The sequence below is a fragment of the Lagopus leucura genome, unplaced genomic scaffold (genome assembly GCF_019238085.1).
Source record: "Lagopus leucura isolate 7727_CA_CO unplaced genomic scaffold, USGS_WTPT01 Super-Scaffold_100001, whole genome shotgun sequence".
Taxonomy (NCBI): domain Eukaryota; kingdom Metazoa; phylum Chordata; class Aves; order Galliformes; family Phasianidae; genus Lagopus; species Lagopus leucura.
The window spans coordinates 87,188,747-87,332,009 of NW_024962262.1; the positions used below are offsets into that span (position 1 = coordinate 87,188,747).

The 143,263-nt window shown below is 43.7% G+C and overlaps 4 protein-coding genes across 6 annotated transcripts; 2 read left to right on the plus strand and 2 right to left on the minus strand.

Moving 5' to 3' along the window:
• Positions 1-4,596: 4,596 nt before the first annotated feature.
• ILDR2 (immunoglobulin like domain containing receptor 2) lies at positions 4,597-37,890 on the minus strand. The gene is given in 11 exon segments (XM_042868336.1): positions 4,597-5,388; positions 5,848-6,526; positions 7,389-7,599; positions 9,198-9,311; positions 14,409-14,585; positions 15,331-15,477; positions 19,813-19,869; positions 29,254-29,373; positions 29,855-30,187; positions 37,528-37,690; positions 37,693-37,890. Coding segments are annotated over 11 exon segments (2,235 nt in total). The 3' UTR covers positions 4,597-5,352.
• A 9,532-nt stretch (positions 37,891-47,422) lies between these two features.
• On the plus strand, positions 47,423-58,655 carry MAEL (maelstrom spermatogenic transposon silencer). Of its 2 annotated transcripts, XM_042867613.1 has the most exons (12): positions 47,423-47,567; positions 47,941-48,027; positions 48,770-48,866; positions 50,479-50,634; positions 51,151-51,192; positions 51,764-51,891; positions 52,953-53,007; positions 53,523-53,664; positions 54,701-54,763; positions 55,784-55,916; positions 56,191-56,269; positions 57,039-58,655. In XM_042867613.1, the coding sequence occupies exons 1-12, from the start codon at positions 47,436-47,438 to the stop codon at positions 57,152-57,154; spliced, it is 1,230 nt and encodes a 409-aa protein (XP_042723547.1). In that variant the 5' UTR covers positions 47,423-47,435; the 3' UTR covers positions 57,155-58,655. The 2 variants fall into 2 exon arrangements, with proteins under 2 accessions (XP_042723547.1, XP_042723546.1); XM_042867612.1 differs by lacking the exon at positions 57,039-58,655 and having other exon boundaries at positions 56,191-56,516.
• A 4,201-nt stretch (positions 58,656-62,856) lies between these two features.
• On the minus strand, positions 62,857-72,849 carry GPA33 (glycoprotein A33). 2 transcript variants are annotated; one of them, XM_042867951.1, is made up of 7 exons: positions 72,686-72,849; positions 68,725-68,876; positions 67,620-67,813; positions 66,926-67,084; positions 64,551-64,664; positions 64,011-64,128; positions 62,857-63,457 (listed from the first exon to the last, which is right to left on the minus strand). In XM_042867951.1, the coding sequence occupies exons 2-7, from the start codon at positions 68,859-68,861 to the stop codon at positions 63,382-63,384; spliced, it is 798 nt and encodes a 265-aa protein (XP_042723885.1). In that variant the 5' UTR covers positions 68,862-68,876; positions 72,686-72,849; the 3' UTR covers positions 62,857-63,381. The 2 variants fall into 2 exon arrangements, with proteins under 2 accessions (XP_042723885.1, XP_042723884.1); XM_042867950.1 differs by having other exon boundaries at positions 67,620-67,830.
• A 4,535-nt stretch (positions 72,850-77,384) lies between these two features.
• On the plus strand, positions 77,385-92,088 carry STYXL2 (serine/threonine/tyrosine interacting like 2). Its single transcript, XM_042867268.1, has 6 exons — positions 77,385-77,531; positions 78,101-78,248; positions 80,341-80,435; positions 81,131-81,362; positions 82,360-82,577; positions 84,104-92,088. The coding sequence occupies exons 2-6, from the start codon at positions 78,136-78,138 to the stop codon at positions 86,929-86,931; spliced, it is 3,486 nt and encodes a 1,161-aa protein (XP_042723202.1). The 5' UTR covers positions 77,385-77,531; positions 78,101-78,135; the 3' UTR covers positions 86,932-92,088.
• The last annotated feature ends 51,175 nt before the right edge of the window (positions 92,089-143,263 follow it).

Consider the following 143,263-nt stretch of genomic DNA (forward strand, 5'->3'; position numbering starts at 1 on the left):
GGTTGCCCAAGGAGGCTGTGGATGCCCCATCCCTGGAGGCATTCAAGGCCAGGCTGGATGTGGCTCTGGGCAGCCTGGTTTGGTTGTTGGCAACCCTGCACACAGCAGGGGGGTTGAAACTAGATGATCGTTGTGGTCCTTTTCAACCCAGCCCATTCTATGATTCCATAAAAGTTTGTGGCTATATTTGACTTGTAAAATGCTCTGTGATCGCTCCTGCTCAGTGATCTGTATTTGTGCAGGCCAGTGACTGCTCTACGTTTCTTCAGAGAAGGAGCTTTGGAAGGGACCTTTGGTCAAAAGAGACATTAGCAGTTAGAGTACTCAGGATGACCTGGGACTGTGGAAGCAAGCTGGCAAATGGGCCGAGAAAAGCTCTTCTGCACAATGTCAAACTAGTCTGTTATTGGGGAAGGCTAGTCACATTCCAACAGTGGCATCCACGTGCTAACTCTCCTAAATTTACTTGAAAAAAAATTCTCAGAGAATGAATTTTCCCTTTATAAGATCAATTCTGTCTTAAGGTGCCTGATCCTGACATTTTTTTTGCTACTCCTTCCCACAAATTTTTATATCCAGTTTCAGGGCACTCTACAAAGGGAGGCTGTACGTAACAGTCTTTAATCGGCTGCCAAACTATTTGTCTACTTCTGTTGCAGGTGAACTAGTGAACTAGTATTACCCACCCAGAGTGGGCTTGTTGGAACAAAAAGGACAAGAAAGCAGTTTAACTGCTGATCCATGGTCAACAGGGACCTTCAGAGTCACAATCCAGAGTTAAAATCATGACTCAGTGTGCTGCTGAGGGATCCACGCAACAGTGGCAGCTGGAACTTTCCAAGGAAGCTCAGCACATGACTGGTAGTGCTGGCTGCACAGGTAAAGCAGCCTGGGGCATGTTGCTGGTGGCCATCTCTGACTTAATAAAAAGGGCTACTATGCTTACTTCAGTTTCCATTTCTTTCCCTATTTTAAGTGGATAAAGATTGGCTTGATGGCCACAGCCAGAGAATTGTGGTCAATAGCTAAATGTCCAGCTGGAGGCTGGTGATGAGTGGTGTCCCAAAGGAGTTTGTTTTGGGACTGTTGCTCTTCAGCACCTTTATCAATGACAGACAGCGGGATCAAGTCTGCATTCAGCAACTTTGCAGACAACACCAAGCTGAGTGGTACAGTTATGAGATACAGAAGGGATGTTATCTGAAGGGGCCTGGACAAACGTGAGAAAAAGGGAAACATCACTCCTACTTTTAAGAAAGGAAAAAAAGAAGACCCAGGGAACTACAGATCCATGATCCTCACTTCTGTGCCTGGGAAGATCACAAAACAGATCATCCTGGAAGATATTTTAAGGCACATGATAAATGTGGAGGTGAGCTGAGACAGCCAGCATAGCTTCACCAAGGGCAGATGGTGCCTGACTAATCTGGTGGTCTTCTGTGAGGGAGCAATGGCTTGGTGGACAATGAAGGGAAACTGATATTATTTACCTGGACTTTGACATGGCCTCACACCACATCCTTATCTCTGAATTAGATTTAAATGCTGGACTGTTCGGCAGATAAGGAATTGGTTGGATGGTTGCAGCCACAGTGATCAGCTTTATTTCCAGGTGGAGACCAGTCATGGGAGCCTACCCTTGGAGCAATGCTTTTCAGCATTTTTAACAGTGACACAGACGATGGGATCGATTGCACCCTCAGCAAGTTTACAGATGACACAAAGCTGAGTGGTGCAGTTCACACAGTATGAGAAAGGGATGTCATCCCGATGACAGGCTTGAGAAGTGGGCCCACATGAGGTTTAGCACAGCCAAGTGCAAGGTGTTACACCTGGGCTGGGACAATCCCAGATATGTACCAACTGGGAGAGGAGCCTTGCCAAGGACGTGGGGGTTCTGGTGGACAAAAAGCTAAACACAAGCCAGCAGTGTGCATTGTGTGCACCCACGGTCCAGGCCAGCTGTACCCCAGGCTGTACCAAAAGAGGAGTGGCCAATAGGGTGAGGGAGAGGATTGTCTTCCTCTGCTCTGCCCGTGAAACTCCATATGGAATACTGTGTCCAAGCCTAGGGCCCTCAGAACAAGAAGGATGCAGAGCTGTTGGAGCAGGTACAGAGGAGGCCAAAAGGTCAGAGGGCTGGAGCACTTCTCCTATGATGAAAGGCAGAGGGAGCTGGTTCAGACTGAAGAAAGCTCCAGGGGGACCTCATTGTGGTCTCTCAGAACTTAAAGGGGGCTTATTAAAAAGATGGAGACTGACTTTTTTACATGGTATGATAGCAACAAGAGGGAATGGTTTTAAACTAAAACAGGAGATTTAGGTTAAATTTAGAAGGTTTCGGAGGAAATTCTTCACTCAGAGAGCGGTGAGGCATTGGCACAGGCTGCCCAGAGAAGCTGTGGATATCCCATCCCTGGAGGCACTCAAGGCTGGGTTGGATGGGCCCTGGACAGCCTGAACTGGTGGAAGGTGTTCCTGCCCATGGCAAGGGAGGTGGAGCTGGATGGTCTTTAAGGTTCCTTCCGCCCATAACCATTCCAGGATTCTACAGTTCTATGCCAACACAGAGAATAATTCTGGCTATCTATCTCAGGTAGGAGTTTCTCCAAGTTTTTAAGTATTCAAGGTGCTGGCTTTGTTAACTTTCCATTTCAGCGTAAATGGCCTGAGAATATTTGCATTAAACCCACCCCATGGAAATTTTACAGTATACTTTAAAGGCATAATGGGATTACTGAGAAGTCGTTACTATTGGTATTTCCCATTATGTCAAGACTTTTTTTCTGAAGCCCAGATAACACTACTGACAGCACAGTCAGATTTAGCACTAATATTTGATCCTGCTGTTGCTCTAAGGGCTTATAATTTTTTATGGGATTCACTTATCATCTTGGTTGTTTTCTTAGCTAGTCACTGTTGTGATGCTTCATTTGAAGGCAACAAAACCATCTGCATCATCAACATGACTCAGACATCCATATCCTGTATGAAAAAGATTTAAACTTTATGCCAGCAATAAAAATTGATCACTGGAAAATTTATAATTTGAGACCCCGTCACTGTCAGACTAAGTGCAATAATCAGGCTCATTATTTTCCAGTGCCAGCATCCTGTGCTCTTAAAGTTGGTATAGGCACAAAGCTACCATTACTCTTTTCTGAAACAAATGACCCCTACCTGCTGCTGTCTTCCTGCTCCTCTGTGTTGCTCATCCAGGAGTCACAGGTCATTAGGGTTGTGCAACTATGGAGATGGAAGCCCAACTCTACATCACCCCTCACTTTTCAGACAATCCACTTATGCTGATACAGCCATGTTGCTAACGGGCCTGTTTCTGACACAATCACTGTTGCGGATGCAAACAAATCTCCATGTGGTGATGTGCTTCCTGAGTCTGCTGGATGTTTGACGGAAAGGACAGCAGGTTAAACTTCCCTAAAATCCATGGCACAGGACCTCCCAAGATTTTCAGACCAACAAAATATTAACATTTTTTGCTTGACAGTGTTATCATATGTCAGGGTGAAATGTTTAATTTTAAACGGCATGTCGAGTAACACTGTAGGCCCCTCAAGGCCTTGGAGACCTCAGATGGAAACCACCTGCCAGCCTTTTGTTAACTGCGCTGTGATTTTCCTAGGAACATACATTAATGATAAGAAAAGATCAAAATGTACTTAAAATTTAGTTTCTCAAGCCGTACTGTGAGACAGATCCAGGTATAATATGTTCCTACAGGCTAATCTTTCTTTGGCCAGGAAGAAAAGCGTGGAAAAGAAAGCCATCCTTGTGTCATTCATCTTCTAGCACAAAAAAACTACAACAGCATCAAGTCTGGGGAGATTACTCTTCCTTTCCCATGACCACTCCTGGTGAGCTAATACTGCAAAGGAGTAAAACAGAAATGAATCTGCAATTTTTACGGAGAACTGCATTGATGTTAATCAATCAATCTAGAGTTCAAAAACATATTGCTTGAGTGAGCACCTCATGAATTTGAATCCAGGTAATGAACAGATGCCCAGAGTTATGAGATGACATTTCAGAGGCTGACAACATCCACAACAAAACAGAGTACTAACTTGTTTCCAGGCCTGATGGTGATCAAGATACCAGACCCTGAATAATTCCCACTATCTTTCCTCATGTAATTTTAGCAGCTAAAAAATAGAGGAATGACTGCATTTTACCCCACAAAAACCAGAATGTCGGCTTCCAGATGGCGTGGTGCAGTCACTTCTAAATTCAGCTGTTCCTGAGACAACAGCCACTAAAATCATGTCACAACTGTAGTGAAAGAAATGACTGTAATTGAAAAAGGTCTTTCAAGGTTCGTGTTCACCCAGTGTCAATTCTTTTCCAATTGCTGTCACTGCTTGTTCAATGCCTGGGAACAATGACCAGAAAGGAGCAATCCCAGTATCACAGAACAAAGATCTTTAACCTTCTCACTGCATCTTTTTCCCTTTCGCTTCTTTAAAATAAAAAGGCCACTAAGTCTGGAGGTGCTGGGAGCAGAACACCAGCAAAGTTGGAGCACTCTTACCATACGTGGAGTAGATATTCTAGCTTGAAGCTCTAAAGGGTCATAGCTGAGCTGCAAGAAAATGCAACTTTATCAAAACAGATCACAGTTGGGGATAAGGGGAAAAAATACATCATGCTCTCATCACAAGAAAAGCTACTTTGATCCACTTTCAAAACAATACATCAATCTCACTTGCAACTCTCAGCACACAATTAACATAACTAAATATATTGAACAAACCAGACCACACTCGTCTCTCTCTCTCTCTGTTCAGCCCTTGCAAGAAACACCTCATCAGTCCTGCTCTGTGGTGTCTGAAAGGATGTAGATTTTCTTTCATAATTTAGAGCCTTGGAGGCAGTCTGCAGCTGTAAGAACGAGGTCTCCTCCCAGCGTGGGGATGATACAGAATAGACTCTAAGCATGGAGACAATTTTGATCCAGTGAACAGAGGAGACAGAGGGAGCCTGAGGTATGCACACAGGCCTCTTTCTGCACGTGAAATAGGAAAAGAGGCACAAAGGCAGCCTTGCTCCTAGTTCAGGGCTGCAGGGGTCGTAAGGACATGGCTGCCTTCCCGTGCAGAATGGAGGGTGCCAAAGAGAGCCCTGGCTCATTCTCCTGGCAGACTTCCAAAGCCTCTGAGATTGGGTGCTCTTTATGGGAGTCTACCGCCCTGATGAAACAATTTTTGAACAAGGAGTCCCTGGCTGGTGGCTGAAAAGGTTCACTGGGGCCCAGTTTGCTTGTTGCTCTGCATCTTTTCCACTGCAGCAACATTATGGCATCCATCCCATTGGCATGACATGTCCACAGTGACTTCAAACCACGAGGGACATTCTCGTTGGGAAATCATTCTGAAAGAGAGGAGAGAGATGTCAATAGGAAAGCACCCACAGAACAGACAATCAGATGGATGTAGCTTTGGCAACAATTTAGTCAAGCTGACACCCTTTTTTTTTCTCACACAGGCCTCTTTGGTTTGTCTCCCTCTCCCCAAAAATTACATGTTTGTCAGCTCTTGCTAGCCCAGACTGGGGCAGGATTTTTTCACCTACTGGCATCTCATGTAACTCTGTGTGCCTTTGGCATGCATGGCACACATGCTCGTGGGCAAACACTCAGGAACATCTGTCACCTCGCAACTATGCCCCTGAGGTCTCTGCAGAGTTCCTTGCACTACTGAGGGTTCCTCACACTTAGACTCCAGGCTCTACTCTCTCACAAACTGGAGAGTCTCTAAACTGGTTAGCAACCCCTGGCTGTTGGCTCCCCACTTAGCCTATCTGGATCAGCAGCACAAGACAGGGCCTCACTGTTTTCTTGGGATCCTTCTTCCTCTTCTTGTCAGAGGCGTTGAGGTAGGCCTGCTCCCTGGCCCGATAAGAAGGGCCTCGGCTCAGCTCCCTCTCGCTGTAGGGAGGCAGGGTGTCCTCCTCTTCCTCCTGCTCGGGTGGTGGTGTCTGCTGTTGAGACGTATCGGATTTGTAGGTAGAAGGCGGTGACCAAGCATAATACGTTCCCCCTCCTCTCTGGCTGGGCTGTGAGCTCAGCTTTGAGGGGGTTTCACAATGGTCACCGTTTTCGTCATAGCTGCGGGACTTTCTCTCCAAGACACTGCTGAGGTAGGAGTGATCGTACTTCTGGCTCCCTCCGGGTGTCCGGCTCACCAGCCTGGGCAGGTGCTTCTCCTCATGGGCCCGTCTCCGGGGCGGGCTGTACGACCAGCCCCGTTCCGAGTCCGTCAGTGGCTCTCGGTTCCCCCTGCTGCGCTTAGTGTAGTACTCCTCCATGGAGCTATCCTGATGGGTCAGCCCTCCAGCACGGCCACTGCGTGACTCCGACCGCTCGAAACGCCGAGTCTCCTGGCTGTCTGCCCGCCGTGCCCGCTGGCTGTAGGACTCTGCAAAGGCTGCCAGCTCGTCCATAGAGACGGCTGGAACTCCCACAGAGAAACTCTTGCGGGACAACATCTCGGACTTGGATCTCTGCTGGCTGGAAGAGAGAGAAAATAGTGTTAGAGGGCAGGAATCAGCTACACTCATCTTTTGGCTGCCTTCACAAATAATGGAGGGAAACAGGCTCTGTTGGGGCATGAATCATCTGACCTGCTTTTATCACCTTCCGTAGCAAGAGATGTACCACATCCTAGAAGTGCCCACTTCTCTCTGTTGACTGTAAAGGCAGCCCACTGTGGATAGTTCAGATTCTACATGTCTACCCAAGATTAACCCCAGGATGCAGTTCCCTTGTCCTTCACTGGACAGGACTGGACTTACTTCCTCTTGCCCCCAGCACTTGTAGATGTATGTCCTGCTGGTAAAATACAAGAACCTGGCTATAGAAGCTCACAGAAGGTTAATTCTGAAACAGGTTTAAGGTAAGTGAACCGGAACACTAGTCCAGGGTTGAAGGAAACAAATCCTTGCCACTACTTCTGGGAGATCAGGTTGCTGGCATATGAGAGAAAAGCATACACACAGCATCTCTCATCTAGGTGCCAGTTATGTGATTCCTAATAAAGCACACCGACACCAAAAATTGTCCAAGGGATCAGGTACAAATCTGTGTAGAGCATTATGGAAGCTCTGTTTCTCCTATTTATCTCACTTTTGCACCCCACCTGGAATGGTATCAGTACCTAGCTTTGCCCAGCTTGGCAGGCTTCAGCAGACTTGTGGAAACCAGATTCATGCTGTCCTCATCTAATGACACTTCCATCTTTCTCTACAGCTACAGCCTCTCTCCATCTTGGTAGACTGGACCGGGGCAGGAGGAAATGGAGAAAAGCTCCCAGTACATCTGGCTTTTCTCTATCACTTTTATACAGCAGCCTCCCAAACACAGCACTCCTCACCTGTGCCGGAAACTGTCCCTCTCATCTCTGTAATCAGAGATCGCCTGTGATCTCGATGTGCTGCCCCCACCAATGACTCCTGCCCAGTACTCAGCATCACCATCCAGGTCTTCTGCAGGAGGCAGAGGTTTCCTCCGTGCCTGGCGGTAGGGCTGCCTGAAGTTCAAATCATCCTCATGCAAAGAGCTGAGCTCAGAGACAGTGTTGTTATCTGCAGGGGAAGTTGTAGAAAATAAGTAAGATAGGCATCACCTCAGGGCATATGTGAGGATGAGAAGACAGGAAGTCTTTAATAAATGTGGCTGCAGCTTTTTCAGAAAGAAGCTAAACTGCTCTTCATTAGAAAAAATTCAAAATGGAACCTAAGGATCTCCTCCAAAACTTCATGTGAAGCCTAAGGCTCCTGGGTCTCAGCTTGGACGCAGGACTGCTGCCAAACCTACCGTCTGAGCTAGTACTCAGTAACTGGGGACATTCAAAGGGTACCTCAAATGGCATCAGATGCCTGCATTCAGACAGTTGAGCTCAGCCTTCGAGTGGAAATCTCTCCTCAGCCCTGCTTCACCAACACGTGGGAGCTCTCCACCGCCCCGAGGTGGCACACTGTCACAGCAGTTGTGCCACCCCCCCTTTCCTGGTGTGAGACAGGCTGGCTCTGGATTTGGCCTGATTTGCCCAGTTAAACAAAAACAGCCCCCTCAAAAAAAAAAAAAAAGGTTTTTTACAAAAATATAAGAATCTGTCTGAATCACTGTCAGTCTCTGCCTCATCAAGCACATTGACATCTGGAGGCCTGACACACCAATCTGGAGAGGTCTTTTTATAGTAAATCTTGTGGGTGGAGAAGACAGTGTACTGAGCAATGACTGTTTTAGAAGTACATATAATTTGTTAGTTATGCCTAAGCCATACAAAACCTTGATTTAATGTCATTCCCCAAAGCCCTTACCTTCATTGATTTGCAGGATCTCACATATCTGTTTTAAAAGAGCCTCTACCACTGCTGATGTGGGTTAGCACAGCACAAGTCAGGTGCTGCATAGAGGAACTGAGCCCCTGCCCTGCTGCTTTGTTCTGTGCACAAAACAGACACAGGATAAACAGCGGTGCTACAAGTCCCTCTCATACCCCTTCCTACTACTGCACCTCTCTCTCCTAAAGCAAGGGAGATCCTCATTCGGCCTTGTACTCTGACACCCCTAAGAACTCCCTCTGCCTTTATCTATACAGCCTGCAAGAGGCCATAGGAAAACAAAGAGGAGTTCCATGCAGGAACTCCTGTGTGGAGGAGTTCTTGTAGTCACTTTGCAGGGCAACAATCATTCCAAACTTTCTGCATTGCTCCAGCCATGCTGCAGTCACTGCAGTCCATGGAATATAATTTCAATAAAATCATCCCTTTCCTATTTTGTCATGCAGGGAGTTTAGAGGCAGCAACACTGTAAGACATGCAGAAATTCTGGGGGCTATATTTACAGTATTATCATATACCTACGGATTGTAAAAGGCTCAAGTACAGACCTGGCTTTTCAGACAACGGTGACTCAAAAGTTCAGTGACTCGAGTGGCCAATTTTCCTAATAGTTTGAGTTTCCCACACCTTGTTTACTCTAATGAAGGATGATTAGATAAGAACCAGCTCTTCAAAATCAGAATATACCCATAGATTCCTAAAATCTAGACTTTATCCATCCCAAGCATTATATCCTAGAGGCTCTCAAAACAAAGACAGCTAACTTTAAGCTATGAATTTGCAGAGTACTTTTCAGGTCAGTGAAAAAAAAAATTCAAACCGTTCTTGTTCCTCACATTGCTCTCGCATTCTCCTCGCTGGGTCAAACTGAGCCAGTTCTTTCTCGACATAGTAGAGCACTTTCATGGAGTCCCTTTCCTTGTCAGTCTGGATCCTGTACCCTTTGCGCACTGCTACGGAGAAATTAAAAGGAATCAGTGGAAAATGCATTGAAGTTCAAGGAGACTTTCAGCCAATACTGCTTCGATAGCTGAGTTCATGTCTGCAGGCAGGTAGGCTGCAGCCTCCAAAACAATGAGTCAGTCCTTGCTTCAGGAGAAATCTGTCTGTAAGGTGGGACGTGAAGTTGTGAGCAGCTGCATCATTTATAATGTTTGCAGCGACAGCAAAAATGGCTTGGAAATGCCCAGCCTATAGAACCACATACATCAAATGGTGACAGTGACCCCACCTACTACAGAGGATGACAAGGAGAAAAGTAGCACTCGGTTCCCTTCAGTGATACAGGAAGGATTTGTCATGGCATGGGAGAAGCAGACCCAGAAGGTCAGACTGCTTCTATGCAGCAGGGGCCATGAGACTGCAGGGGAAGCAGGTGGCTGAGCATTTGGGAGCTGCACTAAGCAGGACCAGCCCATCTCCCCACTCAAGGACTTCTGCTCACAAAGGTTGAAAAACATGTGGCAGAAGCTCCACAGGATACAGATAAAAACAGAGTCCCACAAAGCACACCACACTGCTTTAAAATTTATACCAAACTCAATAAAGGGGCCAATCAGGTCACTGAGTAACTGAAACTGTTTCCTCCGGCATTCTTTATGTGCTCTATCTTACAGAAAAGGTGAGTCTCACACATGCATTAAACTCTCAACTCCTCGGATTACTCCATTTGCAGGGGAAGTCTGAACAGCTTTTTTGGCTTTGCTATCTTCCTTCATGTAGAAGAGACACACCTGGAGCTACAGCAGCTCTAACTCCAGTAGGCTGGCTCCAAGCACACTTCATGGCTAACCTGGCGACCTCAAGGCAGGCCTACAGCTAGCAAGTAGAAATCTGCCTTTTGGAGCTGTGAAGAATATAACGTTTCTACAGCAGATTGTTTAAGGAAGGTCTCAACCCAGAGCTACTCCAAGATGGACATGAACACGGGTCGAAGTCCGAAAGAGTGAATGTTCAAAGCCTCACCAGAGCACTGTCATAAGGATGTGACTTAACACCACAAAGTGAACCTGTCTGCCTTGCAGGGGGTTGGTATATTCCCTTGCATTAACACTGCAGTGTTGCACAAGCATTCCTCTTGAGGCATGATTTTAAAAAACAGCTGGATGTGGTAATGAGCCACTGTTTCTTCTCTGTTTTATTCCATACCCCAATGGATCATGCCTTAACATACGAGTTTGATAGTATGCTGCATAGTATGTACTGTGTAGGCTGAATAAGCACTTGCAAGCAGTATTTTTAGGCACCTTCTGTCCTCAATGGCTATGCATGTGTCTGTGCACTATTTAACCATGCTCTGCCTCAGAAGTGGCTGTGCCACAGAAATGGGTGGAACAATTCCTGTAATAATCCTGAAAATTGCTGCAGAAGGAATGTGCTTTACTGAGGGTTTTGACTGTGTGCATGTAAAGCAAATAACTACATCCTGAAATACTACTTTGTGCATTACTTTGTACAAAAGGTGTTAGGTGTTAAAACGTAGTATGTGTCTATCACAGTCCTGCTTTCAGCGTGTCTCCAGAACAAACCCATACAGCTCAGCCAACAGCAGCCTGGGTTTCAGTTTTATTATCACCATAAATGCACGTACAATGACTGTAAATGCACAACATGACTTCCAGAATGCAAGGAACTCTGCCTCTGCCTTTCAAAGCAGAAGGCCAGCACGTCTCTTTGAGTGAGGCTGCAGCTATGAAGAAGGGTTGGCACAGCATGAGCAACAGCACAGCAAGTTCTCCACTTTGCCTCACTATTGTTGAGTTCTGATCTGGTACACTGCCAAGAAAGAGACCTCTTGCTATTCTTCCTACTAATGTGTCTCTCGGGAGCTCAGCTGAGCTACCACCTCATTTCTACACAGGCCAACAACCAACCATCAGCTGGAAATGACTCTGACCTACTAATAACCTTTGGGGACCTTGAGCAGCAGCTTCCAGACTCTGGCTCAGAGCCAGCGCTCATACTGAGACTGCGCCAAACATCTATTTGGGCAACATCTATAGCTCCTGAAAATGATGGGAGAATTAGCTAGGCATCATGCTAGCTTCATGCTTGACTCGCTATTGCAGCTGTGTATCAAAAGGAAAACTACCTTCTTGGTTAATTCTGTAAGCATCTAGAAATTAACCTTCAAATTAAATCTGCAAAGATGACCATGAGCAGCTCATTAAAGGTATTTTCTATTATAGATAAGGCATATTGTGTCTCTAAGTTTATTAAATACTTCCAGCAATTATTAAATCTCTTTATTATTCCCTCACGTGAGAACCAAATTCTCACATGCTTCCTCTTCATACCCTTCTTCTTCTACAAATTGTCAGAATCCTTTAATCCTTTAATAAGGTCTGCATATTTTTAAGCCCATCTCAATTATATGGAAATGAAGATGCAGGGATATTAAACCACTCCTTCTCTAAGTCACAAGGAATGGAACGTTCTTCCCTGTTACAGTTTATTTTCCTCTTCTGAGCAGTTTATGAATTTCTAATGTTTAATCTGTGTAACTACGGGCAGGCTTTTTTTTATTCTTCTGTGGGTGGAACCAAGTCAGACAAAACTGTAAACTGTTTTCCTCTCCTGAAAGGACAGCACTGCTATTTTTTTTGGGCAAGTGTTGGGAATTAAGAATTTTCTCATCCTTCTACACTTCTCATAGGAGAGGTCTGGAGTTCAGCTCTTGGATCAAAGACTTCCCTATGTGCATGGATTGGAGAATCTGTGCAAGTCTCCAGGCAACCATTACATTTAAAATAGGCAGAGCATACATCCTAACTTATGTGTTGCCAACCACCTTCTAAATATGAGAACTGAAATTTCATTTTTATTTCCTGTTCAGACCTAAGTTTAAGACAGAGTTTCTAAGCTTCACTGGAGCTTTGTTGCGCGGTATTTATGTAACTAACTGTAGGCTACTCTTTAAAATATCCCCACACCTTAGTTTGCTCACCAGATCACCTCACAGGGGTCAAAGCACAGAAGCTAGCTAAGGAAAAGGCTGCCCTTTGCAGACAGGCAAGACAGGATTACAGAATCCTCCATTCTCCATCCCAGAGCATTTCTGATCCCATTGACCAATTTCAAATGAACCAGACGGAAGGACTGAAGTCTCACAGATATAAAGCTTTTACAAGTTTCAGATCAGACTTATCCTGGCTATGTGGAAGACACAGAAATCGTAATTAGTGTTTCCTCTGGGCAAAGACCTTTGCCATCCATTCAACCATTAACTGTTTTGTTTAGCTTGCTGTGTGGCCAACCAGCAAACACATAGTTTGGAAGTGCCACGTAATTGTTTTCTCTTCTACAGCATCTAATTAGGGGATATGCTGGCACATGATGGAGGAGCCTAAGAGGCAAGGAAGAGAATGTAGGTTGATACCAATCTTCCTTATTGGCACAGTTCTAGGAACACATTTTACATGCAGTCCCCTGAACAACAGGAGCACGATCCGGGCTAAGGCTTTGTCCAAACTATTACAGTAAATATTAATTAAGAAAAATAAAGCTTAAGAAACTCTGTTGTCTCTTCACAACAGCTAAAACTCAATGTAATAATATTAGCATTACCACTATGGAAACATGTAGTATTACCTGTCAAATTCTGAGTTAAGGGCTTAAGACTCACCATTTTGGATTATATAATAAATGCACCCTTCTGTGTTATAAACATGGATGCCAAGAGCCACTCCATTTTATTTCCAAACACATCCACTGTTTTACACTCTGCATTTGTGCTCTGCTGGTAAAGAGATGAGTACTGGGTCTGTGACGTGACTCTTACAAAATCCCTCAGGTTCCCACAGCCAATGCCACACTCTACATGAAGTGACATTTAGCACAAGAGGGAAAAAAAAAAAAAAAAAAAAAAAAGCACTGGGCTGTTTTTCTTCACTTTCCAACAAAGATTTTTCAATTGGATACATTCTGCTTTGGGTCAGTGACTGATTTATTTCCTATTTCAAAATGTTTCATTCCAGGGCTCTGTTTTTATTTCAGGGGAAAAAACTATCAGACTGTTGAAGGAAAATACTTCTAGTAATTCTGGAAAGGTTAATGCATTGACTGGGGCAGGGAAAGGCTGCAGAAGATTGTTCCAAAAGCTTAATTACTTGAGAATGCTACTTGATTGTGTCTTTTTTTTGGAACTCTCTTATCAACACACTGTCATGAGTAAACTTAACAATTGATTATCAGTGCAGTGCTTTGAAATCAGATGTGGCTGAGTCAATGGCAAACACACTGTGTCAGTATGGAGACTACCTTGGTAAGAGTCACTTCCTCTCCAGAAAGTTTGAGATTAGACAGCTACTCTGATCCTGAAATGCTTGATGTGGCTAAATACTTCATACTTCCTGAAGGCAGCTTCCTTTCACAGCAGGAGAAGTGACCCCCAACCAAGACAGAGCCACTGTACCAATACTCCGTGTCTGATATCGATCCGTAACTCCCTTCTAGTTAGAAGCATTCTGTCACTCACAGTTCATAAATGAAAAGGCTGAATAAGCCAAATGACCTAGTGACTTCCATAACACAGGGGAAGGGATCCAGCCTCTAATGTTCTTGGGTAGAAATGATGAAGAGGCACATTCCTGTGCCCAAATTGTTACACGGACAGCACCACATGTTACAGCAGAAACTGCTGCAGGAGGGCAAGCAGTGAGCCATGGAGAGCAGCAAGAGTGGTTTACCAAGAAAGTGTAGCTTCTAAGGCATTGGCTCTAAGAAGAAAATGGCCACTGTTTCTGCTCCCCTGAAACCATTCACCCTTTTTTACCCTACAAGTGAAGTTTTACAGCTGTATCAAACGAGGCTCAGAGCGTGGACCTCCCATTCTCCACTGACCTAATTCATTATTCAAGCTGATATTCTGCTGACAGCACTAGGAAGGTTGGACTACTTGGCCCTAAGGGATGTGGCTGTCATTGTCAATGTCAGGATCAAGATGCAGTTTCTCCAGGATTACCCTGTTCATAGCACTCTATAGATGATGTTCATCCTTCCCTTTCTCAGCCCTGCTCCCAGTAAGTGGACCGAATGCTGTGAATTACCATTTTGGTTTCCTCCACCAGTGTCACTTGGAGCCAAGGGAGGTGGGTGTGACTTATCCATTAGCACAGCAGGAGATGGGACACCAGCTACAGGAACACTGGGGATGTAGTATGGACCTGGGATGGAGGAGACCGCAGGAGGGTACCCTGCTTTTGCTGCCTTGCCTGCAACATACACTGAAAAACAAAAAGAACACACCAGTCAGCATTGCACCAGCTTTATCCAGACCCACATGTCACATGACAGAAACCTGCAAACCATTGATGCTGGTGACATCCCAGCAGGAGATAACTGGACAAATGAAATGACAAGGACCAATCTGATATTCTCTAAGCCTCAACGGGAACTGGGGGAATTAAAAAATGCACATGTCAAGTGAACACTGTAAGATGTCTGGCAACAGAAAGACAACCAGCGTGTCTGAGACAGCGTTTCTGCTGCCACCATTTAGTGGCAATTCAGCTTCTGAAACAACTGATGACTCAAGCTGCAGGAATGAGGCTCACGAAACTTGACAGATCTGCCTGACTCCGATGGGAGAAGCTTGCTGGGTCACAAGGATTCTGCACTGTTGCAGAAGGCAGCTGCTTTTCAATGTTGGGAAAATACTTCTCTGGATGGTTTTAGTCTGCCCCCACAACACTCATTGACATGATGGCAACTTTGGAAGAGGAGCACGACACTGTGAAGAAGGCACAGCTGCCAAGGCAGGGAGGACTTGGAAAATTACATTTGTAATTAACTTTGAGCGCTCAACCATTGAGTAATAGGTCAGATGCTTCACTCCCCAGGAACTAGTTCTTCAGTTAAGCAAAGTGCTCAGGGCAAAGGAAGCAACATTTGCAGATTCTCCTCCTGTTCTGCTCCTGCCAGGGAGCAGAAGTAAGAAAGATCTGCATCAGCTTGGATGGGGTCACTCACACGCCCGGGGACAGCAGCAGGACTCGGGGCAGCAAGGACAGCGGACGTAACAGCAGCAGCTATGCGGGCAGCACTGACACCAGCAGATCCCCACCAGGAGGAAGAACAGGAACGCTCCCAGGATCACCAGGCCCACAAAGACCCACTCTGGAAAAAACAGGGAGAAAAAGAAACTTACAGGATTGCACATCACTGGAGAAAGGAATGGCAGCAACACTGTCCCTGCAGAGACAGGCAGGTGGGGCTGTTAGCAAAAGTGGGTTCCCTCCTGGCCTAGAACTGCATTGAGCAGAAATGGCACACGGTGTTGAGAACCAGAGCTACAGGAACGTAGTCCCTTCCCATCTGAGAAGGAGCAGCACGGAGGCAAAAGCTCTGTCTCCCCAATACGGAAACCCTTTGTCCCAGAGCAGACCTGTATGAATGCTGCAGGACGTGCTCCATTAGCATTTGTGTCTCATCTAAGACTCATTCTTCCTGCCTACGTTCATGCCCTGCTTGTGTGCTTGTTCCCTAACTATATTCTAATTTTAATGGGCACAAACTATGGCGAAAAGCAGGCTATAAATAACCCAGCAAATGAGCCAGGCCTGCCCCTTCGCAACTAGGCCCACGCACACAATTATTCTTTTGAATGTGCTGAACGAACATCCTATTCAGGCGCTGCAGCCAGTCAGGAAACCTAACAGCCACTTCTTTTTCATTTTCGCTTAAGCCTCAGATGAAGACTGTAAAAGAGACGAGGTAGAAGAGCTGGTCACAAAAATCACGATGGGGTTTTTATCGTCTCCGTTTACATGATGTGGGAAGGGGAGCAAGGAAAGGTTTCTCAAAGTCTGCTGTGGGAAACTTGCAGCAGCAGGAGCTGTGGTGCAGACAGGTGCCTAGCCTGCAATGGGGCAGCTCCCAGCTTCGTGTCTAACCATCGTGCACTGCACAGGGGATGGTGTGCACAAAGCTGCACATGCCCCCACACGGCAGCCCCCTGGGTCAGCAGAATGGTCAGTAAACACCGCCACACCAAGGAATTCCAAGACTTTGAATTTACCCCTTTGCAGCAGAGGGGTGTAACCACCTAACCAGAACTCAAGACTGCTGGTGAATGAAGACCAGCTGGGAAGGCCTCCACAAGTTCCTACAAGGTTGTCCAGCCACCTTGGAAAGCTGCTAGGAAGGCAAAGAAAGAAGTGGTAGGGTTGTTCAGCAGGGGAAACAGCAACAGACCACTCTTTCTGAACAGAAGTCAAGTGTTCACTGCAGGGCTTCCCAGTACACTGTTCTTTAAGCTGCAGAAAGCTGCTACAAGGATTGCAGTGTGAATACAGAATCACACTGGATAAATGCAGTACCTCTCACCTGGGTCTCTGAGCTGAAAAGGCCAGAAAAGGTGTTCAGCTTGGAACAACCAAAACACAAGATTTGTCTAGTTCTTAGTTCTTAAAACACGAAGACAAGAAATCTCATTTTTGATTCATCCAGAACATTGGCTTGAACAGAAGTAAAATTGTTGCCTTTGTTGGCATTTTCCTTTATCCTTTTACAAACCACTGCCTTTATTAAATGCAATTTTTAATTTCAAACTTCCTTTAAAATTCCTTTCAAATTTCCTTTAAAAAAATGTCAGCGAAAGATCTGGCATTTACAAATCAAAACACTTCATTTCAGAAGTGTAAAGTGAAATGTTTTATGTTTTTTGAATACTTTATTTCGCTCATGGCTGAAACAGCTGAATTTCTCTTAAATTTGCATTAATTTTGGTCCTTGTGGAATTTTTTTTTTTTGTTAGTCTATGTCAAGAAGAAAAAGAAGAGCTAACAGATAAGGAAACGGCTGGAGGGAAGCATCCATCAATTGAAAGGTAACAGCTGATAGGAACTTACTAGTACAATTCCTCAGGATGGTTCCAGGAACCATTTTATTGTTTTCCTGAATGACCTTGACAGAAAATAAGAACGTGTTAATGCAGCTTGAGAGCAAGAGGTAGCAAAGCATAGTCACCAAAGACTGGGATGTCTTAAAGAAATGGCAAATTGTCCTTGGGCCTACAGTAAGAAACACGAAACATGACAATATGCTGAATTTCAAGGTACGCAATAATAATTGTAGATTTGCACGTTCAAGGATCAAGGACAGTTTCTGCAGTGATGGGGACCACGTTACTTGAAAACGAACAAAAAAGAAAGGACAATTCCACCACAGGACAACTGTAACTGCTAATGTTATACATCTACAAAAAAAAGTAAAAATAATCCAGTGCTCCATAGTGGAGGTATTTCCAGGAGCATTCAGGAATGCTTTTACATGAGGACTTCATGCGACTCCACCTGAAATTACTGATGTTATACAGCTCTGGTCATCTTTGTACAAGAAAAGGCTGACTGAGGCAGCAGCTGATGCAAAGCAAAGATTCAAGAGCAATGAAGGGATTTGACAACCTGCCTTGCACAGTGACAGCAGAAGTTTGCTGCATTAGTCCATCAAAAAGAAGGCTGAGAGCAGTCATAGCTGCTGCCTGGAAATATGCTAGGAGAATGAATGCTAGGGGGAAAAAAAGGCATTACAGTTAAAGGTCCTAAATAAACAAGCATGAACAGGCTATGAGCAATGCAGATGGAAGCTAGAAGCAGTGTATCAAAGAAAGATATCTAATGGGAGAAAGAAAGGACAAAATCAGACAAAGCTTATGAGAAGTATAAAATTACAAGGTGCTTGGGAAGCAAGTAAGATAGAGAGCCAGACTATTTATTCCAGTCTGGTGTTTCCTAATCTGTGCCACTCCAAGCAGGACAACAGCTCAGAGGCTTCTTTTGTCACATTCCTGTTGAAAAAAAAAAAGCACTGCATGATGGAAGTGACCAGCCACAGCTACATAATGAAGTGCAGGTGTCAGGTCTCCAGAGCTATCAGTGAACTCTTCACTAACAAAAGATAAAAAGATAAAGGGACAAAAGCCTGGTAGAGGAAAAAAATAGCAAGTTCACTGTAGCATACCTGTGGTCCTTCTGAAAATGTTCTTGGAGTATAAAAAGATATCAGATTAGTATGCGCTTTATGCACTGCAATATATTCACTCAGCACCATTAGAAGATACCTAAAATCCACATCCCGGTCATGGGGACCTATGAGTCAGGATTTGATCTCACAGAAAGTTAGACCATTTGCTTCTGTGATACGGCCATGAAAGCAGTAAAAGAGCCTGCTGGCTCCTCCTTAATGCACAAAACTGGGAGTTCAAACAGCTTTACCTGCAATTCCCTAATTCTAGCTGGAACGACCTTTACCTTCTCTCACAGCTCCTCCAGAGACAATTGTGTAACCCTGAGATTTAATTGTTTACCAAGTTGAAATGCTATGTGGCCTCACTGCCTGAAAACCACTGGTTTGTGTTTAAGAGCGGTTGATTTTGTTTACTCAGATGATGTGTGGTTTGTCACTGCCTTCTACGCTTTCTTGTTGTTTATACACACACAGTGGGGGTACCAGAAAATTACCTGGTCAACATACAGGAATTTTATACCCATTAAGACTGTAAACAGTGAAAAATAATGTTAGGAAACAGAGAATCAATCTCTGTTTGTGCTGAAGACATCAATCCCTTTCCTGCCACAGTGAGCTTCAAGGGAGCTTTGGGTTACTTTGGAGGTGGGGAGTATTTGCCTTCTCTCCATTTCCATCTTTGGGACAGCTTTGAAAATAGCTTCACACATTTATGTGGAGATGTATTTTTGCACAAAGGTGTGAAAGAATGCCTTCTTGGGCACTGTCAGGGGATGATCATCATGACTCTAGGGCTAAATGTTCCCACAGCTCTTCCCTCTCAAGGACAATGTGTTGCTGTTTCTTCTTTAAGGAGCACCAGAATTGGCAGCTGTTAGTTTGGCTTGTGAGCGATTTGTCATGGGCAGAGAACTCTCACAGCCCATCCAACCACCTGGTGTTACCTAGATAATGCCCTGGCCATGCAGCACAAGGACTGTGCCACCAACGTGTCACTAGCCAGTGCTCCATTGCTAGCACCTCCTGTGCTACCATCTGTGGCCATGGCTGTATTAGTACCCACAGCACACAGCCAGGCAGAGGAAGCTCCTAGCGAGCTAGGGTGGGTGACACACAGAACCATATGGGCACATGAAGCTGTCTGTCTTCACAGGTTGCAGCAGTGTTACCTTTGCTTTAGCAGAGAGCTTGATAGAAAACCTCTTCTGAACAGCACTGGAATTTCTGCGGTCACACTGATCCTGGCAGGGCATTAACATCTCTATGGGTCACCTCCCAGACCTCCCGTTCCTGTCCCTGTCCCAGATTCAATCCTCCATTTTCAACCAAACACACATTCTCAGTAAGCAACAAGGTTTTTTTTTTCTTTTCTTCCCCAGATAAAATACACGAGTTAAAATGCACACCACATAAAAGATGCTGCAGAAGGATAAACAGACAAGATGACAGAAGACTGGGTAATTAATGGGTGAAATGGCTGAATACCTGGCATAATCTCCACAGCAAAACTGGGCAAGAGATCAGCAAGCAGCCCTGTCCTGCCTAGAAAAGACAGAAGGAGGAGAACAAGGAGAAAGGTTACTGCAAGAAAAACAAACTTCCCAGCCCCTGCCTTAGCTTTCAGTCCCCTTCATCATCAGCCCACTTGCACTCCTGTCAACCACAGATATCACCACGCTCAGTGCCTGGTGTCTGCCCCTGCACCACTTCCATTTGTCTGGCCTTGCACTGTGTCTTCATTAGCAGAGCTGCAACAGGAGGAATAATCTGGAGCAGAGTTGCTCTGATTTAGGCACAAAACAACAAGAACAGGGAGGTCTCCTTGGCATAATTACAAGATAGTATCTTGCTGGAGTTATGCTTTGCACATACAAAAAGCTCCTGGACATGCGCAACAGCCTTCAAACATAAGAATTTGGTTTACTTTAAAAATTTTACTGGTATAGTTTTCAAATGGATGTAAAGCATCTTTAACGCAAGGCCGTTGGCAAGTCAGTCACATGCGTTCGACACCTGGGGATGGGGCTCTCCATGTGGGGCTCTGCAGCTTCAGAAACAGCTCCAGGAAAGATGTTTTGAAACATGACTGTGAGTATGTGCTGGTTATTTCACAATGAACAAACAACTCATTGAGATTGTATAAAGACAAGCCTGCAGTGGAGCAAATTAACCAGGGAAGGATTCCTATGCAACTTCATGGAATCACATTGCAAAAGGAAAACAAACAAATAAACAAAAGAATTTGACTTTTAATTTATAAGTGAACACAACAAAAAATCCAAGCTCCACGGCAGTTCGGGGCCTATTTGTTTTGGCACTGAATGTCTGGGATATTTCTGATACACAGCAAACATCCTACACAGTGTTCAGATATAATTTACACACATCTATGCACTGGCAGAACATGACCGTGTGCATCTGTGCTTTGTGCTCCTTTAAATTGCATCAGGTTCGTGCTTGGTTTTCTAATGACATACATAAGGTAGGGGAGTTGCATTTGAGAGAGAGATATGTTGTGGATGGACTGTAGCAAAGGCAGCTAAGGACTAGCCAGTGCAAAGGCTGCCCCACAGTCCTTCAGGTCCAGCACGAAGCAGTGCTCAGACAATGATGAATTGGATCCCAAGTTCCTTGCTCTCTAGCCTGTCCTTGAAGCGTGTTATAATCAAAGAGATTGCCACTCTCTGTTTTCCTTAAATGTTTCAGCAGAGATTCTGTAGACATAAAAAATCCACCAGGATGCCTGCTGGAGCCATAATAAACATCCTCTGAATGTAGGCAGTGCTTTGCAAACAGTTGCAACTCATCAAAGCTGTCTATTGCTCACTGTAACACCATCATGGGTGCTCCTGAAGCCTTAGCAAAAGACACAAAGCTTAACATTCAGATAGTTGTTCCTCATTTACTACTTTGAAAAGGACTCCTGCCACCAGCATACTGCAATATTTTAATCTGCAGATACAGTTTCATGACATTGATAGCATCAACTGTCCAAACTGCTGCCAGCTAGCTCATTGTACAGAAGACCTTATGTGTGCTTTCTGCTCTCAAAAAATGGGCATGCACATAATACATGCAGGGTAGGTCCTCTGTGTTACAGTCCAAGACCAGCAGCAGGCATCAATGGACAAACAACTAGAGGCTAATGCAAGGCTGTTCACCGTGCAATCCCAGTGACAGCTCTATAAAGCTCAAGCTCCATATCACAAGCCCAAGTAGCCATGCTTTGTTTTGAACCTATCCTAAAAGTTAGCAAGGCACTGGAACAGGTTGCCCAGAGAGGTGGTGTACAGGGCATCCCCGGAGACACTCAAGGTCAGACTGGACAGGGCTCTGAACACCTGATGGAGCTGTAGGTGTCCCTGTTTACTGCAGGGGAGATGGACTGGATGGCCTTTAAGGCTCCCTTCCAACTCAAACTATTCTATGATAAAAGCCTCAACCCCTGCACTTGCTGGGACTTACAGTGCCCTGCGATCCTCCAGAGGAACCTTACACTCAAGACATAAGAAAAAACAACAGCGCTGTGATGACTCATGATAAAGACAACCAAAGCAGTTTTCCCGTGTTACCTATAACCAGTCACTGCTTCCCTGTCTGTGAAGCCTGTCTCAGTCCCGCTGAGGGGTTATTGTCCCAGCCCCATGGGGCCCCACTGCCACTGTGAGGGGGTGCACAAAACTTTCACAGGAGGGCTGCCCCTCAGCCTCAGCTCTGGGCGGCTGTATCCCCCAGATTGCGCTGCATCTCAGCTCTCCCCGTTTCTCCCCCCAAATGAACTCCTTGACAACCCTTCCCCCTGCTGCTGCTCTGTTCAGGGCCAGACAAGCCAGGTCTGGCCATAGGCCGGGTTGCCACAGTGACGAGAGGCTCCTGGCGGTGCTCCTCGCAGAGGCTGACCTCCCTCCACACTACCAGCAACACAAACTCAGGAAGGGACCATGGCTCCTAAGCTGCAGCGTGACTCCATCTGCAAAGATGTCTTCCATGCAAGCTCCCAACACTGAACTCCCTGCAGGCACCGTTGAATGAAAGAAGGAGTACAGAGGATGGTCCTGCTTACCAGGGTCGTCCCAGGCAGCTCTGCTCGAGCCAGGAGCCTGTCCTCATGTGAGCGCAAATCTGGGACACGTTCCCATCACTGTTCCCACAGCAGGCACCCTGCATGCCCCAGGACTAGCACAGAGGCAGGCCACCAGCCCCCGGCCTGTGGCAACACAGCACAGCACAACAGTGGAGGAGAGACAGGATGGGAAAGCTGAGGGCTGCAGAGTTCCAATGGTGCGAAGGGTACAGGGATGTGGGTGAGGACAGAAGCTGATAGGGAAGAGAAGAATGGACTAGAGTAGGAGGGAACAAATAGCAGTGGAGCAGGGAAAAGCAGGAGTCAAACAGTTACTGAGCAGAGAAAAGACATGAAAATAATGAGGATAAGCGCTTAGCAAAAGAGAACAATGGCAGGAATAAAGTAGGTGCAGGTGCAGTCAGGAGCGCGGCAATTGGATAAATATGAGAACGTGGTAAATACTGGCAACTGCATCAATGTGATACGGATCTGGTAAATGCAAGAATAACCATTGAACTGGTTTCCTGCCGGGGGCTGCCTCCGCAGCTCCACCTGCAGCTGCGGGACCACAGGAGGCAGCAGCTGCAAGGGAACATTTTCTCCCTCAGAGGCAGAAGAATCTGCCAAGCTGTGCCACAGCCAGAGGCCCTGGCACAGGACACAGCCCCACGGAGGCCAGAAAGCAGAGAGGAAGCACGGCACTTGTAAATCCACCACTTTTCCAGGGAAGCTGCTGGCAGATTTATTGGGACAGCACGGCTCTCTGCAGCAAGTTCCTCCGCACTCCCTCTGCTTGCAGTAAACTTTACTCTTCCTTCCCATCCTTCCCTTCCTGCTGCCAATTGGAGGGAGAATAACAGCAGCCCTTCTTGGAGATCAAAGTTTTAGCAGGGAACAAAGACCTCCAAGGAGGCTGTTGCCATGGTGACCTTAGTAAGGGAGGCCTTTAATCACACCAGCCTCCTTTGTGACCAGCATGTGGCTGTGGCAGGCAAATAAGAAGGAAAAGAGGGGTAAAAAATCCTAGGCAACAAGTAGGGCTCCTAAATGGCGTGAAATAAAGAACTAGGAGTAGCCTGGCGTGGGACAAGCAGGAGAGAAAGTATTGGAACTGATTACAAAGGAGGCAGCGCCCAAGGAGGACTGTGCTGGGGGTGGGGAGGCCAGTGGCGTTCCTGGCACCCAGGCCTTTGCCAGCTTTCCCAGCGCTGCCTGTGCCTGCTGGTTCTGCCCACTCTCAGGATCAGAGAGCCCTTGCTCTCTGTGAAGGTGCCCGTGGACACCTTCTGGCTGAGACCTGGCCCTTTCATCCCCAGCACCTAGCCGGGGGCACTGACATCCCTGCCAGTACTGCGACCAAGTGCTGGCTCGCATGCTGCCTGCAGCATCTGAGCCAAACAGAGCGAATCCTGAAACAGTCCTCTTGCCTGGGAAAATTTTGCCAAGAACTTTTCTATCACATCACCTTTTATTACACAGTCTCTCCCAGCACACAACCTGTCTATATTTATACCAGGTATTGAGTCATTTTGCTAAGTAAGAGCCATCTAATTAGCACTGCGCACCATACACACAGGTCCCAGGAGAGATTTATCCTCTCTGAAAGCTGACGCATGTCTCTATTAGCACATTAGGTACGGTGCAGTAAAGCTGCATGCAAATGTGTCTACCTCCATTCCCACCTACAGGTATTAGAAGTGACAAATTCTGGTTTTAGACCATGTGAGTATTGGCTGGTCATACAAACTACCAAAGATCTCACAGATGATGAGGGGTCAGGAACATTTCCCATATGAGGAAAGGGTGGGAAACCTGGGACTGTTGAGCATGGAGAAGAGAAGGATGAGGGGAAGGATCTCATCACTGTTTATAAATATCGAAAGTGCAGGGAGCCAGGTGGATGGGGCCAGGCTCTTTTCAGTGATGTACAGCAACAGGACAAGGGGCAACAGGCACAAAATGGGGCACAGGAAGTTCCACATAAACACAAGGAAGAACTTCACTGTGAAGGTGACAGAGCTCTGTAGCAGGCTGCCCAGAGAGGTGGTGAAGTCTCCTCTGGAGATATTCAAGACCTGTCTGGACACTTTCCTGTGCAATCTGCTTTAGGGAACTGCTTCAGCAGGGAGGCTGGACTGGATGATCTCCAAAAGTTCCTTCCAATCCTTACAGTTCTGTGATTTCAGTTTACTCATCAGCTAAGTTTTAGCCGACATCAGATATTAAGAAAAGCTTATGGAACCAATGGTTGTTTTTTAACATATAATATTGTAGAAGCTGAGGCTAAAGCTTCTACAAGATCAGTTATAAAATAATATTTCACTAATGCACATTTATGCAGCATTGGCTGCTGAACTCATTGGAGAAAAGGTAGGCAACAGCTGCCTACAAAGCACAAAGTTCACTGACCAAAGTATCAAACCAACAACTGAAATTAGTGGATCACTCTGCTGCCTCCTCCAGCAACTTGAAATGCTCGTGGAAATGAAACCACTGTGTCTTGAAGCACATTCTCGGAAGCACTTAAGGCCAGGTTAGATAGGGCCCTAGGCAACCTGAACTAGTGGGTGGCCATCTTGCTCACAGTAGAGGGGTTGGAACTAGATGACCTTTGAGGTCCCTAGTGGAAATGCCGAGACAGAGCTTGAAGCACTGATTGAGGACCTGGGGGAAGGCAGGGCCAACCCAGGGGAGCTCAGGTGCAAGCGACGCACCCAAGTGACCAGAACTTGGTGACTAGGTGAACCAGAACCAGTGGATCCTGCCTCCACCCCTTCCCAGACCTCATTTAAGGGTTGGCAGTGGAGTTGAGGGCATCTCATCTGGAGATCCTTACAGGCCTTCTTAGAGTAGCTAGTTTCTTTCTCTTATTTTTGTGCCTATTGCTATCATGTCTAAGCAGATCCCTGCTTGCCGTAGCTTAAGACCTTGCTGCTCTGCCATCTTGTTATGCTTTCTATTACGTTACAGGTCCCTTCCAAGATATTCTATGATACTACATTTAAGCTACTTACAAACTTGCTTGCAACACAAACATTCCTAAGTTTGTATAGACCTATGCATTTCACAGCAGCTGCTGTGCCTGGCTACATCCACACCATTTTTCTATAGAGGTAAAAGCCTGGGAAAGGGGCAGTATGGATGCTTTTGCAGGACCCTGCACCTAATACACAAATTCTGGCTTTCAGAAAAACTTACTAGGTTCCATGCAATTAAGCTTGACTGCTCAAGTGAGTTGGGTCACCTGGGACGGAGTATCTCCTGAACCTGCTCTGTGCTTCCAATTTAAAGGGAACTCCAGGCACGATGCATCCATATGCTGGTGCATATAGATGGTGCAGTTTCTTCCAACAATGGCTGCGCTGAATGACTTTATTAAGGACTGTGGACATGCTCATATAAAAACCAGTGCATAGATGCTATGAATAAGAATGTGATTAATAGCATTGTCTGTATCTTTCAAGAGCCAGGTCACTCAGCTGCTAGTTACTTAGAGGAGGAGACTTTCTGAAATTTAGGATTCAGGTTTTTTGGCTTAAACATTTATCAGTTAAAAAAAAAAAAAAAACAACTACAAAATTGCAAATGGATTCACTATCCCAGCTGTAATGTCAGCAAAGAGTTCTAAAATATTGAAGACATGAGTGTGGAAAACATTGTTTGACTCCTGTTGTATCATTGCTAAGTTCTAAGTTAGAAATTAGCAAAAGTAGAGTTCATATTTCTAGCATATTAGACTCAGGAGATTCCAACCCAAGATACAAATATTTGACAAATGTATAATAACACTTCCAAATTGAAATCATTTCCTCTCTCTACAATAGGTTCACTCTCTTTTGTGTTCCTGAGGCACAGAGGTTACCATCCCTCTTCCCTTGCCTGCTGATTCCCTTAGAGAGAGTTGAAGTCCTTGATGAAGCAAAACATACTGAACAATCTTTTCAGCAAAGTATGTAAGTACGTGCTTAACATCAGGTATACCTCTATAAATCCTATCATCTTTGCTGAGTATGAATGGATGTAGATAAATGCTTATGTGCTTTTCAGAAATAGGCTTGAAATGAAGACAGTGCATGGGATTCTCTGATGCTACCTGGAGCTGTCCACATTGTGCACATGCCAGTGTGATATGCAGAGGTGACAAGCTCAATATGCAATCCCATAATGGCCTAGGTGAACCAGCTACAGAGACTCCTTTGGGAAAACTGCAAAGTAAAGCCAGAAATCTCTGCAATTTTTTCCTCTAAGGAAAAAAAGGAATACTGTAATTTTAATCAGGTTTGGGATTTGGCCCCAGGTTGTGACAGAGTAGCTTTTGACCAAATTTTCATGTTGTGTTTCACTGCATAAAAGTAGGATCCTTTACTTTTAAACTAAGTTTCTACTTGTGTACTGACACTACCAGTAGGTATCTACCACTTTTGCTTCTCCAACCTTCCAAAGTTTGTAAATGAGATTAAACTCCCTGCCAAGCAGCATCTTTCTCTAACCCAAATACACTTTACATCTTGGCATTAACAAGAAACAATTAGATGAGAAATCTTTGTTTCCTCTTTCATTCTGATTAAGCATGTAGAACATCTGCTCTACTCAAAATTATAATCTAGGCTTAAACCATGCAGCAGCCTCAAAATAAGCAATGGAAAATATTTTTGAAAGACCACTGCCAGCATGGAGCAAACAGCAATGTGCAGTAGGAAGGGCAGTGTCTGCAAGACATACTAGCTCTCTGCTGCTCCAGTGTCTACAAGGAATCCAAGTTCCATTCAAAGAGCAGCAGGAAAAAACAACTCTTACCACACATCCGTTACGACTACTGAAGTGCTCAGATCTGCATCTGTATCACTGTCTCTGCAAGTCAATAATACCTCATGGAGTAATGAGATGATATTAAAGAAAGTCCCAGAAGATAGCAGAATATTAAAAAATAGTATCTTTCACCACTGGCTACCTTCTCCACCTTGTCCTCCTTTAGCAATCACTGGGGAGAAAGAAAAGGAGGAGAAAAAAAAAGGAAAAAAAAAACCCACAAACAGCACAGGTAGAAGACTACATTGCGAAGAAGATAGGTGCGTAACCTGGACTCACTCTGAAAGCTGGAAAGTTGCCTCTATGCACATTATCCAGGAGAAGAAATACATGCAAGCTGCACCAAACAGCATGAGGCAGAACAAAGCATGCCCATAGTAAATATGCCTTCATGCTGCTGCCAAACTTAGCAAAGGGCTGTGCAACATGCAAGGTCAGACCTTGTTGCGAAAAGAAAATCAGGTGCAGTCAAGGTAACACAGCCTAACCTCCATGTTTTCTCCCAACATAACCACAATGACTTATGGCCAGGGGTATCATCAGGCCAGCTTCAGAGGAGGTAATTTCTTAGTTCCCCCCCACCGTCTTCTGTGCATGCTGAAAACCAGATTTTTCCTGTTACCATGGTACTGCATCATCACTGGTGTCTGAGCACAATTGCAGATACAGATAAGACACCAAACTATGGCAAGAAAAGGTGAAGAAAGTCACCTTTCAGCAGTCTACCACCATACAGATACAGTTAAGGAGCCTAGGTAACAGCTACAACTTCACATGGCAGAGAGCCCCACACGAACTCAAGCAGGTCAGTCTTGGATCTGATATTAATCAGCGAATGATACACAGTCATATTGTGAATTTAGACAGGCGTATTAATTTTTTTTTTTTTTTGAGGGATCCACTTTGTCATTTGACTGACATCTGAAAAATGAGTAGAGGAGATGGCACTGATCCTAACCCAAACTACTCAATCTGGTTCATTTTGTGATGACAAATACAGCCCTAAATATAATTGTCAAATTCTCACCTGAGCCTTGTCTGTCAAGTGCCCTTGATCTCGTGTTCTACTGTATGTCTCTAGGTATCACAGTGAACTACAGGCCCAAACTTTCTAAAATTTCCTTCACAAAACGTACATGATCTGTAAGCCCAAAAGCTCATACAAACATGCTAACCAGACAAACATATATCAGTGTCAGCAGATCTTAAGATTTAGAAAAATCTCATAATACCCTTATGGAACAGTATAGTGCTGGCTTAAGCAAACTCAACAAACACTCGCAACAGGTCCAATTCCACTCTGCTTTTCTCCCATAGTTGGGATGGGTGCTTTCTTTTGACTTATTCAGTGAACTGGACTGTTAGATGCTGTACCTGAAAGCTAAACTTGCAAACAGGCAAAAACCTGACCTCAATGACCACAGTGCACAAGGAAGCCTAAGAGAGGCACACACAGCCCAGTGCGCATACTGCAGAGAGGAGAGGTCCTTTTAGTGGCAGTACTGGCTTAGACTTGACTGGGTGATCATGAAATTGTACCTTTAAGCGTATAAGTACAACTAAACAGGAAGAAAAATATCCCAAATTGCCACACTCAAGCAGATAAACACAGTGCTTCTTTGCATTCTCAGAAAAGTAGGACCAAGGGAGACTTGAAAGACTGCAAAAGCATACGATTTGATGTCTTCTGAGAGAAAGACATGGTCTCAAATGTTCACTTTGCTACAAGTTTATTATTTTATGCCTTAAAAACAAGGGTTCTGACTTCCTAGAGACCAGCATTTTCTGTAGTCATTTACACCAGTTTGATGTGTGAGCAGTGTGGGTGTAAACATTACTATTCTGGTTTGGCAGCACTTGCCACCCACTTTGCCTAGGTGTGAATGACTGCACAAGGTGCAAGGCAATGGCGAAGGTACTGCAGGGACTGTTTTACATAGATTTGATACCCATAGTAATACAGTGCACAGATATGTAGAGGGAGAGCAAGAGAACAGAAGGAAAGATACATCAGCTATCTACTGAAGATGAGATCTGACAAGAGAGCTTACCAAGTACAAGCAGCTCCACTGATTCTTCATTCTTGCCCTCCACATCATCTGGTGTGATAATAAGGCAGTAATACAGCCCACTGTCTCCCCACATCAGCTTCCCAATCTGAAGGTCTGCATCTGAAAGTCAAAAAAGAAAAGTCAAGGTTTCCCTCCAACATCAATTGAAAGAGTGAGTCCATCTTCAAGTCCTGAAACCATCATTTCCTTACAAAGAGTGGTTAACCTTATCCAGAACATCCAGGAATTCAGGAGAAAGAGGAACAAGATCAAGACCCTGTGCCTGTATGTGGCAACACAGCGCCACAGAATTTCACTTTGGAAGTGCCAAGAGCAGAAAAAGTATCCAGCATCACTGTGCCTTTTCCACCATGTAAGGCCTGGGCCCCAACAGTATTTGTGCTATGAAGTGAAGCACCAAAGGCAACGAACGGCCTTTGGGTTCCAGAGCTGCTTGGCTGAATCCTAAATGCCTGTCACACAACAGCCTGACACCTTTCCTAAAGGAATTAACTGAACAACTATTACCAGCCTCCAGTACTCCAAATTGCTAAGAGTCACTTCCAATCCCCATCACAGATCACCAGAGTAGGAAAGTTACCATGGACAATGCTGACGTCTCTCTCCTTATAGAAGTCCCCTATAGTGACGGCAGATCCTTGCTTGGAGGCCACGACACGGACCGTCCTTCTGCTGTCCACACAGTCCAGGTAGGGATCCCAGTCCAGGTTCCTCTTGCTCATTGTTTGTAAACCAGAAGTTACCATACCCAGTGCTTCTCCCATCCGGTCCTGACAGTAAGATTTATACCTCCACTGCACCACAGCTGGTTGGGTGGAAGAAGTAGAGAAATGGCAGCGAAGCAGAGCAGGCTGAAACAACATGGCCACCTTCTTCTTCTCAGGCACAGTGACTCGCAGTCCTTCCACCTCAGCTGAAAAACAAAAATATTAGTGTCACATGTCTCCGCACAGCTTCAAGAGGGGATTGTGGCACTTTGTCATGCTGTCGTTCTTCCCATGTGCATAACATTAAAATGACCATCAGTTTGCTAGGGTGCAATACTCCTCAGCATACGCAAGCAAAGGTTGGCTGTTTGCTCCTTGGATATGTTACAGCTACAAGGAAAAATACTGTACAATGGGACTGAAGGCTCAACTGAAGTATCCTTATGCTCTGTGGTAACACCAACATAGTGGTGTGCGATTCACACTTCTATGGCATTTTTAAGTAAGGAAGAGGGATGGCCATGTTCCACTTCTCAGGGTCAGCTAAGGGGTGAGATCTCACGTTCACACCAGTCCTAATGAAGAATAACTGACCCACTCCTAATTTCAGTGTCATCACATTTGCTCTCTGAAGGTGGAGCAGCAAGCAGCACCAGCCAAGCCCTCTGCGCAATGGTGTTCAACATTGCTGATAGCTTGGCCAAACTAGAGACACAGGAAAGAGTAGAACCAAATTGCATAGCTTTTGGCACAATTGGTGTTTGGCACTGAGAGAAATTGATCCATGTGGCAGGCGTGGAGAAAAATGGCCCAAACACCCACATTTTTCACATTCCCATGGAGGAGATGGAGCTCAATGCATAACGTTTATCTACCAGTTGACAGGAAAGCTGCAGCTTGGAGCTGATTGTATTAGGGCCTGAGAGAAGATACATGGGAAATAAATACAAACAGGATTGCTGCCACATCCTCATGTAGCTCTAGGAGAAGCCAAGAGATAGTGAGCAATGCCAGCAGTGAGCACTTAGAATAGCGAGATACTCCATCTACCCACAGTGAAATGGCCAAAACCTCCCACGCATGCCCCTCTTTGCTTCCTGGCCTCCTGCACTGCAGGTGGGAATGACTGAGGAAGCACTTACACAACACTGGAAACATATGCAGCCACCCTTTCAGGCTTCTACGTGCCAAGTGGTGGAGGGACAGAAACAGTCCCGCAGCAAGGGGGGAACTGCGAAGGAACAAGTTTCCATCTAGGGGCACCCTCTGCAGCGGGGGGACAGCAGGGCCTGATAGTGACAGCTCACGTGGAAAAAGGAAACCAGTTTCAGTATGGTGGCAGCTCCCTCCGGTATATACCCTGAAGCACAGAGCACAGTGAAGAAGAGAACAAACCAAACGCAAACATTAAAGGGAAGAAGGATGCAGAGGAAGCCTACACTGCATCATGACGGACTGCTGGACTTGGATAAGGCTCAGGGAAGAATGCAAGACTGAGAACACAGCAAGATTTCCTTATGGGGGGAAACAATAGGAGAGAAGAGCAAGTGCCAAGAAAGAAAAAAACAGAGCAAGGCTGATGTATTCGGGTAAGTAGATGGCTGATGCAGAACAAAGAAGTTTACGTTAATTGGGAAGGGTTGAAGGTGTCTTAGCCTAGGTCAAAATAATCTCAGAAGGCTAAAGCCAGGTTGCAGCAGATTAAAACGTGATGCCAAAAGGAGAGGAAATGGAGCCAACAAAAATACACCACCCACAACAGAAGCTGGAGATGAAAACAAGAGAGCTTGCAAAAGGAACTGAAATGACGGACGTCTTTAGGATGGGGAAAGAAAGACATAAACACTAAAGCAGTAGAGCTGAAAACAGAGACAGCAGCAAGTACACCAAAAGCATGACAACAGAAGGCACAAAGGGACAGAGTCCAGTCGAATATAGCTGCAGACCTGAAAAGCAAAAGCAAGCAAATGTCTCATGATCAGGAGTCGTAACCAAAAGAAAGTGAGAAGCTTAGACCAATGCCAAATGTAATTTCAAAACATTATCAGTTATCCACACCATAAATCACAACAAAGCCTACAAACACCACATGGGAAATAAAGACACAGTATGGACAGCACCTAGGGAGAAAGCTTACTTCAGAGAGAATAGATAGTCACCGATACTATCAAAGAGTTACTGATCTAGGCAGATGTGACACTGGGGACTACTAAGCGAAGGTTTGTGGTGCACAGGGGTGCTATGGCATTTGCAAGAATGCTGTACTATACATGTAATAAACACATGACATTACACAGATAGCACTTGTGCCATATTGAAATTGTGCAGATGTCACTAGTTTTGCTAGAAATGCCTGGACTCAAATCCAAATGCTTAAGTATGTGCTCTCCAGAGTACCGTGTACCACAGTTGAGGTCCCAGCAAGACGCTGCCACAGCAGAGACAGGGACCAGAGGCACGAAATATAGGCAAAAAGAGAACTCCAGCAGCAGCAGCTGGGATGTTTCTGCTGGGTCTTGCTCCCAGGGGCAAGAGGGACAGAAACATGGGGCCACGCAGCACTGGGGGAATGTCACGACTTGGTTCTCATGGTGATCCAAATGGTGATGTGATCTTATTCCTTCCTCTCCAGGGACCCATGCTTCTCAGGCTGCATCTGAATTTAAGAGACACGACAAATAGCTTGAAAAAATGAATGGGTACAGGCCAGACCTGGATCTGGCGGCTCTGCACCTGACTCCAGGCAGTCTGTGGCCAAAGCCAACACGTGACATGAGGTGACCAAGTGACTCATCATGTTACTTCAGCTTCAAGGATAAAGCACCGACACAGGGAATATTTAAATCTTTCCCTTGTGAACGAAGTATGCTACTCAGTAAACACAGTGCTTTCAGCTATCCATGTGCTGCAGCACTCTTTCCTGTTAATGAGATTAATGAGTTTGGTGAGCCAGGGACTGCTTTAATAAATGATTAGCTGAGCTTTAGCAAATTCTCATCTGACTAACTTTCTCCACCCCTTTCCCATGTGAATGTCTATATTGAGAGAAGAAATTTGCAAGCAGCTTTTGGGAAAATGCAAGATTTCCTTTTCTATCCAAAAGCATTTGGGAGATGTGCAGTAAGTTATCTGGCATCTTCTGCATCTTATCCCAAGGTCTTCTTTAACTTGTAAAACATTCTTTTCGGATCTTTTCCAGAAATAGCATCTGAGAACAACACAGTGCCTCAGACAGAGTCCGGATCAGTGGAAATTCTCAATCTATTTAAGTCAAATTGTATATAATTACATAGGGCTGAACTGGGAAATTATACACCTGTTACTTCCTCTGGGAAAAAAAAAGAAAAAGCATCTGAATCTATTCATGTAATACAACAGTGCTGTAAAAACACCCATCAAAAGGCCAGCAGGACGCTGGATGACAAGATGGCGGCTCTGCACCTACCACAGTTGTCTGTGCACACAAATTACAGAGGTGTCCTTAGGAATTCCTCAAGCTCAAGAAGCAACTGCTGAGCTCAACGATCTCGAAGAGACTAGCCAGGATGCTAGAAGCCTCAGGACAGAAATCTGGGCTGCTTACATAGCAGAGCACAAAAACAGTCAAAGATATGAAAAAAAGATGACAAGCTTGGTGACAGCAGATTGCAGCGGCTGCATCGAGTTTAATATTAGCAGGATTAAAAAGGAACAGAGCTGTGCTCTGCTATGTTTTGATAAACATGGGCAGAGCAAGATGAGCCCTTACTTCAAAATCATTACAGAAACAACATATTTGCACTCTAGAGAGCCAATCTGTTTACTGTGAATTTCAAATGATTTGAACTTTCATAAGAGAAATCTTGTGAAATGTGGCCTGTGAGAGCCACAGGACCACGTGACAATTGCATTTCCCTTTTTCTTTGCTCCCCTTCAGTCCCTGGACAAGTTCTGCAAATATTAATCAAGTACACTTAAAAACACAGATATCCTGACTATCAGAAAGTAAGAATCTATGTATTTGTATCCCTATTTTCTTCTGATTGCATCTCCACACTATCTTTAGATTACGCGTGCAAACTACACAGTCAACATTACACACAAGCTATTCCTAATACATTTTACTGCTGATTAAAGAAAATTCCAGGAAGTGATTATAGAGGGGGTATCCGTATGGGCATGTTTGAAACTCGTGAGCCTGATCTTCCTAAGCACCTTCCACAAGACAAAAAAAAAAGAGGGTAACTGAGAAGTGCAAACTTCAGTTCTTCTTTCAGTTGCCCTTCAGAAATAAAAGCCTATGCTTCCCCAAGGTGAGATGGATCCCAGGAAAATTCAGCTTCATTACCCAGCCTTAAGCTAGCCTTTATGAATAGAACAAAGCCAACCTGAAGCACTCATCTCTGTAAATAATGACAAAGGCAAACACTGTAGTTCAAGGTAATAGGTCTGTATCCTTCTAGCATATAAGATAAGAGTCAAGTCCAAGAGAAGGAAGTACACATCATTCTTCAGGTCAGCACAGATCTCCTTATCTGCGCAAGAATCACATCTCTTTCTTTGCTGTTATTTGGCCCGCACTGCAATTTGCCTGGAGCAGCAGGGCTGATGCTGAGGAACTACAGAAATGGCACCCCACAATCTTATGCACCTTTACTGATAGGAGTTCCAGAGGTGCATCCATGAGAACAGGAGGTCCTTGGACCCTAAACCAAACCTCATTAAAACTACTCCTAGCCTACACTTCAGGGTTTTGGCACAAGAAGGACAAGTCCATAGGTAAGAGACAGTGCTCCTAAGATAATTTGTACCACTTCTCCATAGAAAATAAAAAACTGGGGAAAAGGATGCTGTATCCTTCAGGTTGGATACCAAGAAAAATTTCTTGAAATTTCTTGAAAGAGCGGTGAAGCACTAGCACAGGCTGCCCAGGGAGCTGGTGGAGTCACCCTGGGGGTGTTCAGGAAAAGGGTAAATGTAGCACTGAGCAACATGCTTACTGTGCATGGTGGGGATGGGATGGCAGTTGGATAAGGTGATCTTAGTGGTCTTTTCTAACCTTTATGATTCTATGATTCTCTTCATTGTGCCTTGGCTACTGCCCATCAACTAGATGTGCTCTCTCCCCCACTGCTGAACACAGACAATGCTTACAAATGTGGATCCAGCCTAAATCATAAAGTCTGGGTTCTGAGATTGGAAATCAGTGATGATACACAGAGATGCAAGTAAGTGAACGGAGAGCCAGCGTGACCACTAAAATTGTGCTGTACGGACTTCTATCAACTCAGGCAGGATAACATTGCACGGTTAACCAGCAAAACCACACAATTAACCAGCAAAGCCACCACCATCAGATTGAGTGGTTTATGGGAAAATGGATTGCACATCACGGTCTAGCTGCTATAAGACTTGTGTTCTTAGCTCCATGGCCACTAACTGCCAACTTTTGTAGCCAGCAGAAAACCAATGCCTAAACAGGTCAGCTGCACTGAAATGGAAGCGTAGCGCTTTACGCAGTTCCAAAGCAAAACAGACTGCTTAACCTGGAACGAAACAAAACCAAAGTTGCAGAAAAGCAGAGGCAACACTCACAGCACAGAACCTCAATATGAAAGCTCTCCACACAGGATACAGCTCAGGCTCTGCATACCGAGCAGTAGATTCAGATTTCTTTACTCATTTCTATTCCCCATGATGCTGTTACACCCGATGTCCCATGCTCCCAACTTAACTGCAGAAGTCCATAGCCCTGAAATACCAAGGACTGTGTGTGACATCCCAGAGAGGTTGCTCTGTAGGCCATGGAAGGGCAAAGCACAGCCGTGCTCCAGCACGCCCCTTCTGAACTGTGGCTGGCAAACTAAGAGTAGGAAATCACCCACCCCTGTGTTACAGTACGGCATTGCAGTGGCCCTTCCGCACACAAAAGTAAACAGGTAATGAGCGCTAAGTTACAGAAAAAAAAATGACCTCATGGGAGGGAAGCCCAACCAAAGGCACTGCACTATTCAGGGGATTTTTTGAACTTGCAGTAAGTCGAAATGTGTGAAAGGAGACAAAAGATAAATACAAGAGCTAAAAACTAACTAAAAAGGATGGACAAGGAAGAACAATCACTGGGGGGGGGGGGGGGGGGGAAGGAGCGGCGACCCCTGATTGGGAATTTCTCAGCCCATCTCGAGGGGGGAGGGGGGAGTGATGGGGCGAGACCTCCCTCTCCCTCACTCCCCTTTGTCTCCCCGTCCCGCTCTCCCTGCCTCAAGCCCTCCAGCTCCCACCCCCACCCCACTACCTCGGAACACAAGTACCTCCCGCGGGATGCAGGCTCTCTACCCTGAGACTGACCTCTCGTTCCTTTGCACAGCCATTCGGCAATCCTGAGTCTGTGTTTGCCAGCCTCTCTCCCTTGTCTGTGCACACACACACAAGCAACCCTTTGCTTATTCGCTTGCTCTCGGCTGAGCGAAGCACGGTGCCCGCTCCATCCCCGCGCAGTAACCTGTTGCCTGCCTGGAGGACTAGGGAGTCTGGGAGCTCTCCTCCCGCTCCGCACAGACCCGGCAGGTTCCGAGCGGTGGCTGCCTTCAATGGCGGGGAAAGGTGTCTGCAGGCTGATGGAGAGGTCCTGATCTAGCCAGACGTTTGCAGATAACGAACCTCTTTATGGAGAGGGAGGAATGTGAAGTCACGTCTGTGTGTGCTCTGCGCTCTTACCAGTCCCTGAATGCTGTTTGTCAGCAGCTACGGCGAGCAGAGAGGAGACCGAGTGGGGTACACTCAGAAGCGGCCAAAAGGAGGGGAGGAAAGCGGAGAGGGGGCGACGGGCCGGGAGCTGCGAGGCCCCAGCTGAGGCCGTGTAACGCTGGGAGGGAGCAGCAGGCAGGCTGGGGATGACTCAGAGCCAGAGAGCAATGGAAGAGGGGGTGGGCGGTGGGAGAGAGGTGTTATGACTAAAAGCCGAATTTACCGCCTGCGAATCCTAAATCTGAAGAGGAAGAGCCTGAGGTCTTTTCTGTGGGATACACGGGCGGCGGTGTGAAATACCGGTGTGAAATTGGGAGCGCTCCCTCTCCTTCGCCTCCCTGGCAGCCAGCCTGCCGCAGCCCTTCCACAGCCTCCTGTGCCCGGCTCGAAGCAGGCAGAGCGCTGTCCTCTACCCTCTCCTCTTCTCCCTGCCCGACCCTTCACAGCCCTTTCTCGGCCCTTTTCCCACCCCGGAGCACTCCTGCTCCCCCGCGCCCGTCGCCCTCGGCTAGCCAGCCCGGGCAGAAGCACCAGTCCTGTACGGCTTTCGGAGGCCCGGGCACGGGCACCCCGGAGGCGCAGGGCAGCGCTCTCGTCCCGCACCCCGGCGGACCAAAGTTCCTCCAATTGCTCCCGGCCGCCGTCCCCACCGCCCGCAGCCAAGGACACTGCGGCCGTCGCGCTCCTCTCCCTCCCCACGGCGGCTGCCGATCCTCGCACCCCGAGTTGCCCCCGCGCCCTCCCGGCGAAGTCTCCGCAAACTGCCCCGCGGGACGTTCCCCCGACCCTCCCTCAACTGATCGCGCGGAGCCGCTCGTACCTGCGAGCCACAGCAGCACGACGCAGCCCAGGAGGCGCCCACCCATCTTCCCGCTGGCCGGGCAGGGCGGGCATGCCGCGGGGCGGCGGGAGAGGGCCGGGACTGCCCCGCCAAGAGCCGGCGGCGAGGCCGCGTCGTGTGGCTGCGCCGCGCTCAGCTCCGCGCAGCTCCGCTCCTCCCCCGCCGCCGGCTGGGGGCCGCCTCGCGGGGCCGGGCCGGGCGGGGACAGCGCGGGTGGGGGGCGCGGATCCGCGGGGTTGGGGCTGAGGGAAGCGCCGCTCGGTTGCCGGGAGCTCCCTGCAGCGCTGCTCCGCAACTCCCCGCGCCCGCGGCTTCGTTGCTAAAAATGTCCGTTCCCATCATCTGTGCCCCCAAATTAACCGCGCGTACCTCGGGAAACGAGAGCAGGCTGTTGCAGTGCAGCGTTTCCCTTGGGCTTCCACTTGCACCGTGACCAATCGCTGCGATTTTAGATCAAGAAGAGATCCAACTTTACACGAGGAGGAGGTGTTCTGGCTGTTAGAGACCGACATCTGAGCCGTGGGGCGTTGGGTGTTGGTGCCAACGCGATGTTGGACGGGGCTGGAAGTTTTCGGGGGGAGCTGCCAACTAGAAGTGCTGCTGTCGATCATTGTTCCAATGGTGGATGTTGCTGTGCCACAAAACAGCCCCGACCAACGCAAGCCCAGATGCATACACGCTGTACTTCTTTCAGGGGCTCAGCTCGCATTTGGAACCAAAGTTTGGATTCTGCAGATGTCGGTGATCCACACGGGATCAGGCTCCATTCCAATGGAACGTGCCAAAGAGAATCATAGAATGGCCTGGGTTGAAAAGGACCACAATGATCACCTAGTTTCAACCCCTGCTATGTGCAGGGTCACCAATCACCAGACCAGGCTGCCCAGAGCCACATCCAGCCTGGCCTTGAATGTCTTCAGGGATGAGGCATCCACAGCCTCCTTGGGCAACCTGTTCCAGTGTGTCATGGAACACAACCGATGCTGATTTTCTAGTGCCCTGCTGGACCCAAAGGGATCGGTGCTGGGTGTGCCCACTGTGTGCAAGTGGTGTCTGCAGTATGACCCTAAGATACCTCCAGCTGGTGTTTTTCAATTGCATACCACTCAATCTGAAATTGACTGCAAGCAAAATACACATTTTTCAAAAACAGCAAATAAAAATAGATCCTTAATTTCCAAGCAAGAAAGCAAAACGGCACTTTTGCTGTGATAAAAGATCTGTTGAAACATTTAGGTTGTTTTTTGAATAGTTGTAGTCCTTCTGTTGATGTAGTTGAACTGGAATGGGGTGAGGAGATGATCCCCAGGCACAGCCTGTTTTTAAGTGCTTTATTCCCAGCAACTCAATGTTATTTAAAAATACTTCTCACATAGTTTGTTTTTATTCAGTGTTGCTTATAAAGAAATACACACCCATCTCCAACTAGTGTCCTGATCTGTTGGGAGTCAGAAGGTCTCTCTGACCTGATACATCATAGAATCCAAAACATCACAGGAGGGTTTGGTTTGGAAGGGATGTCACAGTCCAGCCAGTCCCAAATCCTCGCCATGGGCAGGGCTGCCACCCACCAGATCAGGCTGCCCAGAGCCCTGTCCAACCCAGCCTTGAATGCTTCCGAGTATAAGTGTAATTGTTTGGCAGTGCTAGCTAAAGGCCACAATGAAGAACTAAGACCCTACCATGCTAAATAAAGCACACAAACCCAGTACTCAGGGTTTGCACACTTGCATACTTGCAGGTGAAAGGCAAAGCTGGAGCTCTTCCTAGGGCTGTAACTTCAGACTCAGGAAATACACAGAATCATCTCAGATTATCTGAGGGCCTGCCTCGTCAGGATTAAATATATATGCCATGTAATTCATGAAGGCTTGTACTGGCTGAACTAAGACTCCTAATACGTGAACACGAAGCTACTATTTCTCCCTCCCTCAAGCATTTTTCCTAACAACACCCAATGTTTCAAGTGAAATCCATGCACCTTCCCCTTCTATGATTTAGTTGGGCAGGAGGCTGATCCAGTTTCCTGAGATCCTGTTGATCTGGAATTATCTCATAGGTTAAAAGCTGGGAGTAGCACAATCTCTTATGTGTCACTATTGTTAGCTACTCCTAGCTTTTTTTTTTTTTTTTTATTCCACTCCAGCTTTTCCAAATAAATTTGGCATGTACAACATTTTAGCTAAACTTTTGACTCACAACAAAGGAAGGAAAGATTTTCAATACATGGAAGCACCATTGTTTTGCATGTAACTTTGGATTTATAGCTGCTTTGAAACGTTCACATACTAAAACATCGTGTATGGTTCTTTTTAATGTAACGTGAGCTGTCATTTGTATATACACACATATGATGGATGCCTGAGCCTTGAATAGCTGTTCCAGATCTCCGTAAACCCTTGATCTGAAAATTACAGCTTCTGAGCTGGCTTAATAGATAATTTAGGGTTGCTGTCCTTCATTTTAGCCTGTTCTTGGAGACAGAAAGCTACATAGTTAGGCTCATTTTACCTTCAGACAGCAGGTGAATTCCTAAGGAATTAGCCAGATCACTTCAACCCACTGCAGGGACTACGTGTGCGCTGAAAAACAACATTCAATCAAACGGCTTCAATCTTTATCTCTCTCCAACCTTGATAATGGATGACCAAGCTTTCCATTTCTGTCCTGAAAAATGTAGCCTGAGACTGAACTGGAAGAATACCACTCTACAGCACTGATATGAGTGATACCTCAACACTGCTTGCAGCAGTTCTGTAAACAATGGGACCATGAACAATTCAGCTGAACAATACAGAAACAAATTCTCTTCTTGTTACTCATGCTGCCGCTACCCATAGCTCTTCCGTCTTCTTGCCAACGACTCAATTCCCCTCCCTCCTTTGATCTTCCAGTACCAATCTTTTGGGGCCATTTCCTCTGTTGATAAGCAGTCAGTTTTTTAATGCTTCCAACATCTGGAAGGACACATGCCAGCGCTTCGCTCAGAATGACCCATCTCAGCAACATGCCAGAAAACCCTACGTGTTGCATGAAAGTGCATTTCTTCATGAGTACTTTTTCATATCCATTCAGTCTCCTGGATTCCCGAGGTAGAAATTTCCATAGAAACAGTGATTTCGACAGCTTTCTGGGATGTTGTACTAGATTCAGCCATTAGGCACTGTTCTCTTGATTTAGTACTGAGGGCAACACGTTACAGAAGGTACTAGGTGACACATCATCAAATCACAGCGTTTACTGAGTTTCTTCGGAATAGTTACTAACTAAAACTCCTCCTCATTTTCTTTGTTACTCCAGAGTCTCCTATTAATCGTTGATAGCTTCACAGCAAGACATCACTGAAATATATGCGCTCTCTTTGTATATTTTGTTTGTTAGTTTTCTCAACTGCCTGGGTACATATGATTGCACAATAATACGGAGCTTTTACTTCCCATTAACGTCAGGATTGGGTGATATATAAACTGCTTTTCTTCTTAACCATGCCATTTGTACCAACTAACATTCAGAATACTTAATGGGGAAACTATTTTCTCATTCTAATGGGCCTTGATTTCTACAATATAAATTCAGCATTATAAAAAAGAAAACAAACCTCTTTCTCTAATATTTACTCCGTATAAGTTTCCCATGCTGCCCCCAGTTCTTTCTTAGACACAGTGCACCTTTGCTGCACTTTGAAAGGGAACCTGAAATTTTCATGTAAAACACATTTTGTGAGGTTAGTATACAGGTACATGATCATAAGCGAGTCCTCTCAGCTCATCATCTTTCATGTGTCACTAAACTAAGAAATACACAGCATAGAAATAAAACACGCTCTTCCTGCACAGAGAGCCAAGGAGATAACAAATTGTCTGTGACTGTTGGTTATAGAGAAACTGTGACAGCACAAATGCCTTCAGGAGCTGGAATTCACAAAATGGACTTTTGTGACTGTCTGATCTAGCTTTCTTAATAAAACAGGCCATATCACTTTGCCACTCTACATCTTGTTTGAACTACAGCATATCTGTTAGAAAAAGAACCACAAACTACTTTTGGTTCTGAGGGACCTCATCTTGTCCCTAATTTCATCTAACTTCAGCTTCCAGTAGTGCCATTCCAGGTGGAAGGCTCTTCTTAAGGGATTTCTGATAGAGGCAATGACTGTGAGCAAAGCACCATTTAATGCTCTCTTTGAAAGTTGAACAGATCTGGTATTCTTCTATATTCTGAAGCTAATGCCAGATATGGAGAGAGCATCCTAGGTACAGAGGCTAAAAGTAAGAAAGCAGAAATACTACATCAACATCACTACTGCTTGATATTTCTTTGTTTATCCTTTCAGTGACTGCACTGTTAGTCCTTTTAACATGCCATCACATCACATGGAGAGACCCAGTTTGATGGATATTCTGCTCTGTCTCCCTCATTATTAACTATCCCCCCATCTTTGTATCATTTACAAGTATCTGTGGCAACTGCATGCTACCTTCAAAGTTATTAATAAACATTCAGCAGTATGCAGCCAAGAAATGGAGCCATCTTGCTGAAAATGTGCAATAGCAATTCCTCATTTAAAATTACATTTTGAGACATCCTAAGCTAATGTTTTAGCTCATCTACTGAGGACCAGATTGTCTCTGGATCATTCTGTTTCCTTGATTTAGTGTTATGTGGTCGAGTTAGACGACTCAAATGCATCTGAATGCATTACCTTTAGTAAGCACACTTAATATCTCTTCGATGCAATTAGAAACTAATGTGGCAAAAAATATTTTCTTCAAATCCATTTGATTGACATTAATTACATTAGTTTTCTTTAATTCATTATTGAAGCAACTTCTCTGTCAGTGATTCTGTTCCTTTGCCTGGGATCTCTGCTGGTCTGATAGGTCTGCAATTGCCCAAATCACTCTATGTAAGGCCAAATCAAAATCCAAAACAAGGCTTTGGAAAATTTTTGGTACCTAACTGTAGAACTACAGTTTTAAAACCCTTCATTCAACAACAACTGGAGACCAAAAGCACAAATGTAACGTCAAAGTCAATGCAGTTGACATTTCTGCTTCTCTGTACACTCAGACTGCCCTGAGCACATAGGTGTAAAAAAGCACCAGAAGTAAGGCTTACATTCATGTGGTTTGCCCCAGTCAGGTCCCTGCTATCCACCTGAAAGCTTACTGGTGCTCTTATCAGATATTAAGGGTTTCCAGTATTTGTCTAGGATACTGGAACAAGGTGGTGGTTTCACTGGAGCCATGACATGCAAGATATTTGCAATATATGGCATAGAAGGGATACAGCTGCACCCCTCATGGACAGCTGGTTGACAGTTACAGGTTGAGTGCTTCTGGGACAACCTGGTCAGAAGGGATACAGCACACGACTGGCAAGTCCTGTGAATCCCACAGCCGTATGTCCTGATGCAGAACAATTCCCAGCTCAAATGCTAGTTCTTCTGAAGAGAAGACAGAAGCATAGCAGCATCCACTTGAGTTCCTTCAGAAACTGGGAAAAAAGATGCCAATATCACCACGAGGCCTTATCTGGGACATTCACAAGCAGTCCAACACTCCGTGAAACCCTGCAAAGGCAGGCAGGGGAACAAGGCAGGGCAACACGTCTTACCTCCTGACTCTGAGATGTTCAAAATCACATCCCCATCACACAGCTGAGATAAATGGCTTCTCTTGCAGTTGTGACACTGTTCAGACAGAAAGCCAGGATTCATTAGGTCAGGAGTAAGACCAAGAGAAAGCTGACTTCTATAGCTTACTCTAACTTACTCTAAGTCACTGTCAGGGGAAGGGGAAGCCTACAGGTTATGATTCCTGAAATGCACAGGCATATGAAACAACATATGAAACAACAGCAATTATTGTTTCTAGAAAACCGAAGTTCCCATTCTATATCACTCTTCAGAGAAAATAACATAAACCTGAAATCTCCATAAACAGGTTGAGAAAGACAAACTGTGCAATTATGTGGTAAAAGCTCATCTGCACACCCACAAAGGAGTACAGAGAGACAATGTCATGGGGATAGCCAAGTAATACTCTGCCCTGACTCCTTCCCAGCCCACTGCAAAAGCCATCGGCCCATTGAAGTCTCCCTGCACAAGTCCTGTGGAGCACAGGGACACAACAGCAGGTGGGAGCTCCGATTAAAAACTGAGGGGAAGGGACTACTTGTCTGAACCCTTCCCAATGCTGTTCCAGAGCAGCCCCAGTCCCAGGGTTCAGGCTGGAAATCTTATCAAATCAACACATCAACATTTGGACTGAGTGAGGTTGCATAGTAGGAATATGCAGACCAAGAGCACTTCAGAATTGCAGAGGACTTGCTGTAGGATGTTTAGGGGAAGAATCAAAGGCAGAGAAAGGGAAGGAGCTAGGTGATGTGGGAAGGAACAAGTGTGGGAAAACAGAGGGATAAGGAGGAGGTATGCCTTTGGAGCTGGGTGGTTGTGGTACACTTCTGATGGCAAGGCCCCAGGAGAAGCAGGCTACTGGATCTTGTCTATTATATTCCCCTAATACAGACACCAAACATTTCACTTTGGAGGAAAGTGCTCTAGACTCAGAGCAGCAGATCACATGTAACAGCAAATGGAATTGCTGCCATGTTTTTTTATAATAAATTTGTTTGTTCTTTCTGAGGAACTACTGTAAGATAGTAGTTCCAATGTAGGAGGATAGTAGTTCCTTTTTTTCCAATAACCTTGGAAAGAAGGTCATTGCCATAAATCCTGAATGAATGAAGATGCATTAGTGGCAGCAAAGTTCCAGACAGTTTTTCTATCTACATCAACCATATTTGGAGACATGTAATGAATTACATACACTGATGGGAAAGCACAGGTCCCCAGTTCCGGAGCTGGGTTTCCAAGGCCATAGATGTAAAAGTCAGGTCTTGGCATATCAAGTAATTTAACTGAATTAAGTACTTTAGTGAAATAGTATTGTATAAACTTTGGCACAACCTTTGCTTTTATTCCCTGAATGGCCCCAATGCTACAAAAGTTATTTACAAATCAGCATAAATGGTCTAAAGGTCTCTTTTGTCAGCTAAGTTGAACAGCAGACAATTGCATAGTTAAAACATGACTTTCCGTTTAAATCACAGAGGGATTTTCCTGGGGCCAAGGCCAAGAACACTGATGACATCGTGCTCCAAAGATGATCTCTTCTCTCTTTTTTTCTCTTCCTCAACCTTGTGTAGAAAAATCCTTTCTCTCCTCAGTGCTTATGAATTTTATTTTCCATATAACCCCACCTCTAGCCCTGAGAGAACTATTACTGCAACCTTGTCTTTTTCAAAGAGTTGATGCACACATTATCTGATTTTTTTAAAGGGATGGGCTGTTAAAGGGTGGGTCACAAAACTGCGCAAGAAAAAAGAACACAGTGTGAAGAAAACTGAAGCAAATGTGCACAGATTCACTCTTAGCAACAACTCACACAGTAATACAACAATAATATTCACCTTTGGGGATAAAAAACTAGACTCTGCAGAAGTTCCTAAAAGACACGAGTTATTTCTTGCAGTTTCTCTTGAAAGATTTGGTATTAATATATCAGGAACTAGCCTGCGATATAAATGATTTTGCACAAGAGCGATAGTGACTTTTAAAAGTTATTCTCATCGAATTCACATCAAGATTTTCTATGTTTTTAGCAACCCGATTGGCTCTTCCTGTAAATTTAACAGCAAATCTATTAAGTGGTTCACAAACAGCATAAAATAAACTGTTTCACTGGATTTGAGCACGACAGAAGAGCTTCCAGAAAACTAAACTGCGTCAGCTTTTTTTAACCATCAGAGAAACCAGCCACCAGTGAGATGCAAAAGCAATCTGATCAGTCCATATCTGCTAGCAATTCCAGCAGTGACAAACACAATTAGCTCAATTAATTCCAGCCTAGACAGTGACTACCTCCTCTGGAGCTAAACAGACTCGGTTACCTAGACAGAAAATGAAGAAAGTTAGACTGAGGGGAAAAGGCAAAGCTGTCCAATGATTTGGAAATTCATGAAAGTCTTCAGCAGTATTTTTGATCCTCAGGTCTAGTTTTACAGTAAATTCAAGTGTACTCTGCGGTAGAGGATTGGAAAGAATCTTCCAAGCCAGGGTTACATGTTTATTGAGATGGCTGGGGTACCTTCAATTAAGGTGGCTGCATGAGAAGCAGTGAGCTGACTCTTCTTCTGCTACACCAGGCAGACTCTGCAGGAACTGCTACCGCATCCGGAAGATGATTCCCCATCAAGATGGTCCCCGTAGATAAAGGGAACAGTAAGGAATGTGGTAGACATCACACATCTAGGAGAAGAAAAACTTGGCCAGAATTTAATCAGATCTTATACTGACACTGCCATTTCAGTTACCCTGATTCAGATCAAACTTATGGTCTTCTATTGCACGCAATCATACTTCACAATCCCTTCTGTTAACTGATTAAATTTTCTTCAGAGCAACAGTTGTGGTTGTTGCCCTGTTAATTTCCCTAGATTTTTTAATATATTATGGCCAGTGAGAATCACTTTGCTTTTGAGAGAGATCAACAGAAAGCTTAAGGGAGGAAGCAACTCATGCTGTTCACCACAATGATGTATATTTGATTGTTTCCAGTTTTTATCTTATTTGAACTGTGGCTCAGCATGCAAACGTTCAGTGAAAGAAGCATCAGGTACTCAATGAGATAGATTAAATAGGAAAAAAAACGAGTCTATACAGCTGCCTCAGTTTTTAAAACACAGTATCATAGAGTAGTTTGATTCTTTAAAGAAATCCAGTCCAACTGCCCTGCAATGAACAGGGACACCTACAGCTCCAGCAGGTGCTCAGGCCCCCATCCAGTCTGACCTTGGATGTCTCCAGGGACGGGACATCCACCACATCTCTGGACAACCTGTTACAGTGCCTCACCGTCATTATTGTAATAAACTTCTCCCTAAATCTTTTTGTTTGAAACCATTTGTCCTTGTCCTATCACCACAGACCCTGCTCAAGAGTTTGTCCCCTTCCTTCTTACAGCCTCCCTTTACAAACTGAAGGGCCGCTCTCAGGTCTCCCCAGAGCCTTCTCTTGTGGGGGCCCAACAGCCCCAGCTCTCTCAGCCTGTCCTCGTAGGGGAGGGCTTCCATCCCTGGGATCCCTTCTGTGGCCTTTACACGTGAGCTCCTGAAGTATTTTTAATAAGCAAGTTTGCCTTTCCAAGCAAACGCACGCCATCTCAGCTCCTCCACTCTTCTGCTGTGTATCTCAAACCCAAGCTCAGGCCTCTTGTGTGAGGCTGCTCTTTGTTTGGTGCCCAGGCCCGAGCTTAAATGGAGCTCCAGCTCAGGGGCACAATGTGCACTGAGTCCTAGGGGACTGCTGAGGCCATTACTGCCTTTCAGAGCCCACAGGGCCCTGCCCCTCACTGCAGTCCTGTGCTCCCCTTGGCAGCGCACACCTCTTGAAGTGCTCCTCACTGGAAAGCCCTCATTGTCATTTGGGAACACAGCACTGTGTCCAGATGAGGACCACATGCAGTCACCGGCAATAGCAGACCGTATTTTTGTTTGGTTTCCGTCTTGGCAGATGCCGGAAGACCTATTGAACCTGACGTTCAATGCTCACAGTCACAAACAGTCCGAAGGAAGAACGAAAAGAAGAGCCACCTGCCACGCTCTGCGACAGCCGACACCCTCAGGCGCCCACCATGCAGCACGCCGGCACGGGCTGTCTGCGGCCGTCACCGACCTCCAGGAGGCGGCACCACGCACACGTTAAAAGGAAAGCAGGAGCACGCGCTCCTCGGCCAGCACTCCGCCCCTGCCGGCCCGTCGATCCCCGGGCCGCCCCACGGCAGCGCCGTCGCGTCGCGGCAGTGGAGGCGAGGCGGGCGTCCGCCATGTCGCGCTCTCAGCGTTCCCGCAGCGCCTACTACTTCTTCGTGCGTGACCGGCTGCCCGTGCTGCAGCAGCGCGGCCTGCCCGTAACCCGAGTGGTCGATGGCCTTCCCCACCTCACCCAGGAGTGGGCGGTGAGGGGAAGGGCCGTCCTTCCAGGGAGAGGGCTTGGGGTGAACGATGTTTCGCCTCGGAGAGAGGGGTAGGAGGGGGAGGCACCCCTGGCTAGGGGAGCGGGCTCAGGAGAAGAAATCAGCGGGGTAAAAGCGCCTGTGGGCTATCGGAAGGTGCTGCGGGGGCATGTGTTCATCAGCTGTCCTGCGTTAAGCCGGGTGGCTTTGCGAGGGGGGGAACTACCGAAAAACTACCGCTTGGTTGGGTGGTAATAGCTATCAGTGTTTGCGAAATATTGACAGCCTCCCTTTGGAAGCGTCCAAATGTTCTGTTGATTTGTGGGATTACTGAAGGAAGCGGTAAAAACTCGTTGACAATTCGCTTTGCTTGAAGCTGCTGGCGGAGGAGGAGAGGATGTTCTATGCAGACAAGGCTCAGAAGTGGAATGAAAAGAAATCCTTTCAGAAGGCGGAGAAGGAGGTAAAGGCTCAGAAAGGAGCGCCTGTTGGGAAGTGGTGTTTGCTTCAATGGGACTCATGCCTCCTTTTTAGTGGTGTAAACTGGTAACAGCCCTTGTCAGGCAAGGACAATTATCTGGAATTCATGTATCTGGATGTGGATGTTATTTGCAGTTTAGGCCTAGATTGCATTGTGTCAGCCTCTCTGGTTTCTGGGCATCTGCCCAAATCTTTCTGCCACCCAAAAAGCTTAATGTTTGTGTGGATGTGCAGTGCTTTACTAATAGGCCTGAGAGCCCCTCTTGATTGCACAGTAGCAGAACAATCTGATGACTTGGGGATTTCTCAGCTTTTCATGAAGACCTTTCCTAATCAAAGGCAAATGAGTGGCTCAGTTGTTTGTTTTTTTGGGGGGGGGAGGGGGAGGTCAAAATTATGGGAATTGCTGAAAATTTCAGTCTGAAAACTTTCTTCAGTGCAACAAGTAGTTAAACTTTAACAAAATAGTACTTTTTAATTCTTCTATTACATTCAGAAATTTAGCTGTAGTTCTTTCCAACTGTGCAGGTTGAGGTACTGAAGTGACAATAAAATGGTTGGTAATGTTGCCTTAATCTGCAAGTCTGCAGACACTTGTATATGAAGATTCGTTGCACCTAGCTGCAGTGAGCACTGGACATCCCATGTTTCTGTGATAGGACGTGGTGAGCTTTATTGGAGGTTAATTAACTTGATTGATTTTGAATTTTTTTCATCTTTTCTAGATGTGTAATAATCCAGTGCCTGCTGGCGCGAGTTCAGAAATGTACAGAGTGACATCTCTTCTTGATGCCTCTGCTATATCGTGGATGAGTGATCAGGGTATGGTAATCTTATAGCAATTGGTGCTGCTAGATGAAAGCTTGGCTTGTGAAGATATTCTGGGTGGTACCTATGCAAAGATTGTTTTCATTCTGTCAGTAGTTACTGTGTCAAATGTGTGCATGTTCTTAGTATGATGTAGGCCTTCCTTGCTTGGAGGGAAGTCAGTTCAAATGCTCCTCTGCATCCCCTGAAATAATTCTGTCTTCTGTTTTTCTTTTAGCTTAATGGGAGCATAGCTACTAATACTTTTGTTTAGTTTTCTCAAAGCTTTCTGCTCTGACACTTGTGATCTACAAGGCCTAATCCAAGTTCAGGATAATAGAATGTTTGTATCAAGATCCAAGGGCAAGGAGCTCAAACTCTATATCATATAGGTGTTGCATTAAAATGGTTTTGTGGCCTTCTCAGTGAAATAAGAGTGGATGCTTGTGTGCTTGTGAACACTACACTACTTATGTAGCACATCCTGGCTAGTTTCCTTGTTGAATGAACCCTTGAAAACCAAACTTTCCTGTCTGTATGTTGTCTTCAAATGGATGTTTTGATTAGAAATAAGTAACAAACACATCTGGTAGTATTTTATTCTGGAAAATGATATATGGTGGTGCTTGGAATATAAGTTAAGTAGCCAGTTAATAGAAGCTATATCTTTGCTGTTTGTTCAGGTCTCTGCTCAAGCCTGTTAACTAACTAATCTCTTGAACATGTTATGGTTATAGAGGGCCAGAAAAGAGTAGCTCTGTTTAAAAAAAGTGTAATGCCTATTAGCTTTCACACTGCCAGAATCTGTTCTCAGCTATCACTACAATGTAAATTTGATCATGGTGACTTGAGCTGCCATAACCAGTCTTTCAACTGAGTCTGAGATGTGTTTTATGATGCTGTTTCTTAATATTTCTGCATGGTTGTCTATGTTAGGTTAGTTTGTTGGGTTTTTTCTTTTTTTTTTTTTTTTTTTTTTTTTTTTTTCCATGTGAAGAGATTTCCACTCAGGTGGTATCTCTTCTTTCCCACTGCAGCTTGTAGAGATTAAGATCCATGTAAGGTAGTGCCAGAACTCATTTTGGGACAGGTGGTGCTGAACACCATCAAATCTGGCCCACTGCATCATTTTAGTAGAACAAGTAAAGGTTTTGATGAGGGGCAGACTTTGAGGGTAGGTATTATCTTAAACTTAAGGAAGAACTTATGTAGGATGTATTATATTATGTAGGATTTGTGACTATTAGGCATAAATTAATGTGAAGTATTTTGTATTGTTTGGTCTTACAAAATCAGTAAAAGATATTTGTTTTGTAATGCTTTCCTTAGATATTCTTGCCTTCTTTGGGAGCTCGTGAGGACAAATGATCCTTTCAAGTTAGCAGAATTCTTCCCTTCTCCTTTTACACAAAGGTTACCAGTTCATTTAACTTACCTGATAAGTTACTGAATGGAGCTTGTGGAAGTACTTAGCAATTACTGATTGCTTTTTTTCCTGAGGGGTAAACAGACCCATCGCAAAAAGGAGTAGTATTTGGTGTTGGATTCTAGGCCTCTTAACATTGTATATACTTATATAAGCAGATTATAATACATATTATGTAATATTTTTGTTTTTTCCTCTCAGCTGTGCTTGCAGACGTCTTCTATTTCCTCAATGTTTACAGCCATGGCAAGCTGCCGTCCCACTGTGACCAGCGCTTCCTCCCTTGTGAAATTGGGTGTGTCAGGTACTCCCTGCAGGAAGGCATAATGGCTGAGTTCCATCACTTCATAGATTCAGGTGATTTCCAAGGAAGGGTAGCCTGGAGGTCGTTCATCTTGCTCTGGGTTGAGAGGGAAGTTCTCTAGTGTCTGTTACTGCTGCACTGATTAAATTTCTGGTATTAAGATACTTCTTTGACTACAAGTGATTAGACTTCTACTTTCAGTAACGGAGCATTGCTGTTTTCTGCTTGTTTTTTGACTGTGTACTGAAGTACTGGGACTGCGTGAAGCTTTAAAGAGGGCAGGATAAATCCGGGGGGCACTTGTGGTGTTTGTGCTTTGTTTCATATCAAGGAGTGTTTGTTCCAGACTTAACACATGAATGCAGTGCAGTGTACTCTTCTTTAAATGAATGCAACTGAAAATATTTTTTTCAGAAATAGTTGTGGTGCTTGTACAGGGCCATTGGGGAAGGTGAAGTTGCTCCTTGCTCTAAATCAAAATGCACTGCCTAGTTCAGAGTTGAAGATCTGCCGCTGCGGTGATGGATGATGGTTGTTCTTTTTCTTCCATCCCTCATGTTTTTCTGCAGAAGTACCACCACGTGGTTATCGGTACCACTGCCAGGCTGCTAGTGAGTATCAGTGGAGAAGAAGAGTGGTATGCAATGGTTTACAGATTTGGACTCTGCTTATCTGATCTGTATCCAGTTGTTTTGTAACTTTTCCCTGGAAGTTTCTCCTGTGGACTTCCTCTCACGTTTTGAAGAGGAAGGGATGACAGAACAGCTTGTTGGAGTCACCCTGCTTATTTCTCGTACTCTCAAATGGCAGAGCTCTTCACTGCTGTGTTTCCCTTGTTAAGCAGTGTTTATAGATTTGTCTATTTCTATTAGTACACTTCCTCCCCTTGTGTGTGCAGAGAACAAACTTGGCCCGTATTATCCTATATCAGATATTTAAGTAATGGCCATTCAGAAGGGGTAAATGTGGATGTGTCTGCTCACAGCCCAGACTGCCAGTCTTTTGCAAGAAATAAGGTTTTGATAACTTTAATTACACATGCTGCGTGTAGGGAAGCAAAGCTGTGTGTGTGTGTGTGTTTAAGTACATGTATACATAAATGAAAATTACAAAGGAGGGTGAAATAGTATTATTTTAAGAAACAGAATTTCTCATAAGTTTTTCCACTTCACCTTTTGTTAGGTGATGCCACTCATAAGATTCCTATATCTGGATTTCATCTCTCGCGTACTTGCTACCCAGTTGTCATACGTGAACTTATTCAGTTTGCCCAGCCAGCCAGAGGTGTTTGCCCTCGTTTTTACTGCAAGGTATGATTGAGGTCAAAGTAAAACTCAAAACCAAAACCTAAATCCTCTTCCAGTGGGCAGTCAAGGAGAGAATTTGCTGTGAAGCATTTTCTGCATATTCTGTGCACAACTGAGTGATTGCGTGGGGATGGGGGGAGTGGGAAGGGAAACACTCTTTCCCAAAGTTTCCTTGTTCCATTATAGAAAGAAATGACCTGATCTTGGAAGTTTGGCAATCAAAACTTGTTTTTGTTTTGTTGGTTTTTTTTGGATCAACTCCAGATTTTTGGTATGGATCAAAAATGATACGGAAACTAAATAAACAAACTTCCTTTTTTTGTATTTTTTTTTTTTTTGCTTCCCCACCTACCTACTCATACAAACTCCTGTGCTGTTAGAAATTGAAGCTGGCCTTCCTATAAATCAGAGAGGCAGAGTTTTCTGCCTTCTTATTCACAACATGCACGTCTGGTTCTTAGTCTAGTGGTGAACATTTCAGAATGTTCTGACACTGTTTTGAGTTTTTAAGATTGTGCTTAACTTGACTGTGCTGGATAATAGTCAGATAATCTCACTTCTCTAAGGTTTTTTTACGCTTTAATGACTTTTCACATGAGAATACCATACATCTTATGTTTGCTCGTTTCATTGAGTTGCCAGTGAGTCAAACAAAACGTTGGGGTTCAGAGGAATTTAAATCTCGTGACGACTATAAGTATAATTGTTTTATTCCCCTTGGGCCTAATGTTAGTAAATTCATAGCAGGAGTGGAGGATTTAGATGTTGGGCTCCACACATAAGGTGCATATGAATAACATACAGCAGTTAACGGAGATGGCTGTAGTATATGTTAACTGTTAACTTGTCTCCACGTATTAGTCTAGTTATTTCTTCTGAGATTTGCTTGGAAGGCTGTCTTGGTATTTGATTCCTCTTCAAGGTAATTTTTTGGAAGGTTGTGTGCAAGGGCTTCTGTTTTGGAAAGGCCTTCTATAGGTGCAGCCAGAGGTCTTGCAGATATTAGAATTGTATAATGCACTTAGGCAGTTCTTGAATGTGACTGAAACTTTCTTTTTTTCTAGTCTGATGACAGGTTTCGAATCAGCTGGTGTCTTGAACGAATGGCCAGCGTGGCAGGTGGGAACCCAATCATTTTTGGCTTTTGTTTCTCCAAGAAAGGAGGCTTATCTGATGATGGAGCCCTGTATTTGTCAGAATGAGTTGATAAAATCTCATACTGATAGCTAGAAATGCTGTGCATGCTTCTCCCTCTTCTCTTCCTCCCCATGAATGCGTGGTCAGCCATAACTGGCTTATGAGCACGTGAAGAGAACAACATATGGTGTTTGTTGGTCAGCCAGTTAAAGGAGCAGTGGAAGCAGTGAGATAAGTGAGAAGGTGAGTGTAGGGTAATAGATGGAGGAACTAACAACTTCTGAGGAAAGATGGCCTGTAGGTAAGATACGGTGGAGAAAACTGAGAGGGTATAGGACCTGCCTTGCTGAGATGCCAGATCTTAATAATGAGACTGATAGAATATTTGATGAGGTTTACATGAACTTGGAGATTCGTAGAAGAAGGTGGTCAGTGAACAGAGACTGGCTGAGAAGTGGGTGAATGTTCTGCTGACGTGGATTTCTTCTGAGTTATAGGTGTTGAGAGCCCTCTGGAGCTTCTTACTGTAGAAGATCTGGTAATAAAACTGTACCAGAAGAAATACCATAAGGAGCCATCCAAGACTTGGGTATCTAGAGAGCTAGATGTTGTCCTGTGGGATTTTTCCAGTAATACCAGGTATGTTGGGTTCTTTTTCTATGGAAATGGCTGTTGTCCTGATGTGCCTTGGCGCCTTACGTGTGGCTTGTGCACAATCTTCAGCAAACCAGCTCATCAAAAGGTTTCTTATCACAGCATGGCTTCAACAGGAAATGTGAAGTACTATCTTTCGGGGGGGGGGGTGGGGAAGAGATAAAGACCAGTGGCTCTGTATTGCTGGGCCTGTAGATTTAAAGGAAGATTGAAGAAGAAAAATATACTGTGATATGTGACATCATACAAGTGAAAGGTTTCAGTCTCTTGAGAAGCTGTCTTTTACTATGTACCTCATATTGCAGCTGTGATGGTGAGCTTGGTGTGCTTTCTAGTGGCAGAAAACAAGCAGAAGAGTAAATTAAATCTCTTGGCTTCCTGAAGGAATGCTTTTTGTAATGCTAGAATACAGATACTTGGTAGGATTGTTTTTCTTCTTTTCCCTGTGTGTCTTGAACATTAATGTTTTTACAACTTCCAGATCCTTATATGTTTATACAGCAGTTAGAGGTTTGTGGGAGAATATTTAGCACTGATGCAGTTAATTTAGAAGAATACTTCAGCTTTTCCTGTGTTATTGTTTTAAGGAAGAATTAGTAATTTGATCTTAATTGGTGGTTTTTTTTTTGTTTGTTTGTTTTTTACATCTACTAATACCTATGCCTGAAAGTCTGCTTAGACTGTGGGCTTTGAGATCACTGAGTAATCACTGTTGCTGTTTACAGTAGTGGGAAACTTCTAATGATTTTTAAATGAATTTCGTAGGGGTTTTCTTTTCTCCTTTGTCCTCTCCACCTCAGTGGAATGTGAAAAGTCGTCAGTTAAGCACAGTTCTCAACTCTACATAAATCACCCAGATCTGTTACTTGATGGTCATCAGCTGTGTAATTTTAATTTGGTGGTCACTGAGACGAAAGATAACCTTTAATGTTTGCTCCTATTGCTTCTGGTCAGACCAAGTGTTTGTGTCAATTGGAGATGTAGATACTTACACAATAAACCTCAATTTAATTTTCTGAAGGTGTGAATGGCATGAAGAGAATGATATACTTTGCTGTGCTTTGGCATCCTGTAAGAAAATCGCGTGAGTATTTCTCAGAGGTTATCTACAGTATGATGACATTCCATTTTGTTGGGCACGCTTTTTGGTCCTGGCTGTTTTGAGCTCTGTGATTCTAAAGCTTGAGTTTTATTTCTTTCTTCCGCTTCCAGGACTTTATTCTATCTTTGGTTTTGTTTTTTGTGCTAATACTGTAAAGCAGTATGCTGTATTAGCAATTCAGTACAGTGTATGTGTGTGATAATAATATCCATCACTTGGTTTATAGTAATCACTACCTCCACTTACTGTTGGGAGCTGAAATAAATGTTCTTATGTTAGAATTCGCTGTTTTTCTTCAGAGGTTTACTGCACTTCAATTTGGTGGGAGATTCTCAGTATACTTTAATCCATCTCCAGTGGGGCTGAGACTAGATGATCATTGTGGTCCTTTTCAACCCAAGCTGTTCTATGATTTGATGATTATGCTGTTTTACATATAATGTAGATAGACAAGCTTCTCTATTTTAGGCTGGGGGAAAGATAAGTAAGTAGCTTGGATGAGGAGCTACAAGAGATGGTTTAGTAGCTTGTGGCACTGATAGGAATGGGAGGGTGGTTGGACTAGATGGTCTTGCAGGTCGTTTCCAACCTTGTGATTCTGTGGTAGTTGGGAAAGAAATGCAGTTCAAGATCTCAGTCAATAGTAGTAATGCTACTTGAGAGAAGTCATAATTAATAGTCTTTAATTTTCAAAAAAAAACCCAAAACAGTGTTCAGCAAACTTTCAGCAGTGCATTTCATGCTTCTAAGTGGTTACATTTGACAGCAGGGGGAAGTGACTGTGTTAATTTCACATGTAGTTGTAGAATATTCCGGTGAACTTGGAAAGATACAGGGTTGTTAGCTGCTGCGTCAGTGTCCTTTTTCCCTCTGTTGTCATCTCTGTGTGTTGATCTGTGGTGGCTTTGTCAGTTGAAGATCTAAGAATGCTGTGCTTCCGTATGCAAGCGTTACAGCCTTCTTAACAAAACTTCTTTTGATTTCTTTATTTTCCTGGTCAAGTTATTGCATCAGTAAATCGTTAGCTGGTGTGTACGGAGTCTCGCTGACGGCTGCTCACCTGCCTCTTAAAGACAGTGTTTCCAGTGGAAATACAAACCTCAGGCGGGTAATACTGGATGCTGGACGTTTTCAGGTCAGTTTCTTTAAATTGTTTTCCTGTGTTATTTCTGGTTAACTCAAATACTGTAGACAGAACGCACTTGGTAATTTGAGGTTAGCCATCTTCCTTTTTGGATGCTGTCTTTGTTTTAAGGTATACTTAGCAGACTGAGAAAAGAAAAATAATGTCTGGCTGGGTTGTACCTTGTGATGGTTTTTGAATACGACTCACAGGTATCGTGAGTAGTTATGCACATGTCACTTCAGAGAAGACTTCTCTTATTTTGAATGTTTATTTCTTCCTGCAGGAATTAAAGGCCAAGGGTTCTGGAAGTGACAGACACATCCTTTCTCCAAGTGGAGTTCAAGAGCTTGTCCCTTCTAGTTGTGAGTTTGAGACTTCCCCATTTGTAAAGGGAAAAAGAGTATTTAAACATAATCCAATTGCAGTTTTTTCAAATTTTTGGGCTCAGAAGTTACTGTCTGTCAGTGGCATAAAGCCTATTCAGCTCTGCATGAGCTGGGTTTATAATGGTACATAGTGCAGATTTCTGAGTTTCTGAAGATGAAATAGCTGCACTTTTGTTACTAGACAAAAACCTATGGTCAGAAAGTCTATCCAAAATCAGATTTTCTCATAAATGTTGTTATCTGATTTATAAAACCTTGTATTTCTGTCATATGAAGTTCTTTCTAGCATGTTTGGATACCTTAAGGCAAGGCTATCTTTAAAATACCATCTCTCTTTTGGAGTTGTATGTGCAGATACAAATGGTACCTGTAGTAAGCATTCTGTTACTCCTGGATCTTTAAAAAAAGTGCTTGTTTCAAGTCATCTTCTTGGAGCTAAAATCTTTCTAGTGTAAAGTATGTGCATTCAATTCATTTGTGCAATATGTGACTAACCTTCAAAGAGGAGCAGAATTAAGTTTGCAAGACAGATAACTTAAGAATTCTGAGTTTGCAGCTTATGTTTTTGCTTAGACAATACGCACTGAATTAAATGCTGAAACTGTTCCAAATATAAATCATGAGATCTTATATGGACTTGATGTTTGTGAAGGACAGAACCCGTGTCTCTCTCTCTTCCTGTTAGAAATATTGAATACATTCCACCCATATACAATTCATTTGTAAACTGTATTTAATTTAATAGGTGATTCTTCATGTGATGGGAAGAGTTTTCCTTATGGAACCAGTACCATTCGAGGAAGAGGAATTACTCGATGGCTGGAAAGTGCACCTGATCTGAGCAAATCTTTCAGTAACTGAAAATTTTCATGTCCAGGACAGCCATACGTTTTTTTTCTCTTTCTTGTTTCACTGAAATAACCAGCAGTTTCTCCAGACTGCAGTTTTTCATCTTACATGCAACTTTTGATTGTTCATGTTCTTGTTACAGTGATAAAACTGTCGTTTACTGGAGTTAAGGGAAGAAAATCTTCATTATCTACAGGAAGGTGTTTTAAGGTTGCATCCTCTCTAAAAAGAAGTGCCATAGTTCCATTTCTTAATGGATGGAGTGCAAATTTAAGAGTGTTTAGCTACATCATTGGGTTAGAAATTATGTAGTGGCCAGTGCAGCTTTACTTTATTTTTTTTCCTTAGTAACCTCCTTCACCACATCTCTGTGTGCAAGATAATGTTTCGGTGCGTAACCATCTCTCTCCAAATGCAATGGAGCGAGCAGTGGAGGTATGACAGGATGCACAGGGGAATGTAAAGTGTCACTGTCTCAAAGGATAGCTCCATGTTTTTTTCCACCCAGTGAGAACTCAAGTAGTCATTCAATGCAAAAAAGCAGATGTTCTATCAAAAAGCGTGGTGGCAGTGTTGTTGGTCTGTTAGTATTCTTTTGGAGGCATAAGCAGTGTATCAGGAATATGGATGTTGTTTTTTTCCTTTGCATCAACAATTAAAAGATTCGTGTTCCTTGAAATTAGTGCTGACTTTCTTTCATTTAAAGTGACTGAAACCAGTCATAATTATTTGAGGGGACAGGAGTACTGGGAATAATCCCAATATTCTCAGGAACAACGGGAAGTTAGACGTTCCATGGAGATGCAAATCTTGGACGTGTCTCTGATTAGTTGCCTATTATGTAAACGGCCTCCTTATTGCGTGTGTCTTTGAACAAGTGATTCTCAAAAATAAGAGCTTTTTTAGTTTTTTACATCTTGTTCCAGCAGAGGTCCGGTTGTGCAGTACTATCTCCATAGCAACTAACTGTGAGAGGAAATGAATTTCATTCTTTTTTAAGGAATTGGATCTTAGAATTGAGTAGTTCCATCTTTGGAATGATAGGAGGGGAGGAAAAAAAAAAGGTTCAACACACTTGTGAGCAAACTCAGGTGTGCTGATGAGTATTTTAGAAAATGCCAGTTGTTGGTTTGATTGGAAGCCTGCTAAAAGTTGCTGTAAAGCCATTTGAGAGCCTTCTGCCAGGATCACTGGACCCTCCTACTTAAGAGCTTGCTCTCATCGCTGAATTTCCTTGCATAACTCTGTTTGTTTCAAGGTGGTTGTTCTGCCTGTTAAAGATCAATAAACCTTGAAGACTGAGATTTACCAGACTTCAGGGCATCAGGGAGCTTTGTAATGGGGTAACAAGGTCTACTTATTAGTGGTAAAGGGTTTTTTTCTGCTGTGGAATACAGCTGAGTTCTCAGTTCTCCAGCTGATGGCTGCATTGATGTTTCAGAATGTACCGAACTGTAATCTTTGGATTATTTTCAGAAGTCAGTAAAATAAAAGTTTCATGTTTCAGCTCTTATGAAGGAGAGAATTCATTCTTGAAATATTTATTCAGTACCATATTAATGTAAGTACAAAAACTTCTAAAAGTGTTTGTTACTATGCTTCAAGATAGTGAAATCTGAGCAGAAAGAGAAGAATGCAGAACTTAAGCTCCCACAAGTTTCTGTGATTACAGTTTTCAAATTATTCCCCATACCTCCTGATGAAGAGGTGAAAGGCGAGAGAGAAGTTCCAAATGCCCTTAATTGGGTTATAACGAGCTAGGTGCTAGTCCTAATGCATCCAGAATTAACCTTAATGGTTTGCTTATTGTTCTGTGAACTTCAGATAGAAGACATCCTTTGTGTCTTTCCTGGAACTGATAATTCGAATAAATAGAAATGTGGTGCTGTTACTCTAGCAACGAGAATTGTGAGGTAATTAACTCTTGTCTATCCGATCAGTTCTGAATTGTGCACCATTCCAGTAATAAATAGTGTCACCCTCTGCTTTTTGTGGCTTTACAATACTGGAGCTTGAGATCCTGAAAAAAGTGAGGAAGGCAATGAAAGCAGACCCTGGGGGGCGTGCAAGAAAGGGGGAGGTGGAATCCCTGGGAGACAACTCTTTAAAGGAGTCTAGGAAGATGGGCAGAACACCGAGGATAGCATCTTCCAAGTGAAATAACAGTTTAGGAATGGTGATAGATCTGCCAGGGACTGTGTGGGCTTCTCAGGGAACGCTTGACCCCACTATATTGGGGGGGTGGGGAGTTGGGGGGAAGTATACAGGAGGTAGGAACAGGTGCTGGCCACAAAGGAAGAGGCCAGAAACATTGGCCAGACATGTAGAGGTGGTATTTGGCAGTCCAAAGCTTTCCAGTGTGGCACTGATCAACAGAGAACAAGTGGTCCTGTAGCTGAACTGGGTGACTGAACCCATTCCCCATTGTGAGCTGTGAGTGACGCAGTTCCCCAATGCTGCCTTTGCCTCAGTCCCTGCTATCAAGATCTTAAACTTCTGTATTTGAAACGAGGGAAAGCAATGAATGAAGATAAAGTTGGAGATCAGCTGGGAAAATCTGACCCTTACAGGACCACGGGACATGATGGGTCGCATCTGAGGATGCTGAAAAAGCTGCCTGATATCCTTGCAAAGTTGTTCTATCTTTAAAAGGTCACAGAAAGTGTGGGAAATCTGCAGCAATGGAAGGAAGGCAAATAATATTGCACCCATCTGCCAAAGGACAATCTAGGGAACCGTAAACCAATCAACTCCACTGTGCTCCTTGGAAAAATCCTGGGTTGGGCCCTTCTGGAACACATTTTTGGGTATGTGAAATAGGAGGAGATTGGCAGCAGTCAGCATGGATTTGCCAAGGTGAAATCATGACTGATCATCCCACTTGCCTTCCATGATAGATTTGTGAGTGAAAGAGGTGTAGCAATGGCCATTTGCCTTACTTTAGCAAGGCTCTCAATGTGGTGTATGCATGTGTCCAAGTTGGGATGTTAGATGGGTGGACAGATGTGGGAAAAAATCTGTTTGGACTCTGAAAGTAGTAGTTAAGTTGTACTCTACGTGGAGGCTGGTGACAGGTGTGGCACTGTGGGAGCCTGCAATACCCTGTTTAACAGTAGTGGCCTGGAGGAGGTGACAGAGGGCACCCTTACTTGCTGAAGTCACCAAATGGAGGGAGCAGGTACACTTGAGGGCAGGAGTGGGCTAATAAGGAGCCTTGTACGATGACCTGAAGTCCAGCACTACAGTCAGGACGAGTAGGAGGGCATCTCTGCTGAGAAGAGTGCTCAGAACTGAGGGCGAGAAACAGAAAGAATATTTGGAAGATGAAATGGCAATAGGAACAGAGGAGCTTGCCCTGTAGAACATATAAAAGTATTTTGCCTTACATCCATGCTTCTGCTGTGTCATCATCTGTGTCTACTGTCAGAGCATATAATTTTTGTCCCGTTGCTTTTGTCACTCATTAATGAGGATGATTTTCTTGCCACATTTAATAGACCTCTGGAGTTCCTTGACTAAAAAATGCCAGGATAAGAATAAACATTAAAAACTGAATGACTGCTACTAGGAACAAGTAATGAACATTTTTTCCCCTCACTAAGCCATATATTGCCTTCAGAAAATGATTAGCAAATTAAAAAATAAAAAAGGGGGTGTGGGGTTGGGGAGAGCCAAGAATTGAAAGAGCAGTTCTCTTAAGCAGTAGCAGTTTTCTAGGGAGATGTAGTCACCTTTAGATGAAAGAAGGAAACATGGTGAAGTCCTGGTTAGTGTAATTGCTTTTGGCAGGGCAGGGCAATCCAATTTTTCAATTTCTGTGTGGCATTTCTTACCTACTTTTCTTTGGCTTGCTGGATTGTTGAAATGGACTTTTTTTGTTTCCTTCATACACTTCATTATATAGGAAATAACTTCTAGCTTTCTGAGGTACTATTAGAAGGGGAAAAATGATAGCTTTTAAATATCCTAGTATGCCTGCTGAAAGAAATCTTGCTATTAACAATGTCTCCAAATCATACTGTGGCTGTTCTTCCCAGTTTGGGTAGCAGATCTCAGTAGTCCTGCAGGTGAGAAAATGGTTTGTGAGCGCTTATGTTCTGGTGTTCTTTTGTTTTTCCTTTTCATGCACAGATAAAGCATAGACGTACATATTCTTCTGCCTGAAAGTTGAATGTTACCAAATAGTTATACGCCTTAGACTGTGTGGAGCGTCACTCCTTTTCTGCTCAGTTCCCACCTTGTGAGGGGGTGGGTGTTGAAGTTAGGTATGCGTACATGAATTCCTAGGAATTCATTAAATGTCGTTCATTTCCCCTGTTTTCATCCTAAATGTGCTGGGGGCACTGCTTTAGTTTTGTTTGAAGTTCAGAGTATACTAGAGACTCTTGGAGCTATTCCTACTTTATGTGATGTACAAATGATGGATTCAGTCACAGGGAAACCTTGCAGTAGCTAGGAATTTGAATACATATATTTCTGGCTGGCTGAATTTAAGAAATTAGTTGCTACACGTGTAGTGTTTTGAAAAATATGCTGCTTTCAAAATGTTCATTTAAAAAAAAAAAATAAAAATAAAGCATGAGAAGCAGTGAAGTATCTCAGCTCTCTGTGTGCTCTCAATTTGTTTCCAAAGGAAGAATAGAACTCAGCATTGCAGAGTGTAAGTGGCTTTTTAATGGCTGTCATGTTTCTCTCTCACCTTTTCCTTGCTGGTTCTTATGGGACCTATTTAGAATTGAATTCATGGCTTTGGAGGGTCTTTTAATAATTTTGTCTGTACTTTGTGGCTCTTTCTCGTTTGTTTGTAGATAGTTTAATGCAGATGTGTTCATTTTTGTGCTTATTTACATCTAAAATGACCAAGGTGCAAAACTTCAGCTGACAAGCAGCACTTAAGTGTCACACATCCAGAGAGTGAAAAATACGGAATAAGTTACACAATATATAAATGCTGTAGAGGTCAGAGTCAGTTTCTGGCAACAAATAGTATTCATCGTTATGTCCTTTTATTGGTCTTTCCAGTTAAGGCCTTTGAGCATCTATGCTGTTATCTCTGACAAGAAGCCCTCTTTAGCCCAAGGATTTAAGTGTTTGTGAGGACACAGGAAGTACTGACCGGTGTTCTGAAACATTCGTAAAAGTTACAGCTTTGGTTTTGCAGTAAAAACTTGTTAAAATGCTAATTGGATGCTTCTTTCTCATTGCAAAAGAAAATAAGATGTGCCATTGTATTTTTTTTCTTCTCTGTTTCTGAGTTACACACCTTGCTCTCTTACCTTCCTCCAGCTTCTGCGTGCAGTTCTTTTTTTCGTGATCCATCTTTGCAATGTTTAGTCGTGCACCTAAACGAAGCAGTGGAAGTAGTTCCTCAGAATGTCTTGCTGAGTTGTGCTTCAAGCTGTTCATTGCCAGAGAGATTTGGGTTTGGATGCACTTCGTAAAGAATTCTGGTCCTTGCAGTCGTTATTACTACAAATGAAGGCTGTGATTAGAGTATCATGCAAAACAAAGGCAGGCAGGAGGCTGTTATTCTTGGGAGTCTGACATGTACAGTTTAAAATCTAGAATGCCCTGCCTGTGCGTAGGAGGATTGCTGGCTCCTCTTGAAAGCTATATTTCAGACTCTTGTAACCAAAGTATTGTTGCTTCAAACAGGAGGCTTTGCTCATCTGTGGGTTTTTTTCCATATTTTTATTCTTATGTACCTTGTGTAATACATACAAAAATATATCTGATAAAATGTCCATAAAAATGTTGCTTTAATCTTGCCTTGATCTTGCCTAAAATAATTTCTGCACTGGACAATGCTGCAAGCTCTGATGTTTGCATAGCACCATAAGTATGACCACTCTTCCTTCTAACTTAGAATCAGTGCCCTTGAAACCTTCTGTGGATCTAGGGATATATTAGCAACTCTTTTCTCCAAATAGACTTGTCTGGCTTCCTTTACAGTAAGTGGGATGGTGAGAAGAGTGGTTATTTTTGGATGAGTGGGTGGAACAGCACTTCACATGCATTTTCCTACTGTGAGGTTAAATATTAATACCCATTGCATGTTAAGCACATCTTTCCAGGGTAACAAGAATATTAGCGCCCCCCCCCCCTCAGAAACTACAAGACAAAGCCATTAGTTTTTACTTGGCTATTCTAAATACTTCCTGTGACAAGATATAGGTATTTCTTTTCTACAGTAGTGTCTGTTCCTCGGCAAAACCTGAAGATGGCATTGGCTTCCTGCTTCATTCGTCTTCAGAAGCGTCTTTTGCGCTCTGAGTGTCCATAGGTATGTTCTGCATGTGTTCATCTTCTCTTGCCCTAAAATGTTATTCAGGAGTAGAAATGTTGGTTAGAACCAGCTAGAAATTATACTGAAGAAATTTTGCATTAGAATGGTTTTAGATTGATCTAGGTTGAGCTAGAAGTGTACCAAACCAAACTCTGTAATTTAAGTCTTGTTGGTGGTTGGTGCGTATATGAAGAGAGGATGACTAGAGTATCTTTACTCATGTTACTCTTCTTACAGTGGTCTTTCTTGGAGTAACGTTGATCAGGGTGTGCAAGGGCAGAAACAGCTGTAGGGACTAGGAGAAATGAAAAAAGGACTGGGCTGAGTGGGACATGAAAATTCAGTTCCAAGATGGAATGTTTGGGTTCTGCCTCAGGGACCACAAAGGCATCTGATGATAAGGGCATGTTCTGTGAGATGAGATGGGAGGTACCGGGGTAGAAATGGAAGGGAAAAAAAGCAGTGCATACTTTTCTTGGTGACTTCTTTTCTCCATGCTTTCTCCTCCCTGGGCTGATGCCAGAGGGAGAAGGTGAATCCTTTGTATGTTCTGTTCCCTTTTTTTGAGAGAGAGGTACTTACGTCTTCTCGTAGTCCTTGTTATCTCGACAGCAGCAGCAGTAGGCTAGAATACCAATAACTAAAATTGCAGCAAGAACTCCTCCAGCGATGCCTGCATAAAGGGCAATATTCATGGATGCTGTAAAGAAGGAAAAGAATTACGTCTTTGCACTGAGGATGTTATCAAATGTGATCAGCACAAGCATTGCCTTTAGATCCTACTGACAGAGCTCGACTAGAGCAGTTGGAATTAGTCCTGTACTGGGTAGCTGATAAGCCTACAGGAACAGCCCTGCTTCAGAACAACAGCTGTACTTTATCGAGATCAGACTCACACTTTTGGGGTTCAGGTTTGTTACGTACACTTGTGGCTTTCTGTAAGCTCTATGCATTAGTGAGCACTCTGAGTGCTCTTTATGCTGAAAGCATGTTTTGAATTAACGTGTTACTTCTTGAAAGAAAGCAGAATTTCACTATTTTGTTTACATTGCTCTTGTTAACGCTTTCACAGCTAGCTGGGCTGCATCCTCTGGTACGATTCTTTCAAAGGAATAGACTTACGTGGGACAACGCTGACTGTCATGTTGCAAAATTCCTTTCCCACACTGTTTGTTGAAGTGCAGATGTAAAAGCCGGAGGTGTCTGCCGAGATGTTCTTCAGAGTTATTTGCTCTCCTGTTGTGAAACAAAAGTCCAGTCAGGAGAAGAGGAGAACTTCAGGAGGGAAGGAAATGGGGACAGCAGCCCTTCAGTAGTAGCCCAGGATGGAAGGAGTGAGAAGAAGTTGACAGATTGCTCTCTTTTGCTCAGGTGTTTCCGTGCTAGTCTCTAGGCCTTAGTGTGATTTGTAGGAGGGCAAATGGAAGTGTGTTGTTTTCATTACAGAAAATGCAGTACTGGAACATTCCTTTTAGAAAGAAAACAAGAAAACTGTGGGTGGAGGATAAGGAAGTATGTATGCTTAGCGACAGCTTTTTTTGTGGTGGGTAAATGGCCATGAGCCCTTTTTGCTTTGAAATGTGAGATGGCACAAACCAGTGGTCTGACTTGGATGAGTGTCCATCTCATGAATTAACTTGTTAAATGGCAAAAAGTTCTTCAGTCCTCCAACCCATGGGATTTCAGGTTTGAATTATATAGCAGAGGGGGCAGTAATGTTCCACTCCAAGAGAGGCCATCTGGGCTGTGAAAATAAAGGAAGAAAAAGAAGTACGGTGACACAGGAATGCTTTGACACCAGACGCTGCCTATCCAACCTAGCAGAGCGCAGAACTGTAACTGAATCTTAGCTCTGTTTGTCAAGTGGTGCTTGTTACATCTCCAACTGCTGCTTGCATGAGTACTTTGTTGTTTTCTACTGATAAAGGTCCAAATTCTGCTCTAACATCCAAAAGCTCTGAATGCTCTTCAGTAGCTTTTCTGATTTGTTTCCTGTGATTTTCGGTTCTTTCCATCTCTTGTATGGGACAGAGATTCTGTTTAGTCTTTGCTGACGCCTAGTGCCAGCTAGAAAAAGAGCATGCAAGCCAAGAATTAACAAGCTCCACCGGTTTCATTTTTTTTTAAAGTCTGTTATCTGAGCATGCTTCACATTTTCTTTCCTCCTCCAATACGATGTTTATAGCTCTCAGGACTGTAAATTCTACTATATGAACTTTAATTGCCGCGTCAAATTGGAAGAACGTGTGTCAGATACTGTCAATTTTTGAGTGGATCGTGAGGGAGTTCTGTGGAATGGGTCTTGTTTAGCCTGGCGCAGTAAGAAGTGTTTTGCTTGGAGTGCCAGTGGGGCGTCCAGCCACCAGGGGGTCGGGGACACCTGATTTGCTTACTGGACAGCAGTGCTGTGATGGAAACAGAAATCATATGGAAATGGATCAGGAAAGAACAGAACGAAGGCAGGAGTGGGCAGATAGCTGCTTTGAGAAGACAAATCAGGGTGTGTGCCTAGGGCTGTGCCTGATGCACCGGCACCACTTAGCGGCCAGTCAAGTGACTGTGGTTTGTGTTTCTGTGTAGATTCCTTTTTTTTTTTCTTTTGGGGGGGAGGAGAGGGGAGCATAATTTATACAAGGATCACCTACTGGGAGCTGAATAGCCTACAGCCTTAACATATTTAGTTTAGCAATGCTACAATAACTTAAGCCAGGAAAGAGAGGTTCAGACGTGTAGTCTGTCTCTTTGGAGTTTAACAGATCAGGAAGAAGGGACTTTAACGTATCTGGAAGAAAGTGGCTTGCAGTAATAAATCTGGGTCCTGTGATACTGCACTTTAAAGGCTATTAAACTCACATTTTTCTATGAATAATTCTACCTGAGGTCCATGGAAATTCTCATAACCTTTTCTCAGACTCTGATGTAAAAATAAAAGCAAATAAAACATTAGGGCTCTTGTGACAGTCCTTAAGAATTGGAAGCTTCTTTTATTCTCTAAGTAGGAATTGGTGCAACTATTTCTCATTGCACTTTCCTCTGGCTTAAGAGTCATCTCTGGAAGGAAAGTAGCTTCCTGAACCAACTTTTGTTTGCCTTAACTCCTGAAAGTGACCTATTTGTTCTCAAGTGAGCTGAGATATAAAGGGACACCAGTTAGAAAACTGGATTTTATTCCTCATGCTATCCCACCCTTACATCCCGCAATTGAGTAGGAATTATTTCTGCCCGCTTCCAAAGTGTGACAGCTTTCTTGCCAAGTAAGAACTAAAATGCAAGTCTCAGTGACCCCTGTTAATGCAAGTAGCAGTCCTTTTCACCTTGTGAAGTTACTCAGGAATATATCGTGTGAAAAGGACAATTTCTTAAAATCCTGGTTAAAGGATTTCCTAGAAAAAGAGTTCTAGAGTGTTTTTTTTTTTTTTTTTTAATTTGCATTTCAAAGTCTTTGTAACCTGGAACTAGAGAGAGCTCAAAGCCTCGTGTCTTTGAAATTCCCATACCATTTGTTGTTTCTAGTACACGGGGCTCGTTTTGTACGCTGAAGCTTTGCCAGGTGTATGTGGGTTTTGGGGAGCCCTCGTGAGAGAAGCAGGTTAGATTGATAGTCTGTCCGTATTCCGCTGTGCCCACAATCTTGCATTCTGGCTTGGATGGTGCAACTGAAGGAAGGAAAAACAGAATTTGGTTAATCGTATGTAGTATTTTGTTTCAACCCATCTCCTGCATCTCTTTTTTTAATTCCTCCTGAACAGAGGAACAGAGCCTCCTCAAAGGAAGATTGTCCCTAACCTGTGTATTCCTTCTTTGTGCTTGTTGGTCGACAAGAAAATGTAAGATACTTTTTGGGATATCTCTAATAATGTTGGATGACTCTTCCTGTGATAACTGGAGAGTGACAAGCCAGAGTGCATGAGGAGAGGTCTGCAATGAACTTACTAAGTTACTAGGAAAATGACCTGTACAACTCTAAATATTTTCTACAGTAAAATATCCAAGGGAGTTGGATGCGTTAAGCCTTCCCACCTACTTCTGTAGTTGTAGGAAAAGACTAAAAACAGGATTGTGGATTATGATTTACTGAGAGATGGTTGTTTTCTGTTAGAAAGTCAGTTTTATATAAAAACAAAACAAAACAAAAACCAGTATGGACTTGAGAAGAATGATAGTGGATTATCTAATGAATCTAATGCTTACTGAGGACGAAAAGACTCGTGAGTGCAGACTGCCGGGGGGGGTCATCCCGTAGACGGACGCTGCACACGTATGTCCCGTTGTCTTCCATGGTTACTTCATTGATGGTGATGCTGATGTCTCCGCTGCTGACATCGCCAGTAAAATGTAATCGGTTCTCATAGCCCTTGCCATACTGTACAAGTCCATCAAAATACCTAGTGACAGCATCATCCTGTCAGAGAGGGAGGGAAACTAAGCAATCTTAGGTTCTTCTGTGCAAGTCCTATGGTCTAACTCCATAGATTAGCTCATTCTTAAGAGAAGAATAACTCTGAAAAGAATAACAGGGAAAAAAAACAACATCTTGGAAGTTCAAAAGAGTGAGGGTTTCTAGAATCCTCCTTACATCTTTTCTAGTCCGAGACAGCCAATTTCTTTTGCTGGGTCTTTTTTACTTTTCCTGATAGGACACTGTGAGACTTGTTTGGTATCCATGTGTCAACAAAATCCTCCTATGATTATACATATTTCCTTGCCTTCTTTCAGCAATGATCTTAGGAGAAGAAACCCTTGGCAATTACTGGAGGGAGGGCTTCAAGTCTTGCTTCTCCTCTCATTAATCCCCAAGAGCAACTTGAGGAGGATCTTTATGACCTTTATAAGAGGTCTTTATGTTGTGTTCCCTCTGTATGTAAGAGACCTCAAGAATCTCTCCGTGTGCTAGTATCAACTAAAACTTTTTATACAGCATCAAATATGTATCTACATAATATATGTATACTACATATACATAAAAATTTACAAAGCTTTTTGTAAAGTATCTGAATATATCATACATAAACAGATATAAACCCAAGGTACATACAGTAATGTATCCTCAATATACAGATGCAAGACCGAAAGAGAAAAGAAGGGTGGGGACTTGCCTAATATCACACAGCAGATTTGTATTAAATTGAATCTACCATCAAAGTTTCTAATTGCATAGGTCTGAGACTAAGGAAAGTCTTGAAGGGATCCTTTCCTTCTAAAACACGTTCCCACTGTCCTGCTTCCATCTCTCCTCCCACCTCCCTCCTGGATGCCCTATCATATGTTTTCTTTTTTTTTATGCAACTTGATTTACCGCACTGAGGATTTTCTTCCAGACAACAAAATCTCCTGCGTTGGTGGCAATATTAGTATTAAAATTACAACGGAGAGTAGCGTTGTTCCCTCGTGCAACCTGTACTTCCTTGATAGGTGTTTCCACAGTGAGGGCATAAGCAGTCGCCAGAACTAGAAACAGAATAAATTCATTAGTCAGCAAAACTAATGGCATCCGCTGTCCATGTTTGACTTTTTTACCTGCCACAACAGCCTACAGCCTTCCCTCTGTTAGTCATGGCATTCCCTTCTGAGCAGGAGGCAACATATGCTGCTGCTGACCCTCTTTAGGGAGCTGCGGCACAGGATGGTGGAAAGCTAAGCTCTGCTTTCTTTGCCTCACTTCCCTCTTATTTACCTGAACAAGCACTTGTGAGGAGTTTATAAAGATGTAATTTGTTTTGAGCCCTCTTTCTGTATTTTTGTATAGCACCATTTGGAAACTCTGCATCTGAAGCCAGACAGAATGGAGGGAGAAGGGACAGGAAATGCCACTTAGAGACACTCCTGCGACAAGGAGGAGCAAGGTCCAGTAAGGAGGAAGATGGAAGAGGGATGTATGCTCTACATGTATGCATGCTGTAGTGGAGATTTGTTTCTGGAGTCACCAGGCTGAGTTGGTGCTCCTCAGGAAGGATGTGAGCAAAATACTGCATCCAGCAAGCTGTAGGGCCTGACTCAGCCATGTTTCTATTTGTCTGAGATCCACAAGGAAATGGAGTGCAAAAGGAAGAGAACAAAGCACACCTGGATTTCAGTGTGAGTTGCACAAGGATTGTAAATACAAGCTTTTTTAGACAAAAAATTGTCACAGCCACATGCCATAGGTCAACAGAAATGAGCCATTGGCAAATCAGCACTACCAAATCCTTGACTGTAATAGCAGTGTACTATATTCTCCCTTAAAAAATAACGATGGAAGGACCCAAAAGATTCTGATTTCACCACAGGTTAGTATGGGACAGCTGGCACTCGGATCTGCTCCCCAGGAAGGGACAAAACCTTCTGTAACTGCTTACTGGATCCAGTCTGTTCCCCACAGTAAATGGCCTTTCAGTCTCTTTGTAGACATGGCCTATCCTGCCAGAACTGCTGCATTTCTCTCTCCTGAGATGAGGTGGATGGGAATTTCCACAGCAGACACACCTTTTCTTTCCTCTACACACTCTTTCCTTACTGCAGGGCAGAGATGCCCTCCTTTCCACAGCTGTCTTCAGAAAGCTTCAGGCATTTTCAGCAGAACTGCCAAGATTGGTTTTTCTGCTTGGTAGTGTCCTGATAAGAAAATGCTGATTGACCGGAGCAGGATGCTTCTAGCCAAAGTTGCCACCTTTCTGTGTTCTCAACTCTGTAACTGAGTTTGCTGTGGTCTTGATTATTAAGCATGCATATTGGTTTCTTCCTCATGGCAATAGTGGTTTCTACTCTCTAAGGCACTGATTCATCTCTAACTGTTGACAGCCATACAAGGGAAACTAGCAGGGCAAAGTACTTCTAACATTGTTTTATTGCAGCCACTCCCTGGTCTTTCCCAGCTCTGCAGCAGTCAGCACAATGGCCACGCTTCCGTAGCCTAAGGGCTTTCTGACTGTTTCTAATCATTCCCCCTGCATGAGAGGCACCTATAAAAGCTATCTTGTTGCCTGTCGCAACTGGATAGAGATGCTTTCCTGCATTTAGGTGGAAAGCATCATAATCTGTACTAGAAGATGGAGCAAAACCAATTTCCTGATCCTTTTGTCACTCAGAAACTTGTTCCACCAGGCCAGGCTTCACTGACAGGTCATTAACTCAGCCCTGAGGCAGAGGAGAAGCTGTCCAGCCCTAAGGCTTCACTCAGAAGTGCTTTGGCTTCTTCCAGTTGGATGACTGAAATCCTACAATAAAAGAGATTTGGCTTTTGTTTTGTTTTCCCAAACATCTTCAGTGCAGGGTCATGGAACAGTTGTGTACTGAAGAAACAGCCCGTAACAAGAGAGATGTCTTATTTGTGTGTTGCTGTCATCCTAATGCCCAACGTCTTCTGATGCTCTCCTATTTTTCACCTGTGACATCTTTTTCTTACTCCCATGTTGCCTGTGTTACATCTTTTGGCTCTCAGGGAAGCTGCGTGATTTCATCCTGAGGCGCCGTTTACTTTGCTGATTTCTCTCCATCCTTTTTCTCCCCACATTTGATCCCATCAAAATCACCAACAGCCAGCTGGTTACTGCTGGCGTATATTTTGAAGAGATTTAGTCCCCATTTCTTAACTGAAAGGATAGGAGAATCAGTTCTGAAAGAACTTGAGGAAAACAGTGGGGACAAGCAGCCACTTTGTCAATAGATGGATGGCATCATCCAGATTTAAGCCTTAGGATTACTTTTTATCATTATTAAGTATGTTTGTAATGTTTTTTTGAAATTGAGAAAAGTCTTACCTCCCTCTACTCAATTTAAAACATTAGTGCTAGTGCAAAGGAAGAAAATCAGTGTTTACTTTCACATTTGTTCTTGTACAGATGCTAACGTGTAGTAACAAAACAGGGTGAAGGGCAATTAGTAGAGCTGAAACCAATTAAAGGGATATTTTCCATGCTGAAAAGATTCTGATCAAGCAGGACTGTTATTGCTGAGTTGCCTTGGTTAGTTAGGCTAGTGAGGAACAGAGCTGAAAATTACTAATTCACATTTTACAAGGAAATATTTGGGTTTAATTTCTACTAAGAAACTTAGCTGAAAATCAGTTCTGACATGAGAGAGGGAAAACCTCTCACGTGTGAGATCTGCGTTAAAATTAAGTGTTCTGTTTGATTCACAGTGACCAATTTGGGGCCTTCCATTCAGCAAGAAGGATGCAGTAGCAGTCAGTCTCACATTGCAGTGGAAAGTTCAGCGGAAGGCAGCCTTCACTGACAGCTTGGTACGAGTCATCCAAGGCAGCTCCTGCGTTCCCACCCCACGCTGCAATGTGCTGTGTAGTTGTTCTGCTCTAGTGCACTGTAGGAAACTACTATACCTCTTCCATTATTTTTTTTCACTCTGAATTATCCTTTGAGTCCTACCCAGACAGCCAAGAGCTTCACGCAATGTACAGATGGTAAACTTCTCTGAGCAGAAATCCATAATTCAGATAGCATAAAGGGTGAGGATAAGGAAAAAGGAGAACAAATACTAACACTGCTAGGCGATTTACACAATGATCGCTAGATTATGACTCAAGTCATGTTTGTTTTATTCAGAGCATGATTCCTTTCTCTAATTGGGCTAAACCTTGTGAATTTCCTTCTTGTGGGTCTGTTTGTGGAAGCAAGGCTTTCAGGATTCTTGATTAAAAAACTGTGAGTGGTTTCCATGTAAGTAGCTTCCTTTAAAGACTGAAAGATGACACAGGACCATTTGCAGGAGAAGACGAGAACGAAAGCAGTGAGACTCACACTCTGCAAGGCAGGGTGAGGAAGAGCGAGCCTGACAAAGGCTGGGGCAAACTGCAAACCCGTAGGCAGGGATCACTGTGCATTCCTTTGACACGAGTAATACATAAAGATCACAAATCATACCGAGTATTTATGAACAATAGGAGTTAAACTCATGGAGACATCTACTCCATGCAGATATACGTATAGAAGAATAAAACTGAAGGACTTTTCCACTTCAGTTGAGGAAATGCCTTCTTCATGACAAAATGCTGCATTTAACGGAAGGCGTTACAATTGGTTTTGGAGATATTTTTCGGCCTCTTGAAGTACAGCATTCTTTTCCTGTTTCTAAAGTTGACTTGTAGCTTTACGAGATGCCTGTGAGTCTGGGCATTGAGCACAGGGTAACTGCACACACCTGCCTGACCATCAACATGCAGAAACTTATATGAAACCGAAGCACACCAAGTCTGTATTACTCAGATTTTGTTGTGCTGTTTCCTTCTACCCAACCCTTGAAGATACAACCAAATCAGTACTCACCTGCACTGCAAACAAACAGCTGAAGCCCTTTCATTGCTGTCCTCCTCCTTTCTCCCTCCTTTCACCTCAGGGTGCTCTTCCTTCTAACCTGGAGGTGGCTAGAGAAGAAACTGGCTTTAGCTGAAGGCTAGTGCACAGTGACATCACAGGTCTACTTCCTCATACTCTTTTGAAGTGCTTTGCTTTGCCCCTCCTCCCACCCAGAATGGCAAGGTGGATTACCAATAGCATTTGATATCTCTTGCCGCTCTCTGCCCCCTGGAGTCAGGAAACTTACCCTCTTGTGAACTTTCTCCCCCAGTTAACTGCCTCTCCCAGTTTCTCATAACACACAGGTACGTAAAGAGAGCGATCCAAAGAGTACGATAATTTTAGGAGTGCACAACACAACGTTTGAAGTCATTGTTTGGTGTGTCTGAGTTAATGGCGGGGCAGAGGCTGTGACGCAGACTAAAAGATGGCCTGGTGCTCCTGCAATTCTACCGCCCTGCTGCTGCAGCAGAGAGCCGAGGCACGCTGAGGGTAATGCCAGGTCATGTCTGTCACAGGTGGATCCACTTCTGGTAGTTGTTCTTCATCTCTGAGGTGGATCTGCCTCCATGGGCTCCTCCTGGGCAATCTTAAAACTATGGCAGCATAATCATGCATCATCTGGCAAAAGGAATGAAAAGTAGTTTCAAAACGTTTCCTGATGGTACAAAACTATTGAGAGCAGTGGAATTTACAGTTGTAGAAGTATGTGAAGATACAGAGTAACTGAATTATAAAGTTGCTTAGGAATTCTGTATTTTCAAATGTTATATTGTTAAACGTAAATGAAAACAGACGAGAGGAATCCATGCAAGGATGAATACTGAAGTTGTGGATAATTCTCTTAAAAATTGATTAGGTGCTTAGTGATGGAGATAGGTATATCTAGAAATGATTAGCGAAGGAATAGAAAAGAAAAATGAAAAATCATTACACCTATATAAAATACAGTGCTCTTGTACTTGTAGTGCTGTCAGCATGTACTGTTATTCCCTAACCCCTTCTAAAGAGATCTAAAAAAAAAAAATAGGAAAGGTAGAGAGTAAGGCATAAAAATGTAAGAACTGCATTAATGGGAAAGACCAAAAGCCTACTGTCCATTTTTCTGACAGCCAGCAGTGGTGGATGTCCAGAAAGAATCGAGGCCAGGTGCAGTGATGCATGACTATGATTTGTAGCTCAGGGATTTCCTGGTGCCATATCTTTGTAAAACTTGGAGCCCTGGACAGATTCATTAATTTTTTTTTCACTTTGTTCAATCCTTTTTTGAAGCCATGTAAACTTATAGCAACAACAGAATCCAGTAGAAGGGTGTCTCACTGGTCAGAAGTACAGAAGAAGATCTACATGAAGCAAAATTAAGGTAGACTGTGATTATTCAGCTTGGGAGAAATATGGATGAGAACATATTAGAAGGTTCCTGAGCAAGGCAACCAACTTGTGTTGCAAGTCAACAGAAAAAGGAAGGGTAAGAATTAGGCTAAGAAGCTCAAAGCAAAAAAACAGAAGTTGGATATCGGTGAAGTCTTCCAAGCAGTGGCTGCCACTCTGCAATCATCCAAGGTGGTAACAGATGTTTTTCTGTGGTACTTTTCCAGGAAATACAAACCAGTACCTGCATCGATCTGTCAGATGATATCATGAATGATAGTGGTACAGTCCTTTGTAATTCCAGCCTCCTCCTCGGGCAGCAAAGCCAGTTTCTCCCAGTTTGCCCTAGGAATTTAAAAGAAAATCACAGCATCTTATGATCTCTGTGGCTCTCTTCCAGCTGGGGATTCTGTGAATCCTAGCCAGGTGTTCAGAGCTCTTATGCTCATCTGTCCAAGTGCATGGCCTGCTCAACAGCTGTGTGTGCCAAAGTTACTTCCTCTCTTTCCTCTGCAAAAGGCTGTTGAATAAGCTGATCGATGGCTTACAGCATGCTAGCTACACATTCACTCTGGCGTGTACAGTGAAAGTCCAGCCACTGCTCACGTGTTCTGTACGGACAGTTGGAAGGCAAAAATTCCCACTAATTTAATTGACTGAATGTCTTGGTTTTGGCTAGGATAGAGTTAATTTCCATTGTAGAGGGTTATATCATGCTTATTGTAGATTTTTGATAAAAACAGTGGTGAGAGCACACTGATGATTTAGTTGTTGCATGGCAGTGCTTGCAGAGAGCCAAGGGCTCTCCTGCTCCTTTACTGTCCTGCCGGCCAGGAGCTGGGAGTGCACTGGGAGCTGGGAAGGGATGCAGCGCAGACAGTGACACAGACTGGCCAAAGGGATGTCCTCCACTACATGTCATCGTGCTCAGCAACAAAAGCAGAAAGAATGAGGAAGAGAAGGGCATTCAGAGCGATGGTGTTTGTCTTCACAGGGAACCACTATGGGTGCTGAGCCCTTCTTTCTTGGGAGTGGCTGTACACCTGCCTGCCTGTGGGAAGCAGCAAATGAATTCCTAGCTTGGGTTTGCTTGTGCATGCAGCTTGTAATGGACTTAGAAAACTGTCTTTGTCTCAACTCATGAGTTCTTGCACTTTTACCATCACAGTTCTCTCCCTGACCCCACCTGGAGAGCATGAACAAGTGGTTGTGTGGTGCTGAGGCTGTGTGGGGCTGCCTGCCAGGGTCAAACCTGTACTCTGGAGAATGAAAGGAGGGCTGAAAGCAGCTCTGGCAAATACCTGATGTTACATTTAACTGAGTGCAGCTGGCCATCACGCTTTTTAAACTCTTTGCTGTCTACAGATGTTTCTGTAGGCAGTAAGTAACTACGTTGGCACTGTGATGGATAATGCCCTGTTTTTGGAGACTTAGCTAGATAAATCTGTTACCCTAAGTTCTATAGACAGAATATGCTTCAGCATGTTCAGTACACGTACATAAATCTGATATTAAGCAACTTGTTTAGATGCTCTCTGTTTACCACTCCTGTTAGTTTGGGATATTCAGACTCTTAAATCCTAATAATTTTTCCCAACAGTTCTTTTTTGGGGGCCTCGGGAGTTTTTGATAAATGTGGGAGACAAATGCACAGTTTAGCTATAAGAATTCTGTAGAGCTCTGTGTGCAGAAGGAGTGGGATAGCTGGCAGTTTTAAGAGATTTTAATTTGGTTTCTGTGTTGACTTTCTTTCCCTGTCTAGTATGTGCTGCAAAACTCATAGGCATTGACACCACCACTAAAAGAACTGCCATCATGATCCCATAAGCTGTTACAACAAGAGGTAAGGAAGAACTTTCAGGCAGTCTGTGATTCTCTGTGTAGCATATGTGGTCCTATTGGAATCTCTACCTGTGGATGATTGTGCTATAAATACCTTGGGCACTGGCACAGGCTGCCCAGGGAGGTGATGGAGGCCTCGTCCCTGACGGTGTTTAGGAATCATATGGATGTGGCACTGAGGGATGTGGTTAGTGGGCACGGAGGGGATGGGTCACTGGTTGAACCGGTTGATCTTAGAGGTCTTTTCCAATCTGAGTGATTCTATGATTCTAAGTTTAACATGCAGTTGTATCCAGAGATTCACAAGGTGGATTTTCTGAAGCAATTCAGTGACTTAAAAGCATCAGTTTTTATTGGATGTCTATGGTGTATGTGCTTCTGAAACTAAACTCCATTCTCCAATAATATGGGAGCCCATAAGCAAACTTATTTGGATCACTTCCTGCCTCAGTTAGCAGGAACTAACATGAGCACATGTGGCACTACTTTTGAGAAATGGCTAAAACTTGCATCGTCCAGAGAAGACAGCTGTCAGATCAACCAATTCTTCCTCTTTTGGTACTTTAGGATCTGTTCAAACCTGTAATCCAAAATCCATTTCTCCCTTGGTGTGACTCCCAAGATTCAATATATCACTTTTTCTTGTTCCTGCTTGTCTGGCCCAGTAAATGGATGAAGACAAGAGTAAGCTATGAGTACACAAAAGAACTGAGTGCCTGCTTCGTGGTTCTTCCTTGTTCATGCAGCATCCCTGCAGATGTGGCCCCATCCCATGGTGGGGATGCAGCCCTCGGGTATGAAGCACAGGGCAGATGCACCCCTGCCCAACACACCACGGCAGCACAGAGCTATGCCATAAGAAGGGTCAGTGCCCTTTTACATGTCCTTTCTTGTTCACTTTATGTTTGCAAAAGGAGTCAACAGTAGGATATCACTGCATGACTCAGAACTGGAGCCATCCGTACTGTAAACAGCGGTTCCAGCTTCCACAGTGTTCTCCCCCACCAGCTGGTCTGGCAAGCTTTGCTGGGAGCCAGCAAGTCCAGAATGGAGGTTTCCTCTTTGAAGTGGTATCAGAGGAAGATGCAGTACACTTCAGTGATAGCTTATCCAGAAGTGAAATGCCACTCACTTCTAGTAAGCTCAGGATGGCTCACCCCTCACTGTGTGTCCCAAAGACATCAGGGTTAGCATTTCAGGTTGTGCCTGGCTAGATCCCAGGCACCTGGAGGCTCCCAGCAGGTGAGGCCCAGCCTCGGTGGCTCTGGTCTTTTCCCTGGGTGCCTCCTGCAAGGAGAAAAAGCACAGGGGGATAGGTCTTGCAGCAGGGAAGGAGTTAAGCAGCTGACCAGCTGCCGCCTGTGAGGCACTGAATTCCTCCCCGTGCAGCCCAGCAGCCAGCACAGGAACAGGCTATATTTAGAGGGCTGATAAAGGCTTGGTGCCGACAGTTGTCCTGCCCCTCGATGAAGAAGGCACGGGGAGAGAGGGGGGCAGTGGGTTTCTCTCCCTTATACAGCTCCCTGCCAGGTTTCCTGCCCCGCTCTCAGGGCTCCTTCGCTGTGCCCCGACGGGGACATAGCCCTTCATCCAGGCACAGGCGGTAAGTGCCATTTCCTTGCTCTCTGCCTCCCTGCTGCCCTGTCAGCTTGCTGCTTCCACCCAGGGAGGTGGCAGCAGATGTGTTTTCAAGCTCCAGGCCAAGCAATGGCCGTCCTGGGTGAGCACGGCTGCCTCCCAGCAAAGGGCTACGAGGACAAAACCTGAGAGTTAAGGCTGGCCGAAACCATGGCTGTGGCTTGGAACTGGAGGAACGTTTCATGCTGGGGAGGTGAGGTCTCATGTTTCTTTCCCTGACGCTCTCCCGTCCCAGCCTGGCGGCATACAGCTCCATACAGAGACCATGCACAGGGGGGAGATAGAGTTTCTGCCCCGCCAGCCTTCCTCCTGGCTTCCTGCATGCTTACTCATGGGCAAGGAAGGCCCTGGTGCGTGCTGGGCACCAGCCAGCGAGCAGCACGAGGACACAGGATCGTCAGGTGCCTTGGCAGAGAAGCCAACGCAGCTCCTTGCACCACCGCCTTGCTTGGGAATATACGCGAACCCTTCTGCCCACCCTGTGGCAGGGTTCACCACCAGCCTGGTGCTGCATGTAACGGTGCTGTGTTGCAGGTTCCTCCCTTCCAGTGGAGCCTCCCTCAGCTGCCATGGCCAGCGGCGGGGATTCAGACAGCGAGCAAGTGGTGCCTGATGAAGAGAAGGATGGCCCAGACGTGAAATCAGTGCAGGCCCACTACCTGCGCAGCCCTTCGCCCAGTCGGTGAGTGTGATCTGCCTTTCCTTTCTTCTCTTTAAAAGCACACAGTCCATTTTTCTGCGCACTACAAGGATCTATGGATGTTTTATGTCCATGCTGGTCCTTTTTTTTTTTTTTCCCCCAAGAAAGACTTTGGATCTTTAGATTTGGGTTTGGTTGGGAGCTATCTTTAGCTGCAGGCTTTGGGTACCAAACAGGAAGCTGTCATTGAGCAAGCAGTGAGTTAGTGCATGTAAAAAAGCATGATTTACTCCTAAAACATGGAAAAAAGCCACAGAATCATGAAATCACTAAGGTTGGAAAAAACCTCCAAGGCAATCTATCCAACCATTCACCTACCACCAATATTGCCCACTAAACCGTGTTCCTTAGTACTATATCTAAGTAACCCCTTTTAGTCCTTTCCTAAGCAAAATGCTCTGCAGGACTTTCTATACACTTTGAGATGCGTTAGCTGAAGGCAGGGAGGAGGGGTCTGTTTGAAAAAAATCTGCTCCATCAACCTCTTCAATCAGAAGGCTATGAAACATTTCACATTAGGATCCTCAGCTGTGGGACACTGCAGAAAAATGTAGGCAGAATGCTTATTTCGTTTAATTACATGCATTCAAGAATTGTTTAGGAAATTCACTGAGCTCATATAAAGTAAAACTAGATGTTGATCTTCATAAATCACTCTTCTTCTGTTGACCATCATTCAAAGTGACCCCCCCCCCTCCCCTTCCCTTTTCCCTCCTCCCCTCCTTTCTCTTCCCCTCCTTTCTCTCCCCCACCCCCTTTTCTTCCAATGCCTCACCACTTTTTCAGAGAAGTGTTTCCTAATACCCAACCTGAACCCCCCCGCCACAACTTGAGACCATTCCCTCTTGTCCTATTGCTGTTACCTGGGAGAAGAGGCTGATCCCCACCTCACCACAAACCTCCTTTCAGGCAGTTATAGAGAGCAATAAGGTCTCCCCTGAGCCTCCTCCAGACTGAACAGGGATCCCAGTTCCCTCAGCCACTCCCCATAAGACTTGTGCTCCAGAACCGTCGTCAGCTTTACTGCTCTTCTCTGAGGCTCCAGGGTCTTGATGTCTTGTGGTGAGGGCCCCACAACTGAACACAGTACTCGAGGTGAGGCCTCACCGGTGCTGAGCACAGGGGGGTGATTACCTCCTTGCTCCTGCTGGCTACACTGTTTCCGATACAAGCCAGGATGCCATTGGCCTTCTTGGCCACTAGGGCACACCGCTGGATCACGTTCAGCTGAGCGTGGACCAACATCCCTAGGTTCATTTCTTCCACACAGTCTTCCAGCCAGTCTGCCACAAGCCTGTAGTGTTGCCTGGGGTTGCTGTGGCCAAAGTACAGGAGCTGGCGCTTGGTCTTGTTGAACTTCATCCCATTGGCCTCAGCCCAGTGATCCAGCTTGTCCAGATCCCTCTGTAGCGCCTTCCTACCCTCAGGCAGATTGATGCTTCCTCCAAACTTGCTGTCATCTGCAAATTTACTGAGGATGCTCAATCTGCTCATCCAGGTCATCAAAGAATATTAAACAGAATGGACCCCTATACTGACCCCCTGAGGAACACCGCTAGTGACAGTTTCAACCTTAATGCTTGTATTGCTCGTCATAACCCAAAGGATGCATACAGACAATTGGATAACAGAAAACAAATGGCATTTTTGTATCATAATTAGTTTTAAATTGTTTAATAGGACAACATTCATGTCTGTCTGTTGAGGTGAGAGCTGTTTGTGAGACTGTTTTATTTGATCCATCCCTCTTCCTGTCTCAAACCAGACATCTCTCTGCCCAAAACCTTCCTCACTGGCCTATTCTTCTGTACTTCCAGCTCACTGGAGCTTCTCTCCCTCTGGACCTTTTTTATGCAGATTGAAAGGCATATTTGAAGCCTTTAGCTCTCTTCTGGAGAGCAGTGTGCAGGCTGAAGAAGAGCTGGGCTCCCATTCTGTGATCAGTAGATCCTTTTTGCTCCAGCTCCCTCTTGTTGTCTTCTAGAATGGGTGTAAGGTTAATGGGATCATGGGTCATGGAGATGGGATCCCAGCAGAGAGCATTTGCCTAATAGGAAGTGTGGTTGGTTGGCAGGTACTCGATGATTTCGGACACTGATACCGAGAGCATATTCATGGAGCCTATCCATCTGTCATCTGGTGTGGCTGCCAAACAAATAATCAGTGAAGGTAAGAGGAGGAAATGTTAAAAGAAGTACATTCATAGTAGAGACCTGAGTTGCAATTGTTTTGCCTTTTACATTCAGAAACCTCAAAATGACAAAAAAGCCTTTATGCACAAACCACATCTGGGGCAGAGGTGAAAACCATGAAGAAATCATAGAGTTATAGAATCATTAAAGTTTAAAAGAACTCTAGGATCATGTAGTCCAACCATCTACTCACCACCACCATGCCCTCTATCCATGTTCCTTGGTGCCACATGTCCAGGGCTCTTGAACACATCCAGGGAAGGTTACTCCACCACATCTCTGGGCAGCAAATAACAATATACAGAAAGGTTGGGTGACTTCCTTTGAAGTTGTGGACTGAATCTGTGTCAGAAGCATGTACTACAGTGATGGAAATGGTTTGGTTGCTGGTTGCTTGCTGCAGTAGTGTCTTCTTCCAGTTCTTTTGGGGCTGGAATGAGCATGCACTTTAACTCCCAATCCGTTGTATCTCTGGACTAAGAGGACTATTCTCTTCCCATTATAAAATCATTCAGGCTAATAGGTAAGCATGTATGTGCATGCTTTGCAGACAGAACAGTGTGAGGTCACAGGGAAAAAAAATCCACAAGCATTATTTTAGGAGCAAAGAATGACATATTGTGTATTTGATTTGTTTTTACATGATTTTAGTTAATTGTCAGTTTGTTCCAGAACTGAAGACGAAGCACATCAAGGTAGATGCAGTGTGTCCCAAGATGTTAGAGTCTGCACAGCAGTTGATGGTGGAAGACCTGTACAACCGAGTTAAGGAAAAGATTGATGACACCAGCTTGTTTAACACTCCGTGTGTCATGGACTTGCAGAGGGCACTTGTAAAGGACAGGCTGGAGACTCCCAGAGATGCTGTGGATGAAGTCTGGCCTAATGTCTTCATAGCAGAAAAGTGAGTGTCAGCCTTTGTATCAAGTTGCATGAGATTCCCAGTGAAGGGTGAGATGGAACCACTGAAGGCACAACATATATTACATGCATCTAATACCTTTCATCCCTAAAAAGACGCAGTGTTTTTTAGAATGTAAATCATAGATCCATACAATCATTAAGGTTAGAAGAGACCACTAAGATCACCCAGTCTAACCACTACGCCATCCCCACTGTATGTCCACTAACCATGTCCCTCTGTGCCACATCTATATGGTCTTGAATACCTCCAGGGACAGTGACTCCACCCTATTCCTTGGGTAGCTGGTGCCACTGCCTCACTGCTCCTTCTGAGCAACTTTGTGCCATCTCAATATGTGTTCACATATTTATGCTTGCATAGATCACATAGTACAAAGATCTCTGTGTGCTGAGAAGTAAATAACGTCTGGATCAGGATTCAGCAGCTTTCCTATGCTATTTTAAAGCTTCAGAAAATGTAGCAAAAGAAAAGGAAAATGAGCCCAAATTGAGCTCTTCTTGTTGGAATTTGGCCTTGAAATTGGGACTAAAGGCCTTCTTGTGTAAAAGAAAATTGAAAAAGAAATACCATAGCAAACGTGGAGTGGAAATGGCCAGGTCTCCTGTATGGCTGAGACACCTGTAAGCTGACCGACCAGCACAAAATTAGAAGGGGATGCAGTTTAAAACATCAATTGTGGGATAATAAAGATGGAGAAATAAGTAAATTGCATGAACCTAAGATGGCAGGATGATTTTAAAATCAAGCTGAAGTTGAAACAGAGTGCGCAGCAATACTGATGAGTGCAGGTTTATCTTTTCCCAGTGAGTGTTGTAGAGAAATGTTTGCAGAACTCTCAAAAGACCTTAAGGTCTGAGGAGAGCCATGTGTTGATGAGTGACACAGATTGGGAATTGGGTAGCTCTTGCAGCACACAGCTTCTTTACTACCTGAAATAGGAACACTGATATCTAACACCTTCTTTTCTTTTCTGAAGGAGTGTTGCAGTGAACAAAAGTCGTTTGAAGAGGCTGGGCATTACACATGTCTTGAATGCAGCTCATGGTACAGGTGTATACACAGGACCAGATTTCTACAATGGTCTGAATATCCAATACATGGGCATTGAAGTGGATGATTTTCCAGATATGGATATCTCCAAACACTTCCATCCAGCTGCAGAGTTCATGGATGAAGCACTGCTGACTTACAGGGGTAAGGCAAAAAGACTGTACTACTTTAGAGTGCTTGGGAATTAATGAATGGAAGTGCTACTCTGATAAACAGTGGATGCTACATTTTTAAGTGGGTAGAGGGTAGATTCATTGTTGTGTGTATCCAAGTATGGTGAACACTTACTGCCCATTTCTGCGGTGCCTCATACAAAACAGAAAGCCATTTTCAATAGCTCACCACTGTGAACAAGAGGAGGGACACTCTGCTCCTCCAGGTTCTTACTCATAACTCCCATTTATTCCCTTTGCATATGACTGATGCTCACTTTGTGTCACTGTTGACTTCAGCTCACTAAGACAGCAAATCCAACTGTCCTCCAAGGAAGAGACGATTTTTTACTAGGCTAGTAAGCTGAACTAGATGACCAAGTGGTACCAAAGACTACACAGGGGAAGAAGCAGACAGAAGAAAGAAAGAAGAGGAATGAGATCTCCCACTTTGGATGAGCTGTTAGATAGGTTTTACTGGCTGTTGAAACACTTGGAAGACAACTAGGTACTAAGAAAGATGTAAAATACATTTATTTGGAAAGTGTAGGAATAGGTGCATTAAGAAAATACCTATGGTAACACATCAACAGTCAGGCAGGAGGTGTTTAAACTGGCTTCATTAAACTTCAGTGCAAAGAGCACGTTGATAAATTGGAGTTTATCACACATCAGGGAACAATAATGCTAGTTGTTTTCAGGCTAGGAAGGCCTCATTTATTCTCTTTGTATTCACAAGCTTTTATTTAACTTTAATTTGCTATAAAACTATATTTAAAAAACATATTTTTGTGCCAAAGCTTAGGTTTTTTTGCAAGATATGGTTACTGTGTAAACACTGTGAAATACAGCAGATCATTCTGGCTCTCACTGTTTAAAGAACAGTGGGTCCCAAACTTTGGAGTAAGTACCTGCATCAGCTTACTGGAGTGAAAATCAGCTCTCTTCTTCTAGTTGCTTGGTCCTTCTATTCTGAGATTTACTCTGGCTCTGGCCTCTAGCCAGTCTACCCATAACAGATTTTGTGTGCCCTGCAAAACAGCAGATATGTGCTCTGGGGAAAAAAAAAAAAAAAAAAGAAGATTAAATTAATATAAAAGTATATTTAAAAGTCCTATGATATTCCTGATTGATGTTATTTGTGTATCCCCCCAATACCTTCCTGGAGGCTACCGCTAACAGCTCCCTTTTCACACATGGGAAAACTAAAGCCTGGAAAACTTACATGTCTTACCCTATGTCAGCCTGGGAGTCAGGAATACTGCATCACTTTTCTTTCTAATACCTACTATAAGCTTTTTGATTATTTGGGGAAATGAATTGTGTAGGTGAAAATATGAATGTTGTTTAGCTTGTTTTAAAATGTGCATGCCCACAGCTTTTGAAACTGATGTGGTTTTTGTTCACAAGTATCTAGAGTTTTACTGTTTTATAACAGTATTCAGAGAATGTATTTGTGCACAGCAACTTCTCTCTGTTTTAGAAATAGCTAATTACTTCTGTGTTCAATGTCTGTAGGAAAAATCCTTGTCAGCAGTGAAATGGGAATCAGTCGCTCAGCTGTGCTGGTGGCTGCTTACCTGATGATCTATCACCATATGACCATTCTGGAGGCTCTGATGACTCTGAGAAAGAAGCGTGCCATTTACCCCAATGATGGCTTCCTCAAACAGCTAAGGGAGCTTAACGAGCAATTACTGGAGGAACGAGAGCTGGAGCATACTGGAGATGAAGATGTCACTCCTAGTCAAAGTCCTGTCACCCACCCTGGGACATCTTCCCGGCTGTCTGGAGCTAAGGACTCCGAAAGTGTCATAGGACCCAAAGCACACTCCATCACAGTAGAAGAAGAAGACAACATCAGCATGCTAAGTAGTTTTATGAGCTCTTCATCAGTGGGAAAAACTAGCTGGGTTTCCAAACGCTCCACCCTCATCAGTGAGGAGGAAGAGGAACAGTTGTATGAGGAATGGAGGAAGAAACAAGGCCTACCTGCAAAGGAATCAGCAACTGAGCATGGAAAAAGAGTGTCGCCAAGGCTTCTGGCTCAGGAAGGGGAGCGATATGAGGAGGATGTGGATCGGAGGATCCATGACTGGCAGTGCAGAAATGAGAAATACCAAATGGAGGGTCCACCCAGAGAGGAGGATGGAAATTCTTACATGGGAGGAAGACCTTACCAATCAGGTGAATTTAGTGATGATGAGAGCGTGAGCAGTTTTGAGATCCGAACCCTAAAGCGACAGTTGGAAGCAAGCAGCTTTAGCAGGATGAGGAGGAGCCGCTCAGACTCCATGTCTTCAGAGAGCACTTGGGACATGTGGAACCAGAGGCTGATGGAGATTGAGAAGGAAGCTGTCCAGAGGTATCGTTCTAAGAATAAGAATGGTGGGGAGAGACAATCCCCAGAAACAGGAAGAAAGGAGAGGGATGTTGATGAGGAAAGCGTGTTGTCAGAATGTAGCTCCTTCTATAATTTCTGCCAAAAGAACAAAGACAAGTTGACTCCTCTAGAAAGGTGGAAGATCAAGAGGATCCAGTTTGGCTTTCACAAGAAGGATTTAGAATCATCATCGTCTTCTGCACCATCTCCAGCAGAAGATGGCAGCCAGACTGGTGAGGAGGGGACTGAAGGGAAGAATTTGTCAGATGTTAACCTGAGTGCTTACCAGGCTTGGAAAATGAAGCGGCAGAAGAAGGTGGGCTGTGAAAGCAAGGAGGAATTTGTAGAGTTTGCCAAAAGTGAAGATTCTGCTTCAGCTAAAAAGAAGCAGAGACGTGTAGAACTCCTTGAACGTTCAAAGAAAATTTTAGAAGAAAGCCAGTCCATGTGCAGCTGGGAGACAGACAGCACAATGAGTGGGAGCATCCCGCTGTCTGCTTTCTGGGCCTCAGCGCCCTCTGCGAATGGTGCTGAGGATGCAGCTTCTACGCTGAGCATGAAGACAAATCATTCATCTTTATCACAGGCCAGGAGCAGCACCGGGGCAACACAGCCAAATATTCCCCTTCCCAATCTCCCAGTTGGCCCAGGTGACACGATATCTATGGCAAGCATTCAGAACTGGATTGCTAACGTGGTCAATGAAACCATTGCTCAAAAGCAAAATGAGATCATGATGCTGTCCCGTCCATCGTCTGCAATGGCCTCCAGTGTAATGTCAGGAGACCTTGGCAGGCGTGTAGATGATGATAAGATTTCCCTTCTCAGTTCTCAGTGCGGCTCATCTTTTTCTGCCTCTCATCTCGGTCAGCAGGACGTGCACAGGGCTGAGTCTCAGTCTGTCCTGTCTTGCAATACCTCTGTAAGTGGGAGGGCAGAAGGGACTAGTTCGAACATGAAGACTATGCAAACAAGCAAACCACTGTATAGCCTCTTTGCCGATGATGTTGACCTAAAGAAACTCAGCAGGAAGGAGAAGGAGATGCAAATGGAAATGAGGGAGAAAATGTCAGATTATCAAATTGAGAAGGTGATAAGTGACAATAAACGCAGCACTCTATTTAAAAAAAAGGTGACCAAGGGTGAGCAAAGTGAAATAGAAGGTGATGTGGAGAGTATAACGAACAACTACAGGCACCCATTGCAAGCAGATCTAGACAGAAACGATACAGTCTTTACTCTATCCAGTCTATCTGCAAACACGGGTGCACTGAAGTCAGAAGTAGAGACTGATGTTACCAAGTGGCTCAGTAGCCTGAAAACAGAAAAACAGTCATCATATCATGATCAAAGTGAGAATTTCAGAGAGAAATACAGCAGGTCATCCAAAGTAAGAGAGATGGATTCTGAAACATCCAGTTACAGATTCTCCAGATCCCAGAGAGAAGAGCTTGACAGTTCTTCCTATGAGTCAAAAGGAGATTCGCTGAGAACCATGTCAAGGTTTTCCTCTGCTTCGGCAAAAGAGGACAAAAAGATGTATAAGTTCACAAGGTCGAGGGTCAGTGAGACAGCAAGTTCTGGTGAAAAAAGCCCAGAACTGCATGTTTTCAGCCAAACACCAGAACCATCCTTTGACTCCGAATCCCCTGAATCATCTACACAGAGTCGAGTCAGATCTCATCATGTGGAGGCGTGTGAAGAGGAGGCCATGTCAGACACGTCAGAATTTGGAGCTAAGAGAAAGTTCACCCAGAGCTTTTCAAAGTCTGAAGAGAATGGAAAGAAAGAGGCAAAAGTGGAACAAAGTGAAGAGAGATTTGCATCTAGACAGTTCTCTCAGTACAAGCGAAGTGTGCGTAAAGAGGAGGAAGAAGAATTGGATGATGATGCTATTATTGCTGCATGGAGAAGCCGACTAGAAGAAACTACAGCAAAGCTCCGTCGGAGAAAGGAAGAGTGACCAAGGATCAGATTAGAGGAACACAAGCAGAGTGTAAGAGTCCCAGAATCACTCATCATTATATTTCTGATAATCCTTTGTGGTTTGCAGGGCATTTCCTGCAGATAGTTCTTTTCTTAATCAAAAGCGATAAAGGGAAGAGGTCAAGTTTTGGAAGTGTTTGTGGTTTTTCAGAAAGAAGATGCTAGTATTAAATGATCAATGTAGGTAGGAACACAATGTTAGAAGCCAGGTGATGTTTCAGGAGCAAAGTAATGGTAGCACCTCCATTCAAAAGACAATCACATCTCATTTTGATTATTTCAATTTCCTAGTTTTGTTAAAGACCGAACATACATTTTTCTAGGACTTTTTTGATCATAAAAGGCAGAAGCCAACAGCTTTTCTAGGAACTTGATGAGTTCCTGTCTTAATCAATTTTACTTGAGAAGATATTGCTAGAAAGGCTCCATTTTCTTTTCCAGTCTTATAAATGCCTACAGAAATAAGACCGTTCGGGAGAATACAGGCACTGTTTTCTTTCACTGAGTAGATGAAGTAAAGTCAAATGCTAGAAAAAAGAAAATGCCTCCTTCTTTTTAGAAGTATAAGGCAGTAATGAATGTATTCACGTGGTACAATATTTGTCTTTTAGATGAAATTACCTTTGCTTCATGGTTGGTTCCTGCAATTAACTTCAGGTCAACTTTGGGAAAATGCAGTAATACCGCCATCAGTCTAAAATCTACTTCAAGATTTAGAGTTAGGGTGAAGATTAGTGTTAGTGTATGCTGGGTTTCTGGAGCACTGGCTTCAATTTGTTGTTTGTATGCAGCTCAGCTGAGTCTGTGCTCTCACGTCTGCAGTCAGGTTGTCATGTCTTGATTTTCAAGACAATTACAGTATTGGAAAAGAGTGATACACAAACTGACCTCATAATAAAACAGCATATAACTAAAGTGTTGGTAGAAGACTGTGCAGAGACTTCTCTAAGGACAAAATGTACGTCTGTTGAGTGTGGTGCTCTGAAGCTTGATTTAGGAGGTGGTGGGTTTAGTTGGTGTGTTGCAACTTTTTGTTACCAGGCAACATCCCCCACCTCTCTCTTACAAACATCTCAGCCAGTTGTTCTGGGTTTCTTCTCTGGAGTTATCTGTTCCCTTTCTGGGCCCTCTGGCAGAACTGAATGTTAAACATCAGTGAAGGGATGATGCAACAGCACAGCATCACTCTCTCACAGAACGTTGTCTTTCCTGTCTTCTCTCTCTCACTGTGATGCTTAGGGCTCACTATACTGTTATGCTAACACCTCTCTCTATTTTAATTGTGTAATATAGGTCGTAAGCTCCACAGAGTCTAGTTTTTGTCCTTCTCTGTATGATGCTACGCACATCCGCAATGCTATCTAAATAATGGTTACTAATAACAAAATGCAGGTGCCAATTTTCCTAAACTTAGCATCATTTACCTCGACTCTAACTCACTGATTAGGCATTATCCCTGCTTCTCAGAAGATAAAGATTACTCTTTCTGACAGCCAGGACCAGGGCAAATGATAGCTGCTTATTGTCAGGTGAGTGGAGTCTCAAAATCAGGTGATTGAACAATACCAGCTGGAAAAATAGGAAGAGCATATTTTACTTGTGTCTTTTTTTTTTTTTATGAGTAAGCACAGATTTCATTTTTGAAGTACACAAGGAACATTGTCTTGTTAATGTTCCAGGCACTCAGAGGTGCTGCAAGGCTTATAGTGCACTGCTACTGCAATATAATACACAATACAATACAATGCATCCCTTACTTCTGCATAGTTCTCTGAGGTTTTTCTTTAAAGTAGTGACATTTCAGGCTTTGATCCACATTCGGAGATTTTACATTGAATTTCTGCAGTGTGCTAAAATAGGTATTTTCTGCTATTCTTCACCTCTGCTAAAGTTGCTCTGTGCGAAACAATGTGATGCTTATGCTTAATTGGAGCTTACTTTAATTTCAATTTTAAAAAGATCTCAAGCGTGAGCACCAGATCCGTCCTCTGTCTCCTTACAACAGTTAAGTGGTTACTTCAGTTTTGATGGATCAAAGTGAAAGTGCACAACACCTTCTGAATCTGCTCTTTTACAAAGGCTGTTCCCTCTGAAAATCCCTCCTGCTTCCTAAGGCTGCTGCTGCTCTCGACAGAAACGCCTGTCCTCTGCAGGTACTGTAGGGGGCATCTCACACTGTAAAAGATGAGCATCCTACGATGTAGTAATTGGTTTCATTTTGCACTGCACAGCACAGCCTTTGTTTGGGTAGCATTTTGATTTAAACAGCAATCCAGGTCTGCCGCACAAATAAATTATTCAAGACTGAGGGGCAGAATATGGTTCTGTAACCAGCCTGAGCCAAACCAGCCTGATAGCGAGTTCTGACCCTTCTGGGAAAGGGTTAAGTGGGTTCTGCTGACTCACTGAGGTAGGTGGCTTATTAGTTCCCTTGTCTAAAAGAGAGATAAAAATGGCTTGCTGGGGAGAAGCCGTCTAGGATACTGGCTGAGCAGTCATGAGGGAGAAGCCTTAGAAACAGCTGAACTTTATTTTCTTATTGCTTATATCCTTGCTAATAAAGCCAAACCCCCAAAGCAATAAGGGGGTGGGGATAATTTTGGACTCCATTCAGTACATGGCCTGTGCTTGAAAGTGAGTTGGGAAAGACTCCAGCTCACAAGTATAAATTACATGAAACAGTGACATAAAGACCTTGCATGGTGAAAATATTAAAGCATTCAGTCATAAGACCAATAACCAGGAGAGACAGAAATGAAGGGGTTGAAGGGAGGCTAGAAAGTCAGGTTTTAAGATTAGATTTCAGAAGGCGATACAGAGTCAGTGAAAGAGGAGAGGTCTGCACCAATTGTTTCGGGTGATCAGAGCCACAGAGAGAATGTTTTTTCAGCAATGACACTTAGTCTGACATTAGGCTAAAAGAGTAGGAAAGTATCCAAATTTATCTGGGAAGGATTTTTCAGCAAATATGCACTGGGGCTGATGTTTTTCTCAGCCTCACTTTGCTGCTGCAGGCAGGAAGGTGAGGGGTTTTTTTTGGCATTATTTAGTGGAAGGTGAAAGTGCGAAGAGCATCTATACAGTCAGTTAAGAATATAAACATAAGAACATCAGAAAGGCTATATGAGGTCAAACCAAAAGTCCATCTGGCTCAATATCCTGTCTCTGATGGAGAACAACAGTGAATACCTAGGGAAGAATATAAAAGCAGTGACATAAGTGATTTTTCCCCAGGATGGTCTCCCAGCTTCCAGTCATTTGCAACTCAAGGACTTCCTGAGCCAAATGTGATATTTTTTTATTTAATAGCTCTTGACAGATTTTCCTTCCATGGAGGTGCCTAATCATTTCTGAGTTATAGACATTATAGCCTTGTACCTGTTAGCCTCTATGATCTCTTCTGGCAAGAAGTTCTACACTTGCTATGCACTGAATGCTAAACCATCGCGCTGTTTCTGTTCTGAACCTGCTCCTTACCAGCCTACTTCAGTGCCAAGATACAGATTCCTGATTAGAATCCACATGACCCACAAGATTTTACCCACTTCTATCATTATGTCCCACCTTAGCTGTCTCTTTGCAGCCTAATGAGTTTCTCATTCCTCCTATCAGAGCTGATCCATGTCTTTAATTACTCTGACCACTGTTCTCTCAACCCTTCGCAGGTCTACTTTATCATGTTTGAGATGAGCGACCAAGTCCTCACACAGTATTCACAGTGCAGGTGCAGCAGGGATTTATCCTGTGGCACAATGGCCTCCTTTATTTTTCTGTCTGTTCCTTCCCTGTCATCTCGTTACAGTTTGCATGCTTTTTTGGCTGTTGCCGAGCACCAAGGTGACATTTTCATTGAACTATTTATTAGAGCCACAAAATTGTGCTGCTGGGTGGCAGTGGTCATCTCTGAGATCATTGTTTTATAGGCTAAATTTTCCTATGTGCAATGCTTTACATTTATTAACTTTGGACTTCATCTACCATTTTAGTGCTCAGTGGTTCAGTCTCATTAAGTCCTGGGTTTTTTTCACAGCTGGCCTCTCATTTCTTCTACTCTTCTTGATGTCCTTTGAAAAAAATGTAGAAATCCAGGTTATGTGGGAAACAACGAAGTAAAGGAGGGATAGCAGGACAGAGAAACACATCTGATGTTGGTCTGAGTGAAATAAGAAAACTATGAAAGCTGGAGAGATTGGAGATAGGAATTATTGAAAAAGAGATGTGAAGAGAATAGGCAAATTAAGGAGCAGATCTACAGTGGATAAATAGAAAGTTATCTATGGGAGCCAAAGAGGCTGATGCCAAACATTCATCTGTTTACTTGTATAATGGTTTTGGTGAAAGACCATGGGACAACCTCTGTGGGAAGGAGGGGGATGGTGGGATTTACAGAAATTATGGATTTCTGGGAAATTTGAAGAGGACTGGGAGAAATGGTGACATTGATGGGATGCCGAAGATGTTGATGGGACATCAGTGGTAAAATGTGCTAGGTTGGGAATTCAAGAAGCAAGTTTAAAAGGAAGTGGAAGCATTGCCAGAAATAGTTACTCCTGGTGTATGAGCTGCATGCTGCATGGCTGTACTGGCAGGGCAGGGCTATAGCCCATTTCCCCCCCCCCCCTCTAAGATTTTCAGGGCAATTTGTTTTATTGCTTGTGGCTCTAGTTTAGACTGGGTAATTTTAAAAGGCATTTAGCACAATTTCGTTTTTATACAGCTCCTTGAGAAATGCTTACACATTAGTTGTAGTGGAGAGCTAGATGAATTATGAGACAAAAAGTTTTAGTTGGGGATGGTTATGCTGCATTGTCTGCATTTCCTTAAAAGGTTTAGCTGAAATATATTGGATATATACATTATAACGTGAAAACATAGTATCCATATAACCTTCCTAAATTTATAGACAATCTAGCAGAGATGCAGAAAGCATGGGATTAATACAGTCTAGGGCTCGGAAACAGAAACTGCATGCTCATACACTCCAGCAAAATCTCTGTGAGAGCTCCCTGCCCACTCCATGGAATTTCAGTTGCCATTCAGAGAAACCAAACTGTGTTAATTTTCTGCCTGTTCAGTTGTGAAGGAACTTTCAAAAATGTGAACCATGTGTAACAAATAAACAGTTCTCCAGAGAGATGGGATCATCGCTCTAAATGGTGCGTGAATTGCCCCAGTCTTCTCAGAAAGGTGTTCACTTCTTTGTCTGGGCGTAATCAGTTAAATGCCAACAAGATTTGTTATATTGCTCTTTGTGTAAAAAGTGGATAGAGGTTAAAAGTAGGTTGTGTTGAGGTGTGGGATTAGGCTGCTTACATTGCTGGTACCAGTATAATCTGTTTAAATGAGTGCTCTGTCGTTTTGGGTAACCCTATGAACATACATTTTTTGGATATGGAAGAATTGTGTCTTTTTTTTTCTTTTCTTCTGGACTGCCTTTTGCTTTTCAGTACATTATATTTTATTCAGGAGCTGATTTCACGTTACTTCCTCTGTTACAGTTGTTCAGTATCTTCTGAGCTTGGTGTTTTTCTGTGACTGCTGTTCCCCTACCAGAGGGTGCACTTGCACCCACTCCCACACATGCACACATACACAGACACAAACTGAACGCATCATTCATGAGTCATAAGAGCAGGCGACAAAAAATGGTTTCATTCCTCCCCAAGACCAACAGGTTAAAGTAAATGTTGGAATGTCTATGTGAAGCCATCCAGATGTGGTGGTGCAAAAATAACCTTAGAGAGCAGCAGAAGGGACAGTCCGTGCTTTGAGCCTTCCCCTATATATTGCGTTTCAAGGATATTTGTTATCTTTAAAATAGATAAACCTAATCCATATGCAAAAAATGTAACTGCTCCCACAGCAGATTCAAACCTGGGAAATTTTAGACAGAGTGGTTAACTTTTAGTTAAAGCATGGGTGTCCTGGAAGACAGAGATGAGTGTAATGGGAAACTAGCTTCATTGTTAACTGTGGAGAGAGCAATGTCTCTCCATAATCAATCAATCAATCACTTAGTGTTTTCCAGTGCACCCTTCATGCCAACATGCCTGAATGCTTTACGGTCATTAAATTAAATCAAAGAACACACCACAAAATGGACAAGGCCAGATCAATAAATCTTGAAACCCGATTCAAACTTACCAAGGACTCTGAACAAGCAGCCACGGAAGGAAGAACAAATCCATTCAGAAGGGCATGTACATAGGCATAAAACTGAACCAAGACATAGGAGGTGTTAGGTAGAAGACAGAAATGTTTAAAGGAACTGATCGTTTTTATGGCATCACCCGACTACCAACAGCATCTGTCACCCAAAGCTCACAGTCCTATAGTCTTTTTGGACTTCTGAGTGACATCAGAAAACGACTGTTGTGGCAATAACTGTTTACAACTGAACAGACAGCTGTATTTCTTCAGGTCACATACTGCCAGCGACATACCTAACTTCAAAGGTTAAGCTGTTTTATCTCTACATTTGATTATTGCAGGACACGGTATCAAAGAAAAATGTAGCACGCATCAGTTGTTATTAAAGATCATATGACTTCACACATCTTCATGGATCATCCTAGCAATCTGATCTATGTAATGACTGTATTGAATACCCAAGGCCTTTTGCTGGTCTGGTAGATCTTCTCTCTCTCCTTGTTGGAGAGGAGAGCTTTATGATACCACAATATCCTTTATGAAACTGACAATTAATAGGAAGCTTTATACATATATTTTTGCGCTCGTAGAAATTTCTCAGTCACTGCCACAACCTGTGAAGATTCACTCACAGGGCAGATAACATGACCACAGGCCTAAGTACTTCCAAAATTAAATGCAAAATCCAGTTCTTCAACTTAACCTTCCCTCCCTCAATAATTTTGCAAGGCATGTGCTGCTTATTCTGTGAATTGGATCAGAAGTACTGCCTGGAGGCAAAGGGTCAGAGGAGATTCCACATATGAAAAGCAGGAGGCCCTCAAGAGGGTGCAACCTCAGTTCCTGAACAGACACCAAAATAGGATGGATGAAAGCCCACATGAAACTCAGGTATGTGAGCAAGCAGAAGCTGACAGTCGCCCCTCAGGAATGCAGTATAAAGCTTTTACTTCTGCAGGAGACGAGATCTGAAAGTCTGCTTCTTGGGAGCAATCAGACCTGGCCTGTTGCATGGTGCTGCAGTTGCATAATTGAATAGTTGTCTCGATTCATCCCAAAGTGAGTGTTCTTGGTGGTAGTAGACATATAAAATTTGTAAGTCATTAGGGATAAAAGGGCCTATTGCAAGGAAAGGTCAGACATTATCCTCATGACCGACAGAAGGGGTCCATATTAAAACAAAGAAGGTATTTGATTTTCTTTTGAACGTGGGCAATGATTCAGACCCACCTGCCCTTCATATGCTCTGTCTCTCCCCTTCCCATCTCCTCTCTTTTGAAACAGATTTGAGTCCATCCACTTTCATATTTTCAAACAAAACTCATAAAAGGGCCATAAATATCATGACTCGCTAAAATGAAAGCTGTTTTCTTCTCCTCCCAGGAGACTCCCGCCTGAGAGAGAGACAGAAAGAGTTCACCTCTTTGAAAATTCCCCCTTCAGCTGAAGTAAAGCTGGTATCTAAGAGCAGTCTTCAAGGCTTTGTTCTTATCATCTTGACCTGGCTTTGTACTGGCTTCTCTCTGTATTGCCTGTGGAAGTGTGAAGGACGGGGCGAGGGGAAGGAATTTTGGCTATCACTGGCAGAGCAAGGGTCATGCTTGGAAAAGGGATCTCATTGTGGTTTCAGAAAATGTTATAAACCCAGCACACCGGCAGAAAGAATGAAGAAGCTCATTCCCCTGCTAGAGCAGACCAGTGATCCACCCCTTTTCTCTCTGATGTTGGCCAGAACAAGATGCATCTTAGAAGGTCTAAAGAAAGCCTAAGTGGGCAATTATGGGATAACCTGCCCTGAGTCGAATTTTTCTCCCTGCCTGGCCCAAAGTCCTCCTTCATCTCTCTGCCTTGGCTAGAGTTCAAGTTTCTTCCCTGAAGCATGACGGCTTCTCTCCCTTCCAAACTGCTTTTCATCCTGGCCTGTCTAATGCAGCTGCCTATGACAGTGTTGTGATGGGATGTAAAGGTCTTGTCCATTGAGAGCCTGTGACAGATCATAGCCTTACTGGAAAGAGAGACGGAGAGGTGAAGAGAAGGCAAGGGAGGGGAGCATAAACTCAGATGAAATATCCATCAGGAAGATGGAAAGAAGAGTGAGTGGCTGAGAAGCTAATTGCTGCCTGCTGACCTGGGCTGTGCAGATAGCTTACAAGTGAGCATTTTGGCTTTTCAGAAATTTCAGCCTGGAGCGCACTAGGAAATTCAGCTCTTGGTTGAAGCTGGTGTTCAACAATGCTTCCCCTTATATATGCATGTGTGTGTGTGTAATAATAATGTACTTTTTACAGCTGTGGAAGTATTAGAGTAGCCCTCTATTCTGTGTCATCCTGAGGAAACTTTTTCTTGCACTTCGGTTCATTACTCATTTCTGGAAAGAAGTATTAGAGTAACCAGGAGCTACTAGACATTAAACAGGAATTAAAAACAGGTTATTCTTCTATTTCTGCCTGACTTAGGAACCCAAAGCCAAGTGTTCCTCTGCATGTAGGACCTCATCCCTGTCGTATGAACAGGGATGGCTGCTCATATATTCCAGGTAGAGCAAAGGTCTTATCTGATAGGTTAGGGTCTCCAACCGATCAAATCAGATAAAATAAATAATAGAATTATAAATAAGTTAATCTGAACCAGTGTGGAACCTCACTCAAGCTTATTTCTTCTTCACAACAAAAAAGGAATCACTTATGAGATCATACTGTAAACAATAGAAAACAAGGCTGTCTCTTGGAAAGTATCTCCTTTGCTAAATCCTATGGATCAGCTTATAAGCTGTTTTTTTTTTCTGTATGCATCCTTAACACCGAGGAGTAATATTATTTTTCCTATCGGCTCACTGGAGAGGCAGCTGGGATAATTCCAACAGCAGACCTCTGGCAGAGCTTTGCATCTTCTGCTTCCTGAAGTGATCCATGCCCAGGCTTTCTCAGTGCTGGCTAACAGATTTCCCCCACACTGGATACACAAGATGCCAGAAATGCAGCGGCGTAGATCCAGCCAATTCTCGTGCTAGATTTTCTCTGATGAGCAGACACCCAGGTGAGGCTTTTACTTACAGTCTGTAGCACAACAGAGCAATTACCCTTTTAAGCTGCCATTTACAAGTTCAAACGACTGGTTTCTTCTAAACTTGTAACAAAGTGCCACTGCCTTGTATGGATGGGGTGATAGGAATAATATGTCACTGTCTTCATCTCATACATGCGTCCACAGCTTGGTCTGATGACAGCCACATACAATAAAATAACCCCTCATGCTGTCTGCACTCTCTCCCCTCTGTCCACAACTGAGTTCCCTTTATAACTCCACTTTTGCTACGATGACAGCAATGCAGCTACTTCAACTGCATAGAAATGGAGGCTAACTTGCCTATTATTCTTCCCAGTCACCTTTCTCCTTGTCTCTTCTTGAGTCATGAATGTCTTGGAAAAGAGATTATCCTTGCGTGACACCTGGACATTCCTTTGCTCTGTGGAAGAGATACAGTAAATAAAATATGATTCTTGATTCTATTCTCACTATAAAAAAGGAGCCACGTTATGACCTGATTTGGTATGACTATACTGTAAATAGGCCATAAACAGTCAAAGGGAAAATAACCCACAATATTCACACCATTGAAAGACTATGTATTGGTAATCACTTTTTCTCCCTGCTGTTCAAAATATTTTCCAAGTGTCCCTGAAACTGCATTGATAGCAAAATGTGGCCCAATTCAGGGGCTTTAATGGTATTGCTAAGTGGAAGTGATTTTTCTGCTAGAAATTTTCAGTGAAATAGTCTCTATTTTGCAAAAATGAAATCATAGCTATTTCACTACAAAAAACATTAGAAAAAGGCAGACACCATCAAAAGTATTTCTGAGAAGTCAGTCCCATGTTTCCAAAAATGTTGTCCAATTAAGGAAAAAGTACTAATGTTGTAAATAGAGTGGCATTCCTATGCGAAGATGTCAAAGAGATTTTTTCAGTGTTCGTTGCTGAAGCTATTAGGGAATTTACCTTCCATTTTATGCATGGGGGAACAAGAGCAAATTTTTTTTTTACCTCTAGCTCATTTTTTCACTTTTTTTTTTTTTAAATAATTATCCTACTTTCTTCACCATGCAGAGAATGAGGATTTCAAACAAGTGTTTTAATTCAGTGTTACAACCACAAGTCTTTTTCATGGAGAACTGTACTACCCCTGGCTATCGTAATGCTATAGGAGAGCTGCACCTGACGACCACTTTATAGAGTCCTAGAATCATTGAGGGTGGAAAAGACCACTAAGATCACCATTAAGATCCAGCCACCATCCCATCCCCACCGTGCTCACTAACCATGTCCCTCAGTGCCACCTCTACATGGTTCTTGTACACCTCCACAAACGGTGATCCCATCACCTCCCTGGGCATCCTGTACCAGCCTTGATGCAGACAGAATTCTTTTTGTGGGGAAGGTCTTTCTATTTATTTACTTAGGCCTGATATTTATACACAACATTTCCAAATATTTCCTCTTCGTGACCTCCCTTTATTTCTTAGCATCCTTTTGGACTTTTTGATGCGGTAAATTTACATCTAAGGATGTTGTTATATACTGTTACTCCATCAGTATCTAAAGGCCTTCACTAGCACCACTGTAATATGTAGAGCATGCAGCACAATTCAAGGTGTTCTCACCCTAAGAGAGCTTCAAATTAAATGAACAAAACAGACCCAGGTTGGGAGAAAAAGATGTGTCTGGCAGCATATTTGAGACCCAGTGACTGAGCCCAACATCGCAGGAGAATAGAGGAAGACCTTGGAAAAGTTCAAAAAACTGAAAATTCAACTCACTAACAAAGTCATTCTCCTTGAGCAATCACTCAGCTGTATGTGGCACAATTAAACAGTTGCTGGCCTCAAGAGAGCACAAGCATGACTCTAAACTAGCGATTAAGTGTTCACTGGAGAGGGGGAGACATATGTTCCAGGCCTCTTTCCAGAGAATATACAACGTGAGAGAGTTAAGGATTCATTAGTGCACGCTTATCCTCTCCCATGTGAGTGTTCCTGACTGCTAGCCACCAAGCTGTGCTTCATCTTTCTGGCCAAAAGAATACTGAAATAATCTATCTGAAGAGAAATAGTTGATGTGGGACTCATTAGTAGCCCCTCTTTCATACCAGAACAGATGACAGCACAGGAAAAGAGCATCCCATATGCACATGGAAACAGATTCACCTTCTCCTTGCAAGTTAAAGCACCATCTCCCATCTTCTGAGATGCCTGAATACCTAGTGGAAAAAGGGCGCTCACATGCTGTGACTTGAGTTGATGTCAGAACCTCAGGTAAAGCTCAGGGCTCTGGGAACAGGTTGGAAAAAAAATGCTTTGTTGCAGCCTCATGTGTACTATTTAATCAGGGTGACTGCAGGCTGCTGCCAGAAGCAGTGGTAGCATCCCCTCTGCTTGCATTCTCCAGCCTCCTGGCAGCAAGTGACATCACATTTCTGACATCACATCACAGTGATGTGGTGTGGGGTACACTGGGTTAACTTGTTAATTTGGTGCCTGGATCATCTTTTGGCTCCGGGTCATGCTGTGGTGTTGCAGGCATTTTCAGATTTAAGCGCAGGCTGTCCCCTGGATGGGGCATCCATTCCTAGCAAAACTGGCACCTTTACATGTGTTTTTCTGTTTGAGAAATGATTCGCAAACAGTGAAATGGCTCTGGTTCTGCATGGCAGATTGCTTGCTGTCAGAGCATGGCAGCAATTTGGCTAGAATCAACTGCTGAGCGCAGGTCTTCTTTAACATTTAGTATTTCCTGAGCTTTTAACAGTACAACATAGCACAGATCCAGCCTTTCTTTTTGCTTTATCCTTCTCTCCTGAGATTTAAAAGTCTGCTGATCCTCTAGAGTTCCAAAGCTCAATGTAGATGGGCCATAAATGGGCCTAAAGTCAGCCCTCAGCCCAAAGCGTGGCAGTCAGAGCTCATATTTCTACTCTAGCATTAATTCTGCCACTTTTCAACCTTTAAGTTTGGAAAGTAGTAGGCTGACAACACAGAACCGCGTGCCTTTTTGTGTCTCTGCTGAGGTTAGGCCTGATGAGAAATTGTCTTGTAATGTCATGGTGCAGGAGTGGGAGGGCTCTGAGGAGAAGGACCTGCTGTGAGAGAAGTGTTTTGCCAAAAGGTGTGCAGCAGGAACAGGATGAGAAAGATGTGGCATGCTGCAGCGGGCACAAAAAGGCTCTCTCTGCTCTCTTAATCTACCACTCAGGCTACATACCATAAAAAACATTGCTTGCAAGAAGATCAGAATAAGAGGGTGTTTGGCTTAAACCTAACCCTCCTTTTGATTGTAAATTAGGTCTGTCCTCCAACACATTTATTTTATTCCGTTGCTTTCCTCTCTGTGAAACCTTTCCTTGGTTGCTCCTCTGGTGTTAATCTGGCCCTGACTGGTGGAAATCACGAACTCTGCTCACGTCACAGGCTCTAAGAATCAGATCCTCGGTATTTTGCTGTCAGTATCTTGCAATCTTGGCTGAGGGCAGCAGGGACTCACAGAACCCCGCCTAGAGCACACCTGCACAGCATTTTTTCCCACCCTCTCCTGCACAATTATTTAGGGAAACCTATTACTCTAGGCCTATGTTAATAACATCCACTGTTTAAGCCTTTCACTCAGGTCATTTCCTTGCAGGAGAAACCCGCATACTGTCAAAGTTGACAGTGCTACGGTGGTTTATTGCACCAGAAGACCTGGCCTTTTCTTCCTCCCATCTCCCGAGCTTGGCTGCTCCCATTATATGAACCCTGGTTCTCAACTGTCCTTAATAAAATCTCTGTGCTCCATATGCTCCCTCAGCCTCACTTTGATTAGCGCTCCTGCAGTCTTCCTCACTGCTGACGTCGGCTGCGTGCACAGCTCTTCAATTTCCCGACAGCCCTTTTCAAACACTGGCTTTTAATCAGGCTCTGTTTTACCAGCACTTCCTTCTCTCACAGTGCTTTTGAAGCAGTGCTGCTGTTAGTGGTGGTGTTCCTTCTTCGCTGCCCTTTTTTGTTGTTTCCATACAGAATTTCTTACTCTTCAGATGTCCTTTTATTTATTTATTTTTTTTCCAGTTTCCTTTTTTTCTGTGCTGCGATCCTAATTTCCTTCAGGATTTCTCCTTCCCCTCCTGGGAAATTTCTCTCTATTTCTGGCATCTGTCCTTCCTAACCCTTCCCACTTATTTTTTTTTTTTTTCCTTCCAAAGATGGGGGAAAAGAAGAAAAGAATCCATTTAATATTTTTCTGTAGTAACGTCTATCTCATCTGTCAATAAATTACCCTTTGCCATCTCCGGGAGACCCCTTTGTCTCCCTTCACTGACCTTATTCTGTACCTTGCCTGTTTTTTTTAAGGGAGGATGCAATATCCCTGGGCTGTCATTCCATGAAGAACAGCTGTCATTCCTCCCATAGTGTATGCGTATGTGTCTGAGGAGGGAGAGGAAAGGGAGGGGGGAATTAGAGGAAGACAGGGAGCTGACACTGGGAAATATGATGGTCTTGTTCACAGTGGTTAATGTTTTTTCATTCATGATATTCACCTGGCAATGCTGTCTCTTTCTTCTAGTGGCTTTAGACATTCATTTTATGATTAACATAAATCTAACATATTTGAAACGTAGAATATTTATTAGTGTTCATTAAACACTTTTTTTGAAGTCGCTATGCATATATTTTTTTACATTTATAAATGCTTTACACTCTCTACAGCTATGAATGCTATATCGGTGTCAGAATTGCAGTCTGTTACCACCGAGTAGGATTCAGAAAGCGTATCCACGTGGCTAAAATACACATGACTTGTCCAAGCATTTTCAGTGTTAGAAACCGAAATGCTCACTGATGGGGTTAAAGAGCACGGTGTAGTCCTGCATGCAACTAGCTGGCTGTGCAAACCTGCATGAGGAAGAGACTGGTCCTTGAATGCAGCAATTTCTGCCCTTCCCTTGCCCCTCCTTGCGCTCTGTGAAGCACTGCAGCCGCCCAGAGAGGTCATAGCGCAGCGTTCCCTGTCTCGCTCGTGATCCAAGGGCTGCTTCACACTGGTCACACGTAGCACAGATACAAGCCCCTGTCTTTCTGCCTCCGTCCCTCTGCACAATATAATCATAAATTTTAAAGGTCTGTATAAGCAAACAATACCTTTAAAGAAATAAAATAACTGCAAAAAAACCTGCTGAAGATGGCCTCACCTCTGCAGTGTCTGGTAATTACGCTGCTAAATGCATTTACTCCCACAGTATATCTATGTGAAAATATCTACTTGAAATAAAGAAACATAGTCATTGACATTATGCAGGTGTCCAGCAGAGTCTCAGAAGCTCTATCCAAAGTGACACGATGGTAGAAAAACCAGCAGCTGGCCCTCATCCTCCGAGCATCTGAGTCAAAAGCCTGGCGTGATGCATCATGAGTCCTGTCTGATCCACTCCAAGGTTTCCTTTGTCTGGAAAGCAGTGCTCAGGCACTGTGTGTGTGTGTGTCACAAGAACCAGGTACCCCCTCCAATGTGCGAGCCCAGAGGCAGTCCAAGGCCACAGATCAGCCAGAGCTAGAGCAAGACTGGAGAATGCACACTCAATCAAAAAGGAGGTCCAGGTGTGAAGCATGTATCAAACTTGCCATTTCCTTGACCCATGCTGGTATGACATCGGAGGAATATTTTTTCTCTTAGAAGCACTATACTACTTACTGTACAGCTGCTTTGTTAGTGCTATCTGCTATGGCCCCTTCTCTCTCAGCTGACTGTTCTAATTTAGTCTCTGTTGGATTTAGCTGCCCTAACTGAAAAGGTACTCCATCTCCTCAACCGGGGGGCAATGAATTCTTTAACCACAGTGATATGTTCCTCGGTTGAATCACTAATTTCTGCCATTCTCAGTTCAGGATACTGGAGTAAATTGGTATTAGTGCATTAGGCTGTGAGCTGATATAGTTAGCAGTGAGCAAGCTATTCACCAAGCCAGCTCTTCTTTGGGTTGACCACTTCCCACCTTAATAAATTCAGCTTCTCCAGGGTGAATCATGAAGGCTTGGGAACCAGAGCCTCACTTCCCTGGGATGTAATATCACAGTGCTGGAAGCAGTCTCGAGCCTTCAGAAAACGATAGGGGGTTAAGGCTCTGTCTGCACGTGGAATGGTTTCCAAACCTGGTTACCTGCTGGTAACACCAACCCTGCTCCAGGATCAGGAACGGCATCTGCTAAAGAACCGCCCCTAGGTACTGCCATCTTCAGGACGATACCATGTAATTATCCAGATCTTTTGTAAAATGACACCTGTGGCAACTGGCAGAGTACTTGCACAAACATTACCAACCCTGAGGCTCAGAAATTTTTAAATACCCTTAGTAATATAGTACTAAAACCTTGATGATGAGTGAGAGTGGGTGGAATAACTGTCTCCTCAGAACAAGGTGGCTTTTCTCTTTCAACGCCTGTAGTTGAATCCTTATCTCTTCGATAAATAAAAACAAACCTCCCGTTATTATTGTTCTGCTTCACCTTTTGACTGTCGATTAGATTTACCACACTCACTTCCCTTTGGCAATGCAAGTGGAATCCACGTTTCTGATGGGCGCCAGCGCAACCTTTGCCTTGCTCTACCTCACACCCCCCAGTTCCCCAGTGTCTGGGCAGCTATTAATGACCCATCCCAGGCACACCTTTCTGAGTGATCGCTGTGGCACACGTGCTCATTACCACTTTGAATTGTTATTTTATTCCTAACCCTCACCTCTTGGAGTCAAATCTGATACCTGTCTGAAGAGAGAAGCTTGTGGTGATGGCTGCCTTGCTCAGGCTGCTTCTCCTTTCCCTGTTTTTTAGTGCTCTCCCTGATGAGGCCCCAGGATTATTGCAAACCAGTCCCAGGAAGAAATGCTGTTCAATTAGGCGAAAAGAAACTCGAAGGAAAAAAGGAGTAGAGCCAGCAAATTGCTTGAGATAACAATCTCCCCCCACCCGTGTGTCTCTGTAACTAAGAGGATTAGCTGAACTTTCTGTGTCACACCAAAACTGACAATAAGCAACAGTGACTTCCCCCCGCTGGCACTTGTACCTTCACATGTTTCATTTTCTTGCCCATACTACTGCCTTGCCCCTTGCTGATTGTATGACAAACTTGGGGATGAACGTGATGGCTCTTTCCTTTCCTTTCAGATTTATGACTTAAAGCCAAACAAAACCCAACTCTAGTTATTACATGCTCTGTTTCCTCCTAACAACAGCTCACTTTTAACAGTATAAGCTAACCAAGGAAACATGGAAATATGGTCTACTTGATCTCATCTGATCTATCTGCTGTTTGCAGATAGAGACACGAACAGCCATCATGGGACTAAGCATAAAGACTTCCCTCGGGAACAGGACCAGTTGTGCAGTATGTACAAAGCCAAAGTCCCATCAAAAGCCAGAGTGAGAGAGTCTCCATGTAGCTTTAGTACCACCAGCAAGAAGCTTGATGCTTTTTTGTGCAGTGGTGGGACTATCCAGAGTGTTTTTCCAGTGAGGGAAATGAGCTCTGATGAAGGACACTGTTGCTAATGACGGTATCAGCCCCACATGCTTCTGACAGTGGCATAAACATGGTGAAAAGAATGCAGTGAGAGGTTGATTACACGTGAAATAATTCCTGTTTCTGTAGTAAAACTGGGTTTGCTGAGTTGCATATAAACATTTTAAAGCAGGTGAGCCGCTCTTTACCATGAGCGTGACGCAGAACTCATGCAAAGAGAGGAAACTGGTTCCAAAACAGAAGACTGAGGACTATCTCACTGACACTTGCTGCCTCCTCTTCTCCCTGTCCCCCAGAAGTTTCCACACAACAACACAGCAGAAGATGGTGGAAATGTGGAAGGTGAATCTCTCTGACACCTGAGAGACAGCATGCAGGCACACTGACACGGTAAGTAGCTGTGCCACAGGGAAGGAGGCAGGAGAAGCGGAAGTATTTGGGGATGTAAGATGTCACGAGGAAACAAATCGGGATGTGGGACTCCAGTGACTGTCACCAGGGCAGGGATTGAAAGAAAATGCTGGCGGGACAACATCAGCAGGAAATACTGGGGTTGGGTCATAAAATGCTTGGGATTTGCCCATTTTTGGAAAGCATTTTACCGAACTAAGCATCTGTGCTACCTGCCCTTGTATTGCTACACAACTCCCTAGACCTAAATTAAATCACTATAGCATTTCTGCCATGTTAAACGGTGCAAGCAGGTACTCTCAAGCCACATAAATTCAGCAAAGTAGTGGTTTGGGGGTCTCCGTACAGCTTTACTTGAGATTAAAGGGTATGTACTGTGAGGGAGAAATACCTTCAGACAGGCTTTTACTCCAAAAATTCGTTCAGACCGAGGCATTGTAAGAAACGCCCAATGTACTGCTGTGGGGCAAGACTGCCTTGTCACTCTATAGCAACCCCTGTCTCCTCTATATGGAGCAGCAGTTTCAGTTCAAAGAGATCTAGGCCCATTCTCTTTCTCCATATACATGAAATGGGACCAGAGTGGAGCGTGGCAGCCTCTTAACAGTGCCCCACAGCACTGTGAGAGTTCAAACTAGAGAGTGAAGGACACCGTGTCCAATTGAAATTACAGAGGAATTCAGGGTAGGCAGAATGTAATTACACAATTGGAATTTAAACTGTGAAATTAAAAGGAAATATTCAAGGATGAAGGGGCAGAGAGAATCCCTAATCTCCAGCCAGGCTAGGCTGTGTGCCAGAAAAGTCCTTTCTGAAGAGGGAATAAGCAAAGCGCCTGTCCTGGAAGAATGGGAGGTAGAGAATAAAGACAATGTTTTCAAAAGCACCCCAACTCCAGCTGTGAGTTTGTCTCGCGGGCTGTGTCTACTTGACAGAAAACCTTGTGGTTGCTAAAAGGTGTCAGATGCATCCCTCTTGGCCCCCTCTTTGCTGAGGTCAAAACCAATTTGGTTCCTCATGTAAAAGCATCCCCAGAGCACTCCTGAAGCCTACAGCAGACACCGCACTATGAGGCTGGCTGAAACAACGTGGCCTTCATTTTCTTACAGGTGTGAAACATGGCTTGTCCATCTGGATGGGGTCTGCCAGACTGCAGTCTCACTCTCTCTGATATGTGAGCGCTTCCCCAGTGTTAGTTAACAATCCCCAAAATGCTAATAGTGCATATTTTCAGTGTTCCTTTGTAGTAAAAGGGGAAGAGAAACTCACCGTGGCAGTCTTGAGCATCTACTTGGATCAGGCAATGGCAAATCCCAATTCCAGGAGCACTGAATCAAGCTTCAGAAGCCCATTGTGGTCCCCCTGCAGGAGGAGGGTCAGGCTGTGGATCTCTGCGAGCTAAGCGTGGTCCTTGGCTCAGGGCACAGTTTGCCTGTTTTACCTACTTGCCTCATAGGTAACTGAGGATGTATTACTGAGTTTCTCTGCCTAGATTTGCCATTGCTAAGAAGGCATGGCGATAACTTCCTGAACCACCTAAGCTGGTCATGGGTTAAATGATAGATGATTAAAATTGGAAGGTGTTCAAAGGCTGCATTGATGAAAACCATTGAAATGTATATAAAAGATTGAGCTAGAGAAACAAAGTGTAGCCAAAGTGGCAGAAGGTGAGAAACGGACTGAAAAACCCACCTGAAAAGATATGTGTCCTCCTAGTGATCAGCTCTCCCTTTCCTGAGGATGTGTGAAGGTTCTGAATCACTGTTTTTCTACAAATACGAAAATGAAAATCACGTTTCATCTGTGCTCCATGTCCAAAAAAGCAGTAGGCTAGCAGCTGGGAGGAGCAGAGCCTTGCAAGATGGCACAACTTCCCTCTTGTTATCTGGGAGATCCACAAGGCCAGCCACGACACTAGAAATAAGGTTTGGGGTCATCCTTTCTCCAGTCCAGAGGCAACAGGAGAGGGACAGAAACAGAGCTGGAAAGCTGCTTGCTCAAAGGAAGCCAGAGGAGTGTGTAGGGGAAAACAGGAGCCTGTATATGCAACGGGCAGTTTGCTCTCCTCTGCTCTTGGTGCTCACCACTTACAAGGTATGTGGGAAGGAGTGGGCAGAGCACTGGAAGGAGCACCAGTGTGCGAGTGTGGGCTGTCCCCTTCATGCAGAGAAACAGGATGGGGAGCAACATCAGGGAGAAAGGTGAAATAGCAGAGCATTGAAAGGAGTGGACTGCACAGCCCCAGTATACCCCCACACTAGCTGAGGTCCTAGCATCTCCACTGTGACACTGGAGGAACTGTGCATGACCCTTGCATTCTCCCTGATCAAGGAGCTGCTAATCCTATTTTCCCTCATTCTTTGCCTGCCATCTCTCCAATTGCAAGCTTTTTGAGACATGGGCTGTCTTTTGATGTTCATCTCTGCATCATGTTAAAAATGAGACTGTAACCTCTGTAACACAGACTGCAGCAGAGAGGCTCTTGGTCTCTGTACGAAAGTGTATTACATACGAGAAGCAGTAAGCAGAGCCATACAGACAAGTTGGACTAAAGATGACACAATCTGAGCAGTCTGGAAGCGAAAGGAATGAACAGAGAGGTTCTGGGGAGTTATGATTGAAAACCCATGGGGCAAAACAGGCTGTTCTGAGGCAGAAATCTCTGTTGCAGTATAAAGAAGGAATTATGGAGAGCAGAAAGGAAAGGTGAAGCAAACATCAGTCCAGAAACAGGACATCCCTGGAAAGGAGAGAAATCTGATGTGAAGAAAAAATGATGGAGAGAAGAGACTTTGTGTGAGAAATGCAGCGTCAGGGATTCGGATCTGAGCGCTGCCGTGGAGCTGGAGCTGGAGCAGAGCAGATAAGTTTGTTCTTAATTTCTCTATGCACTGCAGATGTGCGGTGAAAAGGCTCCTTCCTTCCCAGTCTGCTTGCTGCTTAAATACTGGGATTCTTTTGTCCCTGCCTCCCCACCTTAAACTGTCACTCTTTTGTGCCCTGCCTCCAGACCTGATTTTTTAATATATATATATTTGTCTCTGCAACAGCACTGAATTAATTCTGGCACAACATCTGAAATTGAGGAGGCAATACGGCCATTGTAGAAAATTTGGGGTTATAGGCACAAGTAGAGCAGGCCCAGTAGGGCTGTGAATTAGGAGATACCTGAATCAAAATCGGAATGACAGAGATTTATTGCAGAGCTTTAAAAGATCCTGAAATACTATTTCTTTCCTTTGCAGGTGTGTTAATTTTGAATGTGGTATTGTTTTTCACTGCGAGAAAGCATTTCTAAAGCAAAATCCCTGAAGGAAACAATTTTATGAAGCAGACGAGCCCGGTCAGACAACAGAAACAGGGTGTCCCACAAGATGCTCAATGCTTTGAGCCCCGCCTCAGCAAAGCATGTAAGCATGCTTGTAACTGCAGCCTCGCTGGCTGCAGCCAAACAACTGCAAGCGTTGCACCTCAGTCTTCTTGTGAAATGAATGTGGAGAACTCAGCTGCTTGTAGGACTAAACTTTGTATCATCTTGGTGTCCAATTATCTCAAATTTCAAATATTTCCAGCAAGTTGCTCATGAATACGGAGCTGGCTGGCATTATGTGGCAAATAACATCAAATAATAAGTTTGCAGAAATCACAGGCTGTTTGCAGACAACTCACAAGTGAAATAGAGGCAAAATTTACCCGATCAATTATTCATCAGAAGTGATTTGGCCAGCTTTCCTGGGTACATAGCCACAGGGATGTACGACACCTTGGGGAAGGCAAGAGATTGAGATGCATTCAAACCAAACTGGGGAAGAGGATGTAGAGACCCAGAGCAACCTTTAAACAGAGAGGGAGAGCAGATATGTGGCCAAATGAAGTTTTCCTTACAGCCAGTCGATCAGAAAACACAGAACAGGTCAGCAGCAAGCAGACAAAACAGTAACTATTTATTTTCAGACAGCATTTCTTCTGTGGCTGTGGGCGAAGCACGCAGAGGCTGCGTGAGAGCAAGGACTAAGCCAGGTGTGGAAATGGAGCATATGCTCCCTGAAGAGAAGCAGCTTCTGCAGGTGACTGGGAAGCAGCGTGTGGGACTGAGTAGAGTCTGCGGGTAAGATGAGAAGATACGGAAGAGAATATTCAGCGTAGGCAGGATTAGAGCTGTGCAGAGCCTTAATCTAGCCCCTTTTCTCTGCATCTTTATCTGTCACAGTGCAGCCACTGTGTGCTGCAGTGCTGGTATAACCTGGCCATAAAACTGGATTAACTGGCCCACAAGGCTCATGGCTGAGTGGGAGAGGAGCCACAACAATATGCCTTTGTTTACATTTTCACTCCTGTGTGTTAAGCGTAGATCTTCTGAGAGACAAAGTGCTTAATTACTGGTACCAAATGATGTTAATGAATGTGCAGGGGCAGAATTACAGCGTTGAGGGAAGTGTTTTGCTGTTTCACAGTACAGTCCATTTCAACTCCTGCTTTCAGCAACATTTGAAAGGTTCTGCTATGATAGGAAAAAATGAATCAAACAAATCCCACAAAAACACTGCCAGACAAATTTATTTTTAAATAAAAATGCCAAGATTACCTTACTGATTGAGCCTTCGCAGAGAAACCCCGCTGCCTCCTTCTGACAGCCTGTCCTTTCTGGTTCTTCCCTACCAGTGAAAAAACCTAGCGACTGCCTCTGATACAATTCATAATTCCTCCAGCAACAGCCTGCAAGGATGGATTCTCGCCAGTCTTTTTTATTCCACGAGGTTTTGAGCCCCAGAAGAAAATTCAGCTTGGACTCTGACCCATCGAAGTTAACGACCCTTGGAAAACGTTAAGGGCAAGTCCTTAACAAACACCATAGTACCTTCTGTTTCCTCTTTTTATGAGTGCACGTTGCAGAGCTTAGCAATATCATCTATTTACGCAGCACTAAGGTGAAGAATATTAGCCAACGTGATCTTTGCTCTGCCGAATTTGTGAAAGAGGCAAAGTTCAGTCACTCAGCCCACTTATCGTTTGTGTAGTCATTTGGAAGTTCTGAATGTAAGGCTCATTTGATCTGTGGGTTTCTCTAGGCTCACGTCATGCACTCTCAGCCCTTAAGCAAGGGGGCCATAAGGCCTGACTTCCTTCTCCCTTGGGTTCGGTGGCAGTTGATGCAGAAGATGGACTTGTGACAGACACCTCAGGAGCACCGCAGTACCCAGGGTGTGCAAGGAGGGAACGTGTGCTCAGAACTGCTCTTTTCTGAAGGAGGAACAGACCTCCTCTGCACAAAGCGGCCTGATCTGTTATTTCCTTTTCTTTGTATTCAATTCCTTTTTATTCATAGGGGATTAATATTGCCCTGAGCTCGGGCAGCACCTGTCTCCCAAGCAGCCTTCACGATGGGCGTTTTCACACAGCCGCTCGGCACATACACAGCTCTTCCCTCCACAGAGCCCCTCAGCCTGGCGCCGCTCGCCTCCACCACGACTGACCGTTACCGCCACTCCCTCACGGCACGGCTACCCGTCACCTGGGCGCCCCGCTCCCCATCCCACAGCCATTTACACCCTCCCCCCGCCCGCCTCACTGCGCAAGCGCCCCCCTCTCCCAACACAACGGACCGGAGAGCGCCTATATGTGCGCGCGTGTGTGAGGCCGGGGGGAGAGGGGGGGGGCAACTGAAACGCCAGCGCCCGTCCGCGCGCACGTTAACGAGGCCTCGGCCAGAGGTGAAGAGATCGCAGCCCCGCGCCTGCGCGCCGCAGCCCGCGGAGCTGTGCGTGGGGGGCGCGCGTGCGAGGCGGCGCCCCCCGCGCCTGCGCGACGGCGCCGTTGGGAAGGGGGGAGCGCGAGCGCGGCGCGAGGCCCGCGCAGGCGCAGAGCGAGGCCGCGGCGCTGTTCGTTGGCGGCTGCGCGGTGGGGACGCGGGGGGAGGGGTCGCGCGGCGGGGGGAGGGGCGGGAGGGGGGGCCGGGAGCGGGGGCGGGTATGGGGGGCAGGCGAGCGTTCTGCTGCCCACCCACCCCCCCGCCCCCCCGGCTCCCAGCCAGGGTTATTTCCCCCAGAGCCCGCGGGCACGGGGTGGATGGGTGCGGATGGCCTCTGGGAGGGAGGGGGAAGAGGAGAGAGGGCGGGAGCGCGGCGTGGCTTTATCTGTAAAGTCCCCCCCCCCTCCTTCCCGCGAGGTGCGGGGTCAGCGCTCGTCTGGGCTGCGGGGGGGTGTGCGGAGTTTCCCCTTCTCCCCCCTCCGCCTTTGCCCCCCCCGCCCCCAGCGGGGCAGCCCCCCGGGTGCGGCCCCGCCGCCCTCTCCCCTGGCCCCGTGCGGGGGGCTCGGCGCGGTGCCGGCAGCGCGGGGTGCGGGCCCGGCTCCCGCTCCCCCTCCTCTCCCTTCTCCCTCTCATTTGAATAATGTCTAATTCGGGGAGGTTTATATTATTGAAATGGCCGCCCGGCTTTCCCCGCCTCTCATGTTTAGTAATTCAGACCTTTAATAACAGCCACTCAGAGCCCAACGCCGTGTTTATATTTTACATTCGCCCCATGTGCTTTTGTGGTTCAATGTGATTCTTCTTTCTCGCTCTCTCTCGCTTTTTTTAAAATTTCTTGGCAACCCACAGGGCCCCGAGATCAAACCCAGGCGGTGTGAGGAGAGGAGGGGGAGCTGGGCCCTGGCTGCTCTGGCAGCGCCTAGGCCTCACTCTGCTGCTTGATTTATTTACTAATAACCAAAATGACCCCCTCCCCCCCTTCCCCCCCCCTCCAACCTCCACTCCACCCCTGCCAGCAAAAACAAAACCCTCCTGGGGCCTGAGCAGCATCAGATCTGCTCGTAGATTCTCAAACACTCATGTCTTTTAAATAAGGAGCTTATTTTTAATTTATAGCAACTCAGGACTGTAAAGCTGTGCCTTTCATATTTGCTTTGCAGAGGCTTGGGCATTTTTGGTCCCTTTGTCCTTGCTTCTTTTCCTTAAAGGAGAGTTGCTCCTAATTTACGTTTCCTGGCACCGGGAGAACTGCTGAAGGCACACTCAAAATCCAAACAGCTCTCCTCCCTCTGAACACAAACAGTATTGAATACATTGAGGATAATCTTATTCGCTTTCTTTTTGCTTGGTGTGGATGCAGTTTAGCAGTGCTGTGTGTCAGATGCTTTTGTCGTTGCTTGAATCTGACTATTCTGGTTGGCTGTGGGTTTTTTCTTTTCCCATTTAGATTTGGCTTTCAGGAAAAAAAGATGCCACTAGGCAGCGCAGGGCCTAGGAAGGAAGATAAGTTTGCAGCGATTGTGGCGTAAGACCACCGAGTGGAAATTGAAATTAATCCTCTTAAATTGTCTGCAGTAATTCGGTGTTAAACCAGATATGAGGCTACTTAGAAAGAAAACAAATGGACTGTTTTATTAGAAAGAGGCGGCAACTTTAAAAAATTCATGTATGCAGCACAGGTCTGGATAAAGCTGTCTAGGTTTTCATTAGTGACCATTGTTTTCAGCCCGTGGAGAAAAGGACCTAGCAGCAGGACTCTTCGCAGTAACTGCACCCATTAACATGTAAACATCTCTGAAACGCTGTGAGAAGAGAGTTCCTATGCAAGTGCGGTCAGTCTGTTTTGCAGTTGGCTTCTAAATTTAATTTCTCTCCAAATACTACGCTGCAGCTAATGAAAAGCGTTTGGGTTTACAAAAATAACGGCTCGGGTTATTTATCCTTTTTTGCTTCACCCTTGGCGAAGGCAGGCCTTGAATACTAGAGGAAAAAAAAAATCAGTGGAAGTGGTAATGAGACTGTTGAGGTGACTGACTGTTTCACAGCCCAACAGCACCGGGGCTGGCTGGACAAAAAGCCGTAATATGATTTCATGCCTTAAATAGCATATGTTTTTGCACTCGCTTCGCGAGATGTGGTCAAGCCGATGATGTCATTGGCCAGAGGACAAGGTGCAGTTAATTTGATTTATTGACCTGGGGTGAGGTGTAGCACTGAAACCTTCTCATAGGGAAACCATTTATCTGAGGACAATTTCCTTTATAGCAGCAATTTAACCACTGCTGAGACTGTAGATATTTTATCCGGGATGATAAAAATGTACATTGCGTCTTGCAAACAAAATTTCTTTGTCCCTGACGTTTTAGTAATTTTTATAGAACGGAACACTGGACAGTGGCCTTGTGCAGCCCTATGGCTGGACTGGGGTTTGTGGCTCTGTATTCAGTTATTTACATGACAAAATAGAAATGCGTTTCTCTCAAACATATTGTGAGACCGTGTTGTAGCTCAAAATTGTACTGGAATATCCAGCTTGATGCAGATAGAAATGTCTTTGGCAGTGAAGCCTGCGGCAGTGTGTTAGTGGGAAGTCTCCTTTTTGAAACGCTGGCCTCGTCTTTGCTTTTTGGAAGATGCTAGGACTAATGCTGAGATATTATTTCTCAGTCTTGAGCAAGGACTTCTATACTTCACTACCGATGGGTGTCGGATCCTGTCTGCCAGTGGCGAGAGAATAAAAGAAATGGTTTTGTTTTTTCCTTCCTCATGGACTGCCTGGCTGCGGTGAGGGTGGGTGGTTGTACTGCTGTCCTGGTGCTTCCGAACTGTTGCAAGGGGGTTATGTTCTGGTATTTTGCTGTCTTCTGAACAGCTGTTCTCAGGGACAAAAGCAAGAAGGCTTGTCCTCCCTGTTCAGCAGTTGTACAGTCTGGTTGCCTTTGCTCAGTCATCAAGGTGGCATTGCCTTGCCCCCCCCCCCCCTCCCCTTCCCCCTCCTCCATCCCGTGAACCCTCTCCTCACCCATAGCCCCTCTCAAATTGACCAAAACTTTCAGTCTAGCAGCAGGTTGGATGAAAGATTTGCCAGTATTATTACCCATGAAGACCAGAATTGGGAAGATGTCAGTATGGTAACATTATCAACTGTAGGAACTGGGGGTTACTCCTCCCTTCCTCAAAGGAAAGGGAGAGAACCTGAGCTTTCCACCCTATCATCTTAGGAGGAAAAAATCTCAGATTTGCTGTCACTAACAATTTCTCAAAGATTAGCCCACAGTAATAATTCAAGCAAGTAAGTGTTACACTGACTTCCTGATGCTGAATGTGAATAGTTTCTGGATGCTTGTCTTAGTGAGCAGTGATGATGAGATGTGGGGCTGCCTCAGTTGACGGAATCAGTGAGGTAACCTTCAGCTCCATCTGTCCTTTAAATCTGTGAAGCAGCAACAGATTCTCTGTTAGAAGTCTCTTAGGCTGTGTTGTTCCTACTCCTGGTCAATCCTAATAATACCCTGAAAAATGAGATCTTGACTGTCATTGTCACCTAAATAATCGTTGTCAAAGTTCAAGTGGTAAATCCGAATTCAATGCGGCACCTTTTGGCTGTTTTCATTATGTTCAAATATGCAAAGATGCAAGGAATTTTGAGGTATATGTTTTGTCCCTCCTGTCAAGAATGCTTTTGTTTGGTTGATCTGTCGTCCTGCTTTTTTTTTCTTTCTATTAAATAAATGGCATTTGTTTCTTCCAGAGACACATTTGTTTTCTCTCTCGATTCTCTGGATAAAATTGCAGTAGTTGTTTGTACTATGCAATAATTTATTCATTTGCTTTCATCAAATTTTGGCTCTCTTGCAGTCCAGGACTTCAGTCTGATTGCAACATGTTTAACACGCATATCTAGCCAGTTATTTTTTCCCAGCAATGCTTTCCATTCCCGTTAAACTGTTGTTGCCCATAAAACAGCAATCTTGATATTGATAATTTATACAGCTGACAATTAGGTAGCTGCTTACACTCACGCTTTTATTGAATTTATCTGGAGAGATTCAGCGATGGTCCTGGCAAATGACTGTTTCATGACCCATCTTCAATCTCCGTGACAAAGTTATTGTTCAAAGGGGTTGAACAAAATTAAGGATGACTGGAGTGTCCCAAATGCGGCGTGCTTGGTTTGGGTGCTTGTGCTGGGATATGAATGAGAGACCATGTCATGTTGCTGGGTAGGCTTACGGTGCTGTTTGCTGCTGCAGAGATTTGCTTCTCTGTTGACAAATTTTCCCACCCCTTTCCCTTTTGTGCTGCGCCGCAATACAAAGCGAGTTAAATGTGGGTTTTGCTGGAGCGAGTGTGGGAGAACTGATGCATTTAAGGAAAGATGCTAGTCTTGGTTAGTGTATATTGAGTAATTGCTTGTGTTTTACTTGAAACTATTTGAAAATAACTAATTGAAAACACGCACATAAATACATTTTCCTTTCTATTGTTCTTTGGGTTAAATTTCTTGTATGAGTTGACCCTCGCGCTGCTTCGTGCACGCTTATTCTTCTCCCTGGAAGAAATAATTACTTAAAATGTCAGTGTTATTCCTTTCCCTAGCTTCTTATTTCACAACCAGATAGCAAATATCTTTTTGTTAGCATAACTATATTAGAAGTTATGACCTCTTTAATGCATTACATGGTGTTCGCAAAGGTTTTGTTTTTAATGGACTACTACTGGCTAATTGAACTAGTTTAGGGTTAATAAGCAGCACACTTGAGTGATGAAGTGGTGGTTTGGAGTAGAGGATTTACTGGGCTCCAATCTTGACTTTGTCACCAGTTTTGCTTGCTTTGCAGTTTTGGCTAAATCCATATAATGAGAATGATAGAGAATGTTTTCACTGAAGTGTTGCTGAGGGAATAATTAGCTAATGTTTCATAGCATTTCTGAGGATAATACTGCACCTCTTTTACTCGTGAATGTAATTGTACAAGCTTGCGTCCAGGTTATACTTTGCTTAGGATGTTTCGGTGCTGACATGCTTGTGTACTCTCATCAGTGTTGGAGGCCTCCTGTTGTAAAGGCACAGATTACTGTCAGTTCTAACTATGGCATGATGCGAATCTGCTGTAGGGTGTGCACTTCAGTGGCAATTTAAATCAGTCTGAGTCTGGGCTCCTCCCCCTGTGTGTTCCTGTCCCCTTCCCCACACTTGTGCAGATGCTCGCCTGGTTCCTTTGCTGAGCTTGTGTGGGGAATTAAGTTGGCAGAAAACACGCCTTGCTAAAAATAAGTTTTTTTGTTGATTTAGCTCTCTGAACTGGCTTGCGACGTGGTTAGACAAATTGTAGCACCAATGGACAGAGGGGACAAGAAGTGCGTATGTTGACTCAAGTCTTCTCCTAATTCTATCTGATGGCATTCCTGTTGGTGGAAATCATAGACTGGTTTGGTTTGAAAGGGACCTTTCAGATCACCTGCTATAAACAAGGGACACCTCCTGCTAGACCAGGCTGCTCAAAGCCACATCCAGCCTGGCTTTGAACACCTCCAGGGAGGGGGCATCCACAACATTGCTGGCCAAACCTGTTCCAGTTCTCTCAAACCTCACGGTGAAGAACTTCTTGCTAATATGTAGTCTAAATCTACCCTCTTCCCGTTTGAAACCATTTCCTCTTGTCCTGTTGCTATGTGCCTTTGTAAAATGGGGTGTCGTGCTCTTGTCTGTGTGATCATACCACTTGCTTGGCACCAGTTCTAGCATCTACTGATTTCTAAGATGCTGTAGGATGATTAGCTTGCTAACCAGGTGGATTAACTAGCCTGACATAATTTTAGGTTGCAAGTTTGTGAATTGAAGTTGGCTCAACAAAAGCCTTCAGTTCCATTAAGGACAGCATGAGAGAGAGGATCAAACTGAGTAGGGGGAAGAAGGAAGAAGAGTCAAGTTTCCTCTTCTCAGGAGCAGCAAGTATTTTAGTTTGCTTAGTTGCACTGTATAGCTTCACCTTTGAATGGTGTGAAGCACTGCACAACCACAGTCAGTGGGCTCAACTTGGTCTCAGATGGCACTAGCCCAAGGGAAGTGATGGGAGTGTGTGGCCATGGGCACAGTGCTGGGCCTCCTGTGCTAGCAATAGGCTGGTACAGAGGTTATTGGTGATGAAACTGCACTTCAGCAAATGAGTAGCTTAGAAACCAGCAGATGCTGACAATTGAGCATGGCATATGTTGTCACAGGTATGACTGCGTTAATGGCTGCTGTGATAGAGACTCTTAAATAAAAATTGAACAAACCACACTGTAGGTGGTTCCCATTGTTTCAGAGTTGCCTACAGTGAGAGAGACTGTGGCTCCAAAGGGCTTACTGTCAAAAGTACCTAGGAAGTTACAAGCACTGTTCCTTTTGCTAAATTTGTCTGATACCCATCTCTGTATCAGCCGTTTAACATGATGGGTTTGAAAAAGATGCATCTTCAATAAACTCTGTCATTGTGACAATGAACTTTTTTTTCAGCGTTCCTCTTTTTCTGTCCTTCTTTTCAGAGATCAGCTTTGGCTGTACGGAAATGAAGTAGCATATTAGCAGTCTTTATGAGACAGCTGTATTTCACACTGTATGACATAGCGTGAAATTTTAGAAAAGAAAGCTACGAACAGCTGAATTACTTAGACTGTAAATACTACAGAACACTTAAAATATATGCACAAAAACCTGTTGAATGAGGATGGAGATGTAGCTTGTTATTCTTTTCCTTTCCTTTGGGGCTTAAGGGCTGTTAGGAAGCTGCCATCCTTTTTGCAGTGAGCTCCTTTGCTGTTTGTTCTCTTTGTCCTTCTGATGATTCAGTTTTATTTGAAAAATGCCATGTGACTTAGTAATTTGTGCCTGACCATACCAGTGTGGAGTTTTAGCTTTATACTGCTTGGATATAGCCCAAGGGGAGGAGTATACAGTGAATAAAGGTAAAAATGACTCAGACATCTGATGAATCACTCATTTATGTATTAGTTAATATGGTGTACTGAATGAGAAATGTGCTTTAAGTTTCTTTCAGGAATTCTGCTGCAAAGATGCTTTTCTATTTTTCCATAATTCTGCTTCTTACCTGCTGGTCTTTAGTACAGAAGGTTATCGCTCCTGTTTGAGTTTTCAGCTGGAGGTTTAAATCGGAATTGGCACTTGATTATTCTGAAGGCTGCAGAGAGATGGAAATGCCACAAAATGCTATCCAACTCCCTACCAGCTTCTACCAGTGCTTCCCACTGTGTTCTACGTGCATGTGTGCACACCCTTTGGAAAATGTGCTGGAAAGCTTGGGCTGTGAATGGATTCTTCTAATTGTAGCAGTGGACACATCGTTGCTTCTGACTGTTGGAGTTTGCTGTTCCCTTGCATCTGTTGGGTCTGCCCACATGAGTGTTGTCTAATCCATTCAGGTTAAAATTAGTGAGGTTAGCAAAGGCTGTGGTCTTAGCTGCCTGGAGAAGCCCAGATAATTCTGATTGAAATCTGTGAGTGAGGGATCGTCTGAGTTGCTTTGTCATCGTACCTGAGGGTACAGTTCATGTTATGCTTAATCCAATTTAAGAGTGGGTTGCTGCCAAAAAGAAGTGGGAACATAAGCAGGGAGAGTACTGGGCTGTCACTTTCTGGATTGTTGTCTGTTCTGATAAAGGCTATGTAAAACTGCCCTAGCTTCTGGCAGAAATTGGGTAGCATTGCATGGAGAAACTGGAGGTAGGGAGAGCAAAGGGAGGAGTAACCTGCTGGCAGTGCTTGAGTCTGAATGAAGATGTCTCTTCTCAGTGTTAGAAATGTGGCTGTCTGGTCATTCTTTTTTATTAAATGTGTTGATCTGAACTTACAGTGTAAATTGTGAGTTTGTCTGGTACTTAGTAGGTTCCCTTAAAAAAGAAAGTTGTAAAGTCATCTTTACTTGCTGTTCCATTTCAGTTAGAGTATAGTTAGCTTTAGAGATCTATGAGAACAAAACTGATTAAGCTTGGGAACTTGGCAATACTTTTCAGAACAGTTGAGGATTTCTTCTGTATATGTACTTAGTCCAAAGTCTAGCAGGTCCTTACTTCAAATGAGTGGCTGTGTCTTAACGTGGCAAGTTGCTTGACTCTCACAGCATCACTAACCTTTATCCAGCTTCTACTGCAGGCACAGATGCGCTTTGCTTAGGCTGGATGAGCCAAAGTAAGGAAGAAGCTTGGCTGCACCACTTTCTATCAGAGTTAGCCAAGCATTGTGCTAGAAAACGATGCAGAAGTAGCAGCAGTTGAAGGGATTTTTATGCAAATTGTCAGAAGAGGAGATGTCAGATGGAAGTGTAAACTAGAAAACAGATATTTGAACCTCTGCTGCTTATGTGTTAGTTTGCCAGTGCAAGGCAGAGTACAAGGAAGGTCTAAACACTCTGTTGCACATTGTTCTTCACATCCAGCTCAGGCAACCACAGAGAAGAACGTTCTTACATTTTTGGGAACGTAACCAAAGGCACTGTCTCTGTTTACCCTGGTTTTACATCAGGAGTCTGCTGTTGGAGGAGGTCAGGTGTATCTTGCATGTGAGCCAGTATGGTGATTTTTGATCTTTTCTTTCTTTCAAACAAAAAGAGAATAGACTTCTCGCTTATCTCTCAGTTCATTTTAGGTTTCATAGGTTGTTCTTTTCCTACCCTAAAGAGCTCATCAGCACCGTAAGAGTTCTGGAAAGATGATGTTCTCTGATGTCCTGAACATATGCAGCTCTGTAAAGCAATCTAGGTGTTGCTCTTATGTCTTTCCTGTTTGCTTGTATGGGAAGTAGAGAATTGGAGGCTCCTTTTGCTGTCTTAACTCATGAAGATAGGGGGAAGATGGGAGGGGTTCATGTTTTAGAGATTCAGCCTCTGTTACTGCAGCATACAAAGAATCCACTGCTGAGTAGATTCTCAACTTTGCGAGGGTCTTGAGTGTCTTCCAGAAGCATCCTACAGGCACAGGCTGCAGAAATCTGCATAATTCTGAAATTTCTTTAGTGGGAGGCTGCTGCTTTTCTCATTGCAGCAGGAAGCAGTGGTGTTGTAAAGAATAATCTCCCTTCAGAGTTCCAAGAGGTAAAATTGTTTTTAATGATGCATTTTCATTTGGTAACCTAGTTCCATCACAGTTGCACCTTATATGGTTCCCTTCTGTGGCAGTGCAGGGACGGGTTCAAAATACGCTGAGGACTGACTAAAGCCCAGTGTCATAAAACTTCCTGAGAATGTGACTGAACCATGCTTGTGTTGGAAAAACTACTTTGTTAATGTCATTCTCAACATAGTTAAAATTGAAAACGGACCCAGGAAGGTCTTGCAACACATTTTTAATAATATCTCTAGCAAACTAGCTATTTTTAAGCTAACGGCTAATTTTAAAGTATATAGCATTGCAGTTAAGTACTTTTTAACTTCAGCTTTCTGTGATTTTTGGGTAATGAGCTCTTCAGTAGTAGGAAGGATTTGCTATGTGGTAGTTTGAATAAAGACAGAGTTTCTCACCTTGGTTTGTGGGGGGATAGGAGGAACAGGGAGTGTTTCTGCACTGTGTGGTCTATAAGTCAGGTTTGCAAGTGTTTTAGGCATCTCTAAAGATCTTAAGAAAAAAAAATTTCAATTGTTGCTCCTTCAATAGTATTGATTAATAGTATGAATTAAAAATACCGCATACAAAGGTGTGCCAGCAGTTCTGTCCTCTCATTCTCCGTATGTAGCATTAACTTGTGAGAAGGTTAGGATTAACAGAAGGATTGTTGGTGGGATAAACCTCATTCAGCAAGATCACTTCAAAGTTGCATGAAAAACTCTTTCCAAAGTCTTGAGGCAATCTGTCATTTTCTGTGTGCACTCAGAGAAGAAGCATTAGTTCTTAGTTGCTTAAGGGATCGGTTAATCTGTCAGTCTCTCTAAATGCAAAATTAACGGCAGGCAGAGCAGTATCTTCATTATTTATTGAAGTTCTGATTTCACGTGGTGTGGATCTGAGCTAGAAATACTCTATTTACAAATGAGGGAGGAGGTGTCATTGCCATTTGTCGTATATTCTCATCACAGGTGTGTCTGTGGATTGTATAATACAGACACTTAAAGAAGCTTGGAATTATTATAGAGAAGTTGAGAAATCTGTCTGCATTTCTGGCATGACTTGCTTGAGGTTTTATCAGTTCGCTGCTTTCAGTTTTCTGAGTTTGTGGCAGTTGTATTGACTGTGTTTTGTGTATTAGGCTATATGCCTGTATACACAAGTAATAATCACTAAAGGCAGCATCTGTCCCTAAGGCTTTAGAAAAACAAACACTTGGAAGGTAGAGAAATGAACGTGCCTTTCATTAGCAGGGAATAGCTTGGTATGATTAACAGTTTTCTTGTAATATGCAGGCTGCTATGGGCAGTTGTTTCTTGAACAGGCTTAATTCTGTGACAGGTTGGTTAGGGACTTTTGTGACACTGTCATCCAAGTTGTAGCTGTCATTCTTGGTTACGTATGTTAGTATCAGGAGAACATGGGAGACAAATGTTGTGGATGCAGCTGTCTACTAATTGCCTGTATCTAAACTCCTCACCTCGCTTGCAGTGTCAGCTTTGTGTGTAGTTGTTTGTTGTGACAAGCTTTATAAAATGTGGGTGCTGGACAGGCAGACTGCTTCAGTACTTCTGTCCTTTGCCTTTGCTGTAATCAGTGTTGTGGATAGCAATAAAGTGTCTGACCGAGGCATGAAGCCAGGATAGAAATGTGGTTTAATTGATAACAAAGATGTTGCTGTTTTCTTAGAAGATGTTGACCAGTGCACACTGGAACTCGGTAGCCTGATTGACTCGATGCATATGGAAGCATTCTTTGGTTCGGCAAAAATCGTAGGGATTGTTTTTAAGAACCACTGAGGTAGCAAATAAATACACTTCGCTACGTGCTGTGATCTACTTGTTAAAATTTGTTTGGAAATGATTGCTTTGGTTCTCATCAACTCTTCAAGGCTGAACTGTGCAACATTTGACGTGGGATTACTACATGATATGAAAACTCGGGGGAGCGCCCACAAGAAAGGCCAGCTTAGAGGAAAAGGATGATATTTGATTTCTGAGCAGACTGCTTAGTGGCTGCTGCCAGAGCCCTGCAGATCCCTGCACTGCATTTAGTGAGCACTGGAAATAACCACCGGTGGTGGAAGGCTCTGCTGGGGCGGCCTTAAACAAAAGGAGGGCTAGGCTCTCAGCGTGCTGGCTGCTGCTGTGTTCTGCTGTGTGACAGTCCCGTGTGCACTGGCTGTCCAGCTTAGAAAACGAATGTTTGTTTGTTGTCCCTGGGAGTTCTTGCCCCGTGTTTCCTATTGGAGCATAGGTTTGTTGTATGTGGCTGCAGATGTATGCACAGAGAGAGGAAAGTACAAATAGAAAAATTACTCCATACTGAAAAAATTAGCATTTCTGTGGAAGAAAAACATCACTTTTTCAATTAGGCCCTTTTCATCGCATGTATACTTCACCAGGCCTCCTTCTGTGTGCCTGAGCGTTTAAACAAGTTGCAAACCAGATGGACAAAACGAGGCATTGAAAGGCAATTTGCTTTCCATAATATCTTATTTCCCGTGCTGCTGACTAGGTGTGTGTGGATAAGGAGGCTTCTTTTGTGGCGGCACAGGTGCGCCGTGGCTCTGCGGCAGAGGCAGGGCCGGTGCTTGAGACAGCCAGTTGCCATGGAAACAATTATGATGTCACGAATTCAGGGCAGTGACTTCACTGCAGTCTACTCTATTCTCGGCTTTCCTCAGCTCTGGCGCGGTGATAAGCATCTCTGTGTGATCCCGGGGCTTGTTTATTCAGTAACAGCAACTAATGTGCTCCAGGTCTCTCAAATGAAACCTAATGGCTGCTTACTATAAATTCACCCCCCAAACCTGGGATATTACGTCTGCCTTTATCTTGACCTTTTTAGCTGCGTTAGCCCCAAAAGCTGATGTGTTGTGAATGGAGAGGAAAACGCTTTTGTAGCTAGCTGAGAGGAATGCTTGTACTTCTAAAACTAGAATGGGAGCATAGTAGTGATCTGCTGCGTCTTCTCCCAGAATAATTTGTTCAATTCTGGCTTGCCTTTCTTTGTCCTATTCTTTTCTGAAGCAGGCAAAATGTTTTCCTGCTCTCATTTAAGGGTCTGTTGACCTGCAGGTTGTACCAGGAAACTTCCTGCCCATCAGCCTTTGGAAATGGTCAGCTGTTTCTGCTCCCTGAACATTTCCATTTGTCGCTGGGTTGCGCACCTCCATTTCATTTCACAGGTAGCAGTGCTGGCTGCGTTCAGTGTGGCATTCTCTGCTGCATTCTGATAGTCAAAGAGAAGTATTTAGCCTTTTTCTCATGTTTGTGAAGTGATAGGATTTCCGAATTTAGCCTCCAATAAAATGTGATTAAAAACATTGAGCTTAACTGAGGTGCTTTTAGTTTGTTGGCATAACCAAGTGTCTGTGTAATGCTGGCTTAATGGCTTAACTTGGAGGTTGCCTGAGATTTCTAGGCCGTCAGACTTCTTATGTTATCACTGAGTAGCACAAAGTATGTTTAAGTGGCATGCCAGGTATTTTTTTCTAACATCTTGCATTGGCAAGAGAAAGATTGTTCACCTTTGCTTCAGTTCAACAAAGGTGGTTTCTGTAGGACTGAAATTTGTTGTTAGTAGCCTTTCAGCGCGCTTACAAAAGGAGAAAATGTAGGGTGTGTGGATTTCTTCTCGTGGCTTAGTACTGTGGTTATCATTTGCATTAAATTGTATTGAGCATCCATCCATTTATCGGAGGTTAGAATTAAATGACCTCTTCACATTTTTCTTCCTCTGAAGAAAGACGGAGACTTGAAATCATCCACCAGCAAATGGGAGAATGTCGCAGGCAGCCTGCAAGGAAGATGAAAACATCTGGAAAATTAAAGTTGCAGTTGTCTCTGCAGACGAGGAAGAAAAAAAAATATGTTGTGTATCTTGTCATTTCTGATGAGCTTATTGTGGAAGTTGAATTCTGGCATGCTGCAACCGGAGTTACAAATGTGATGGAGACGTTGTAATAAGCTTCTAATACGGAGATGACTGTAAAATGCTGTTGCAGGTGCTATTGTTCCCATTACCTACTTGAAGATGTGCTGGTTTATGCTGGTAACAGTTGTGCTTAGTAGGTGTTTTCTTTAATCAGTATGAACGTGTTATTGCTAAGATAGCTTGAATTAAAATCTCTGTATGTTGTTTTTTTCCCTAAAAATACAGACTGTTTATCTGCATGTAATGCCTGTTTTATTAATTTGAGAGTACTGATACAATTTGATTGCTGAATCTTCTGTTACTGAGGTCTACGTGCTTCTCAGCATAGCACTTCATAATTTAGCTGTTATGTTTCTTGAGTTCATTTCTAAACAGTAAGCTATTGGGAGGAATAGAGCTTTCTTAATGACAAACTGGCATAACAATACATGAAAAATTGCTAACTGAAAACCCCAACTTTTTAGTCACATGGAAATTAGATCATTCAGTTCCCAGCAGTGTTTGCCTGAGCTAGTGTTACATTTAGAAATAGCGCTGTGGCAGTTATTATCAGGCTGAATATACTTGGAATCTAAAGCTCTGGACTGCAGGTGCCTCGGCAGTGAAAATTCCCCTCATGTGAGGGGGGAGCATAGGCAGCTTAGTAGAATGCTTGGGGAAAATGATCACCTTACTTGTGAAAAAGAATGGAAGCTCGGAATGGAAAAAGCGAAAATCAGCTTTAGAGTGCAAGTGCCCATATTGTCTTTTATGAACAGGCAGGCTCTGTATCTGCAGTATATAGATCAGAGAGGATCAGAAAGGATGCTGCTGTTTCAGACTTCCCATTTAGGAGAATGGGATGATGAGCATCATGGTGGGGAAGGAAGGCACACCCCCCAGCCTTTTTTTTTTTTTTTTTCTTTTTAAATAATGGAATGAAACAACAAAAGCTATCAGTATTCTTAATTCCTCTGTGAGGACCAGTTACGTTCTGGGGCCCAGAAAATAAGCAAACTAATCGGAATAGTTTCATTTCAGTGCTGTCGATTTTTAATTGAAAGTACAGCATGAAAATGACCTCATACATTAGTACCAAATTCTGCATGCTTAGGTTCTAGATTTTGCATAAGCAATCTTGTAAGTTAGTACTAGTGCTGGTATTCCATGAAAGAGAGTGGTAATGTTGGTGGAAGTATGGATGGGTAATTAGCTTGCATTTCATGAGTCAGCAGCTAAGAGTGGTTTCAATTGGACTGTTCAATAGCTGAGGCTACTGGTGGTGATCTGGTACTTTTGGCTGCAGCTCTGAAGGCTTTTTCTTTGGATCAGCAGCTCTGAAGGAATTTGGGTGTGGAGGGCTAATGTGCTTGTTTTGGTTACTTTACCTGCTTCGCAGCCCAGAGACAAATTTGGGTCAGAGTTGGGATGTATAAAAGAGGAGTTAGCAAAAGAAAGCGAAGTCTTGATTGAGGGGCTGCTTGCTACCATGGAAGGATTAGAAGGCTGCAGATATCAGGGAGGTGTTGTTTCAGGGACTGCGCTTGGTAGAAAGAGGAGTTTCTGAACTTGGTCCTGCTTGGGGTCCCACCTGACCTGTTAACCTATCAACACGTCCATCTGTCACGGTTCTGAATAGCAGGTGACTTTACCCGCAGTTCCTCTGCTGCCTCCAGTCTGCTGGGGAAAGCTGTGAGCAACAGCACAAACACCCCTTCAGAAGTGCCCTGTCCTCTCATAACAAAACCTCTGTCTTCAGAGGCATTTATTGGCATCATAAATTGCTATGTGCTTTGCAAAGACCTATCTCGAAAATTCGGTGTATGACCTTACAAAGCAGTAAAGATTTGAAATTTGATGTTGCGCAGGCAATCAAGAGAATCTTCCTTAGTGCAGGGAAGCAGGCTGTAACAAGCACATTTCAAAGTTGCTGTTGATGAGTTCTGACAAACACAATGTTAATTGGGAACCTTGAGAGAACGTCCATGAGTTTGTGCGTGGAGATGAAGCGTCCTCCCCAGCCCTCGGACTGTTTGGGAAGTGCTGTGGGATGCCAGGATGACATGGTTATCCTGACATGGTTATCCTGGCCTCAGCAGGCTGCCTGGCTCACTTTTTTTTTCAGCTCTCATTCAGATTACCCAGCAGCCTTTGTGCTTTGCTATGATCAAACGATACAGCCCTCATGGAAAAATGTGCTGCTCAAAGCTCTGTGTGGCTCCTGTAGCCAACTTGATCTATACAATGGGAAATAGGAAAGCCTTTTTTATCTGATTAAACAGCCGACATTGGCATGAAATCGCCTTTTTAATATCAACTTGCTGGAAGTGCTATGACAATACAAATACCTTTTTTTCATTGTTGGGAAAGCAAAAAAAAAAAAAAAAAAAAAAAAAAAAAAGAAAAAAGAAAACAAAAAGCCAACCAGCATTTCCTCATTTCATGTATTACTGCCAGAGCGTTCTTTGATGTTCTTTGAGTTTAATCATCAGATGTGATAGCATGGTTCTACTTTTTGAATTGCTGTTAGCTGCCAGTATCCATGCTTCACGTGTTTTCCTGGTGATCTCAGTTATTGTTTCTTCTTGCATGCAATATGTTAAATGAATTGATAATAAAATGAAGCATGTTTTAGCAGTAATCATTAAATTGCAGATATTGAATAATCAGTTCAGGAAATTGCCATGCCTGTTCTTAGCATCCACTGTGTTTGTAGATTTGTGTGCAAGGTGCCTTTTCAGGATAAAAGGGGCATTCTTGATCAGCTACCTGTCCTTTTGGCGTGAAGTTGTGATTTCACTCAAACACTGCATTCCCATGCATCTTGTTTTTTGCCCAAAGCACAGTAGAAGGTACTGCACCTAAGGCAAAAAGCTGCAGAAGCTAGCTGTTCTAATATCACACTCAAATAGGAAAGGTGATGGTGATGTAGTCCTTGGGGATTTCCAGACTGTTACAGAAACTGTCTTAGAATAAACCACGTTCTGAGTTCAGAAGTTCTCTTTAGAAAACTAATGTAAATCTTGGGAAATGCCTTGCTCACTGACACACACAAATGATACCTTAAAAGCAAATATGTATGTGGTTAACAGGACAAAATTCAACAAAGATGTCTTTATGAACCTGAAAGCAATTCAGTTAACTTGCTTGTATTTACTTTTAAGAGCTTTGAGCGTATTCCTAACTCATACGAAACCTATGGAGATGTCCCTGCTGAGTCTCCCACTGCATTTGGAGTAGGTGGTGGCTAAAGTGCTGAAGCTGGATGTCTGTTCCAGAAAGTAGCCCAGAACAGTGCTCACTGTGTGTCCAGACTCCCATGTACAACAAGCACCGTGGACTTTCTGTGGTTAGTCTATGATCAGTACAATTGCAAATGGAAACCACTAGTAATGGCCTCACATAGGGTGATGGCCAATGTCGGGTGGCTCTGTTTAATAGTGTTAGGTGATCCAATTTTTAAAGGACATTGCATTTGTTCTTTAAACAATAGTGTAAGTATAGGTGCCCTCTGTATTAAATCTCTGTAGTGAAGGAAAGATTAATTTCAGTAGTCTAAGCACAGCTTTTATGATTAAGCTGGTTGGTTTGTTTCTGCTTTTTCTAGTTAATTCTGGGTTTTGAGGCTTGGGGAAGGAGATATTTTTAGGCACTTTTCTTAAAATCTTGCTTAATGTTTTCTCCTTCCTCACCAAATGCACGCACATACTTGCTTCTGCTGCAGTGCTGTGGGTGGAGGAAAATATGAGGGGAGAAGCACAAAGGCAGAGGAGCAGGTTATCAAAAAGCCTTCATGAAATCTAAGGAAACAGGAGAAAAATAAAGCAGGAAAAGAATACTCTGCATATTCTTCAGCCTATAACAGTGCATCGTGTGGGTGAACCTCACTCATGATGTAGCAGGTATGGAGAGATACTTGCTTTGTTGTAATTGTAAAGTGTTTTTGGAGTAAATGCTTCTTGAGAGAAAAGTCACAATGTGAAGAAGGAATCTTAGAGTCAGTGGACTTACTCTAGGTTTTCTTCCCTTTCTATTAGCCATTAATGTATGCAATAAAAAAAAGAGCAATATTCAAGCAGAGCAACCTCAAGATTTCAGGCAGAGATTGGCATTTGGCTGCCCTGGTTTGTGGTGTTTGCATTGGCCTCTGTTTATCGTCCATCGGCTTCTTAAATAGCATTGAATGCATAGGAAAAATTAAAGCTGTATACAATAAATAGTATCTTTCATATGTAAGCAGAGAAAAATAATTATGGGATAGGGGTGATAAACATATGAGCCTGATTATCTAGTCAGACTGGGGAGAAATATCCTCAAAACGGTATCTTTAAACGGTTGTCCACAGAGCTTCCTGCAGAGAAAAGAGCTTTGATGGGAACATTATTGGTCTCAGCGAGGATCACGAGGTTTCGTATGTGATTTCTAAGGATGATTTCAGTTCTGAGTGGGCAGAACTTTGTGATTGTGGCACTTTTTTTTCAAGCTGAGGGAATTCCCGTTACCATCGTGTTTTACTAGGTACACGTATGTTATGATAGTTCTGTTCTTTAATCTAGAATGAAATCAAATCTAGAGACTATTCAGCTCAACCGGCTGAATTCAGGTAGTGGTGTTTTGTTTTCATTTGTGCAATACCTGCACTAGAAGAGAGGGAACGCACAGAGCTGTTAGGAAGAACATGGATATCTGATATTTTCATTTCCTGAGCCTTTGCTGGAGAAGCAATGTTGGATGTGTTTCTTTTCCATATTTAAAAGAGACATCCTGAACACTTGATTATTTAATACTAAGATGATGTGCCACTGCAGAGGCTTTTTCTTCTCATACTGCTTTCGTTCAATAAGATGCGCATTTTTTCTATATAAATGAACTCATATTCAGCAGTGCAATTGAATTCCCCTCTCCCTTTCTTCCTGCTGTAACCGGCAAGCAGTTTAGTTCATCCAGGTGTCAGTGCTTTTAGCCGTGTGATCACAATTTCCTAATGAGGGGTGGAAACTGTAAGAACTGGTTTGAAATCACTTTTCAAGTTTCAAAAAGAAAAAAGAAGCAAAGCTATCTTAAAATTAACAGCTGGAGTATTTCTTTCTTTATGGCATTTCAAAAGGGAAAGAATAGAGATGGATTGTTTTTTTTTTTTTTTTTGCTTGTATGAATGAAACCTTTCCCAGCTTTCCTCCCATTTTTCTCTCACGTTCAGCCCCCCATTTTTATCATAGAAATGTAATTCCTCCTCTGACTTTCCTCTGCGGTTTGTTCTCTGTGACGCAAGCGTGGCTTGGTTGTCGCAATGTGATGCTTTGCCTTTCAGTTTTGCTCACCTGTTTTCCCCTGTCTCTACTAATTTTTGGGTAAAGCTGCCATTGTTTATTAGTTTTAACTATCTTTTCAGTGAGGTTTCTGGCTTTGCGGGTGTGAAAGCAGTGCAGATAGGACGCAAACATAAAGCCATGCCTGGCGGCTGCGGGGCGCTCAGCACGGAGCGGTGCCTTCACAATAGCGCTCCACCTCAGCCCGTGAATAAAAACCTTACGTGAGAAACGTATCGCTAGATTTCAGTTGTTTTCTTTTGACGCTGGGGAGGAGGGGGGACGTTTAATAATTATTTGAATGTTTTGCTGTGGGCTCCTTTTTATTTTATTTTCTGTGAAAATGTTTCTAGTAGGAGCATTGGTAATTTTTTTTCTTCTTTAGTCTTATTTCTTGGAGGGTTTGGGAGAGTCAGCCACCCCGGCTTGCAGGATCATTGAGTACAAACTCAACCTGAAGCATCTGGCTCCTGACCTCATTCATTAGCTATGAGTCGTTTGCTTGTTTACATATGATCATGAAGGGACAGCAGCAGTGCTACATCAGAACACCTGGGCTATATTGATGCTTGAAATGCATTTTTTTTTTTCCTTTAAGAAGTAGAAGCAACGTGTGCTTCCCACTGCAGGATACTCGTGTCACATTCCCAGGGAATGATGAGGCTCCTGTGAACTGCCACACTGGGGTACGGTGCTTCCGTTAGATGAGTCTGATTTTTACGTGGTGAGTTGTTGAGCAGTTAAGGCAGGTGATGGACTACATGTGTATGGACACTTTTAGTAAGCGTAGTGTTTTAATGACTTGAGCAGCAGCATTAATATGTCTTCTACATAACAGAGAGTAAGAAGTGTTTGAAAGGAGAGCTGAGGTGGGGTGCTGCATAATATCTTGTGTCACTTGTAGAAGGGCATGGGTTGATTCGGTATGGGTACATGGTACCCTTACAGAGACTCAATACAGTGAACATACATATAGTCAGACTGCTCGTAGCACTGATACATTTGTTTCTGCTCACTGTAGTGTCCTAGGAGTTAAGAAGGTGGTCTGAGTTAACAGTAATAAAAGCCTGTTTTGTATTTACAGTGGCCTAGCAAGAAAGTTTTTTGCCCTTTCAGAGTCTCGGTTGGAAAAGGCAGTCTGTAAATGCATTACAACTCAGGATTGTAAACTGACAGCATAATGCGGAACTGCAGTTGAGTTGCCAGAAGTTAAACTTGCAGTAGAAGCAAATTTTCATGTGCTTTTGCTTTGAAGTGAGCCATTCTGATATTTAAAACAGTAGTTGGGAACAACCTGTCCCGAGTTTTCAGATGGAGGCAGTTTGGTTGCTTTTCAAATGGGTAGTGATTCAGAGACATCCTCTGCCTTCCTGAAATCAAGAATGTGAAGTTAACTCTGGAAGAATGCCCTCTTGTCATTAGAGGGGTCTATATGTATGGAAGACTTTAATTTGGGACCAAGCTGAATAGACACATGTTGAGAAATGATTGGGCACATCTGAAATTTCTTTCTGAGGATCAACTTCTCCATGCCTGCTGCTCTGTATCAAGGCTACTCTTAATACTGAAAAGTGAAGGAGCCTAAATGGATATTATTTCTGAACTTGTGCAGTTTGTTGGAGTAGCTGCCATTCTGGAGGAAGACTGCTTTGTCTTATACAGTAAATATCTTAATGTGCTATTTAATGGCAACCAAAAGCAAATTGTATCACAAGGTAAAGAATTTTCCTTTCATGAAGTTGTCTAGTTCTGATTACTTTCTGTTCAGAATGGGGAGCCTATCAGCATGAAATTTAGCTTCAGCATCCTTCAGCACTGTGTAGATAGCAGGTCTAGTTCATCAGTACTACAAGGTACATGGTTGCTTTTCACCTAAAAGATATTTTCAACTGTGGTATTTTGAATCAGTTTAATGACGTTGTAAATGTAACAAGAGGGTCTAGGAATGATATCACAGTTCATTCATAGTTAACACTTATTTTTGCATGTAGACTGAGGAGAGCAGCATGCCTGATCATTGGGATTCTGATGAAATTTGATAGATGAGCAAAAAGAATAACTGCTTGTACTTAGGTGAATAAAGATACTGGAAAGAATCCTTTGTAGAACCACACAACAGTGCAAGTCATGAGAGGTTGTTTTTTCCTTTTCCAAATCAGGAATTTGGTGCACTTCTGGAAATTTGCTGGGAGCTGGAAAACTCAGCCTTTCAAGGTATCACAATAAACCAATGATCTTAGCACTGTCTTTGTGCTTTCTGTGTCAGATGCTCCTGGGTCTTTGAGCTTTGATTTTGGAATTGGCAACTGAGATGCATGGCCTATTATAGGAGTATCACAGCTCTTAATATCTAGCCGTCTCCACCAAATTTGAATGTTCCTATTGTGTAGGGATGATTTTGTCTCAACTGAAGTCCCTTGAGGGGGTTTGTTTCATAAGCGCTAGCAGGATTTTTTCCTTGAACAACATTCCACCCCTGAGGTCTTGCTGGTTCTTTGCATTACGGATACTTGCATTTACTTTGCACATATTCAGCTGCAGCTGTTGCGTATGTATAATGCAGTTGCAGTGAAAGGTTTTGGGTACTGTTGGTAAGTGAGCTAGGAAATGAGAAAACCAGTTCTGTGTGGTAAATACTAGGCTGTTAACTGGAAGGCAAAGAAATAAGATAGAAATATGTATTAAATGGAGCAGCAGTACTGTTTTGGCACCTATGTGATGTGTTGGCATAGCAAGCAGAAGTCTGAAATGCTAAGTTCCATTACAAAGCAAGACAAAATGAAATAAGAGCATTAAGGTAAGCATTGATTACGAAGTAATTAGTATGCCCTAAGTAATTAGTATTACTCAAGCAATCCCTATCACTGTCCCAGTGATGAAAGGTATTTCTAACCGCATCTGGCTCCATACACAAAGGTGTGTTCCTTTACATTTCCCACCAAAGAAGCAGCAAATGTCTTGCATTTAATTTTTAGATGCTGATTTTTGAGTCCTCAGTCTTTGTTATTCAATATTCATTTTGTAGTTTTCATAGAGTGTTATTCAAGCTGCAGTAACCCTTTGCGGCATTTGGCTTTTATTGCACTCTCTTCAGCTATTGCTGTCACATATCTGCATTGTGGTATGCAGCTAGCTTTTCGTAGCTCTTTTGGCTATTTTGGAGCTTACATAGCACTTAAAGATCACAGATGTAGTAATCTAGCAGTGATGACTTTCATCTTTTATTTTGGTTCTCAATGATAAGAACTGGTAGGAATAAAAAGCATGGCTACTAAGAAAGCTTTGACTCTGCATTACGTCAGCCTCCTGAAAAAGAAATGACATACCAGATAGAAAAGCTATTGTACCGGTGTGCTTTTTTGAAGGAATTAATAGTGAATGCTTTTAAAAGTGTCCTTCATTATCAACCAAAATCATTTAATATATGTGGATGGGGAAGTCACTAACAGTGCACTGCAGATGGTAATCCTTTGTCAGAAGGACTTAGAGCACTCTTCTTAGGTGGCATTCATGTACTGCCTGGTATGAGCTGCTGCTTTTGTGGAGCACTGATGGTGTATCTGTGATATCTTAATCAGTTGCTGTTAAAATTCAGTATAGTAAGACCAGATTGAATAAATGGAGAGGAAATGAGTCAGTCTTCGTTTAAATACCAAGCCACGGATGGTGCGCAAAGCCCTGACCTGAGGGAAGTCCTTCCCCCTACTCTAGTTTCCTTTTAGTCTCCTGGCTTCTCTAAAATAAACAAGAAGTGTTTTCAGTTGCCATGGAATTTGTGTGGTGTCAAGACAGGAGGTAGATAGACTCTTGTAATTTTTAAAGGAGGTATTGGGGTGCATAATTCTCTTGGTACAAAAAAAGTGGTATCACTCAGTAAAGCAATATGTACTTTTTTATTTTTACTGTTTAACTGAAGCTTTGGATGACACTGGAGCCATAAGTCTCAAGGCAGCTGTTTTTATAAGCTTGATTTGACTGTTTGTGATAAGGAAGCTGGTTCCTTGTTTTTCTGTTTTATCAGATACAGAAAGCTTAAGTAAACTCCTTGGCTGAGTTTGGGGCTATTTGACAGACTGCCCTCCATATGGACCAAGTCTTGCCTTGTTTTGAGGACAGAAGTTCCATCTAATCCTGTGTTTCTATAAGCAGAATGTACCCGTCTTCAGTGTTCCAACAGTAACTTCTTTTCCCAAGAGCAGCAGCTGCTATGGGAGAAGCGTTACAGAAAACCGTAACCAAGAACTCTCTCCAAACTAAACAATAGTTTTGAAAGCTGACACTGGTTTTATTGCAGCACTGGGTGCATGGGAACCTCTCCATCTAGTATACATGCACCAGAGCTAAATCACCCTCATTATATACATTTAATATGTGAATATTCATACGGTTTCCGTTTCCACCTATTCCCGGAATTGTCATGCATATTGAGTTCTATCATTTTGCATGCACTGTTTATTTAAGGGATTCTTGCAATTGGTCTTTGTTAGTCTCTCAGTTTGCCTGTATATGGTACCAATGTTCAGGAACATCTACTGCTCTTTGGTGCCTTCCCACAATGTTTACACAAAGGGGCCTATGCTTTGAATGCTAACTAAATAGTTAGTCTCTGGTATCAGACAGATGGAGAAGCCAAAACAGTGGAGGCCTTCCAGCCCACAGACCTTGAGTTGGTGGCCCTGAGTGTAGGGAACACTGATAGAGCAGCTGCCCTGTGGACTTCTGCTTCTCCAGTGTCAGTAGCAAGTCTGTAAGAACATCTATCTAAGAAAAGCTGCTCAGGGAGCATTTCTTTCTCTCAGAGCCATTTTTCCTTTCTGAAAAAGGTTGCAAAGATGGAAGTAGCTGTTGACTGCTTGTCAGACGGCACTGTTTTACTATTGACTTTTGAACTTACAAATCTTAGAGGAAACTTAGAAGAAATGGAGGAGCAACCCAATGTTGGTAAAGTATCTTTAGAATGAAAAAAAAAAAAAATTGCCTAACTGCTTACAGTTCTGGTTTGATTTCTGTAGGCATCATAAAGTCCAGAGTTCATGGTTTGACTGGGAAAGGATCTCAAGCTTAAAAAGAGAATGAGAGTGTAGGGGTCTTATGGTTGTGGTGTGGGCGGGGAGCTTTGTTGTTTGCTGTGGGCCTGAGATAGCCCTTAAGTTGATGTATTTTAAACCCCAAATACGAGAGCAATTACCTGGTTTTGGTAACGTGGTTTCTGGATATGTTCTCTGAAGGATGCCCAACAGATATGCGCAGCGAAGAGAAGGAAATCGTTTGAGAGGACATACGTAATTCGTGTAGTCGCTTAGAGAATAGAATGCCTCTGAGTGGAAGGGTGACTGCTGTGCACATCACAGGAGGAGGAAGACTCTACAGAAGTGATTTATACAATATACATAATCCCTGTATGAAAGCTAAGTGAGCTTGTGCCTGGAAGCTGCACTAAGAAAATAAACGATGAGACTTCTTTTTAACTTTAAAATATTACCACTGCTGCCTCCAGTCAGTGTCATGATGAATGACTTGTTTTAATGCTCTGTATTTCGGATTAATGCAGTATTCTTTATTTGGTTTGCTTTGTGTACTATTCCTTGATGGCTGATTCAAGTACGGGATATGACTGCACTGCTTTTGCACTAAGTGTTAAATGTCAGATGTACTCCAAAAGTATTCCGAAGATGTACTTTGCACCTGGTGTGCATTATAGTGTAGGACCAACCTGCTGAAGTTTTTTGACTGTTCTGTATCTCTGTTGTGTCATGATAGGTGTTGGTTGTCTGTTGTTTATTTTCTATCTGTATACTTGAAAGGTTCTTCATCCTGCTTTTAGCTGAGATTTGTCAGATGTTGTTTTTCAGGACCGCTTTAAGAAAGATGAAATAAGGTATACAAATCAGATCTACTGCATTAAGGAGATATTTATTATCTCTGTCTTTAGTAGTGTCTGCTTCTTGTACATTGATTGTTTTTCTGAAATCTTTGTAGTTTTCAACCAATCTGACAGAAAGGCAAGCGTAGTTAAAAAGTGTTTTGCAGGTTCCATGAAAGTAGGTAAGGAGATGAGAGAGATCCCAGGGAGGTGCTCTGAGAGGAAGGTGGACACATGTTACAGACATTTAAGAGTTAATGTTATTCAAGCTATCCTTAAAAATATCCTGCACAAGAAAAGATTCAGTCAAACATAATATATGAAAATATAGTAGGCAAGGCAGTGTTCACAGAATGATCCATTTAAGTTGGTCTCTGTAGTCATAAACATATTTTCTTCGCCAGCTGTAGGAGCTTAAATGCCTGTGATTGCAATTCTCTTTGGAATGTGTGAGATATTTGGGTGGCAAAGATAAACTTTGTTTGCAAGGAAACAAGTGTGGGAGCAAACCAGTTACCAGAGAAGGCAGCAGAAACTTTGAATTCTATGCCTCTACTGTTGCCCAAAGTTCCTTTAGTTATAGCCTCAAATACTTCAGATTTCTGTAATTAGTACACTGTAAGTATTCCAGTGCTGTCTGCTTCATGTGAGTGTAATGCTGCCAGTATTCAGAGTGTTTTATAAGTGTAAATAATACTCAAGGGCACTCCTGCTGCACAAAACATATTTTCAGTCTTCAGTTACTTACATTGCTGTGGAAGCTCTTCCATCCTTTTTGTTTCCACTCGGTATGTGTAATCTGAAATACGTTGCCTCGCTTGCAAAGTGGGCTTTATAGGGCAGGCTCTGTAGCTACGTGTGGACTTCCCCCAAATCACTTTCTAAAGCAGAATGATTTCATAGAACAAAACTGGTAATCATAGGAAGCAAGCTTAATATAAAGAAGCTATATTTTTACCATTTCTTTTCTGTGATGTTTATCAGTTTACCTTACAGGTAGTATCGATTATTTTAGACTCAGGTTACCTGTATGTTTGGAACTGGTCTGCCATGTCCTTTACAGAAGTAGAAAGCTCCTTTTCTTTTTCAGAGAAGGGGGTAAAAAGGGTATATTGAGGGACTTAATATTAAGGGACTTGAAGCTACAAATTGTAAACTGAGCGAGAAATTTGGCTTAATCCTTAGATTTGGTAACTTTGAGTCTCATTGTTTTCCCTATATACAGAAGATTTCTAATAGATATCTGATCTCCTGAGGAATTAGTACAGGTTCTGAAGTGATAACATGGAATCCTGCCTTGAAAAGCAGTGGCAGTGTGAGAGGGGAGACCTCTCTGTGAAGCAGTGACAGCTGAACTCTGCCGAGTCAGTGGTGGTGCTGGCAGTCTGCTAGGCCCTTGCTTGACTGTGTGTTAGTGTGCATGTTGATACAGTTTGCGTGGTCTAATTGGGCATTTGGGTTTTTAAACAGCGTGCAGCCCCTCATCATAGAGGGGCTATATTTAAAATGGGAACTCTATGATATTATAGGAAAAAGGAAGGGAATTGTTTTTAAGTTGTGAAATTTGCTTAACGAATTTGAGTTTGGGTACCTTGTTTTGTTCAGAGGGAGAGAAGATTTCAAGTCAGAACAGTAAAGTGATGAGAAGAGTATTACCAAGAGGGCCTATTGCAGAAAGTAGCATCTGTAAAGCAGTCTGAAAATAGCCTGCTGTAGAAATAGTGTGCACGTATGTTGTCAGAGTATGTAGATCAGTAAGAAAACAGGGTAATTGTCAATAAGGGACAGCTTAAGATCCTTATGCATTAGAAATCTTTTATGGAATTAACTTCACGTGATTAACTATTAATAATTTATTGTGATATTGACACACGTGTCAGTACGCTTTGCAATCTCGTATTTTATTGCAAATATTATTGGCAAGCAATTTCAGCATATACATCATAGATAAAAATCCACAGAGGAATATATAAATTGCATCCGTGTAGCTGCTGCACAGTACGGAGGGGAGGAGGCGGCCTGGAGAGAACAAAAAAGATGCTTGAGAAAAGTGCAGGCTGCAGTTACGAATTATTTCATATAAGTATTGCCTATGGCATGGATATTTAAAGAGGGCGAAAAGCCGAATATATTACGAGCGCTAATATTAACCGCTGTTGGAGCGTGCTCAGCCAATTTAAAGCAGAGGGGACCAAACTTGGAAGCCTGCCTCGTACATGCCCTAGTGTTTTTTCTCCTGCTCACCACGTTCTGTAAGACAGCGCTTGTCATTGCTCCGGGTTTGGAGGAGCTGGTGGCCCTGCGTTGTGGCCAGGCCTGTGAGCTGGCCCCGCAGATGGCGCTGGCTCTGCTGCTCTTGCTGCTGGCCGGGTGCTGTGCTGGGAATGCTGATGGGGCTGTCTGGAAAATATGTGCCTTTCAGGTGGCTGCTGGAAACCAGATGGTTTTTGATAAGATTTTGATAAATGTATTGGGATCCATCGAGAATAAGATTTAACATGAAAATAAATAAAGAGCACCCAGGGGAGTAATTCTATTGTGTTTATATTCCATAGTTCAGATAGGGTTTTTTTGTTATATTTTTGTTCCGTTCCTTCTACTTTTCTTAATAAGTGCACGGGACAATTTATCCACACGATGAAATTATATGAAATGTTTTCTGCCCTTTATTTGAATCCGAAACCTTCAGCGATGCATATAGCACGAGTGCATTTTCAAAGGAAAACTCTTTGAAGTCCTTTTTTCTTTTTTCTTTCTTTGTGTCTCTGTCTCCCCCTTTCTCCATCTTCCCCCCCCCCCCCCCTTCTCTCTGTCTGTCAAGTTCAAGAGCAGCTCAGATGCCATGAATTAAGTGAAGCACAAAAGGGGAAAAGGAGACCCTTTTGAAGAACAAAGGCCTCCCATTAGGCTGCCGTGTTCTTTCTCTGACCAAAATTGCTCCCTACATGGTTTTTATTGCTGTCCGCATGCTTGGCACATAAGGTAAATACAGTAGGACCCTCGTTACCTCACACTCTCTCTTCCTCTTCCCTCTTCAATAAATGTTTTGTCTCTTTGATGTCCCCAGTAATTCTTATACTGATTGTTCCCACCCTCATAAAAGCCCCAGGGGTAGTCATGGTGGTGGATAGCATTAGATACTGTGTAAATGCTTCCAGAAAAGAAGACAAACTGCAGCTAAAGAATTTATTTCAGGTGGAAGAGAATGGGAAGGAAATACAGATGTTTTCTTTTCTTCTTAACATGTTGTCTCTGTGTCCTGGCTACACTTGCATATTCCATTGAAGTTCACAATTTCTTCCTGTTTGTTTCAAAAAAAGAACAGAGAAATAGGACTTAATCAGTTACGAGGAAATGCACGCTATGAGACTTGGAAGGTATAGAAATCTCCTCTTGAGCTTTCCTGGTGGATTATTTTTTGTCGTTTATAATTTTGACAGCTATTTGCTCCAGAGTTCTGGTGAGGAGTACCAGCTAAGGTTCAGACCTGGATGGATTGAAATGTGAACTTTGTAGCACGTGTCTCAAAAAGAAACCTGTCAGGCCCTCCTTAATGGAGTGATGCTTAAAAACAGCATTGAGAGGTATGCATGTGTATTCAAAAACTTAAATTAGTGTAAAACACTGTGCTTTAAACCTGAAGTTTATAATACTTGGCAGAAATTTCTAATAGTTTAAAGGGCATTTTCATGATAAAGCTTTGAAAGGTGAGAACAATTGCAGTGGGATAGCATAATTCATGCCTAAGTTGTGTGCTTTACACTTTACAGACGATTATTTTCTGGAATTTGTAATTCACCTTCTTCCAACTCGTGCTTCTTCCCAAATAAATAATTTTCAAGGTTATCTCCTTGGTTTGATATGTTTGCTTTGATCTCCTAATTCTGCATTTTCACTGACAGAAAAGCGTTTTTACTAGCTTCAGGAACACAGTTGAACAGGTAATGATTAAAATAAAATGTCATAGCATTTTAATTCTGGTTTTGACACTGCTGCTTGGTGTTAGCACCTTGCCTCATGGATTATATTCTTTCGTGAGCATGTGCTGTTTTGGTAATTCTGGATCATGGTAATTCTGGAGAAAACATCAACAAGACTACTTAAAGAAATAACAATGACTTGAATCGGTTTATTCTGTAGATTACAGAGCAAGGAACATCTACCTTGAAATCTGACTTTTCATGGCAAGTTTCATTTATTTTTTTCCTATTATCAAGTTGCATAAGAAATTGTATAATTTATGTTGTTTGTAATTAGTCAGATTTTTCTTTGCTCTGCGTGGTTGTAAGGTTTTGCACACCCACACAGGAACGCGCTCCCTGCCCCTGCAAAGGAGTTGAACTCGCTTCCCTGTCCACTTGTACCTGGCCCACTTAACTTTCTGCTGAGTGTGTGGGTGAGAAGCAGTGCTGGCATTTAATGAACTTTCACTGTGTGTTTGGTTTGTTTTGATCTGCATTTTATGCAAAATCCGTAATGTCAGGTGTGCTGGTAGAGTACTGTGTAGGTAGCAGGAGTACATCTGATGCGTGTGGATGCCGCGATTAATGGCAGTGGCTGTAGCTGCCTGAGAATGGCAAACAAACCTTTGTTCTGTCATTCCTCTCCCCTATTCTCTTTTTCTGTGATGCATTCTAGCGCTCTGCCATTTCATTCCCCCTCGCTGTGACCCATTTCTCTTCTAGCCTCTCTTGTTGTCATCTGACCGATGTCCTCGTTCTCAGTAGTGGAGCTGGACTTGCAGTCAGCTTCCCAGTCTCACAAATCCTAGCCAAGCCCTGCCTCTCCATCTACCTGCAGGACTGTTCTCTTTGCTGAGCTCAGACTTGACCCCAGGAGCAGATCCTCTCCCAGTTCCTGATCAGGAGATGTGGGTGTTGGCCATGCCAGAATAGTTGTTTGCACCAGTGGCTAGAAGCAGAGCATGGGTGGGAGATGCTGCTGTCACATCCAAGGTTCAACTACAGCAACTGACTACTGTTAATTACCAGTTGCTAGTACGGAGGTGCTTTTTGTTAGGAATTGTGCTGCATTCCAAGTTTCATTCACACACTAGCAGTGACAACAGCCTGTGAGCCACTGGTCTTAAAGGAGTAGGTACCATAAAAGGAGGCATCTTTAATGTAGATGGGTCTTTGTCATGTAACTTGGTAATATGAATGTAACACTACCTGAAATTTCTAGAAAGATGAAAAGGAACTTGTGTATCAGTAAATGCTGCCAGTGCAGTGAACCATAAGGGACAGATAGTGTTGAAGGAATACTTAGAAACTAACACAAGTGTTTTTTCCCTCATCTTGTAGTGAACTTGTGCTTTTCAAATTCCATCAGATTATATCATTTCTGCTCTGTAGAATGCATGACATGTATGTGAAAAGCATTACTGTTTTGGTGGAACTCTGTTTCTCTATCCAATATTTTAACTCCAGAAGAGAACCGCTGCAAATTTTTCAGCATGTCTGCATGAAACAGGCTTGTGTCCTGAATTTTGAGTTTTATTTGGTCATTTCTGTTCAGAGCCCTGTGATGCTGTATAATCAATGAATATGAAGATGTTATAATTATGAAATAAACAGTTTGACAAAGCAGACTATGATAACAAAAAGAGAATAAATAGAAGGCTTACCCCTATCCTGGGCTCACTCACAAAACTCCAGCAGAGTGGATCTCCAGAAAAGATCCTTCCCCCCTGGTAGCCAGCTCTTAAATAGGTCTAGGAGAGGTGGAGCCAGGCTGCACCCCTTCCGGCAGCACAGGAGAATTGCCTTCACCTGTGCTCCTCTGGCTGACTCAAAGGTGAGTTGCCAAAGGTGATCAATCAGAGGTTCAGGCCGAGACTCAGCAGTTCCCATACAGATGTGTAGTAGAGATACTTTTCACAGAATCACAGAATCATAGCGGTTGGAAGGGATCTCTGGAGATCGAGTCCAACCCCCCTGCCAAAGCAGGTTCCCTACACCAGGTTGCACAAGTAGGTGTCCAGGCGGGTCTTGAACATCTCCAGAGGAGACTCCACAACTTTCCACTGCTCCGTCACCCTTACTGTAAAGAAGTTCTTGTGCACGTTTGTGTGGAACTTCCTATGCTTCAGTTTCTGGCTGTTTCCCCTTGTCCTGTCTCCCCACACTGCTGAAAACAGTCCGGCATCACCATTCAGCCCCCCACACCTTAGATATTTATAGACCTGCATCAGGTCCCCTCTCAGTCTTCTTTTCTCAAGGCTGAACAGACCCAGCTCACTCAGCCTTTCCTCATAGGAGAGATGCTCCAGGCCCTTCACCATCTTCGTGGCCCTCCGCTGGACTCTTTCCAAGAGATCCCTGTCTTTTTTGTACTGGGGAGCCCAGAACTGGACGCAGTGCTCCAGATGAGGTCTTACCAGGGCAGAGTAGAGGGGGAGGATCACCTCCTTTGACCTGCTGGCCACGCTCTTTTTAATGCATCCCAGAATGTCACTGGCCTTTTTGGCCACAAGGGCACACTGCTGGCTCATGGCCAACCTGTCGTCCACCAGGACACCCAGGTCTCTTTCCACAGAGCTCCCCTCCAGCAGCTCATCCCCCAACCTGTACTGGTGCATGCAATTATTCCTCCCCAGATGCAAGACTCTACACTTGCTTTTGTTGAACCTCATCTGGTTTCTTACTGCCCAGCTCTCCAGCCTGTCCAGATCTCGCTGAAAGGTAGCACAGCTTTCAGGTGTGTCAGCCAATCCTCCCAACTTTGTATCATCAGCAAACTTGCTGAGGGTGAGCCTTTTCTGTTGAATTCTTCTTGAAATAAGCCGTAAAACAATAAAACCTTTTGGTAATAGATTTTAAGGAAAAAAAAAAAAAAAAAAAAAAAGTGTTTTGCATAATTACTTGAGCTGCAAATTTTCAGATGTAGTACCTAGAGCCTTTGAGGTTGAGGTCCACAGTGAAAAAGACTCCTATTACTATTTGTGAAATAAGCTAATCATTCTCAAAAGGTGGTGGTGCAAAGCCCTTCTGAAGGCATCACCATTTTGGCACTTGCAGAAATAGATTTCAGCTGAGATCCATTCCATAGCTTTAGGAACCACTGAAATGTGGCATGTGGAGATATGAATCTTTAAACCAGCTAAAGAAATAGTTAGATCTGCTCTAATGAAAGTGGGGAGTGGTTGGAACTGTGGGTTTTCTGGTAAGAGTTTAGATGGATTTGAGCCTAACAGCGCTAAAGAGATTCTGCTCTACTCTTTCACTGGTGGTGTATTTCTGCCCGTTCTGGTATCATCTGCCTCTGAGGTGATACACCAGAAACATTCTCTCCAAGAAAAGAATCCTATTCAGCTGGAACAGCAAGCAGTCTTTACCTCATGACCACGAAGTCGCTTAAAGCTAATAGGGAAATGCAAGGATGGAAGAGGGTCAACTGTTGAAATAGCAGCTGCCTTACCTGATCCAGTGAGGACATCACAGGGTGCTGTCGGTGGGTTGCTATCCCATAACTGAGTGCCTTTCTAGCCTACATGCTGTTTTTGATGCTGTTTTCCTTTTTTTTTTCTTTGCTTAAACTCCTATAACCCCTCTGAAAGAGACTTTTAAAACACGTTTGGGATTCTTGTGTGCTTTTTCCAAGGGCTGTGTTCAAATTAAGGTCGTCTCTTTCCTGTTACATTTTCAAGAGCTCCATTTTCTTGTATGTCTGTAGTATCCTGAGTGCTCCTCGGTGCTAGTGCCGAGCTGCCATATGTGACTCAGCCCTACAGATTGCGTATTTGGTACTGACAGAAAAGGATTTTCTATATCCGTAGCTTCTTCCTGTGAAATTTTTCTTTCACACTGATGCTACCAGAAACTTCTCGAGTTTGTCTTCATTTTGAACTCTTAGTCATTTGGGAAAGGCTTGCTTATCATAGCGCTGAAATGTGGGGTTGGTTTCTTCTAGTCATTGAGATTCTGACAGGGCCAGTCTAGGATAAATGGTCGGTTACAATATCTACTCCTTCCCCGAGGGCTAATATTTCTTAGTACATTCTTGGTAGAGCTTTGAAACTGTAACTATTCTAATCATGCAAAGTGTAACATTTAATGTTTAGTTTCCAAACAGCAATGAGCAAGTCTTCAGTCACTTTGATCTGTAGGAAGCTTCTCTACCACTTTAATGCCTTCTACATGCTCCTGTTTTTGGAGTTATCAGAAATATTAAGACAGGTTCATCACCTTGACTACCATGCTTGGGAGAGGTGGCTTCTGTCTCCAGCTCTGGTGGCTTTTTTCCCTTTGTGACTTTGGTCAAGATATTGTAGCATTTTTTCCTCCTCCTTATCCCAACACATTTTTATTTTTTGAGATGGAGACAGTGGCATCATGTTCTGGAGACTTTAGACATAACTGATAAAACTAGTTCTGACTTAATCTTGTCAGTTTGGGTTCTTTTGCCTCTAGTCACTTGACTATCTGATCTCAACAGTTCTTAACCATGTTTTAGGGTCTAAGGAGTCTCCCAAATTACAGTAATGTGCAGTCAACCATCCCACTTTAGATTACCAGTGTCTGATCCACTGAGCTGTTTTTTTTGAAGGCCGAATGCTTTGTTTTAAAGTGATAAGTGGTAAGTGTGTGTTCCAAAACAAATGAGCAAAAAGCAACAAAGCCCCACACCGTGATTCTTAATTTTTGATGCTTATTTTTATTTTCATCTCACACAGTGTAAGCTATTCTTGCTCAATTATGATTTATTTGATGTCACCACCCTTCCAGTTTTTTAGTGCTGCATGTCTGAATGCAAAGATTCTTAAAGACTTATTGTATGCTCAGAACTGTTTCCAGCTAATCTGCTCTGTTCTGGGAATGCAATCAGGCCATATCTTTCTTTTTTACGTAGGTCATTGTGAGGCTGGAAGGATTTTCACAGATAATAACTGAGGCGCTAAGGGCAAGCCCATAAACGTATCTAGATATAGTTCTTCTCTCTCGTGGACTTACTTTGTTAAAGGTATCATCAGGGTAAAATTGGTGCCTAATTATCTCCTGTGGATTTTCTCATGTCTTGTCCCCACGTTAGAAAGAGGGAGGTCTGAAACCAAGTCTCTTATGCCAAAAGTTAATGTTGTGAGTGTTGAGGGGAAAAAAAAAAGAAGTTCATAGATCAGGATTTTACACCTTTAGGAGTATTAACCCTTACATTAGAATCTCATACTAAAAGTACGAGATGAGAACGGTAGCAAAGATGGCCATGGAATCTATAATTAGATCCGTTCCTTTTTCTGCTTACCATGATGCAGCAGTCTGTACTGAGAA

Excerpts from the sequence above, each read along its gene's own strand:
- MAEL (XM_042867612.1), top strand. The coding sequence starts at position 47,436 with ATGTCGCGCTCTCAGCGTTCCCGCAGCGCCTACTACTTCTTCGTGCGT. Across the intron at positions 48,867-50,478 it reads ATCGTGGATGAGTGATCAGG|CTGTGCTTGCAGACGTCTTC; the intron begins GTATGGTAATCT and ends TTTTCCTCTCAG. Across the intron at positions 53,665-54,700 it reads GATTTTTCCAGTAATACCAG|GTGTGAATGGCATGAAGAGA; the intron begins GTATGTTGGGTT and ends AATTTTCTGAAG.
- GPA33 (XM_042867950.1), bottom strand. The coding sequence starts at position 72,719 with ATGAAAGGGCTTCAGCTGTTTGTTTGCAGTGCAG. Across the intron at positions 68,877-72,685 it reads GCTGTTTGTTTGCAGTGCAG|TTCTGGCGACTGCTTATGCC; the intron begins GTGAGTACTGAT and ends TTCTGTTTCTAG. Across the intron at positions 63,458-64,010 it reads AACAAGGACTACGAGAAGAC|GGCAAGAGAAGATGAACACA; the intron begins GTAAGTACCTCT and ends ATAACATTTTAG.
- STYXL2 (XM_042867268.1), top strand. The coding sequence starts at position 78,136 with ATGGCCAGCGGCGGGGATTCAGACAGCGAGCAAGTGGTGCCTGATGAA. Across the intron at positions 78,249-80,340 it reads CGCAGCCCTTCGCCCAGTCG|GTACTCGATGATTTCGGACA; the intron begins GTGAGTGTGATC and ends GTTGGTTGGCAG. Across the intron at positions 81,363-82,359 it reads AATGTCTTCATAGCAGAAAA|GAGTGTTGCAGTGAACAAAA; the intron begins GTGAGTGTCAGC and ends TCTTTTCTGAAG.